Genomic DNA, 142,741 nt, shown 5'->3' with positions numbered 1-142,741 from the left:
TTCAGTAGCACGCAGCAGGAGCAGCTAAGGCTCTGTGCACAACATAATCTTATCATGGACTATTTGAATAAGAAGCACAGCTTCATGCTTTTCCCCTTCTATAGAAGAGATTTATTATGAAAAGCAGGTCGCTGCTTCAGAGCACATACGAAAACAGTTGGCTTCATAACCTTGGGAAAAAAAGATAAATAAAGAAATCTCATGAGACACATGTGAGAACCTAGGAAGTATTAAAACATATGTTGGAACATATTGATCCCTGAAAGCCTTCTGCAGCAGATATGAATCTTTTTCATTTCCAGCCACACCGATACTTTAATGAGGACAGTGTGTGCCTCTCACCTGTATAAATCATTTATGCAGGTTTTTGCAAAGCCCCCAACACGGAGCTGTGTCTCAGCCAGTTCGAGCAGCTCGGTGCCATATGTTTCAGCTTAGGTGGATCAAACCGGAGGTTGGCGGGTGCTCTGCGCAGAGCGGAGCTGCAGCCTGCGGTCTGGGAGCGAGCTCCCCGGGGCCCCAGGACTGCTGCCTTTTGTCGTGGCAGAGGAATGTCCAGGGACCTGCTGTTTGACCTGCAGATCAGCATCCCTCTTTCTGTTGTTTGTCCACCGTACGATTTTGAGCGCTGCTTGCTTATGTGAGTAGCAAAGCATCTACCGTGCAGGATGAGCAGCGGTGGCAAATCCCAAACGCGTTGCCTGGACTGGTGCGTTCTGTGCATCGTCTCCCAACCGTACAGCTGTGATTTGGTTGAGAAAATGCTGGAATGAAAAAACAGAGCAACTTTCTTTAACTGTGTTTGTGTCCCTGTTATTTTCAGTTCAGCAGCCATCTAACTAAGTGTCTTCCTGCATGAATCACTGAGGATATGATTAAGTTTTAAGTGTTATCAGAAAAACTATATTTAGAAACAGTAGAACCAGACTTTCTAGTGAAAAAGATGCCTCAGAGACATTTGCCCGATGTGTGAAGAGAGCCCCTTGCATCGGAGCAGAGGGCTGGAGCTGGCACGGCTGCGCATTGGGCTTTGTCCGGGTGCGCCGGTGAGCCCGTCCCAACCCGTTGTGGGCTTCTCGCGGGCAGCGGGGGACCCGGGTCTGGCTGTGGGCACCGCTGGCCGCTCGCTCCAGGCACCTGCACGTGCCCCATGCCCAGCTGCCCCTGCCATCGTGCCGTTGCGCCCGCACCACCGTCAGCCACCTCGTCCCACCTCCCCACTCCCGGTAACGCATTGCTCGGTGTGAGCAGAGTGCCTGAACTTGACCCTTTCACTCCTATTTCAAATACACCAGATTTTTCCTTTTTCTCCCCCGAAAGTGTATTTGCAGTAAACACGGCACAGGCCTAGGAGGATGAAAAGATGAATCACAGCTATGAAAATATTTTGCTGTATTTTAAATAAGAATCACAGCAGGTACAACAGCAGCCATCTACTGTTGACGCACTTCAGATGTATGAAAAGACATTTTTTTCCACTGTTGAGTTATCGTTAATTATTCTTAAAATAAAGTGCTACCACACGACATTAATTCAGAAGAAGAAACTGTAAGTTCCTTGCTATTCTCTAAGGCTTGTTTTCGCAATGAATTAATGGGAGTTAATTTAGCACTGCACAACAAACAGTACCACTGAAGGAATACAAACTAGCTGTTGCTTCCTAACTTCTTCCTCCCTCTTGTTAGTGCCCCTCTTTGTTCTGTATTCTGTGTGGTACAAAAGGTCCTAGTCTGGCAGATAACAAATTTGCTGAAAAAGCAGAAATCAGGAAAAAATACTGCATGATTCCCTCCTCTTGTGAATATTAACAGTTTGAGACAGATACACTGCCCTCCTAGTGGAAAAAGAGTGGTAAAAAACAGGCTCTGATTCTTTGTGGTATGTTAATATCGGTATTTACAAACAGGATTTGTGGTGTTCTGTCTATGTAGTGTGTGCTTTGTCCAAGATTGATTCAAGTTTTACGGAGCAAGCACTGCTTCAGCCCACAGATGGCACTTTGACTTGTCGATCGTTTCCTCTAAAAATGTAAGAGATTTTAGTCCTCGCTGAGATGGAAAACTAAAATAACCAATTTGGAAACCATCCTGAATCTTGGAGAGGCTTTATATAATCTATGCAAACTCAGCTCGAAAAAGAGAAATGGTTTTACTCCAGAAGTATCCAAAAATATGTAGTGTTAGCGTGCATATTGTTTAGGAAAATCATCAAATCCTCAAAAGCTGGAAGCAGAACCTGTGCTAACGAGGGGCTCATTTAATGCTGCAGCTCCTGCAGATGTCAGTGGAAGCTGGATGCTCGGTGCGTGTCAGTGTCCAACTGTTATGTGACTAAAAGCCTCTTAAATAATAATTTCCACAAAGTCTAATGTGAATCTCTGGGGCCTCCCAGGCCAGTCCAGAAGCTGGAGGGATGTGCGGCGGTTCCTTGGGCATCCTGGGGAGAGCGGGATGCTCCTGCCTGCTGACTCAGGCTCCTATCTCTGTGATGCCAGAGATGGGGTCTAATTTTTACTGCAGTGGACATCCTCTCTAGAAGGTCACAAAGACGAGAGGAAATGGCCTCAAATTGCACCAGGGGAGGTTTAGGTTGAATATTAGGAAAGATTTCTTCACTGAAAGGGCTGTCAAACACTGGCACAGGCTGCCCAGGGCAGGGGTTGAGTCTCCATCCCTGGAGGTATTTAAAAGATGGGTAGACGTGGTGCTTAGGGACATGGTTTAGTGGTGGGCTTGGCAGTGTTAGGTTTACTGTTGGACTCGATGATCTTAAGGGTCTTTTCCAACCTAAATGAGTCTGTGATTCTATAAAGTTGTTGCTGAGTCAGGAGACCAGTGTTGCAAAATCATCTGGGCTGTTGGGTTGACACAAAACCTCGTACCTTGTCACACCATCCTGGGGGGGCTGGGGGAGCCCTGTGCTGAGTGGACTTGGAGAAGGAGGCTTAGGTGTCCAGAGGTTTGTGGTTGCACTCTTGGAGTCACAGGGCAGACCCTCTGGATGTTATCCTCGACTCTCCACTCGCTTAGCGAACCTTCCTCTCTTTCCTTTTTTTTGTGTTCTTTTGTTTCAGCCCGGCTCCCCATGCTTGCTGCATTGCTCATGGCTGTCGGAGGCGGGTGAGAAAGGAGGTGGCTTGGTGGGGTGGGTTGGAGCTGCTCCCAGGCCGGTCTGATTCAGGCTGGAGAGCCAGCACCGCATTCAGGGAGTGCAAATGAGGGTAAAACCCAGCTGATTTCAGCTGCCTCGAGTTTTGGCCCCATAATTGTAGGAGGAAGGTAGGGTGAGGGGTAAAAGAAACCTGCTTGCTTTTTTTCTGCACAAGACAGGGCATTTATCATTCTTGTGCTGCTTCGTTTTTTAATATATGAGAAAATGCCCTCTGCCAGGGGTGTCAGGGCAGGGGGAGGGATGCTCCCATCCTTCTGAGAGATCACAGAGTGAGCTGGTTTTTTATTTGCACCATGAAGAAAGCAAATCAGTCCTGAAAACTATACCTAGATGGTTTTAAAGATCTGTACCAGCATTTAGTGGAGACTGGGGGTGGGGGAGAGCAGGAGGGAGAAAAATGAGAGAGAGAGAAAATTTCATTCAAGCAATTAAAGAATCACTACACTTTTATGATTAACTTCATGTTCACAGGTTGAATGCAAAAGCTGTTAGTAGGGGCATTGCTATTCTATACCTGACATGAACAATGGGAATATTTGTTCTGCCCGGGAGGATTACACCTTCCATTAATCTAAGTTTTATTGAAAGTTTAAATAACAGACAGACAAAATTTGATCAATTAGCAGTGTAATTCCAAGGAGATGTCACAGTGAAATTAAATCTCAGGCATTTTTAATGCAAAGAAGCCTAGGAGCTCCCTCCAGTTTTCTTTCTCGGTAACAGTGTTTATATTTTAATTGAAAGTTTATTCTGCTTTGCGCATCTTCTACTAAATTTTAATTTAATGTAACGAGAACAGTTTTATCTTACAGTGTTCAGAGCACTTCACAGGTAAGTCAAAGGGTGTCTCATAAATGAAGGAAACAGTTTTGGGTAGGATTCTCTAGCCATGGAAATGTCCCAAAGAAAAGAGATTTTGATAAGACTTAGGGAAAAAGGAGTGGGAATTGGTACTTTGATGGAGAAGGACGCTAAGAGAGGAACCAGGCAGCTGCGGTTATTGGGACCCTCTCCTCGGGCCCCTCGGAGGACGCGCTCGGAGATTCCTCCTGGTTCCTCCCGGCGGTTCCAGCCGGCGAGGAGTCAGCCGTGCCTATTTTCTCGCTGCTTACTTATTCCGCCCAAGCAGAGATGTTGCTCACCGAGTCCACCTCCACACCAGTCTCCTCTCCTCCCCGTGCTGTAGCAGTCCCCTTCTTGCCATTTCTCCATTTCTGTTTTCATTACGTTATATAATTTTTTTTTTGTCCCTGGCGAAATGTTATTGCTATCGTTACTGTTCAACACTTACTCCATTTTTATTATCGTAAATGTCATTCTTATACAGTAAATACCAGAAGTGCCACAACTTTGCTGTGAATCTATTTCAGCACTGTCTTTGGAGACATCCCTCACCTGAAAAGGAGAAATACTGAAAACAGATGTATATTTTTATATGTACGTATGTCGGAGAGATCAGCTTCTTGGATGGCTGAAGCAATGCAGGTCTACTGATGTGCACAGTTCCAGTTTCATTTACACAGTAAGAGTTTCTGGTTGAACCTAGGCCTGATACCCTTACAAAAAGCTCCCCAGAAGGGACAGACGCTCCAAATTTAACAGAAAATACTGCCGAGGAAAGGTTTCCTGGGGACAGCGGTCGCACAGGACAAAGCAGCAGGTACCTAAGTTGCCCGGTATGCGACGCACGGGCTTTGATGGCAAACCACTTCAGACTATTCCCCTATCAATTACTATCAGATGAGCAAATACTAGGAGGCAGTGCTGCTTATTAAAATTAATAGATGTGGCTGTACATACCCGAACATCTAATTATTTTTTAACTATCTCTACAAAGCTGGTCTGTTTGCTAAGTCCTGCTGCATCAAGGTAGCCTGGTATCCTTGCCAGGGCATACCCGTTTCTTCTGCGGCATAAACCTGCCCATTGAGAGAGGTGAGGACTTTGACTTTTAGCTATACTGTTTCTCAAGAAGCAATTTTTCTCAGTAAAAGCAGCAATACGAGTAACCTTGCTTCAGTCACGTTCAGCAGTATTTAAAACAACAACAACAAAAAAAAAAGAGGCAGCTGAAAGCTGCTAGGAGCTTGGCTCCAGCAGCCTCTCCTCCATATGGTATGGTAAATGCCAGCACATGAAATTAACTCTCATAAATAAGTAATAAGGGATGATTTGCCCTGATCTGGATGGGCTGGCTTCCCACATAATATAGCATTTAACTATTGCTGTACTGCGGCAGCAAGGATACGGTCAATCTCACAGAGTGTACGCTGCCTTTCAAAAGGCGTGAGAGTTTGTGAGCGTGTTTTGTGCCCCATGCGAGGGGTGCGTGCGCCCGCGGGTGGGATGCAGAGACCCCCACGCACCGCCCTGCCTTGGGAAGCGACCCCGAGCCGCTCCGGCCGCGCTCCCCGGCCGCTGGCGTCCTGGCTGCCCTGCTCCTCCGCTCCTGGGCAAACGGGGTCCAGATCCCCTTGGCTCCTTGCAGACAGGTTTGTCAATGCGCTGGGGACCGCAGGGATGGGCAGAGCCAGACTTATGGGCACCAGGAATCGGTCACGTTTTCCTAGGCTATCTGCAACTCTGCTTCTACTCCCAACCCACCAGTGGCTGGTATGGTTCATTTTAACTCAGACTATCATTTGGAAAGTGTTGGAAAGCACCAGCCCTAGGCCAGCAGACTTGGAGGAAAGCGTTGCTGCTTTCCCTTTTTTTAACAGCCATGCCGGTTACTGAGCACAGGAGCGCTTTGCTCTGCGGTGGGAAGGGGGGCACAGCCGCCCGGGATATTTTGGCTAGTGCCTGCCTGAATACTTAGACCCAACAATTTTTCCACTGGAAAATGACATTTTTGTAACTCCAAGTGTTTGAGGCAACATATTTCCAACAAAACATGTGTTCTAGGGGGAACTCGGAAGAAAAAAACACTCTGGGGGGCTGCAGCATTCAGACCTGGTTACACGATGCTCGAGGAGTAGTCCACTTTTGTATTTTCAGAATCAGGTCTTTCAGTTTTCTAACACTTTCCACAGATCAGGCTCAAGTGAAATTACATTTTGTTCAAACAGAACCTTCGAAATAACTGAAATTTTCCCTCTTCCAGGGGACTTCTTTTACAGGAATTTTTTTCATTTCAGGAACGTAAGAAAATCGAAATAACGAAACTTCCTCTGAAATATAAGACCAATTTGTCATACATCACATATCTAATTTCATCTCTTTCACTGACAGTACAGGAGCTTCAGGCTGAAAGTCCTGTCCCTGCTGGGACAGAAATTCAGCATCCCAGAAGGAGGCAAGAGTTTAAGTAAAACTCCAATGTACCCCCCCAGCTCTGACAAAAGCCATCATTAAATACAAATAATAAAATTCTTAAAGACCCTCAGGATTTAGGACAGCAATTTTTTGGCTCATCTGCAAGGCAGTTTCCAAAGTACTTTGGTGTCCACTAGTAACAGGCATTGGTTCAAATATTGACCCAACCCAAAGGGCGAAGTGCGGACTTATGAACCACCCCTTTCCTGCACCACCCAAGGGTTCCCGGGGGCCTGAGCCTGCTTCATTCCTGAGCCCTGACTCGGTCTCGACTGGAAAGCAGCAGAAACGATTGAAATTTTCCTCCGTCACCATCAGTGAAAAGACAGTGGCGTCACTGCAAGTCGTGGGGTATTGATGAATGGTATCTGAAGCGCAGTGCGCAGCGGTACAATTTGTCATGACCAAGGTTAACGAAGGAGAATGTTAAATAGCCTGTGACTGTACATCTGACATAATCTGCTAAATTAACTGAAAATCTGCTAGCATTGTACTCCCAGCTACTCACTTATCTACCATTAACCCCAGTAACAAACTGCAGCATGGCGATACCCGGAATCCACACGAAGATTTAGGCAGGTGTCAGGGGGCTCGTGCGCTCGGCTGGATGCGGCCTGGCTGCTGCCAGGGCCCGGGCATTGCCCCGGGCCGCCGCCGTTGAGCGAGGTGGATAACGGCAGCCGTAGTTTCAATGTGATACCAAACTTGGTTTCAGTTTGTTCCCCAGTTGCTCTTAGGGCACAGAGATCCGAATGGAAATAAAGGAGATCACAAATATGGGAAAGATATGCAAGATAGCTAAATGGTGTAAATTCATGGCAATTTAACAGTAAGCAATGATTTATCTAGGTGCATAGACTTTAATGTAATAATTTCAACTGAAATTTATTTGCCTCTGTACAAAGACAAGCGGGAGACCTAAGCTAACTTTACAAAATACATCCTCATCAGGCTGACCGTCCCGGCGTGCACTAACCCAAGCCAGGCACAGCCCTTCCCCTTCCAGGGGCTGGCTTGGAGCAGCGTCCCGGAGCTGTGGGCATCAGCTCTCCGCGCTGGATTCAGTGCAGAGTGGCCCTGTGCCCCGTGGGGCTGTTGGCATCTCCCCCTGCGCAGCAGGGCAGCCCCTGCTCCCGCCGTGCAGCGCGGCCGTGCCACACGGGAGCTCTTACACCCTCCCTCCCCGCGACGGGGACCTGGGGGGCATTTCTGACTGAGGCTTCATGCTGGCGATGATGATGTGCATCTGCTTAATGAATGTTTATACTGGGCTTTGAGCTCCTTGCATGGACGGCGCTTTGTGCGTGTGTTGCTTTCCTATTCGACCTGTTAGGATGGAGCGTGTTGTGGGAGGGAGCCTGGCCGGGTGCACGGTGTCGGCAATTCATGCAGAATTCATTCTCACGTGTTGCATGGAGCATCTCACGGGTGAAAACAACCTGTGCATCCTTGTTGTCTTCTCCCAGGGTTGGTTCATGGTCCCCAGCTCCGAGCAGGGTGGCAGGGCACGGCACGGGGAGGGGTAGCTGGTGCCGAGGAGCACACGCAGCTGTGCCAGCACCCACCAGCCGGGGATGCGCTGGCTGCAAGCACGGCTGCAGCCTCTCTGCTGTCCTAACTCATCGGTCAGGAAGCTGCCCGGGAGTTTGCCCTGTGCAGCAGAATGTGCTGCCAGAGACAGGACCTGCACGTCACAGGTTGTGATCGGCTGCTTGGCCCCAAAGAGTGAGAACAGAAAATACTACACTGAGAAGCAGCAGAAAAGGGGTTGCAGATCCCTGCGCTGCCATGCAGGGCTGATACCGCTGTGGCCTTCAGAACCAGGCGGGCTCTGCTGCCTGGCGGGGAGCACTTCAAAAATATTACCAATGCATTTGCTACTCTGCTGCAAAGTGACACCTGCGCTGGAGACCAAATTAAGCTGCAGCTGATAGCTGGAAAACTAGGCATTTAATTTTTTAATGACTTCAAATCCTTTCCTACTTAATTCCTGTTTACAGCATAACTACTGAAGGAAATCAAGTGATTTAAGAGCAAAAATAGATCCTGATTTCTATTGATGCCACCTTCTCAACTTGCAGGAAGAAGGGTCCGTTTAGAGGATGGTTTCTGCTCTGAAGGCCACTGCTCTTTGACAGGAGATTCCAGCTCTTCCCACTGGTATGTAAGATAATTCCCAGTTTTAAAACATTTTTCTTCTTATCTTGGAGGTAAAATACAACACTGAAATTGCCAAGAGCAGTTTTCTTAGTTTGTGGTTCCAGTGTGGCCTTTCCTGACCTTTGGACATTTGCCATGAATGCTTTAATCCCTAGCAAGGGTTTTATCTTAAGCAGATACTATAAAGGATCTGAGAAGTAGGTCAGGAGACATAAAAGAGTCTATTTGATTCATCGTGAACTGTGGGTACGGCACTGGTTTTAAGCCTGAAATGTCATTACTCGGATGCAATGAGAGCTGCTGCTTTCATTTTTGTTTTAGAAAATAGTCAAATAGACTGATTGGGAAGAGAAAGGAGATGGGAGGGACCCTATAGTCCATCCCACATCAGAACAACTCCAATCCCTAGCCAGCATCGTCCCATACACGGAGATCAATGCCATCCCCCGATGTCGTGTTACAGAGCCCACAGTAACAATTAAATGAACGTTATGAAGCAGGAGTTTGATATGCAAAAACTAAATCCTCGAACCCTGGCGAGAGCCCTTGGCTCCGGCAGGCGTGGACAGCCTCAGCTCACCGGCCGGGCAGACCTGCAGACGGCATGTGCGCGGCAGCGAGCGATGCTGTCACCGACCCGCCCGTAGCTCAGCATCCACACGTGCACACCGAACCGCCCAGCAAAGCGTGGCTGGAGCCTCCCTTTTGCTAGGGAGGGCAGCCCCCTTGGCTGGAAGGGGCCAAGATGGCTTTTATACAGGAGAACGGGAGGGCCGGGGAAGGTTTCTGGGGACTGAACACCCATTTCAAGCAGGAAGCCGCCGTTGGTTGTTACAAGCCGCTCCTTGTGTTTTGGGGCGGCAGCACCTCATCTGTGGCCGCAGCAGCGCTGATGGTCCCGCGGTGGGGACCTGCAGCACCCCGAAAGGTGCGGGGCGAGGGTCTGTGCCGAGGTGCCCCAGCCGGGGCGGTGCTGCCCGGCTGCCCCTGCCTGTGGCACCGGGCTCTGCCCCCGTGCGCTGCCAGCTCTCCGTCAGGGGTGCGGGCATCTCCGTCGGCAGGTAGCGTTACGAAAATGGGAATGTGAGCATCCAGCTGCCTCTCCCCTGCTGAGTGAGCCAGTTCTTTTGGGACACTCCTTATTTACTTTCTTAAGTATTGACAATATTTTTTTGCCTCCTCGCAGTGCTTTCCCAGCCTGTGTCTGTCCAGGGTGCAAAGTTTTCATTTCTTTTAATGATTCTCGAGAAATTATGGAGAAATCAAAATATGTTTCAGAGTTATCTTCAAGGCTTGCTGTAGTTCAAATGGTTTCTATAAATCCACAGTGCAAATGCTATTTTTCAAAGCTTTACTGTTCTCCAAATGATTGTAATGGCATATTGACTGACTTTACTAGGGCCCTGGGAGTTTAGAAAAGAAAAAAAATAGCTTAGCAAGCAAGATCTCTTAAAATATATGTACGAAAGTTTTCAAAGTTCATCTAATCTATCTCTGTTTTGGGTATTTATAAACCAGACACTGTCATTGAGGTTAACAGCACTTTTCCGTTCCTGGGAATATAGCAGCTACCAGTTGACTGGAGCATCACCATGCCTCGCTCGGATGAGTAATGGAGGCTTTCTTCTTGAGGAAGAAAGACGCACCCAGCTCGTGGGGCTGGGGCTGCTCTGGGCACCACTCCTGCTCCAAAAAATGCCATAGGGAGCAAGCGCTCTGCCTTCCAGCACTATCTGGTATTTTCATGTAACAAATTATCTCCCAGCTCAGGGCCCCCTGGTCGTGAACTTTCCTGCACCCTTCCTATCGCATTGCATCATTTTTATGGTGTTTTGCCTCTTGCTCTTGTGCCCACTCTTTGCTAGAGAGCCTCTGGGATGCTTTATGGCCTGGGGGTGTGTCAGTGGTTGTTCTCCAGTCTGTCTCTGGGCTAAACATCTAAAACGCATTTGCCCGTGATTCAGGCTACTGGACTCAGTGGTCCCATCTATGGTTTGCTGGACCTTGCATCATGCATAAATGGCACGTGAAGAAAAGTTGCATGTGCTTTCCTGTCACGACGTGCAATTTCCAGGGTGAGCAATTAAGGCAGCTGCTCAGGGCTCTGCAGGGCAGCGAAGGGGAGAGCCCCCCGTAACCCTGCCTCGGGCCTCCCGCGGGCTGGCGACAGCTCGGGGCTGATGGTGAGGTGAGAGGCACAGCCAGACCCAGCCCCCTGCGGGGATGAAGCTCCACAACTTCTTTAGGAACTTAGCAAAGGCACATGAACTTCATGTAAGTGACTGCCTCAGTGAAAGGAATTTGCCAGTCTTAGAGAAAAAAATTGCTATCAACCCATCTTTTGTTACAGACGTTCTTTTCATTGATAATCCAGTAAAACTGTTCTTTATGGAAGACGGTGAAATCCTAAAGGCAGCCTTGATGGCAGAAGATATTACCCATTAAGGGCAGCAGATTGTTCTTTGCTATTCAGAAAGCTGATTAAATTGAAACGCTCTTTATATTTCTACAAAGAGCTGAATGCCAGAACATAAACTGAACTTCTGTCTTTTGACAGAAAACAGAAGGCATCATTGATGCTAATCTCTTTCGACTCATTTTCATCATACATTATACCAGACCCTGCCATAGATAGATCGATAGATCTAGAGAGAGAGAGAGATATACACAGATCTATCTCCAGCTCTGTGTGTGCAAGTCTGATTGCTCCTGGCACGTTACCTCTGTGCTCAGCAGCGTCACTATGGGACCGCGCGGGTGGATGCTCGTTCTGAGTAGCAGCATCCCCGTCAGGGTTAAAAAATGACGGCACACACAGCAGGACAGCGGTGAGTCAGGCCAAATGTACTTGGGTTACAAAGGTAAATGGTTTGGTTTTATTTCGAATGCTTTCAGCGTTGGACCCCACAGGGGGTGGGCGAATGAGCTCTGGCACTGGCTGCCCAGAGGGTTTCACTTGTGCAGTGACCGCGACCACGGGGAGAGCTTCGCAGTGGGGAGGAGGAGGCCGGCAGCACAAGGGAATGTCAGTGTTCAAGGACTCCTCAGACGGGTCCCAGATGGTGAGCTGGGGGAAGAAATGAGCCGCAGGGAGGTTATTCGCTGGAGAAGTACTGGAAAAGAAGGGAAGAAAGGGAGTTAAGAGTGGAGAACAAGGTTACGTTCATCACACAGTCCCGCACGTGGCTGTGGCCGAGGGAGTGCGGGATGGCTGCTCCCAGCAGCAATGCTGGCGATGCCAGTCCCTGTGTCCATCAGCCCGTGGGCTGGTGAGTGCCTCCAGAGCAACCCTCCCTTCTTCCCTGCGATTGCTAGAGCTTCTGGGATCCTAACGCGGCCGTGTAACAGCATTAATGCAAGATGAATATAACTCCATACCCTAGATCTGTTTAACCTAATAAATAGTTTCAGTTAATGGACAGCAAAAGGAATGATGCTCAGTAAATTTGATTTTATGAGCCTTTCACTTATTTGCTGTGCCCATTAGGTCGGAAGTTAGGTAATGGTAAGTGTCCATTAGTGCATTAGCTCAGTGATGAGGGAGCTGAATTAAAAAAAAAAAAAAAATTGTGGAAAAAACCCTGAAGCCATGTGCATTTATTAAACCCTCAGTTCGTTAGCAGTTCTAATGGCCAGCGAGCTGGAGGGACAGTAGACTTTGGTCTTCGTGGGGAAAGTATGGCGACCCATGAACCACCTTCTGCTTCACCGCAGCGTTTACTCTGCTGCTCTTCTGCCACGGGGAGCCTGGGGCTGGGGCTGCCCGTCCTCCCCCCGGCCGAGGAAAGTCTCCGTGCAGTGGGTTCATCCTCTGCCAAACGAAAAAGAGATCGCTGCCGCGGAGAGGGGCTGCCTTCCCGCGGTGCCGGTGGGACGGGCAGCGCGGGGCTGCTTTTTCTAATCACAAATACATGACCCAGCTCGTAACAATCAAAATAACCATCTCATTGATAATCCCTTCTTTTACTAATTTCCTTTAAAATTTTTACTCTGCTCAGGCAAATTAGTTTTTAAAATCTCTTTTCCCAGTTTCCTAGGTACCCTGGGATTATTTACACACCCCACAAAGAGCTATTTACTGTTCTGGGTAATTCAATGAACATTCACTTGCTTTGAATTAATATGCAGTGTCGTTCCAAGTGCTAGCAATTTACTGATAATTGGAACATTGGCTTACCCTGAAAAAAAGATCCAGCCTTACAAGTTAGTTTTCACAAGTTGCATTAATGCAGCGGGAGAGCCAAATGTCCTTGTTTACGTGCTAGCAAGGAAAGATGTTGTTCGTTAGCAATTAGAAGGTAAATTTTCTTCCCTATCATTCTCTGACCGTCCTTCATCCGTGGCTGTGAGGGGTGGTTGGAGAGAAGCCCCCGGTGCCCTCTCCCCTGCCGAGGTAGGTAGGTGATGGGCAGAAGGGAACCGTTGCGGTGGCAGCTGTAGCCTCTCATAGGGGCCCCGGGTGACCGAATGGCAATGGAAAGCGGTAGGCGGGCGCAGGCTCTGCAGCATCCATCTCCAGCACTGCTTCTCCATGGAGGAGTCGATGGTGAGAGGCAGAGGGTGGCCTGAGCACCGCATCCAGCTGCAACGAGGGGTGGGCAAACCGCTACCATAATTTTTAAGCCGTTTACCCGGCGATGCATTGCAGGTGCTGGAAAAGAGTTGGGTGAAGGGGTTTTGCACAAGCATGTGGAGGAGCAGGGCAGGAGGAAACCTTTCCAGCAGCAGGAGGAATTCTGAAAAAATAAAAATATAACCTGTATGCGCATTGGAGGTACTCCACATAAGCTGCTTGTAAACCAAATAATCGTTGCAGAGAGCTTTGTTTCTAGTTTGCTTACCGCACAAAATGTCTATAGGACAGATACCTAATGAATTGCATTATACTTCACTCAGCTGGTGATAGGTAGTTAAATCTAATAACAGCATCAGTCTCATCAGCACACACATTTCAATTTCAATTTGTTGAATGCACTCTGACCGTGGACAAACAGTGGGTGTCATAGAGACCTATCTTTGAAACTAATAGAAACTGATATATAGAAAATGAAATCTGTTTTCTCTGCCCGTGTTTTCTGCTCGCTTTCCTAATTTGGTTCCACTTACAAGGGTTACTTAAGATGCTAACACTTCACCAGGGGTTTCCCAGATAATGAAAACAACTTTGTTAGGGACTGCAAGACAGGGAAAGAGACAATAAGTTGTATTTGTTTGACACAATTTTGAGTCCCCAGTGGGAGCACTTTAAATCTGTGCAATCCAGAGAGAGGGTTACCGTGCCTTTCAGGAGCCTTTTTCTTCCCTGCAGCTTTCCGCCTCGTGTATAACCTCCTGCCCAGGCATGACACAGATCCCAGCTGAAAGTTAAGGCAAATTGTTCTGGGGTCATTTAAAATACCTGGGTGTTGTTTGCTACTGAATTTGGGCAGCCGTTCAGCGTCTGGCCTTTGTGTGCTGCTATTTCTGTCTTAGCGGGATGCTTATGTGTGATGGCCGTGGCAAGTGTCCCTGTACCACCGTGTTTTCTCGGCGGGTGGCGGATGCACATCGCTGCTGCTTGTCAGAGGTCATTTTTTTAGGAGTTGTTCAACAATCAGGAGAGCACGCTCCTTGCTTCGGTGCCCTGCAGCAGCCACCCCTTGTGCCGGGGCCTTCCCCTGAACCAGCAGCATGAATGGCGTGGGGAGACCCCCCGGCCGTGCCCCCCTTGCACCCCTTTCTGCTGGGGGGTGCCCGTGGTGTACGCGCTCTGGAAGCCCCCCGGGGCAGCGTGTCTGCAGGGGCTCTTTGCTGCCCTTGGCCAGGGCCGGGTCTCCCTCTCCAGCAAACGCCTGCACGGTGCTCGGTGACTTCTCCGGCACAAAGCTGTGCCCTTTGCACGACTGGCGAAGAGGGGCAGCTCTCCTGCGGGGCAGCAAGGGTCCTCAGAACAGCAAGTCCCTTGCTGCAACTTCTGTTTCTCTCAAACTGTTGTTTTCCCTTGTTGAATTTACTGTAGAACTGAAAATCTTCATGGAACAAATATTTTTGGTGATTTTCATGCCTTGTTTTTGACCTGTGAAAACGTGTTTACAGCAAAGCTTGGGTAAACACCCTGAAAATAAACAACTGTGAATATGGGACTGATAGTGCTAGCACAAAAATTAACATATGCAAAATTAAGTACTTCTGAAGAATTTGATTTCAGGAGGAAATTCAGTGCCTATGAAAGCTGGCAAGCTGACAGCCCGGGAGCTAAAATCTGCTGGCCATTGCAAGAGACAAGCATGCACGATAAGGTTGCAAGCATCCCCCACCTCGCCTGCTGCATGGAACGCGCTTGACCCTGCTGGCAGAGCATGGCAGGGGATGGTTGATTCTTCTGCCGTGGCACTTCCAGCTGTTTTCCTTCTCTGCATAAGCAGTAACGGGAGCTTGCAGGAACCAGTCTGCTAGGACCCGGCCTGGGACAATCATTCAACTTCACTTCACATAGGTCTCTGGGTGGAAATAGCTGCCAGTCACTAGCACCAACCTGGGGACAATATAAACCCGCAATCTAGAGGAGAAATCATTCATAGCTAATTAGCAGTCTCTAGAGCTATCAAGTACCCTTCAGCCTCCTTTATCCGTGCTCACAGAGGCTGCAGAGCTCAGGGGCCCCGAGAAGAGGTCCCCTCCTACGCTTTACAGCCGCTCGTGGCCCCTTGTCTGCAGGAGCTGCACAGAGCCAGCACCCCGGGGCAGCGGTGCTGTGAGTGCTGGTGGTGATACCGGCTCTCCTGCACGCGTGGTAACTGCCCTCCCGGGTGGCATCTCCACGGACATCCATGACAGAGGGGTGCTACAGTCTTAGCTTCAGCCGTGGGAAAACAGCACGGGCTTGCGGAAAGTCAACGCAGAGCTAAAATTAGGAGCGATGTCTTCCTCACACCCAGTGCAGTCCTTATTCCCTGAGACTATGCATTCTTAAAGGGTGATTAATATGATGTTTGGGAGAGGACATTAAGTGAGACATCCTATTTACAAAAAGCTTCCTAGTGGAGTATTCAAGAGAACAGGGATCCGGAGAGAGCGTAGCGTGTGTTGTTGGTAATGTAAAGGGACACCGTTATTTGTATTGCATCGCTGAACTCCATTAAGTCTTTTATTCACCTTGTTCTCAGGACAAATGCTGTTTCATGTGAAGCCATCTACCAATCACAACCCATCAGCAGATCGCTATTTCATTTTTTATGCCTGAAAGGAAACAGGCTGCTGCTGAATCCTAACAATACGCTGCTTCCAGCGCCACTGACTCAGCGTGGACCAGCTTCTCGGCAAGCGGCAGCATCCCTGGTTTGCACCGGCGGCGAGGCCATTCCTTGCTGGCAACCCCAGCCTCTGCCAGCAGAAGCCCACCTGGGCTGGCGAGGACAGGTACGCCCAGAAATAGGTCTGTTTGCAGGAGTTTACCCTCATTATGCCGAGGCCTCTTGCCACGGCCAGGTCTCACTGGAGCTTTCCCAGCACATCCCTTTGCCCGCTTGTTGTTAGAGCTGGTCATGGGTGAGGAGGTCCCTGCCGGTGCTTCTGCAGACGCTGGCCTCTCCCAGAGCCCCGGCTGCCCTGCCGCTCGCCATCACGCGGGTTCTGGCCATGGAGCCATCGCTGGCGGCAGCTCTGGGGCCCGGCTCGCACGTGTCCCCCCTCAGGTCTCGGATCCCTTGGCAAAGCTCTGCGAGCAGCCCGCTTCCCTCTTTCTCCGCATTAAGATTAATGTTTAAACAGCACTTGTCCTATAAATCTCTTTGGGAGGCTTTCCTCAGAACAAATAGTTAGCAGGAGAACAAGGCATCTATTTGAAAATGACAGGGTTTCCAATCTGTTTATTAAGCAGGTAACTGCTCTCTCTTGAAATGTCAGATCGACTCTTCATCTTCCGCTGGATGCAGTTGCGAGCGCATTATGGCAGAATACGTTGCCGCCTATATTTATTTACAAGGAGAAAGAGTCATTGAGATTAATTGCACAATTGAATATGCAATATGGTAAATAGTTATTCGGAAATGATTGTTTGTGTTTAATTATGACATACAGGATAAGTTTAACAGTCATAAATTTTTCATTGGATTGTAAATGCAAATGCAAGCATAGAAAGATATCAGCGAAATACATAAATCAGAGTCTCCCTTTCCGTAGCCTCCTGTAACGTAACGCTCTTGATCCTTGGGAGCTTGCAGACCCAGCGCGCCGTTAGCGGCTGCTTCTCCCCTTTCTCTGTACGGCACACGAAAAGCTGTCAGTAAAAGTAGCTTGAGAGAGGATTAGGAACCAGAAATGACTTATTTCTGCTTGTTTTGTTCTCTGTAAGAAGGTTCTTAACGCAGAGCAGCGGCTTTAATGAGCAGCAAGGGATTAACCCCGCCTTACACTTGGGGGAGGAGAAAGGACCATGGGCTTCATCTCGGTTCACAGCAAAATAGGAAAACTTTTTGTTTTCATGAGAGCGACTTGTCAATCAGTTTAGCTGGTCTTTCTAGCAATTGTTCTTCATCAGATGATTTTTTTCCACCTTTTCTCTCCTTGTATTCTTTTCTCTCCTGTTTCTTCTCCTTTCCTCATCCCTCCTTCCCCCAGCACAGGCACATGGATACGTGTTGTTGCTCTTGGCAATAGAAGAAAATGAAAAATAGATATGTTGGGGGGGGGAAGGTTAAAGGAAAGATGTGCCAGAAAAATTAAAAAAAAAAAAAAAAAGGAGGTTGGTAATAAAGAAGAAATTTAATTTAAATGGAAAATTTCCATGGGAAAAGTGGTGTTGCTGGGGGGAGGTGGAGGTAGAACATTGTTTTTGTCTAGTCTGCTCATTTGAGGGAAGAAGCAGTATTTCCCAGCTGTTTAAAAACTGGCATGATAATGAAAGATGAGTATTTTTCTGTCTCTATATTTCTGAAGCTAATCTCTCATGGGACAAAATATATCACTCAGTGAATTTCATAATGTTTAATTTTGTATTAGGCAAAGAACAAACTGTTTCCATGTTGTACAATCACACACTCAGGCTTCCTGCATGCTTGAAGGCAAGCGCTCGTTTTCCGAGCAACCACCTATGCCACCGAGCGACAACATTTTTTCCTTCTCACCATCTGTAAAGCTGGAAAGAATGTTCCATTTCTGATGAAAATTTTAATTGCAAAATGTCTTTTTGACCAAAAAGACACAGAACAGATTTTGAACAAAAAAGAAGGATGTTCTTTTCAACCGGTCCTCTCGGAGGGTCTCCCATTGGCGTAGGTTCATTTCATATACTGCAAAAATATATACGGGGAAAAAAAGAAATGTGGCACAAGCCAATTCCCTATTCAGTTCACCATGCACACACATCTTAGAAAGCAAGGTTTGCTGCCAGTCGGCAAAAGGCAGCCTTTGTAACGGGATCCAAACTGTTTACTCGCATGGTCTCGACAAAAGACATCCTATTAGATTTGTATTACTGGCTCCGTTTCAGCAAAAGCGCTTGGAGTTGGGTTTAATTAGAAGCTGGTAACTGCTGTTGAAAGGCAGCCTGGTTTAAAAGGCTTTTGGAGATCTTGGGAAATGTTGTGCATTGTTCTGGTTTTTCCCTTTGATAATTAACTAGCCTGAGTCATATAATTTTATATATAATTATTCTTATTTGCCACATGTGCTAGAAGAATTAAGAAGCGCTGGCTGTGAAGTGCTGTTCCTGCCATGTCAGCGACGGCCCCCCGCGGCCCCCAGCCGTGGTCTCTGCGCAGGGGAGCTCCCAGGGCTCTGCTCCTCAGCCTTCGCCAAGCAGAGCCTTGCTAACATTTAAAGGGAAATATTTGGGGCCGCCTTGTCTCTTTTTGTCTTTCTTGTCTATCTTGCATCTCAGACTACTTCTTTTCAAGTGTGATTTCTGTGCCGTAGACATCTGTTTGGTGTGGGAAACCATTTTCCAACCAAAGTGAGATAACCTCATCAATACTTGGTGGTGGTGCTGGGTTTTTCAGATGTTGCAGTTGAGGCACGTCTTGCAGGAAGTCGAGCAGCTTTACGTACATTGATTTTCCATTTACAGAATAGGTGTGGTATAGCACACCAACTGACCGACCTTGTTTTAAAATATACTTCTAATGTGTTCTAAGAGCTGTCAGCTGGACTGCAGCCTTCAAGGACCAATGCCCAGGTCAGCAGTATCCTTCTGTGGGATTTCCAGATGATGACCCATTATAGGATGTTCTACAGAAAAGAAATCTGCTTGGCTTCGGCATAGGGTCAAAGATTGCCAATGAGCTCCCCGTAGCGCAGCAGAAAGCCGGCCTCTCCTGCCGATGTATCGGCTGTATTGCAAAGTAGGATTTCAAGGTGAGACACGAGTCCAGCGGGTCTCAGGGCGGCATTTCAAGGGCATGTGAATGGGGTAAGGAGGCCGGCATCGTGCAGGTCTTAAAATAGAATGTGCAGAAAGGGCCAACCTTGAGCTGAAGGATGCGTTTGAGCACTGCTGACCTTGTCATCAAATCTTAAGATGAAATATCTCCCCAGATGAGTTCCGTTTATGATGTTTTCAGACTATTTTCAGAGCGGTATCATAGCAAGTTGTGGCTGTGATTTACAGCCGTGATGGCAGAGGGTATCCTCCAGTAATCCGGCAGAACGGTCGTTCTCTGTGCGGGAGAGCCAAGGGACTGCAGCGCTGGGGCCCTTCCCCTGCAGCCGTTTTATTGCCACTTTGGTTCTGGTGCCTGAACTCTGAACGATAAAGGACTCACTTAACCTTCAGACATGGAGTCACCCAGACACATCGCACCGAGGGGAGCGGGGGGAGAAAGCGGATAAATTGTGCATGGATGTTTATATTTCTGCATATTGTGGTTCCATTTAACTGTCAAATGCCCCATTATTATTCTCAAAGACATATGCATCCACTCCTTTATTCTTTGATTAAGAAGATGTAAGAGGGAATCTATGGCCATTGGAATGCAATGAATCAGTTCTGGGGAAAGCTAATCCGCTAAAGAAGAAATCGCACATGGGAAGAAGCGATCTGGGGATGGGAGTGTTAAGCCAGACGTGCAACTGTCAGAAAGGCTTTCCTAGACTCTACCTTTAGATTATTCCGTGTTGTTTTTCACTTCTCGGCCCTCTCCCAGTGTCCTGGTTGAAGGACACCTTTGAAACGAGGGATGAGCCATAATGAGAAAAGAGATGCAAATTAATCAAAGATGACACTAGAAATGATGTGAAACATAATTTCTTTGGCATAGCGTTCAGATGTAAGGGTGTATATATGTGTGTGTGTGTGTAGGCAGACACATATACACGAGCTGTCATTGCTCATCGCTTGTAATGCTCATGAAGGACTATACAAATACAAAAACTAATAACCCCTAAACAGAGGTGTGGGGTGACCTTCAATTAGGGCTTTGGAGTCATATTCAGAAGTCATGGGTCCACTTCTTGGCTGTCTCTCAGTTTTCCTTTGTGATTTCAGGTAAAACCTTGAGCATCGCGGGCGGCGGCAGCGGGTCCTCACCAAGCAGCAAGGGCCTCTCCCCGAGGAGCAGATGGGTAACGGTGAGACGGGCTAGAGATCGGCTGGGGGGAGAATGGGGGAAACTAAATGTGACCATCTTCTTTTTGTCCAAGAGAGACGTTGCTGAGCTGTGCTGCTGATGCTGACTGAAGATCAGTCCCTGGCTTTACAACACACAGGGGTAATTAAGTTTTACACAGTGCCTCGTGTTTCATAGTAAAATTCAGTGTCACCCTGAGATCTGCAGGAGTCCGGCACTCGTTGCGGTCGGCTGTAATGTCAGAGGCTGCCTGCTCACCGGCAGAGGAAGGATATTTATGTTTCCCCGGTGAAGCACCTGACAAACATCATGCTCTGAAGATGGTTCGCAGCTCCCGATGGGCAGCCCGGTGCTCTGGCTGCTCCAGCGCCAGGAGGCGGCAGGCAGCGATGGGCAGCGGTTGGGGTTTTTCCCCTGGTCAGCTGTAGTTAGGCAGTTGCACGGGGGACAGCGTGGTGTCACCTGCAGACGTCCCCGTCCCTCCCTGCAGTGAGGCGTGCCGGTCCCCGAGAGCCGGGCAAGGACAGGCGCTGGCTGCCCGGGGACGCGGACTGCAGCAATTTCCCCTCGGAGTTGCCCAGCAGCGTGGGGCTGTAGCAATGCTGTGCAGCTGCATGCTTGCTCTGCCAGATTTCTCTGAACAAACACTACATTCATGTCATAAACAAGGTTACTGAACGTTTTTTTAACTAAAAGCATGCAATATATGGGTTTTAAGTTGTTTAATGAAGCATGATAATTGAATGGTAATAGCTGTTCTTTGAAAGTCCCGAAAATAGATGGAAATCTGTTAGGATCAATGTATTGTCTACAGGGAACTAATCTATCTCCAAAAGAAGCTGGTGATTTGTTCTTGTTGTTCTATGAAATTAGAAAACATTGCTATTTATGAAGCACATTTATAAAACTTACTCTCTACTTTTAAAGAGTTGGCTTAAGGGCATTTACTACAATTCACATTTATCAAATAACGCACATGTAGCTGCATTACAAAACCAACTTCAATTAAAAACAGGTTTGAGAAGTAATGTAGTATGTAGGCTGTAAAGCTCTGGTGGAAGGAAAATGTACCTGGTTAAAGAATCAAATGTGGCTCCTAAAACCCGGACTGGTGGTATTTTAGCCTGTAATACAGTTGCGTTCCCAGAAAAGCTTTCATCGGCGTGATGCTGGTCATGGAGACGACTGCCAAAGTCATCCTGCCAGTGACTTTGCAGAATTTGGTCTGCTTATAAGTGAACAGCGATGCATGAGTAACTAAGCCAGAACGTGTATTTTTTTATGAACATTCAGACTGGATCTATATCCTAATAGGAAATCAATGTTTGGGTCGCAAGGTGGGACAGGACGATGGGAATCTTAAATCCCATAGGAAATAAAATATGAAGGAAACCATGACTTTTGGGATGTATTTCAGGAGTTTTCTGTAGTCAGAAGTTTTGTATCTTAAAAACCACTCGCCGTTGTCATATGTTATCAAAATGCACTCCGAGCTCTTACATGTCCGGTTGACTTCTATGAAGAGAAGAGTAAAACGAAAATGTTGTAATGGATTAGAGAAAGCTAAACAAGCCAGCGCCTTTCAGTGCAAGCCTGTGACATGTCAGAACCGGCAAAATATTTCACTGTGCAAGTTATTAAAAATGATGAAATTGTATACGCTGTAAAGTTTGATCTTGATTGATTATGTATGCTTAGAGCTAAGTCGGGTCAATCCAAGCCGCTGCATTAAAAAAGCAGTGACTTGACAAGAACTGCACAGATTGCTAACATGCTCAAAACTATTTTTACTACTTTGTTAAAATAAATACCTCAGTCCTGCCAAAACATATTAAAGGTAAAATGAGTCACCAGTAAGGCAGACTAAAAGAAAAGATGTGCAGAAAAACGTGAAAGGGTGAGGTCCATCAGAGGAGTGAGGCCCATCAAAGAGGATGGAGTGGTGGCGTGAGCTGGGACTAAGCTGGGAAGACTGGGCAGGCCGACGATGAAAAATGTCATTGTTCACGTGCCTGGGTCTCGGATGCTTTTCCTAAGGGATTATTGCAGCATGGAAGATGTCATAAAATATCTCTTTCTTAGATGGATACTGATGAAAACATCCAGCTTGGGACAGTTCGGAGTCTCTGTGACAGTTGATGTTGCCCCCTTTTATTCTTTTAAATTCCATTTGTGGATGATATTTGGGGAATTTTCCCCCAATTCCTGTCCTAGGCGTTCACCCCAAGGGCAGCGAATGGCTGTGGCTGTGAGTGCCGAGTGGAGGTGCGGTGGCAAAACTGTTGAGCTTTCTCCTTCCCAGGTCAATTTGCTGGGTTTTGTTTGGTTTTTTATTTTCTCTTACTGAGTTGAGGCATCTGAGGCAAAATAATCCGCCTTTTAAAGTGTGTTGAATTTGTATCAGCTGCAAGTCCTATGGGAAAATCACAGCTGCTCCTATATATGCATATGGAGATATAAAAAATAATAGAAGTATTGAGACGAGGTAATGGGATCTTCATGCAGTCGGAGAGGGACCAGGGTCAGTCCGTGTCTGTCTGACCGCCCCCAGTGTGTGTATACGTACCCAGTGGGAAAGCCTGTCAGGGAATCGTTTCTTGGTTCAGCACCAGGAGCTGAGCTGAGCAGACAGACGGACGCAGCCTTCGTCGGGCACGAACCAGCAGCACTGTCGTGGTTGGAGGATCGCGTCCGTTCCCCGCAGACGGGCTCTGTGCTGGGCTGGCCCCCACGGTGCTGAGTGGGCTGGAGCCCACGGCTGCTCCAGCAGCAACCAGGGCACAGGCAGGGGCAGGATGGATCCAGCTAAGGGCTGCCGGAGCAGCTTCCCAAGCACCGCGAGGGCTGTCCACTGCAGGGCAGGGAAGAGCCTCACGAAATCCAATGGCTTCGAATAGCCTTCATCCCTCAGTGACAGGGGAAAGAAAAAAACCCTCATTTTTAGAAAACCTGATGAGCAGGAATTATCTAGGGGTACGTGCCTGGGATGAGACTAAATCTGAAGTAACTATAAATACCTACAAGTCTTCAGGAAAAGACAAGGATGTGAAGCTCCCTGAATGTCTCTAACAAGCAAAGGAGTTTGAAAAGGTCTTTTTTTTCTTTCAAGTTCTTTCTCCATATCAAATCAAGGAGAATTGAGAATGAATCCCTAAACCTCTAATCTCTGCTTTGTGAATTTATTATCTTCATGTCTGAAAAGTTCAGCTATTTCCATTTTTTGAGCTGGCCGCAAGCATAACTAAAAGCTGTAGATTAAAGATTGAAGTATAAAGTTAAATTGCAGATGAGGAACAAACTTTTTCTTAGTAATTTTCCAGAGGAAGAGCATTTATATTGTATTTCTCACTGTGCAATCTGCCTTCTCCTTGGAGCCCTGAGGAGCGCGGTGCTGGGCAGAGTGGCCCCGCAGCAGGAGGCTGCTCTGCGGCACAGGTGGCAGCTCTCCTCCTGCCCTGGCTCTCACCTGGGCTCCCCAGCCAGTGTTTTATCTCCTTGCATCCCGGCTCGGGGCCACAGCACCTGTGTCTGAAGGGCAATGGGGACCACAGGACCTCCTCTGGTCTCGGGGCTGGTTCCAGGCGGGAGACCGCTCATGTTGCACAGCCCAAACGCGGAGCCGTGCTCTGCACCCCCTGCCAGCGCACTGCAGGCAGGCTGCGGTCATCGGCTATCAGTGCTGGGAACAGTGGAGCACGCAGTCCGGCCCTGCCTGCGGCAGAGCTGGTGATCCCGAGCTCAGGTCTCCCTCTTCCCGGTTCCCAGGGCGGTGGTGACCTGGCCCAGCAGGGACGGGGGGCAGCCGAACCTGCCACTCGGCCGCCTCTGGGCACGGCCCTGGCGTTTGGTCAGGCTCCCCTGGGTGACCTTTAACAAATCACGTAATGCCTCTTTGTTTTAGCTCCCTGGCTCTAAAAGTGGGAATAATCATTCTGCTTTCCAGCTGCCTGCGTTTTGGCGGCGGCCCCCGGGTCGTGTCCCCCCGACGCGCTGCCAGGCACTTGGGGGAATGTTAATACTCACTAGCAACAACCCCCCCACCCCTCAATTCTTCATCTTAAACTTCTCTCAATCTTGCCACAATGCTGAAAGCCTGAAATACCAGGGCACAAAACCCCACAAAAAGTGTTTATTTATTAGCTGTGTTTGGAGGGGACGGGGCTGAGCAGTAAGACTATCGCCATGCGGCCGGTGCGAGAAGTCGAGACCATTGTAAGGGGCAACTACAGCTGCTGTGGGCGAGAACAACAGTTCCCAGAGCTTATTAAAGCCAGCGGGATGTGATCAGTGGTTGGTTTGGGTTTTTTAATGAGGAAGCAGAATTGTATAGAATAGGTTGCAGATATAGCCAGTGCATTGTGTTGAGTTGCATGAAGCTGTTAATGGTCTTTTCTTCCTCTGGTAAGAACCCCAGTACAAATTATACAGGGGACTAAGCAGGGAAAGAGCTTTTAGGTCTCAAGTGTTAAAGTTTAAACCAGACTGAGACCACTGCGAGAGTCCAGCGTGTGGAATGACGCAGAGGGGGCTCGAGCACAGGGGTTTGGTCATTAGCCCAGCGGGCTGGAACGTGTCTTTGAAGTGTGTTTTGCAAGACCAAAGAGCCAGAAACCCATTGCTCATCTGCCGGGGGGAGAAGGAGGGGACAAGCCCCTGGCCTGGAGCAAGGGGGATCTGGTGGCACCGGGTCTTGCCCCAGAGACAACCTGCCCTGCTGCTGCGGCGAGGATCAGCTTCTCAAGAGCAAAAATTTCCAGTTAATTTGTTCGCTGAAAAGAAACGCAGAGCCAAGGGGTCAGTTTGATTTGAATGCATGAATAGCTTCTATCAAAAAGTTAAAAGTGAAAAAAGTTGTATGTAATGGTTTCTGCTGACGTTTTACAACCAGAGAAGCAAAGAGGGACAGGCTGGCCGGTCCGGGGCCATGGGCCGGCTGCTGCGCTCGCCCTGGGGCTCTTCAGGAGGTGCTGCTTGAGATAACTGCTGCTGGTCAAAGTTTGGTTACAGAGCTCCAAGAGCTACCAAAGACGTAGAAAAATAATATTACATCTTAGGCTAGCTAAACTTTGTCCAAAAGGACATCCTGTAATGAATTTTAAATTAATTTAAACAAGCTCAAAACAAAATTTAAAGCATTAGAAAGAACATGTGCAATCTCAGGACTTGGACAGCCAGATGCCACAATCTAATTATCTACTGTAGTCTTAATTAGGTTTTGGTGTTGGGTTTTTTTATAAAGCAATCTGTGCTTTGCTGTTCAGAAACCTCCTTCATACAAACTGTGTCGCTGGTACGATGAGCCAAACCTACAGCTGCCAGTCGGCTCCTTGCTCGAGGGACGTGAACAAAGTTTTCTGAGTGCAGCAACCAAAGCCCCTAACTGCCAATGAGTGAGCAGAACACAAATTACTTAAAACCATGCTTAAGAATAGGTGTATACCTACAGCCAAGAAAGGGGCCAGCAGCTGGTGGGATTTTCCCCCATCTCCAGAGCTCCACGGCTGAGACCACACCAGCCAAAGAAAAGGAGCTTTCTCTTCAGATCTAGAAGCCCACCTGCAATTTGTTAACTTCTAGAGCTGCCCGGGAATGAAAAAGCCGCAAGCTAAAGCTCGTAAGAAAAATGGCCAACTATCTGTAATTGTCAGTGCTAGCCAAAAAAGCAGAAATGGCTCTTTTTATAGAGCTGTACGGGTCCAGCAGTAATAAATCACTGCTGCAGCCTGGTACTTGGGTTGTGGTGACCTGTCACCGAGAGTAAATGACAAAAAGTGGCTTTGTGAAAGGAAGAACGTGGAAGGTGAGTGGCCAGTAGACATTGGGGGTTTTTTGGAGGGGGAAGCAATACTGCTGAGGGTCAGAGCATCCCCACTGGAGGGTGCTGGGTGGGGAGGGAGGCAGCCCCCTCGGCGTGGGACCCCCGTGGTCCAGGCAGGGCCGGCGGGTGGGAGCCAGCCTGGGGACGGGCGGGAGCAGACTGCAGTTTGGGCGAAGCTGAGTTTAAACACAGGGACTGGAAACCAGTTTTGGGAACAGCAAGGCTGAAAAACTTAATTTGTTGCCAGACCTGAAACAGTTTTGGGGCTCGTGTGGCTGGCAGGGGCAGGAGCGGTCCATCGGTTTTGGTATGAGGATGGCTACCCATGGTTTGGATTATATTAAGACGAAGGTTTGGGCTGGAATTGAGTTTTATAATAAAAAGCTAAAGGGCCTGAGCAATTTCTGCTCTTCAAAGTATTGTAGACAGTCTTGTCCTTGTTTAGAAGTAGTGCTGAAGTGTGTCAGCCTAGGAAAAGAACCAGGGACCGGGAAAGTGTTGGGGAGTTTTTGTGATACCCCTCGAGGCAAATTAAACAGACATTTGCGTGGGTACCCTATAAATTCCCCAACAAAAGGCAGAGCGCGGTGCGGCAGGGATGGTGCTATGACTTACATTTTGAAGTTGCGTACAACCGCAGTTCCCTGCTCATTTCCGACTGGCTTGCAGCATCAGATCATTGGTGCAATTCAATTTCATGTAACAAGTAATAAACATGATGTATTCCCTGTTTTATCTGTGGCATGGACTTTTATGGATGTCCTATGCCTTCATTAAAATGTCTGCTGTGTTTGAGTTGTCCAGCACGATTACAATGGAAATCATTTTACAATTTTACAAAGAAAAAGACAGAAGTGCTCATTAGTAGAGCCGAAGTACCGGAGCCCGTACACCAACCCTCGTGCGAGCGGGGGCACGTCCTGACTCACGGCGACGCGGGGCTGCAGCCGCTGCGTGTGCCCCACGGCAGCCGTGGAGCCGCGGCTTGGCCCCGGTGAGGGGCCCTCGGGTCGGCGGGGTGGTGGCACCGTGCACTGCCCCGGCACCCCTTACCCCGAGAGCCCCAAGTGCTCTACAGACGTTATTGAAGCAAACTCCATCAAAGCACCCCGGCGAGGTGGCTGTAATAACAATGCTTAGCGCTTCTGGAGTACATTTTCATCCTGTAAGTGTTTTGCAAACATTAATTAAACCTCTCAGATGAGCAAGTGGCAACATTCCCTTGTGTGGGATGATTTGCCTCATACTGAAGGGAAGTCTGGAGTTGGGCAGCCGGGGGTGGCCGGAGCGGGGCAGGCACAGCCCCGCCGGCTCTGCGGAGGGTCGCCGTGATTTAGCGGGGCCAGGATTTCTGGTAGAAACGGCTTTCATGGTTTCTTGCGATAAACAGTTTTCAGCAGAGGATGCAAGTCCCCACTCCGCATAGCCAGTTTGTTTTATTTCCATAGCTGATGAACAAATTACATTTGTTCATATTTTAAAACTGGTCAAAGAATTATGAGGTATTTTCCACCCTGCAGCTTAAAAGCCCTTATCTACACTTTTTTTCTCTACTTGTTCTAAAATGTGTTGGCCTTGGCAATTGATTACTTTAATTTCCCCAGGCAGGCATTCATTATACCGCACCACTCACATCGTTATGAAATAAGATGCTTTATGCAGCAAAATGACTCTGGTACAATTAGCAAGATATTGTTTCTAAAGGAGCCCTACGCTTCTGCTCAGGTAAAAGGGCATCCAGGCCAATCATTTAAAATAAAGGAAGATAAATCACTGAGGAATCAATGCCTTTCCCATAATATTTGCTCCTTGGCACCGATGCTCCCAAGTGTTTAAAAAACATGAGTCAGGCTTCAAAAAATAATCATAAGATTTCCTTAATAACTGGGGGAATTGACAGAAAGCAGCCGCGGTGCTGCGAGTGCCAGGTTTTTCGGTCTGCTCCAGGGCGGCCATTCGCCCCCCACCTTTCTCCGTTGTCGGTGCCGCGGGCTGCACGCCACGGCCCCCACCGCGGCCCCCACCGCGGCCCCCACCGCGACCCCTTGGCTGCTCCTTGATGCTACTTCCAGAGGCACGACTGTCTCTGGGCTTCTGTCAAATTTAGCTGGGGCTGGAGCCGCACCGGTGGAAGAAGGACCTGGGGAAGGCACAGGCACCCAGGAGCACGTTCCCGTCACGCACCCGTGCAGCCCGGCCGGGCCACGCTTCCTCCGGCAGCCGGGCAAAACCAATGAACCAGGGTGTGGGAAGGGGAGAGGGGCTGTCGGGGGGCTCTCTTGTGTCAAGGATTTCCTCAGAGCCGAAGCTGGAAGGACGCCTGTTCTTGCAGAATTAACCCCGGGACTCGCCCCAGGCCCAGCGCACGCAGGTGTTGGCGTGGCGGGGCTCAACCGGCCAGCCCCACTGCCAGCACCCGCAGCACAGTTTGGCATTGCCGGGGCTGCAGTCAGTCCTCAGATAATCTGTTTGCTAATGAAAGGCAGAGAAGGAAGAAAAACCTTTTATTTTTCCTCTTTCCTGCTGCAGAAACAAGAGGAATTAATAACAGAAATTCTAAATAGAGGCCTATTTTTTGGTCTGTCTCATGCAAGGATTATTACGTGGTGATTATGATGAAGAAAAGTAATTTTCTTCTTTACAGACTGTAATAGATAACTGCCAAAACAAGGCTGTTTGCAGTCCCCTTTTTTTCATGTATGCAAACTGCAAGGAAACCTCCCCCAGAGCCGCCCGTCAGCAAGGAGCGGCCGCTACCCCCGGGACTGCAGCCTCCCGCGGGCTGGGGGGGCCAGGCAGAGTCGGGGGGCCCCAGCGGTCCCGAATCACTGGTGTTTCCCTGGTCTTAAGTTTCAGCATCCATAGGAGAGGGTAGAAAAGTTCAATTGGTTTTTCTTCATTTGTCGAAACCCACTTGTTGGTAAAAGCTCCCGTCTGCCCCAGGGGCTCAGGGCCCCTGTCCCATTCCCCACCGTGCGGGTGACAGGCGATGGCCGACCCACGGTCACTGGCACAGCCACAAGGGACCGGAGGAGCTGTCCGTCTGTACAGCCGCGGGTTGTGCATTTAGGATCTTTTCTGCTGATGCTGCCACAATTTAAAGTTTGCTAAATCTGAGCCTTTTTTTCCCCAATAAAGTTATTTTCTTGCTAGCTGACACGTGTGCTGTAGCCTTCATCCCAGTAATACCAGTGCTTGAAACCAGTGGGTGGAGGGATGGGGACCTGCAGCCCCGAGGCAGGGGGACGGCTGCCCCATCTCGGCTGTCACAGGACCAGCACGGCCAGTGCCGGCTCTGCGGCTGTCCCTTCCTGGCACTGGGGTTCACGGCTGGGTTCCTCGCTGCCGAGCTCACACTCACAGCGTGCAGGGGGTGGATTATAGACAGAACAACGAGGTGCAAGATGATGTTGCAAGTCAAAGTGAACAAAATGAGGCTTTAGGGGGAAAAAGTGAGCTCTGTGCTCGTGCCTTCCCTTTTTTTGAGGTGCACGGATGGGGGGGGGTGACAGCCCCCATCCTGGGGGTCCTCACAAGCTGGGCTACAGACACTCTTGCTGTACGACGGTGTTTCCCTTGCCGATCCGCCCCACGTGCCCGTGCAGCAGCTCCCGCCGTCAGTGGGAAATGTCCCCAGCGCGGTCGGGCTGCCCAGCGGAGCGTCCGACAGCCGGTTAATCATCGTTACTGGGGCTGCAGTGCGACTCTCGGGAGGAGCACGCGTGGCACCGGCATAGCAGACCCGACACGGCTCAGTGGGGAGCCATTACACAGGCGGTAATGAGGGTGCTGCTGCGTTAATGTTAGTGTAAGAAATCAGAGCCGGGAAACAGAGTGGGTTTGTATTTTAAGAAAAAGAACAGCGCCAGTGCCAACCCTGTCTCCGGCAGCACGGGTCACACCATCGGCGGGCTGGGGGCTGTCCCTTACCTCTTAGCTGCACAGCGTTTTAATTTATATTTACCACATAAACATTTTCAGGAGAAAAATGGCTGGTGGGGGAGGCAAAGGCCATGTCTGGGAGCTGATCTGCAGAGCACTGCGCTGGCCGTGCCTCAGCACGGACCCACAGCGGGCACCAGGGCGGGCACGGGGCCGTGGTGGGCACGGTGCCGCGCGGGACGTCTGGCCCGTGCTGCTCCCACCCTCGGGCGCTCAGGCGGCCCCAGGCCCATCGCTGAGGCCGGGGTGCAGAGCTGCTGAGCTGCCGAGTATAGTATAGGGGGGATATGATATGATATGATTGATATGATATGATATGATATGACATGATATGATACATGATATGATATGATATGATATGATATGATACATACATATGCATGTCATATAGCGTAGATATAAACTGTATCAATATAAGTAGTGTATGTGTATACATATGTATCATATAGTGTATATATACTATATGACACGCATCAATGTAATAGATAAGTATATATTTTATAGAGTATATAGGCTATATAATATCTATAGTGTATATATAATATCCATGCACACATATACTATATACACATCTCTGCACATATATGTGGATATTCACATGCGCACTCCCTCTACACACACTATTGTATATAATATATACTGGATAGTATACATATGAATACTGGATAGCATAATAACATACGTACGGTATGTATACTATATATACTATAGCTTACAAAATAGTATATGTATCTATACTATATGGTATACATATATACATGTATCTATACTATATGATATACACATATATATACTGTCATGTATATATATATGCCCATACTATATAGTATATCTGTATATACAGTATAGTATATATGAGTATGTATATATGCAGGTAGTATATATTATGCTATCTGGTACACATATGTATATGATCTGGTATATACTTTTTAATAGTTACAGTGTATAAGAGTGTATATATGTATAGTATACAATATATAGTGCAGGTATACTATATATACACACACCATTTACATGCTCGCTACACACTATAGCTATTATATAGTATATATGTGTATACTATATATTGTATATGTACTATATAGTACAATGCATACGCTATATATGTTTACGCATACTATATGAAGTATACATAAATATGTATACTATACATATACCTATATATACACCATATGCTATCTATCTGCTACGTATTATGCTATATGCTACAATGTGTGTGTATACATGTATACTGTATCTTGTATGCATACTGTATTGGCTACGGTGTGAGGAGACAGAGCGAGAGCATGTGAGTAGTGTGTATCATATAGTACACATAAAATTAATTTTAAAATATATAGTATTCAATGTATCATGTTTGAGGAGTGAGCACATTTGTGTGCATGTGTGAATGCATATACTCTGTGTATGTGTGTACATATATAATATATGATATATAATGATAAATAGTATATATACCATATCTAGTGTATAGTATATGATATACTGTGTGGGTTCAGAGGGGGAGAGAGAGAATTGTGTGTCTATTGCTTGTGTTTATAATATATAGTATGTGAATATAAATAGTATAAATTATATAATATATAGTGTATAATGTTTTGTATTTAAATATAAAAATATACAGACAGAGGGGGTAGGGGGGGGAGAGAGAGAGAGAGAGAGAGAGAGAGACAGGGTGCTTGTGTGTGTGTATCATCTATACTGTGTACGTATCTCCAAAACGTAGTATACAATTATAAATAATATATAGTATATATACTGTGTAGTATATTTGTTATATACATGGTGGGTGGGGAGAAAGAGATTGTATCTATGTATATGAGTATATAGCATGTATACTGTATAGTGTGCATTGTACGTGTGTATGTATAGTGTGTATACATCTTATATCTTGTGTGTACATATAGAATATACAGCATGTAATTACAAATAGTGCACATTAAATATACTATATGATATAGTATACACTTACAACATATAAACTATATAATATAGTATATAATATGAATATAGTCAGAGAGAGAAAGAGAGTGGGGAGAGACAGACACTATATGGGGGGGCTGTATAGAGAGAAAGATACTGTGTGTGTGTGTGTGTGTGTGTTTGTGTGTGGAGTGACAGAGACTGGGGTTGCAGCAAGCATGTGTTTATATATAAAATGTACGTAATAATAGTATATAGAATATATACTATATAAAGTACAGTGTATATAACGGGGAGAAGAAAGAGTAAGTAAGTGTGCATATAGTATGTGTGTGTTTATGTATTTATAGTACATATACTCTGTAGAGTATATGTGTATATATACTCTGTAGAGTATATATACTGTAGAGTATATATACTCTGTAGAGTATATGTGTGTTTTAGTGTGTGCCTGTGTAGAGCTAATATATAGTCTGTGTATGTATATATAATATGCAGTCTATAATTATGAATAGGGTATGTTATATATACCATGTGTAATATATAGTAGGTAATAAATAGTATATATACACATTTATGTATGTATATATAAATATATAGACAGAAAGCATGTGTGTGTATAAGTGTAGATGTAGGTCTTGTGTGTTTATAGTGTATGTGTGGTGTGTGTATATACTCTGTGAGCAAGACAGAGTGTGTGCGCACGCATGGGGGAGTGTGTGTGTGTGTGTGTGTGTGTACATACACGCTGTGTGAGAGCCAGCAACAGTGTGCGTACACACACACACACACACACACACACACACAGAGATATAGTGTCTCATGTGTGGCATGCATGTATAGATACGCTCAGAGTGTGTGTGTTTGTGTAACGTGTACATCTGTGTGTGTGTGTGCATGTGCATGCGTTTGTCTCTATTGTGCATACACTATATATAATATATAAGTAGATATTCTATCTAATTATATCCATAAAACTATACCCATAACTATAAAAAAATGTGTGTACATTCCTAGAAAATTTATATGCATAAATATATTTATGTATTTTTATGTAGATATGTATGCATACTATATACACTGGGGAGTCGGTGTGTGCATCTCTCGCCGATTAGTGGAGGTGCACAGCAAGCACAGTTACACTCGCACGCACGCACACACGCACGCACGCACCCCCTCTCTGCTCGCTGGGCGCGCTGGCAGCTCCTGGTGCGGGTCTCTGAGCTGTCTTGGGTCCCCGAGCTGGCCGCCCCGCTTGCCCCACGCCAGGCCAGTGGCTCCACTCGCCCGCTGGCCACGGCGCTCAGCTGCTGCTCTGCCCGCACCGGGGAAATGAAGGGCACAAGCGGCCAACTCTGCAGGTGGGGTGGGTCCCCAGACCCCCGGCCAGCAGCACCCTTCTCACCACCGGCCGTCCCCTCGTCCCACGGTGACAGTGACGGGATCGTCACCTCGCGGCGCTGGGACCCCCCTTGGCCGGTTGGAGCGGCGGGCTGCCAAAACCACTTATCCCCGCGGCACAACTGCGGTCTGCGGCCTCGTTAATGCCGTCCTGCCTGAGCCGCTTCGTACGCTGAGTCACTCCTTTCTGTGTAAATATCATGGTAAAAAGACATGACATTTTCTGGGCCATTCTTCTGTATTAATAAGATTCCAAGTACAGGGTGACCTTTTCACAACGGATTTGTAAATGCCAAAAACTGCATAAAAATCTCTTTCTCAGGCAGAGGCGTCATAACTTTGCATTTATTTCTTAAATGGTGTTTTCCTGCCTTTCCCCTTTGGTTTTTATCATCTCTTTCCACTGAATGGATGTAATGAAAGCTGTACCTTCAATAATGGCCAGAAAAGAGAATGAGAAAAAAAATCCAGCAATAAAATAATCGCCTGCTCAGGGAATCTTTTTGCTGTGGAGCCGAATGAATTCAAACAAGCCAACAAGAAGGGGCCGGTGGCCCAGCAGGGAGGCGCGAGCCTGGCCAGCCTCTGCGCACTCTTCGGCACCGCAGAGCCCCGGGGCACGGAAAGGGACCGCGGGCATCGCGCTGGGTGGTGGCACCCGCTGCCCCGTTTTGCTCTTGCTTTGTATATTCGGGACCATGCACTCATGCCTGCAAGAGGGGAGATTTGGCTAGGGCTTGTGGGAGAGCTGGGTGCAGCTTGCAGTTTGTGTATAACGAGGGCATATACTGTTTTTTGCCACTGAACCATATACACACACAGAGAGAACAGAAAAATCAGCACAAAATAACCACTTAAGGTTTTTGTATTACATTGCATTTTGGATAGTTTCTTTATTTCTGCCTTTACAGCATGCTTTGTTAATCTCTTTACATGTATTTCCAACAGGCCATAGCAGAGCTACATATGTCTACTTTAAAAATAATTTTAAAAACGCAAACAGAAAAATGAGCAAAGCAAAAGGTTTATAACTTTACCAATGAATAACTGAGGCTTCACATAAGTGGAGCAAAGCCGCGCTCATTCCCCGCCGCGTCGCTCCATGCTCAGGCTGTGCAGGTACAAGCCCAGGCGGAGCCGGCGCCGTGGCAGCCCGGGCAGGGGCTGCTCCCCCTCGGCTCCCGCAGCTGCACCACCGCCTCCTCCGGCACCCACTGCCCCGCGCTGCCTGCAGGTCGCGGGGACCACGCGCTCAGCCGTCACCTTCAGAGGATACTGAGTGGTTTCGGCCAAAATCCAGCACAGCAGCAAACGCACCCGGCCCCGGTGCTGTAGCTGGCAGCCCTGGCGCCAGCCATGGGCCGGTCCTCATCCTAAGCCAACCCCAGAAGCCATTTGTACAGCACCTCCTCCCAGATTTCATGCTTGCGTCTTTTGTGTTATTTGCAGAGAAACACAGAAACTGTTTTACAACACCCCATCCCATCGAATGCAGGGCACGGGCCTCCCCTGACATCGCTGGCCAGCCTTCAAGTGAGCTTTGAGTCGGCCTGAAAAATCGCATGAAGCTGGAAGATGGGGGAAGGATTTGTGTTGCTATTTTTTTTTTTTTTGCAAGTAAGTTAAACACCTTCCAACTGAAGACTGACACGCGACCAGGTTGAAGCCATGCTGGGTATCTCAGGGTCACCACCTCTCTCCGGCTGGCGGGGCAGCAGGAGAACCACTTAAGCCAAAGCTGCATTGTTAAGGATTTTCTGAAGGGTTTTCTCTGTCCATCAGACACATTTGTGCATGTCAGGGGGAGCCGGCCGAGCCAAATTCATTATCAAAGACGTAATGGCCATTCCACTGCCTCCTCCTGGCTCGGTGACACTCCCCAACAGGGATGGCTACAACCGCATTGCCTTGATTAACACGTCATGTAAGTAGGCTCGCCTGCCTTTCTGTTTCAACTACCTGGCCACCTTCTCTGTCCTTTAACCTGTTTCTGCATTTCTCATTTCATTTCATCAAGACCTCACCAAGAAGCCCAGCTCTAACACCATTTAATTCTCCCTTTTGCAATAGCCCAAAGACTTGTTACTGGCATGGACTCAAGCTTTTCATAAGCTACAGCTTAAAAAGGAAAAATTAAGGCTGGATCTGACTCAAATACAAGTTTCATATTTTAACGTTTTATCACCTCAAAATATCATCCTCCTTTTAATTTCCTGAGTGATTCTTGTGCCCAGCTCACCAAATGCTAATACACGATTCCCACTCAGATTTCTCCCAAGTTTTTCTCATTTTTACTTCCATTTCAATAATAAGTATATGCTCAGAAGGAGCAGGAGCAGCAAACTGTAGGTTGGTACCTAATATGTCATCTCAAATAATGAGGATGTATACAAGAACAGGAAAAATTTCTGTAGTTGAATAGGAATCACCAGGTATACATGAAGCCAGCAAAAAATTATCTCTAATGTACTGGTAAATTATCTGGAGTCTGGCCAGATGCTCACATTTTTCAGTTCTCTGAACTCTACCAGGTTCTTCAGTCAAGGCCGCTGAAATCTGAATAGTTGCTTGCTTGGTAGGCTTATCATGTAATGATGCTTGGCAGGTTTAATTTTCTTCTTAAAAGCTCCGTATTATGGCAAAAGAAACACTACAGTGGTGACACAAGTTAATTGCCCAGTTATCAGACAATAAAGTGGTTCTACTGGTTGCTTTTCAAAGGTGTTAAGGGCACTTTCAACCTCACAACAGTCCAGCAGCAGCAGGTCTCTACTGCTCGAGGCTCACGCCGGCACTACTTCATTACGATCCATAATGCAGCTTTAGAGGCAGGACCCGTAACTCCGGAGCTGTCGTCCCAGCTGACGCAGCTGCCTGCTCGGGCAAGCTTGGCGATGTCTCCAACCCAGAGTTGGATCCGTGGTATGGCCCATTCTCCCCAAAGCTGTTTGCCACACACATCCCCGAGTGGGCATCAGCTGCCCTGGGCTCACTGCACGGAAAGAAGTTAAGCAGAGCGGCTTCTGCAGTTTAACAAAAGTTTAAGCTTTTCTGTACTAGCAGAAGGAAGAGGAGGAGAGGGGGCACTGAACATCCACAACCACGTTTGCAAAATATTCAGCACCTTACAGACGCAGGTTGGTGTCTCTGCGCAAGTTGGGCACCTGACGTGCATGGCCGCTTGAGAACCCTCCAAGGACTGAGGTGCCTCTGAAAGCCTTCCCCGTGCCGTCCCGGGCCAGCAGGACCAACACCTTCCCGTGGCAGCTCAATTTGGGGTGTTATTCTTCAAACTTTTCCATCATAATCTACGTTTCCCTTTTGCAGCATGAGGCATTACTTCTCGTTCAGTTTGCACTGACTAATGAGAGTAATTGGTCCCTTTCCTCTTTATTATGTCCCTCTAAGTATTTGTAAGGAGTTATCATGGCTCCCTCCAGTCCTCTTTTCTCTTCACTTAAAGATTCCCAATTCATTTTAATCTGTCCTCCCTGACCCTCCCTCCCACTCCCACTTTATACATCAAATAACGGAGCCTAATTACTTTGCAGACATATCACATTAGGATAAGAAAATTAAGCAGGGGGGGGGGACAGCAAAGTGCGCTGAAAAAGCAATTGCTTGAATTCCCGACTGACCAAAAGCTTTCACCGTGGGCTGACCGCAGCTGAGGTTCAGCAGCTCAGCGCTGGGTGCAGGAGCTCTGCAGCAGTTTCCCATCTCCAGCAGGTCCCACCACACCAGCAGCTGAAGCCACGCCGGGCATCGCCGCGCTGCGCCAGGGCACACAGCACCAGGGGAGGTGCAGAGACGCGGACGGAGGCGCAGCATCCCCTCCTGCACTCTGTAACATTAAGACAGGGGTTAATTTGGATTTACAAAGTGAAAATGTCAAGCTTCATTTATATTCTGGCACCCAGCGCTAATTACCTTTCCCTTTTTTTAGCAACCATTCTTGTGTTCTGTTTCTTCACTTAAAGCTGATAATAAGCTGTCCGTCTATATAACCATTGTGCTGACACAAATCATGATGGATATGAAAAGCAATAAAAAGCAAATCTAATGAGACATTGCTCAGAATGAGACAAAAAAATTGAACCACGTTCTTTAATCATCAATGTGCAAAGCCAACCGGAATAAATCTGTTTCAAGGAGGCCTCATTTCTATTTAAATGTAAAATACACTGGAATGTTTTAAGAACCACAGAAAGCTATGGATTTCTGATAAAGTAGTAACCTTGTAATCCCAGCCAAAAAAAAGATAACAAACAAACAAATCCAACCCCCCCAGACACTGCAAAGAGGCCAATGGCGTCTCTTGCTTAGGTTTTTCAGAGTGAAATGCAGAAAACTGTAGATACAACACGGTCACTGAAAAGTTTAATCACTCATTTGCTCTGGAAGACAAGGACTCATAAAATTGCCACCACCATAAACCCCAGTAGAAAAAGCTTAATTTTGACATGATGCTGTTATAAATAAGAACACCATTGCATAAAATCAATGAGAGATCATGACCAGCTTGAAAGGTTTAGTCCTTTGCCCGCCCTCTGAAAAAAAAAACCAAACAAAAAAATAAAAAGTATTTCCAACCAGAAGCAAAGCAAGAAGAGGATGAGGAAACATCACTGTCATCCACATGTGACCCCAGGCAGATCCTGAACCCCACAATCTGCAAAATGGAAAGCTCAGCCCCTTCCTCAATAGGAATGCAGGACCCAGCTCAGTGGTGTGAAGGACGTCACCGGAGCCGTGGAGCAGTCGTGCAGGGACACGGCACCACGTCTGCTTGGGCAAGACTTGTAAACGGCTTGGAGCAGACACTGGGGAAAGCTGTTAGAGGCTGTGTGGTTGCAGACCTGAAATTATCCCATCTCTGTTGTTGGGCTGACATCCATGCGATCGCACGAGCCTGCTAGCTGCCAAGCCAGGCAGCCGAGGTGCCCAGGCACCCCGAGGGCACGCAGCATCCCAAGAGCACGCAGCATCCCAAGAGCACGCAGCATCCCGAGGGCACGTGGCGTCCCGAGGGCACTATCCCACCGGCTCCAGCGCCTGAAGCTGTGCTTGGACAAGAGGCCAGGGGATCCAAGAAGGAGGCAACAAGCAGTCCTGGGGACTTGCAGGAACGCAGAAGGTCTCATGCTTCTTCGAGGTACAACTCATAAGAAAGTTAAACCACTCCCAATTTTGCCTGTTGGGCCCGGACTTGACAGTTATTTTCTTTTCTGACTGCCACACAACATAATCCTGCATGATTTGCACAGGCCGGTCAGATATCTCCAGCCTTGCAGGAGAAAGAAGTGGGCTGGGAGAGGGACGTCGTGTCTCGGTCCCTCGCAAGCCTGTAGCTCTGTGTGCACGTCAGAGAGGCGGCAGCGCCCACTGAAGTCTGCAATCATCGCGGTTTTCCCGCTGTTCTTGCGCAGCAGCTCCGACACCTACCACAGACACTGCAGAAAACGGGGTATTAAAAACGCCCCAGAAGGACAGACAGACTCATCTGGTACACTCCAGGTTTCATCCTGACGAGCTAGCCAAGAATCTTTTCTTCTTATCTATGCAGAATCAGCTTCTAGGCAATATTTTTTCCCTCCTCCCTTTCGCCCCGCCAGTAGTCATATTTTCCTACATTTTACTTTGAAGCTATATCTCTAATTGCACCCATTGCAGAGTAAAACATAATGGCTGGCTATAACACCCAGCTCCACTGTAATGATCCAAATGTTTCAGAGCAATATTCCAAATGCTGTGATTCTGAAGGGAGCTCTAGATCGGGAAGAATTATGAAATTTAGAGTAATAATGCCAACCTTTGAGAAGAAAGAGTCAATTATACAGCTCAAGGGTACCTAAAAATAAATCAAGGTGCCAAACTGTCTGCTGTTTGCTTCTTCCCCCTTTCCTCCCCACTGATCTCAAATCAGTTTCAAAGCACTTGTCACCCCTTTGCATGGGCTGGGTAGGACGGCGATTGTCCCCTGCCCTGCAGTTTCTCATCCCTGTCTGCCCTGTTGGCCAAGCGTTGTTTGCAACGTGTTGTTGCTGCAAGCTGTTGGGTTTTATTCATGTTATCACTCTCTACTGCACACTGATGCAGATCAGGGTGTACAACTACTCAGGTCAAAGCTGCATAGGGGAATACAATTAGGGATAACTTTTGGGTTAACTCCTAGAAAAGGGTTCGGCTCCTGTAAAGGGCTGGAGCTGAGCAGAGGAGCCGCTTGCAGCAAAGAGCGAGCAGCTTCAGGCCATGAAACACAGCACAGCTCTTTCCTGAGCTCCAGCTACTGCGATCTCATGAACTATTGCACATATACTTCACAAATACAGACATAAACTGCAATAGACCCAACAGACACCCCTTCTGTCAGGCGGAGAGGTCTCCTGGAGCAGCACCCCAGGCTGTCGAAACACAAGGAAACCAGAACAATCTCCAGCCCCGTCCGTATGCTTTTGCACTGGGAAGGCGCCACAGAGCCCACATACTGCTTTACCTTCGCTAGCTCTGCATTACCTTCTACTGAATACACAACATGTGAGTGAACCAGTTCCTTCTCTCTGCCAAAAATGTGAGATTACCTTAAAAGCCTAAGACTTCAAAACAGAAATTCACTTGAGGGTCTTTACCTTCTGGACAGAGATTTCGGAACATACTCAGATCTCATCCCCCCCCTTCTTTATGCACTGATAAAATCATTAAGAAAAAGAAAACAGACTGCCAGTCCAGTGTCTTCAGGAAGTGAGGCATTAATAAGCATCAGATGTCGTAGAAACCTGCAGTGAGATTTTGGATAAATGGTGTGAAGAAGGTGAGACTATGAAGGTCTGTTCCTTATGCTCAGTACAACGGGAAAGGGGCACCCAGTTAAATCATCAGGCACTGTGTAATTAAACTGTGAGATGCATGACGGCCAGAAGGATAAATGGGTTCAAAAAGGGATTCAATTAATTCAGAGGAGAAACCTATCTGTGGCTATTAAGCCCCTTGGTCCCAATGCAACTTCTGGCTCAGGAAGTCTCTAATCTGCTAATTACTAGAAACTGGGAGGCTTATTTGTAGGCACGGATCACTTGGTATTTGTCCAGTTTCTGCTGGAGACAGCGTACCGGCTAGATGATTTTGGATGCTCCAATGTACCTAGCCTTTTGTTTGGGTCTTTTAAAATCATCTTACCAGACACTCCGTGGTGCTCACAGCATCCTTCATCCCTGCGGTGGCATTCACGGTGAACCGAGGGCCATGAGCTCCCCTGTGAGCGAAGCCCTCAAAGCCAGGGTCTGCACGGCGGGGGGTGTTCAGCCACAGAGGTTTATGGATCAGTTATTGTCAGTCTCGAAATTGCAGCGGCACGGTGAGCACTGCGAGCAACGCGTGAAGGGCAGCGAGGTCGCTTCAGCACACTGGCCCAGCAGCAGGAGTAGCGGTCACGGTTATCAGCCCTGTTACGGGAGCACAGCAACAACCAGCACACCACCCACCCGCGGCCTCACAAGGACCCTGCACAGCCTCACCTCTCTGCAAACACTGCCCGCAAACTGCCCGCCTCCACAGGTCCTGGGCTCTGTGGCACCAAGCCGTCCTGCCCGCAGGCAGACATCACACTTCCACAGAGCTGTCTCGCGATGTCTGCAAGTCCGAGGCGCTGAGCAACAGCACGTGCCGGAGGGGAGCAGCAGCAGCAGCGCGTTGGAGATGCTATGGGATCTTCCCAGGGCAAGCCCAGGACCCTACTTGCATGCCTAACGCCACCGGTGAACAACGAAGATAAACCCCTCCTGGATGCAATGGCCTGTGACTGCCTTGGGGGTCCGGACCACAACTAGATGCTCGGTGTGTCCCAGTTCAAATGGGAGAATTCACGGTTACCAGTAAAAAGCATGGCACTGCCTAGGCCTTTAGTCCCAGATAGACTCCAGCTCTATTCCAGCCTCAGAGCAGATCCCTGAGACCACAATCTCCTGTAAAAAACAACAGGACACTCATGCTACGGCTATTTTTAACTCCTGAATTGCAGCCTGTCTCTCGGCACGGCGTGTTCGCAGCAGGCCCCAGGAGCCCACGTCTCCCCAGGGGATATCGCTGCTCTCACCGCGGTCTGTCCGTGCCGCAGTGCCACGGCAGCTGTCCCGTCAAACACCCAGGAACGCTCCGGAAGATCCCAGCATCGTTTTGTGTTTCCACTTTCATATTCAGCTGCCCTTTAGGTTTTTGAGGGCTCTTTTTCCTTTCGTGTTTCTTAAATTATTTAGGTGCTATTTTATTATTGTAATAAAGTAATTGCACTGGCAGAAGCTGAACATTAACATTTGCAGTGTGGGTTGAGAAAAAAACACCATCTTTAAGCCTCCACACTGAAAATGATCTTCACCAATAAATGACAGTGGCACAGCAGAAGTTCCCCCTGCAACGCAAATCACTGCTTCTCCTTCAGGTCTTTTGAAGTTGAATGCCTCCACTGCAAACAACACTAACAAAAAGCAAAATCAAACATTTTTTCCCCAACTTGTGGTTTCAGATGTGTTTTTGTTTCCTTGTTTTATCTGCATGAACAGTTTGAATGGTTTTATAATTTGCCTGTGCTTCCATTTTATTATATCTGCCTTCCATCTGTTATTTTTACGGTTTATGTTACCATCTTCCTCTCACTAATGCCAGCAGCTCTACTGTAAAACCGATGTTGCATCCTAGAAACTTATCACCTCACTCAAAAAATATATCTTGTGCATGAGGGCATAAGAACTGCCTGGAGAAGAATGAATGGATCTTTTATTAATGGTTTTCTTGTAGGAAGAGCCCAGGCAATAGTTGTACTTGGTGCAAATACATCTTCTCTTCTCACTGCACTTTGCAAAAGTCCTGCTGATACAGAGCCCATTCACCCAATCTAGAGAAAAACCCAGTTACACGGGAGGGTTTATGCTTTACATAAGGGATGACACCACTTTCCGCACTTTTAGAGAGTAAACGCTTCACGTGGAGGAAAACCCCTCACCTTGTACAGCAGCCAGGGCACCGCACGCTGATTGCAGCGGGAATAGAAAGAGCACTCGAGAGTCGCCCAGCTCCTTCCCAGGTGCCATGCTGGGCTACCTGCAGCCTTGGCCTCATCCCGACAGGCAAAGACGCACCGGAGCAGAGAGCCGGTCCCTGGGCATCCTCCATGATCTGTCCAGGGCTGCAGAAGAGAGGGGAAAATGAAAAGCCAGCCCTTGGACTCCAAGGCCTGGCTTTAGTTGCAAGCGTCCCCAGCTCTCCGTCACTCTCAAACAATTATAAGTCAGGCAGTCACTATATCATAACATTCATCCTTGCTTCTAAGGATTTCAGTGGATCATTGTCCAGGGATCTTTCAACAAAACACTTTTTAATCAGACTTAATTCACCGAAGCTGCACTGTCTCACAATGTGACCTGTTGGGTCCTGCTGGGCAGGCGTCTCGGGTCCGCAGAGCCCGAGCGAGGGATGTGGAAGCCCAGTGGTCCGGCCACTGCTGCTGCGGCAGAACACGCACACCGATGCTGCCTTAGCATCAGGTGGAAGAAGCTATAACCATGCAAAATAAATATAGATTCCCCTAATATTGTCTGCAATACTAAATTCTCAACCTCAGATAGACAACAGTTAAGTCCCATACATGTTGTGGTCTTGGGCCAGTTAAAATTTTCACTTATTTGTGGCAACATACAGTTTTTCTCCTTGTTTTATAATTTTCCAAGCACAAGTATAATTGGCTCTGGCCCGCTACCAAGAGGTTTATTAAAAACGGCAAGGGATGAAACTAATGATTGTTAAGAAGATCTAATTCCAAGGATACCGAGTTGTTCATTACACATTTATGGCTACTAACCAGCGGCGCTCAAATAAAGGCCTGTGGATTTGTTTACCTTGCCAAGGCACTAAGATGCATCCAGTCACAAGAATTGAAAGATTGAGGCAGAAATCAATACGGAGCTACTAAACACCCTACTGCGCAGCTGGAAGAGACTAATTTGATGATGAACCTATGGGTCCAATAAAAATGTGCATAATTTAAAATGTATTAAAAACATAAGCTGCTAAAGCATCAATATTTAAACGCCATCCCCTGCAGTGTCACCACAGATTTTGCAGGAAGAGGAGATATTGTTGAACATGAAGGTGACAAAGACACAAGAATTGCCTGAAATACTTCTTTGGCCAAATTCCTGACATGGATTTGAATAAAACAGTCTCGAGGATAAATTTGGCCCCAGGTGTTCTCCCTCTCATTGTTAAGAACGACTGTGAAATGGGTTTCTAGTCTCCGTGCAGGTAAAGTGAAAGCCAGGCGAATGCACGGCGTTCACATTCAGCTGGAGCGGCTCCGCAGCAAGCGCTCGCTGCTCCCACCCCAGCCGCAGCCGCTGGACGTGCTCGCTCGGTGAGAGTTAGCTGGGTGCCTCTGCGTGCCGCTGGATGATGGTAGGTAGGAACTATCCTGAGGCAGGTCTTCCGACGATCCAGCTGCGGAGCCCGGGCAGAATATTAGGGTTTCAATACACTCAGTGGAGAGAGGCTGACCTGCCTGCTGGAACCTACCTTTTTCCATTGGATACCAAAGGAGCCTAAAGGTGAGGGATGCTCGAGCCACTTCAAGTAAACAAGTCACTACGAACACAATCTGGACTGAGCCACAAATGACTCAAAAACTCCTAAGCCCTGCTGATGATCAATGTGTGCAGCCAGTTCAAACGCTTGAGAGAATCGCAGGCTGCTTGAGAGAATGTTTTCAGCTGCCGATCCTAAATCATTTATCATTTGCTTTCCAGCATCGCTTCATGCCAAGTGCTTCAAAACACCAAGATTATTGGACAACGCAAAAGAAAATCTTCCGCATGGTCACATCAGGAGACATGTTATTGCTGAGGAGTGTGTTTAGGGACAGCAAGAGCCTGAGCACAAGCAGAACTCCACCTGCGATTTGGGGTGACGAGGCATGTTTGCTTCTGAGGAGGCTGATTTGCAAAGGACAGAGCTCCATGGCATGCAGAGGACTAAGGCTCCCAGCTTAAAACTGCCAGCTCCAAAGAAACCGGCCGTGGAAGGCATGCACTCGGCAGCTCCCCGCAGCACAGCGCCCCGAGACAGCTCTCCTCCCCGTCCTCCCCCGAGACCCAGCAGACCGAGTAACAAAGCTCCCGGAGAAGCGGCTGCGTGAGAAAGCTCGCTGAGGGCCTGCCCCGTGACGGCAAGGGCTCTGCTCCCAGCCTGCCGACGACCCCGGGCCAAAGCACTCACACACCGAGCAGTTGTGCTACACTGGCTAATTTGCACTTTAACTAGCTTACTGTTAAAAAGATCCTTGCATTAGTTAATCCAGAGGCCATCTGCTGCGGATAATGCAGTTATTGCTAAGAATCTACCTATCTGTGTTGTACTAGGCACGCACGTGGCGAATCTCAATCATTTTAACTTAGACACTCTATTATACATACCATGAAATTTAACAAGGTATGTCCTATATGGGGCTGTAACATTGCAGCTGTGTGGACTAATTAGATAACACTCATTATTGTTCATTCAATTTGCGTTTGCAGATGCAGGGAGCTGAGTGCTGACTGCTCTCGAGGCTCTGATTGATTGCTCCCACTTTGCATTCATTAGGAAGGTGGCCTCAGCACAGTAGTTTTACAACATGTGTTTGCTACCACTTAACTGGATGTGCCAGTCAAATGCCTTGAACTGTGTCTCTTGATTAACAATATTTTGCAAATATGGCACAGTCTATTTTAGCAGCATGACAGGCGGATCGCGGAGCCGGCATGCCGGCGAGCGCCGCTCCCTGCAAAACCTTCCCCTTCCCGCACGCCGAGTGGGAAGAAATACAGCTGTGACAGTAAGGGCTGATGACAGCTTGCCAATACATCAGGTTCATAGGTGGCAGTGTCCATTGCTCATCTCCTCCACTCAGACGTGACTTACAGAAATAAATGGGCCTGTCAGAGGGTTTGACTTTGTCAGATGAATACCAAGCCCATAAAACTAGGGCAAATATGGTTCACATTGACCTCTGCATTTTTTCCCTAATGTTCGTTTGCAGCTACAGACCGGGGTTTGCTCTGCGCCGTCTCGCCTCCCCCTCCGCATCACCCTGCCCAGCACCAGGCAGCTGCCCCGGGTGGATCGGTGGGTTCAGGGGCTCATCTTCTCACCCAGCTTTCTGCAACAGCAAACCACAGCCCAGCAGCGCCTGGTGGTCCCAGTGCAGGGACCCCGAGCCCCTCTGGCTCCAGGGTCTCCCACCCTCCCCGGCTCGGCCCGTTGCAGCCAGTTGTACAGACAGACAGCAGCGCTGTGAGCACGGCGTGAGCGCACCCAGGAGCTCCGGCCCTTCCCAAATGAGGCTTTTCTTCAGATTGTGCTTTAAATCAGCCAGGCAATCAAAACCTGTTAAAGAATTGTAGGTGCTCCCATAGGGCTGAGATTGAAACGATGCCCGTCTGTAAATTATTCAAGATTAGATTGCATCTTGGCAAAGCCCATGGTCAAAATAATAAAGAAACAGTGCAAAAGGCAACTGATATTTGTGAAAAATAAGTATTGCCAGACTAACTCCGTGGCCAAGTTGAAAAGCAGACCAAGCAGCCAGACTGGAGCGTCTCTGAGCGCTGACTCCAGCCAAAGCAGTCGCCCTAAGTCCCGCAGCGGTGCTGGAGCTGCACCAGCCCACGTTCCAGCGCAGGCACCGCGCGTTACGAGTGGCCAGGACACGGCATGCGCCTCCCCTGCTCTCCTGGGAGGCTGTGCTGGAGACGCTCCGGGGCTCCCCGGGCTCGGGGTATCATTGACTCCGTGCATCGATTGAAGCTCTTACAGCTCTGCATGTCAACGAGCTCCGCGGCGCCAGGGCTGAATGTCAAAACAGCCTCAGCTCATGGTGGGCAAAGAGCAATCAATCTGTTATTATCCCTCAACTTCTCTTAAAAACATTTACTCCAGCTTCACTGACATTAATTTAGAGGGTAAAAGGAACTGGTTCAGAAGAGTTTCCTGCAGCCTGGGGGACATGGGTACCTGGATATCTCCAGGGAGATTCATCAACTCCTTTTGCTCAGCCCTGCTCTGGCGATTGTCCAGCGCTGGGCAGTGGGACCATCACAGCCCTCTCCCATTTGTCAGGCAAGCAAACTACACCGATGGTGGAGCATTTTACGGTGATGAATTTAGCACCCTGCTAAAGACGTGGGCTGGGATTCCCCGGCTCCGCTTTCACCACCCTAAGGTGAAGCTCACTGCCTCTGCTCCCTCTGCAGCAGAAGCCAGCGGTGACCGGCACCCCGGCCACCCGGGCATAGTCCTGCGCGCGTAGACGCTGTCCCCGGCGCTTTCCGCGTGAGGAGGACTCACAGTCTCAGCAGATCCAGCTGATGTTGCTGATGGACCCCAGCCAGGCCCAGGCGGTATGGGAACAGAGGCTGTCAAATCTTTGAAGAAACACGTCCCATTAACACCTTTCCATACGCTCCCTGTAACTGAAGGCTTTATTTCATGCTGTGTTGGCTGCAATGGCAAAGCCAAGTGAAAGAGCTCCCACCTTCCAACCACGTCCCCCTTCCCTACACGCGCTCTCTCGTGGGGCACACTGAACTGGGGGACAGAGGCAACACCGCACACAGCCATCCCCAAAGCGCCAGGCTTGGACAAACATCGCCCATCACCAACCTGCAAGCTCAGGAGCAACCTTTACTGCGTGGCAGCTCTTCCAACTGAGAAGCCCAGCCACAGGCATGACACAGAAGGCTCAGAAAGTTCCTTCCTTAAAGAATCGCCATCTCAGAAATAAAAAAAGGGGGAAGTCGGAGCAAGGCGAGATGGTGCTATTTGCTCAGAGCGAGTCTGAAGGCTGGAACGTGGATCCCACCACTGCCCACACCCGGTGAGCATCAGAGTACACTTACCCCTGCAGACCACTCCACTGCCAGCTCTAAAATTTAATCATCTTCCAACCCAAGTATTAACTGTCTGCTTAGTCAGTCAGACTTCCCAGCCCCAGGGGCCTCATGTTTTGTTTTTCATAATGCTGTAAAACAAAACCCAGGAAATAGCTTTTTCTTGCAATAACGAAGTCTCCACCAAACGAGGGAGCTGGGCATCCCGCTCGGCACCGTCTGTCACTGCAACGGATGATACCAGGGCACCTGCCAGCCCCACGCCGCCTCGCAAGAGGTATTGATCTGGCCGATTTCAAACCAAGTTGACAAAGCAACTGCCAGCCACAGTCTGATGGACGCCAAGCTTGGCCAGAGCAAAGAGGGAGAAGAGAGGACCCTTGCTGGTGGCCTGATGGGACAGTGGGGAAGCTTCAGCCCTCTGAAATGAACTGGGAGCTTACCAACAGAGTGGACGGACTAGGGACCAAAGTCATACATCCTGGGCTAACCAGCAAGGCTTCCATTTTGGGGCCATTTCTGGGAGAAATGCACATTAAGACCAAATAAATCTGCCCAGGCATCCTCCATTGCAGTCAGCACGAGGGTCCCAAGAAGACGCTCTCCATCCCCGCTCTGCGCCGGAGCTCCTGGCTCTGCAGAAGAGCAGCGCAGGGGGAGGTGTTGGGGGGCTGGATACTCCGCCCCACCGGCACACCCAGATAGCGATGCACGCGCTGCTGTGGAGGAGAACCACCGCTGCCAACAGGAGGACACTCAGTTTGCAGGGGAATCTCTCTATTGGCACATCCCCGTGACGTTCTACAGCCTGCTTCCCAGTCAGGGCGAGTGCACTGTGATGGCAAGATGATGCCATTCAGAGTTGAACTGATTTCAGGGGATTTTTTTTTTTCATTAAACTCAGTGTTGCTAGGCTGCTAACACAAGGCAGCTCTACTGCCATCGTGTTAGGCAGATGAACTGTCGCTTCAGCTCATTTCAGTGTGAAACACTGACACTTTTTCCCTTTTTGCATATGCAATACTCACTGGATAGTTCAGGTCTATGCATAACATATTTATTCAACAGTAATCGTTTCATTTCTGCAAAGGAAATATGTTCCACTATTCCTGCAGCTGACAGGCTCTGGCATAAGTTGGAAGCTGAGGCTCCAAAAGGAGGGAGAATATGTTTATGGGATGAACACAGCTGTTTGCAGTATTCCTCTGCCCTAGCAATTATTTTAATAGGAAGAATTCATAGAGGGTTATTTGGCTTCTGCACGGTGCGTGCTGTGTTCACAGTCACCAGTTAGGGTATCAGACAAGTGAACCTCCAAAGATATTTCTGTTCACGTAAAGCATTTTTTAAAAAGGAAGAGGGTTCAATTCTGCAGCCTGCTCACACACCAGAAAATACTTGGTCCCATGGGTAGCACAGAAATGGTAGAAAAACTGGTACATTTACATAATCTGCGTTATCGTAACATTGTTTATTAGCATTGCTGAACTGCCCCAGCCCTTCCCCCGGGGTATGAGAGATTGCTACCCAACGTAAAGATGCCGAGCAAGGTGAGCAAGACACATTCCTACAGAAAAGGTGAATTATCTGGCTCCATGCATTTTTACCCAAGCGGAAAAAAGGTGGGACCTCCCAAACGGGTTCACATTGCACTGTGATTTCTGCATGTGCCTTTTTTGCACTAAGTTGTAGAGCAGTTTCTGGAGGCAGAGTCTCAGGTCAGGCTTGCTCCAGTGGTGCAACAGGGATTGTTTGCTCCATTGCTGTATTTCAATGATAAACTGGAATCTATTTAAAATTCAGCAGCGCCTTGTGAATGTGCTGCTGCCTTGCCTCAGAAATAATCACTGTCAGGACAGTCCTCAGACAACACTGCTCACTAAATAAAAAAAAAAAAAACCAACAACAAAAAAATTCCTTACTGAAGGGGAAAGCTCCCCAGGGACTGGCAATATTTTAGCCTGCTTGTCATCCAAGGGTTTCTAAGTGGTTCAGAATCATTAATTAAGTCTCACGACATGCCTATAAGATGGAGGTTTAATGTTTACTTAGCAGTGGGTAGCTCTGGGGTCTGCAGGCTTGCGGAGTCACTAGGAGTGTGGGGGTTTGGATCAGGCGTTGTGAATCTCGGCGCATCAGCTGATGCCAGCACGAGAGAGAAGAACGTTCCTAAATGCCCACGAACCAGCCACCACCCATCACGGCTCTTGCCATAACCCAGGCACGAGGATGAAGCTGGTGCCGGTGGCTTTGCAGAGGAAGGTTTTGATCCCCAGGTCGGGAGATGCTCCGCTGCCACAGCTCTGCGTGCCACCCCTCTGCCAGCTCCGAGGTAGAGCAGATCCAGCAAACGCGCTGGCTCTGGCTGGCTTCCCTGTTGCTCGGCCAAGTCTGCGAGCAGCAGTATTCCCAAGCCCGCACTGTTTTGATTAGTACTGGCAAATGTCCGTGTCCTTCAATGAAAGCATCTTGCACAGCCATTGTGATTTGTTTCAGGTGGCTTAATGAGAAAATGAGTAAATCCCTGCCTGGATTTTTACTTTCAAATCAGCTCTTGAAAACATTACATATTTGAATTCTTTATAGCTTTAAAATGTTATACTCTTATTTTTCTATCCAGAAATGCACATGCTGTTTGTGCACAGGAAAGGTACTAGCAGTTGCTCCCACCAACAGGGTTTTATTCACAAACTTATGAGTATGTAAGGCTGCATATTCATTTGGAGGGATTCATTTAATAGACCTGCTTACCAGTGAAATCAAAGAGTGGCTGAATGGCTTTCACACGACGCAGCATTTGGCACGACTCAAGCCACGGCAGAAATGAACACCGGGATGATGCCCCAGTCGGACCAGAAGCTGTGTTGGGGAGGGAGGGAGGGAGGGATGGAAATCACCTTCCCCAAAGATCAGCCTCCTGATCAGCCCCAGCTCAGGGCTTCGATGGTAAACCATTAGTCTAATCCAGGAGGTGCGGATGCCCCCTGTGAAGTTTATTACTGTTGACATCTTAGTTAATAATGGTCTGTTTTGAAGAGACTGTCTCCGTCATTTCTACTAATTAATATGCTTGAGAAGTCCACCACTATGTGCAGAAATGGGGAAATGTCGTGCTTAGGGACATGGTTTAGAGGTGGACCTGGCAGTTAGGTTAATGGTTGGACTCGATCTCAGAGGTTTTTTCCAACCTTAATGATTCTATGAAATCAAATGACTACTCTTATTCAAAAATTGCCCCTCCACCCTCCAGTAACACACCTGAGGAAGACAGATGTGATTTCTTTTGCCATGGACTTTGCTAGGCAATCCCCAGGCGTAACCACCAGCAGCGTGTTCATCTGCAGAGAGAGCTGTCCGCTTTTCCACTTAGCACAGAATCTGTTTTGCAAAAGTCTAGTTCATTTGCACTATGTAGATAAAATCATCTATGCTTACCCCTCAGAGACTGCAAACCATTTCACAACCACATTCACAGGGAGCTTCTAATCTTCACAGGAAGAAAGGTCGCATTTTTAATAGGGAAAAGGCAATGAGCAAAACTCCAAAAAGACTTTACCCAAAACAGGACTTTTAGCTCACCATGCAATGGAGGACAACAGATGCAAACACACCCAAGCCTGTGATTATAAACTCTGGGTCACAGTCTGGATGTTCCTAAAAATCGCAATTTGTGCATGTCATGTTTAAAGAAGCTTAAAGAATCTGACAAGAATTGGATTATTTACTCTTCACATGCCTTGAAATTCTAAGCCTTTATGATCACATTTAACATAAAATAAAGTCTCACCTCAAGTCCAGACCCATTTTTGGATAAAGGCTGCATCCAGCTTTTGACTGTGCTTCATCTCTCCAAAAGCGTGGGCTTGGGAGGATTTGCAGACCACCTCCAAGATCAGGGGTTCGTGGTTTATAGCACTCTGAGTGCTGAGGAGCGATGCTGGCTGCCAGAGCTGTGCGGTTACCAAAGCGGTGGAAAGATCAGCACGGAGACTCGGATCCTCCCAGGTATCCAGATATGTTATTTCTAGTTGAAAGTAATGGGAATCAGTAGCCTAAACGAAAGTTAAATGCTTTAATACTTCTGTGGAAAAAGATGTAAGAGAGCAAAGCATGAGTAAATAACATCTGCCAAATCATGTTTCAGAAAGTTGGCCAGAAAAAAGAAAAACCTAACAAATATCCTGTAACTCACAAAGGGGAAAACAGATAACAGTTTGCTATCACCAAATAATGCTTCTTGCATACAGAAATGCCATCTTTTATCTAGATATTTAGATGAGAACAGAAGTTCAGTGATTTTTGTCAGTGCCATTAGTTTCTCTGGAGAGAATATTAGCGCGCTGCTACTGACAGTACATCAATAACGGGGGGATAAATTCTTCTGAAGCGTTAATTTTCTCGGCGTTGTGAAATCTAACTTATGCATCATCACTATACATCAGTCAGGCGTAATGTGAGCAGACACTGTAAACACCATGCTACAAATAAAACAATATAATTCAAGTGGAATCTGTTTCTGAAAGAGATTTACATTTGGTAACAGAGATGAGGTTTCAACAGTTTCCAAAAACAACACTGCAGCCTGACACAGCTGCGTGCTGCCGGTATCTGCCTTGTTCACAAACAGCTTTGCAATAAACACAGAGGAAAATAAGGGCCGGGTCTTCTCGGTAGGAATCGGCCCAGCCCTATGAATCCAGCAATCTAGTAATCACGGGAAAAGGAAAGGATGGAGCAAATGGGGAAAGTAAATGTAACGTAGTTATGATGGGTAGTTATATGCAGACTCACCCTTAGATGTGTTGAATGCAGTACCATGAGAAAAGGTCATTTTCTCTGCCTTTCCAGTCCAGGCTGGATTTTGATCTGCAGTCTGAATGCCCCAACCATTTGCACCTTGTGAATATTTAATTCCTACATAATTGCTTCAGTGGCAGTTTTCTCTTACCACACTTCTTCACCCTGTAATGAGGTGAAAGAAGGAAAGAGGAGCTCCTAGGTCACCCAGTCCGTATGCCTGTGACCACAGGACACGGGCTGCTCTTTGGGATCGTACAGCTGGATATTTGGCTCTCTAAAAAGAACTGTGTAAGAGACTGAGCAACTCTTTTCTTTTTATCTGCCTTCCCATGTGCTTACTTTACCCAGGCCATTGCTAGAAGTGGACAAATACTGCAAACAATTATGCACAAACATTCCTTGGAATTTTTTAATTAGTCTCGATCATTTTCTCACTCCTTTTATAGGGGTGACTCCTAGGGGTGACTCCTGTGACTTTATTCTACCAGCTCTGTTTACTATCAGATTATTCAGTGAAGCAGCAAATTGTACATGATTATTGGAGATTATTCACTGAGAGTAAAGTGGTAAATGAATTATTAATTCTCCTTATTAGCACTGTTGTCCTGTTGCCTGGAGGCCTCACTGAAATTAGGACCCCATTGCTTTAGGTGCTGTATAAGCAAATAAGGAGAGACAGTTCTTGCTCCCAAAATGCTTTCAGCCTAAAGAGGTGACACGGCGCAGGGGGAAAGGATGCGAAGAGACAAGATGACTTGCTCAGCATAGGATCCAGCCTCTCGGTGGCAGAGCTGAGAACAGGGCTATCCTCCAGCGCGCCTCCGGCAAGAGGAAACCTCAGGGTATGGTTTCTTCTCACCTCCCTTCGTGCTCTTACTGTTTCCTCAGGGTGGGCCAATCCTCCATAGGGAGGCGATGTCTCCCTTCACCCATTTGTGCATCCTTTTTAACAGAAATGTGCAGAGAGAGACAGGATTAGCAACCAGGGAAGGCTGTTCCTAAGGGCTGAGCGCACGAGCTGTGAACCAACCCCACAAGAGACCGGCTCGCGCTATGCTGAAGGCACACCTGCCTTCTCTGCTGGATGGAGGTCTCGGCTCCCACCTCCCAAAAACCTTTACGCTTTGTCTTGTGCCTCCATGCAGAATAGCTCCCCCAGCTTCTCAGCTGCTTTCTGTACCAGTCAGGTCACCCCCCACGTCCATTGCATCCTCTCGAAGTGAGGCAACGCTGCTCCTTCATGCAGAGCCTGTACCTTGAGCTCCTGGTGGCATTGCAGCTGAACCATAAAATCACCATTGTGAGACAAGGCATAGCCTCAAAAGACATTACTTCACCACTACTTTACTGTACTCCTCCAGCAGAGAAAGTTCCCTCAAATCCAACACCTTGTGACCAAAATACAGCTGAGTTTCTAGAGACAGATGTCCAGACCTGGGCTAAAGAGCATTCAAAGGTTTATCCCACCCCTTGGTGATGGGCTCCAGCACAGCACAATTACTCCTGCCATGTCCTATCGTTATGCCAGCCTGATTATTTCAGGAATATTCAGGCTTGGATAAATTCAAGTGCCTAAATGCAGATGAAATTCAAGAGGGTTCCCTCTGGGTGACAGCTGTACCTGGGGGAGGAGAGCACCTCGGCGGCGCATCGGGTGCTGGTAGGGCAGTTGCAGCTCCGTGGTTCTGGGTCCGTGGCACTTCTCATTCCCTGAAGGAAGGCAGGCAGCAGGCAAGTATTGACAGGACCAAACATGGTACAGTCACACTCTGTTCCTTCTTGAGGAATGCTGCATTAGCCGCTAATTTTATTTAAGTGCTTTCTAGTATAGTGTTGTTGAACTAAATCGAATCTGTCCACTGGCAAATGCCCTAGAAACAAAGCAACAAACCTGTGGGACCATTCATAAATTCAATCCATATTCCTCTAGTGAAGATGTGTTGAGAGACAGGTCTAGAAACTTCATTTAGATTGACAGGAGGAGACCTGATAAAAACAGAAGCGGAGGAACATGATCTCCAAACTACTGTCTCTTTCTCTGGGGAAGACATGTTACTAGCCCCCAGAAAAAAAATATTTTAATTCATAAATGTCTACAAATGCCCAAGTAGCAGACCCTTCCACTGCGGTTTTGTGAGCCTGCATTAGCATACTCTTCCTTCCAAATTTGTAACAAGCTCTCTGGTGAGTTTTGTTCTGCCTTTCATACCCATCATAAATGCCCTGGAAGCTAAGGAATTCACGTTTTAACCCCATTTAAAAATATCTTTTAGCCTAGAGCTACACCTAAGGCATAAATCAGCCCAATGAAATGCTGACATTGATTTTCCAGGTCGTCTGCGCTGCAAATGTGCAGGTATTGAGCACGTAACTTCTGCAGCCCGTACTGCAAAAGTGAACGCAGCCCATCGAAGGATGCAGGCAGGCAGCAGCTGCCCGAGCAGAGCCTGCGGTGGAGGCCTGATGCTCACCGTCATGCGGGTTCTCCTCACACAGAGCAGCAACGAGAAGGCACTGATCACCCATGGTATATTCTTATCGTTACATACAGTGCTGATTGATAGTAGTAATGATACTTTAATCAATATTAATAACATTTAATATGAGTACTAAAAGGCCCCATTATTTTTCCAGTGTAAAGAGCTAGGAGAAATAAATATCCTTTTCCACAATGTTTGCCGTTTACACTCAAAGCAAAAGGTAGATAAAAGTGGCCAGAAAAACCCAAGAAAAGAATAAGACAATATAACGAAAGAAAAGTTTTTATTCTGTTTTGAATTAACTTAGTGGTTTAGCTATTCCCCTACCATCTCCTGCCCCAGGCATCTGAACTATTTCTAGCTCTGTCATGGTCTTGCTGAACAGACGAGATGTTTTTAACCTTTCTGGGCAAAAGCTTTGTGCAATATGTGCAGTTCCTGCTGAGATAGACATAAATTCCATGCAGGATAAGCTTGCATATTTTAGGAGGCCTGGGTTTTAATATCACTATCTGCAAACATAAGAAATTACACTTTTCCACTCCCTAGGGGTAAGTTGTAGAAATGAAATAACGTATCTGTGCCATACGCAAGTATGTTCGAACTAGTACTGCCACTTAAGCTACATACATCCTTTGCTAATGGTCAAGTGGGGTTTTTCTAATGCTAATCTTCAAACAAAAATAAGAGTAGGTACTTGCTCCTTTACTGCAACCCTTAAATGGCTTGCTTCTGTGCCACAGACAGGTTTGGTTTCAAGTAAGATACTGCATCTTAAGGCATATACCTTAAATAGATGTTGGTGTACGTTTGGGCTAGGACAGCATTTTAAAGCCTGGATTCTGCACTGAAAAGATGTCCAGAGGTTTCCTCATTTATTCTGTCTGTTGAGTTGAAAGAATGCTTCACACTCCCCTGGAGAGCACATCATAGAATCACAGAATCCTAGAATGGTTTGGGTTGGAAGGGACCTTAAAGATCATCTGGTTCCAACCCCCCCACCATGGGCAGGGACACCTTCCACCAGACCAGGTTGCTCAAAGCCCCATCCAGCCTGGCCTTGAACACTGCCAGGGATGGGGCATCCACAGCTTCTCTGGGCAACCTGTGCCAGTGCCTCAGCACCCTCAGAGTGAAGAGCTTCGTCCCTATATCTAATCTAAATCTCCCCTCTTTCAGTTTAAAGCCATTACCCCTTGTCCTATCGCTATGTGCCCTTGTAAAAAGTCCCTCTCCGGCTTTCTTGTGGGCCCCCTTCAGGCACTGGAAGGCTGCTATAAGGTCTCCCCAGAGCCTTCTCTTCTCCAAGCTGAAGAACCCCAACTCTCTCAGCCTGTCCTCATAGGAGAAGGGCTCCCCAGCCCTCTGATCATCTTCATGGCCTCCTCTGGACTCACTCCAACAGGTCCATGTCCTCCTTATGTTGGGGGCCTCAGAGCTGAAAGCAGTGCTTCAGGTGGGGTCTCACAAGAGCAGAGTAGAAGGGGAGAATCACCTCCCTCAACCTGTTGGTCACGCTGCTTTTGACGCAGCCCAGGATATGGTTGGCTTTCTGGGTCACATTGAGTTTCTCATCACCCAACACCCCCAAGTCCTTCTCCTTAATCCATTCTCCGCCTTGCTGTATTTGTGCTTGGGATTTCCCTGAGCCATGTGCAGGACCTTACACTTGGCTTTGTTGAACTTCATGAGGTTCACGTGTGCCCACCTCTCCAGCCTGTCAAGGTCCCTCTGGATGGCAACCCTGCCCTCCAGCATGCCGACTGCATCACGCAGCTTGGTGTCATCAGCAAACTTGCTGAGGGTACACTCAGTCCCACTGTTCACATCACTGACAAAGCTGTTAAACAGCACTGGTCCCAATACCGACCCCTGAGGAACACCACTCATCACTGATGTCCACTTGGACATCGAGCCGTTGACCACAACGCTTTAAGTGCGACCATCCAACCAATTCCTTATCCACCAAGTGGTCCATCTGTCAAATCCATGTCTCTCCAATTTAGAGGCAAGGATGTCGTGCGGGACAGTATCAAATGCTTTGCACAAGTCCAGGTAGGTGACATCTGTTGCTCTTCCCTTATCCACCAACACTGTGACCCTGTCCTAGAAGACCACCAAATGTGTCAGGCACGATTTGCCTTTAGCCAACCCATGTTAGCTGTCACCAATCACATCCTTATTTTCCATGTGCCTTAGCATAGTTTCTAGGAGAATCTACTCCATGATCTTGCTGGGCACAGAGGTGAGGCTGCCTGGCATGTAGTTCCCTGGGTCTTCCTTTTTTCCCTTTTTAAAGCCTCCTCCATGAGGAGCAGGACTTGTGAACACGAGGCTGCTCCTATCTGTCTATAGAGGGCCTCATCCACATAGTCTTCCTGGTCAGGTGGCCTGTAGCAGACTCCCACTATAATGTCACTTGTCCCTGCCCTCCCTCTAATCCTGACCCATAAGCTCTTGATGGGCTCCTCATCCATCCCGGGTGGAGCTCCATGCACTCCAGCTGGTCTCTGACATGGAGGGTGACAGCCCCTCCTCATCTCCCCCACCTGTCCTTCCCCAAGAAGGGGACCCTGTACCCTTCCATGCCAACACTCCAGTCACAGGAGCCATCCCACCACATCTCCATGTGCCGATAAGATCATAGCCCTGTACCCCTTATTCAACACTCCTACAATGACAAAACACAAGTGACCACTCTCAATATTTCTGTCCCTAAGCAACACCTCTGTGGTCATTTTATTTCATTAGCATTTTCTGATCTTTGGCAAAGAGGGTTTTTTGAACCTCACCTCCAACATCCAAGTCAGGAACCTGAAATGCAGATGCTGAAGCTGCTGGTGAGAAGAGAGCAAAAACCCCACAGAGGAACAGCTTCTCCACTCCTACACGGACTGCAGTTTGCAAAATGTGATCAATATGATGTATAACTGTGGAAACCCCCCCCAAACAAATAAAACAAGAAAGGCACTGTAGAATACGTTGGGGCAGGAAAATGAATGATCTCTCTGTCAACTATTTAAAAGCAATCCAGTAATGTGAACAATCAGAAGTGAAGAAAAATCAATACGCTTCTCATGGTGCAGAAATGGAAAACAAGCTGGATTTTACTCCTGCAAAATCCATGCAAAAAAAAAAAGCCCAACAGATTAATTCTGCTTGTCAGTAAATGTGGTCACTTCTTCAGGAACAGAACCACCTCTGGAAAAGCACTCTCTTTAGACGCAATACTGTGGTTGCTGACATCCATTATAAAATCCCCACTGGTGTCAGTGGTACACCATTGAGTCTTTACACAGTATTTATGAACAGTTATGTCCTATTGCCAACACATCTAATTTGTTCAATAAAAAAATCCACCAGGAAGACCTCAAGCAAAGCAAACAGAGGGAGAGCCATGCCAAATTCAGCCCAATCTCTGCTTCTCCGCTTGGTTTCCAGAAAGTGCAGTAGAGCAAAGAAAAGCCATCCTATCCCTGTTAGAGAAAACGGACAATTAGAGGCACGATTGGAGTGTCCCAAAGCGGCCGTTTCTATACTCCAAATCACAGCCAACTTCTGACTTCAGGTAACAGAGGGGAAATGGCATCAGGAGGTTAAAGGAAGAAATTTCTGTAGCAACTCAGGAGGTGGGGGGGTCCTTCCCAGAAAGAGGTTGATGGAAACTGTGTGGGGGTGTTGCAACGTGGGGGAGAATCAAAGGGGAGATGGATTAGTGGACAGAGCGTAATGTAGCAGTACAACTTATCACACTGCCCAGCACTTTGCAGAGCTGCACAATTTGTCTCACCGGTCTCGGTACTCTGCATGCACAGAAAGACAAATCTGTTAGTTTTCCTTTCCAAACTTTCCTCTCCTGTTGGACATATGAAATATAGCCAGAAAGATCCTGGAAATTAAAGACCGTGGCACTGGCTGTAAGGCAATGAGAACTGCCAGACATTTAGTCAGCTCTTGAGTCTTAGCCAAACCTTTGTTTGTCATTATTGGAAGTACACAATTATTCGGTGATCTTCTCTCAGTATCTTTCAGTGGCAAACGCAATGGCCAGCTCCACCTAGCATGGGGCAGTCCTGCGTTTGGTTCCTCTGGTCTTCTAAACATCGCCATAGGTAAGTCAGCCTCAAAAGCAGAAGTCAGGAAACCTCGATGTTTAACAACTCGGGTTATATTCTAGCTTGGACATCTAACCCAGGCAGTGCACATGTCAAGTCTAAAAAGGGCAGGCAACCTCCATCAACAGAAGGGACCAGCAGAGGACGGCGAGTGCTGCTGGCAGACACACCAATTGTCCCCTCGGCTGCTCCTCTGCCTCTTCAGTGCCCCCGGGGGACCAAGGCACCCTTAGCAGGGCTGCAGGTAGAACTACCACCATGAGCAGTAGGCAGCCCAGCTGCACCACAGCATTATCTTGTTCTCCAGAGTCTCAGCTCTCACTAATAATGAGTCACTGGTTGCTAAAGTGGAAGAAGAAAACTCCCCCAAAAGGCCCATTTTGTCTTCAACACACAGTACAAATGCGCAGGGCACCTGGATGCAGGCAGGACGCTCTCGCTATGGGCACAGTATGACTCCTACGTGGAAAATTATGAAGCCGTGAGGATCTTAACTACAAAAAATACCTAGTTTTTGCATGAAATATGTTCCCTAAATCTATTCTTACGATGCAACTGCTTTCCCCCCCCAATCACCCTTCATTTTTGCTGAGCTGCTTAGGGGATTAACCTCTAAAACAAACTCTTCAGAAAAACCAAAGTTCACATGAATCTATCACCAGTCTTCTTCCAAACTGGGGCAGGGAGGGAAGCTTCACAAAACTGCTAAGAGTTCTGCTCAGTTAATTGGCAGACAATGAAGACAAATGCAAGGGGAGAAGGCTCTGAAAGGCTGTTTGAAAAAAAAAAAAAAAAAAAAAAAAACAACACCACAACTGAACACATACCAGAGCCATACCCTCGCTTAGGATGGTGCTGCCATCAGTAGCCCCTGCAGTCCCTCTGATGGGAGTTCACGTCTCCAGAGCACAATCAGAGAGGCCCCCTTGGACCTCTTGGCTTAAGCAAAGGCTCCAGGTCTCCCCTGGTAGAAGCTGGGTGGAGGCACAGGGTCCTCCTGGTCACCACCATGCAGCGGGAGGGGACCTCCGCGGGCGGTGGGGACACCTGCACCCCCTCCAGCAGCACTTGGCAGGGCAAACACTGAGGCCCTGCAGCATCCCTGTGTGTAACATGGAAAAGGAGGTAACGCTGGAAGAGTTTCAAGCAAGCCTAAATTGTTTCTTCTAATTAGGACAAAAATTCTTTGAAATTATAGCATTTGGTACAGTTGTAAAGGAAACTTTAGTAACACTGCGAAAACAAACCTGCCTTTTTCAGCTTGCTGCACGCTGTTGCTGCTGAACCTTTCCTAATAACAGCTGTTCAGTTTCTGAGAAGTTGCTCTTACGATGTGCGATTTTTTGAGGTCTCTTGCAGCATCTCCATCATTGCAAAAGAAAGATCTTGCCATTTTAGTCAAGCATGTGAGCTCTAAGCTCCTACAACTAAAATGATTTATTTTTATTTTAACTTCAGCATCTACATTCCATGGTGCACTTCAATTTTATTTTTTGAGTACAGAGCAATGGCAGGAGGCCAGCGAAGCCCTTCTCTGCCGAGGCAATGCTGCCGCTCTGTGGCTCCCAGCCCGAATCAGCCTCCGCCTGCACATCACCGGGACCCCGAGGCCTGTGTCCGCTTTCAAATGAAGCACTTCATCCTTATCCCCTTTGCATCACTCCTACTGTCCACATAGTTTAGGTCAGCTTGAAAGAGCCTTTCGTCCTCCGTTACAGTAAGCTGGATTCAGGTCCTGCACGTTAGCTGGATGTGCGATTATGAAATGAATGTTCATCCCAAAGGATGCACGCAGTAAGGAGGAGAGAGCTCTTGGTGGCACAGCCAGGGACACCAATGCACTCAGGACACTATTAACCCAAATGCGGCCACCCAGCTCAGCAAACAGCAGCTCCTTGTTCGTACTAAGAGGAATTGGGAAGAAGATGGCACTTGTCAACTCTAAGTGTAAAGCACAGTGCTGAACGGGCCAGGCAAATTCTTTATCACTGGGAGCTTTTCACTCAAGCTGGTCTTTCCACACACATCTTCTACTCCCCCGAAAACACTTAAATTCAGTTTAATGCAGGAATAAAAATCTCTGCCCTCTGTTCCAAGCAGATCAGCTTCTCAGAGCAACTGCTCCAGGCCTTTAAGGATCCATGGCCCATCACCCAAGGCACCACGCGCACCTGCAGCAGGACCCAGACTGATGGTACCCACAGGTCATGGTAACAGATCTGCTCTCGTTTGCTCTTTGCCCAGCAGAGGCATTTTCCCACACAGTCTGCATGAGCTGCAGCTCGCAGACCCCATCCTTCACAACCACTGCAGCAAAACATCTCTTTTTCTTTCAGTAATCCAGAGAGGCTTTGGGGTTGTTGGTAGGTTTCCTTCAGGCAACCCGAAATGAAAACCTGCTTGCACTGACGGGCTACAGATCAAGTCAGACAAGCCTTGCAATCAGCCAAGAGTTACAGTGGCCACCCCAGCTCGTACGGCAATAATCCGCACGGACACAGGCAAAGCACTGCCAAGCGCCAAAAGATTTGAGTACAAGTTTCAGAGACTTTTGACAAGTGTTTTAGATTTCCCTTCCTCATTCCTCCCCTTTTCTTTTTATAGTTCAGCTTCTTCACCGTCTCCTATCTTCAAGCATTCAAGTAGCAAATTGAGATTAGAGACAAGACATCTGAACAAACAGCTTCTCCTGCCTTCTGAAATAAACTCTAAAGCTCTTGAAAGTAGCTCTGAATACATTGTTTTAAGGCAGTGCATGCTAAGGGATAAACTACAGCAGTGCCATTTAAGGCACTTTTGATCAAGTTTGACAATTTTTTAATATGGATCAAGTCATGCAAGTGCTTTTGCAAACACTATGGCTTGTCTCCAGCCACGCGCAGGAGAGCAGGAATTACTCCTTCACTCTTCCCTTCGGCAAGAGAAGAGAGGAGGAATATGCATCAAGAGCATCACCTCCGTGGTGACAGCAGGGAAGCGACAGGCATTTTCCTAGAAAACGTTGGGTTGCGTCAGAACCAGCGCGGGAAATGAAGCAGCTGCAGAAAAACCTTTCCAATTATTCAGCTGGAACAAAGTCAAAAGCGATGTTTCTAAACCAACAGGCAGCAACAGGATCTTCCCTGGAAATGTAGATAAAACACTATCTGCTGTGGGCTGGCTGTGCCATAAGCAGTCAAGACCCGAGTCTGTTTTAAAGCAAAGGGCATTTGTCCTTCAGCTAATGACACCAGCAGAAAGTACTGTGCCATGTCCACAAGCGTGCAATTTCCAAACCCACTCTGCTGCCCGACGTCTGCCTCGCCATACATCCCCATCCTAATGGTATGCTGAAGCAGCAGAGACAGCAAAAATGGCAACACCATTTCCAGGAACAGAGCCAAACTCGTTAAACTAATAAAGTAATGTACAAGGCATAATGACGGCTTTTTCTGCGTATGGCACCAAACTGCATAACAACTCATCTAAAAACTGCCCTGCTTAGTACCTGTAGCGATGCAGAGTTACGGTGCTGGAAACCTCACTGCAATTATTAAAGCTGAAAAATTCTACAGCTAAGTATAGCTGCTGGTGTACTCTTGTTATCCAGCATTATAACAACAAGAAAGCTATTATTTATCTCTTTCCCTTGCATTGCTTAAACTACTCATTGTATTGTCATTTCTAATTTTGTAGGAGCTTTCTGCAGAAGGAGCCCTGTCTCATACCTAGAAAGTATAATGCATATGAAAAGCACTGTTTAAATAAGACAACTGATGCATGGCAAGAGAGACATCAAATTATCACTTAAATGTTGCTTATGCAAACACATCAGCAGGTACCAATCAACTGCAGTCACTTCTGCATGTGCCTTGTTATCCTGAACTTTCTGGGCTATGACAATTTCCATTAGATGCTAATTCATCTGTGGAGCTCAGACACATTTTTAATATGTTCTGTGATAACTTCCATTAGCCTTTGTAGTTTGTTCAAAAGCTCTGTGGGTAGAGGCTGGAAAGCAAGCCTCCATTCCACTGAACTAGCCAACTATGCTGCTGTTGGGGATGGGACCCAGCGCACGTACGGCGCGTCTCAAGAATTCCCTCCCAAGTCAGTACAAGTCACCTTGCAAATTAATCCTCCGCAAGAGGCTGAACAGGACCCTTAATAACCGAGAAAGAGGGAACACTCATTTTTTTGAAGGTGAGAATAACCCTCTACCAAGAGGTTACTCAAATGCAAGCCTGTTTTCTAAAAGCCAGCAGAAGATTACGCTTTCATTCCTGTATTTCCAGTGCCACCTTCTGTACAGAAGAGGAAACCTCTGAGTTTCAGGAGCTCCAGGGAATGAAACTGGAAAATTCTTCCCCACCCACCTGGGAACACAGTCACTGCTGAAGTTAAATACCGAAAGATTTACATTTTCAGTAGCTCAACAGCATATTGAGTTGTGTGCTTAAAACACCCACATGTGCCAAAAACTTCTAATTTTACAAAGAAAGTACATCAGCTTCGCTTTGTGTTTTCCGTAAATTCGTACAGCTTCTGGGATGACATGTAATGGATGAGAGAAACATCTGTTATTATCAAAAAATCAAACTGAAGTATAAATCTGGCTGTAAATATCAAAATCTCTTGTTAAATGAATTCACGGGACCATACTTAAGGTATGTGAACAGGGATAGTTTTTTCTTCTCTGTCATCCCGAGTCTTTCCCCAGGGAAAGGTTTGAAGTGATTTTCAGTTCCATTAGACCGTGCACTGCCTGTGCTTGGGAAACGCACATCTCGCCCTCAAATACTCGACTTTATCCGATAGCAGGTACAAATGACTGCTGTAAACATTTGCTCTGAATAGTTTTTCGTATTGTATCTAGAGTTCACAGGCATAAAAAAAGAAATCCCTAAATTGGATTTTCTTGTCCCTAGTTCCGAATTTAAATATTAAGGCCAAACCTGCTTTCATTAGCAGCTGCCTTGATTGCATCTTAAGCCACACAAAGCCACCCATCAGAGCTGGATCCAGACCAGTGACCAAGCAGAGCTGCCCGGGTGCCCCATCATTGGCGGTGTTCAAAGTCAGGTTGGAGAGGGCTTTGAGCAACCCGATGCAGTGAACGATGCCCCTGCCCATGGCAGGGGGCTGGAGTAGATGATCCTTCAAGTTCCCTTCCAACCCAAACCATTCTGTGATTTTAATTTTTCATTCTACTTTCCAACAGTGGCTAGAAAATTACTTGATAAATTACATTTAGGAGGTTTTCCAACGAGTACTATTCAGCATGATTATCTGGTACACACAGACTTTCATTAAAGAGACAGACAAGGTCTCATCAGCTTCCCTGACAGATGTACCGCACTGTTCTGCCAGACCCAGTAAGTTCTGAAGATGACTCGGAGCGGCCTTAAAACAACCACTTTTAATTAGGGTTGGAGTGACACAGTTCACCCATGGGTGGCAACAGGGCTGCAAGCATCACCAGCGAGCGCCCCAGGACCGCGCTGAGCACCCTGGCAGGGCAGACCCACTGCGGGCGCACAGTGCCAGGGCGCTTGCTGCGGGCAGCCCCAGCTGCTCCCCAGGGGAGCGCGCAGGGCAGCATCACCTTGGGCATCTCTGACAGAGTTTTGTCTAATTAAGACGAAGCCAGTGTAGCAGGGAAGACGAAAGGGCTCCGATTTTCCCCAGCCACACACAAACACCTGATCCCTGCTCCCTCCCCACTCTGCGGAGCACAGTTGAGGCAGGGCAGCTGGTTCTACTCCAGGTTCTGCAGCTAATTGTGAGTCCCAAATTTCACTTGTTTAGGTCAGTGATTTTCAAACCAGGAGAGGCAGAATGTCAGCGTGGTGCCTTATGGTTGGCTGTGGGTTTGCAATCGTCAGCTGGAAGCCTGGAGGGCTGACAGCTGCTCCTTGCTGCTGCGTTTGTGCCCCACTTAAGTCCTCCATGTGAAGTTTTAGGTGTGATTTTGTGCTGTGCTTGTAGCATCAAAGGCTGCTTCATGTTTGCAGATGCTCCTGTAACTGCATGATCAAATTTTTCTCCTCTGTGATCAGAACTAGAGGCCCATGACACACTGAGCATACCTGGAAGAAGCAGAGAAGATGCCTGGGCAGTAAAAGTCCTCAATCGTCTTTCCGTGAATCCAGTCCTCCGAGCAGGTAAGCAGCCAAGCAAAAGCCACTGTGTTCTCAGCTCTGCCTTTGATATGCAATTCATTCCCAAAAGCAAGGAAGGTACTCTGTTCTTAGTTCTGTGGAAAGCTGGAACTGAATGAATTCAAAACCCCAAGCAAACCACTAATGCCTTGTAAAGCGCAGGGAAGGAAAGATCACTTCCAGGTAAGAAAATTACTCGAGCCTATAGACAGTTGCATGTCCAAAGAAAATATCTTAATTCAGTAAGTAATCTAGTAATAAACCTCTAGGATATAAATGCTGTAATGATTATTTATATTTTCATCTTATGCCTGGATTCATGCTTGATTGGATTCTCTGCAGTTCATAAGAAAAGGAGCCGAGTTTCAAAGTGCCACTCATCATGTGTATCTGTCTATAGACAGAGCCTAGAAAATTAGGATCTTGATTGGAGCATCTCAAGTTCAAAATTATATGGAATAAGGCTGAGCTGGAAAATTGTGTACACAGCATACCATAATTACATCTACTGCTGGAATAAATTATGGCGAGTGTCTTAAATATTCTAGGGCTGAACTGAAGAAGGTTCTTCAGCTAAAGCTAGCAGAGCTTCATGTCCAGAAAACATAGCCCCAAACTAGAGACCAGACAGATCTCAGCGGCCTCTTGGGAAAAGGATCTTGGGAAAAGCAATATTTGGGTTTGTATTTCACCTGATGAGTAAGACTCCAATCAATTGAATGCTCTCAAGCATTTTATTTAAGTATTTGGTCCATCTCAGCTATAAAAGTGAATAATTTGGCTCAATTGCTGTCCCCCAAATCCTCAGAAACCTGGATTTAGGTGCCTATTTTCACAATACTCACAGTTTGTTTAAACTATAAGACTGAAGCAATTCTGGCTGAGAAGTCTGTTTTGAGTTTTTTTCCAGTTGCCTGGAGAATTTGAGTTTCCCTCCCACCAGGTTTGAGAGTCCACATTCTTTGGGCAACTTCCCAAAGTCTGGCTGGAATATTCAACCGTTAGTTCCCAGCTTGCCCATCTGCTAGGTCTAGAAAAGATTTCTGTACCTTCAAAATGTACGTCTAAACTGCTTGTTTCTCTAACTCTCAACATTGTCTCACGCTATTTAATTTTAAAGCTTAACTTTTTAAACCTCTCAGGGTTGATACTGCTCTGTATATGAGGAACTGGCAAGAATTTTGCACTACACAATAATTGTCTTGTGTCTTAGCAGATAAGCTTTACTTGCTGTACCGTGCCAGCTGCTCTCTGGAGAGTGGACGGTGGCGCGGCTACCGCAGGCACATCAGCCCTGGCTGGGAAACGGTGACGTGGTGGGGTCTCTGGGTTCCTCCCACCCCTCCCAGCTCAGTTAGGAGACGGCAGCTGGCTTCAAATGTCCTCTTGTAACTGGAACCTCAACCATGAGAAAATTGTTCTCTTTCAGCAGCTTTTCCTGCATTGCTCTTCACATCATTATTCTTCCCTTTCAACTCTTGGAACAAACATTATTTTAAAATTATATTCATTAAAGGGTTATATTTTAATGAAAGGACAGTATTTGAGTTTTAAGTTTAAATTAAAAAAAAAGCATTTCCTGACATAACTGGCCTGTTGTGAGCTAAATGGATTCTTTACATGTGTAGGGCACTGGCTACACAATTTTTCTGCTATTAGTAAGCTCTATTTTGTTACCCTTTCAAGATCAACCACTATGTTTTTAAAATAACTTGTGTGTGCATGGCCATGTCTTTCAGGACTCGTGGGGAACACAAATGGAGTCGCTACAGCGGGCCCAAGTTTCAGGAGAAGCAGGCAACTTCCCTGCATGTTTGAGACGCACAAGATCCATCCCCTGTCAAAAGAATGTGAGGTCATCAGGCTGAACGTGAGGTCATCAGGCTGAACGTGAGGTCATCAGGCTGAACATGAGGTCATCAGGCTGAACGTGAGGTCATCAGGCTGAACGTGAGGTCATCAGGCTGAACGTGAGGTCATCAGGCTGAACAGAGCTGGATCAAAAGATGGTCAAAGGTCTCAGCCAAAAAACCTTCCTCCAGACAATATTCCTTCATTTATTGTACAAGGCGAGTTATTTGCTCAAGTCAAGTGAGCAAGTCTTGCTCCTCGTCAACATGAGGAGTCACAGACAGCCTCCTGCAAGAAGGGCAACAGATCTTGTACCCAGCACCCACCAGCTGCCCACCACTGCTGGCAGCTGAAGTGCTGAAGAATAGCAGAGGTGCCCCTCTGCTCCTTTTTGCAGGGACTAGGGCTGGTCTCAGTTTCGATGCCCCACCTGAGGTGGTGCTCATTGCATCCACGGTGGTAAAAAAGCCATTGATGCTGTGGAAGACTCAGAAGAGACGTTTGCCTCTTGGAGTATTTTTGCCCTTAGATTCACTGTGCTTTGTGTACTAAAGATAAGGAAAAAAAAAATCAGCATTTCAAAACTCAGTGCCTGGCCAGATTTCACATTCCTGGGAAGATTTTTCCTCGGACTTAAGGACATCACCTTGTGAGAGCCTGATTTTGGGTGACACACAGCTTGTCCCCTACTACACACCAAATAACCAGGAGTCAGGCATCCCCTCCTTCCAGGTGAAGCCCCCAGACCCTCCGCAGCTCGGTCAGCAGGATGCTGCACCGGGCAGAATGAGGCAGAAGGGACGGACTTCATTCACGGAGGAGCTGGCACGATGAGGGAGACCCCGCACAGCGCAGATCCAGGCAGGGCAGGACTGCAACAAGGGCTGCACGTAGATGCGGGCTGGGTTTGCTGCACATTTAGATGGGCTGGGATCACAACAAGTCCAAGCGTGCTTTTTCTTACAGAGTCCTCCCTATTGCGTCTATCCACAAATGAGGATATCGACATGCTTGACCGTAGGCTCAGCCCTTACTTCACAGCAGAGACTCAGATCATCTGGCCTGGGAGAGAAGTCGGAGCCCGCAGTTCACACTCCTGGTTCACATGCACCATAAAACACACAGCTGGAAAATACACAACTGCAGCCTTCCTCGTGCAAGCCCAGAAAGAAGAAGAGAACCCAAATTCTGGACAGCTTTTCCAGGGCATTGCAGAGCGATTGCACCTTTCAGGTAACAGAAAAGGTCACATTCCCCCGGGGACTTTCGTACACTCAAAGCATTGAGGGGAAACGCAGCCGGCCAGGGCATCGCAGCCACAGCCCCAGAAGTTAAGTGGTGAACAGCTACCACTGCTGTATTCCGACCGTACCCCAAATCTGAGACCTTTTCAGAAGGATTACGTGGAGGAAATCTGCCTTTTCCCCCCCTTCTGCACTGGGGTGTTACAAATTCATACTCTGCTTTTACACATTGCAACAGCTGTCGCCTCCGTGTCACTTCCCCACACTTCACTTCTGGACTTCTGTGATTAAGCACCTCAGTCTATTTTTAAAAGCCTCACAAGTTTACAAATAGTTTAAGCTAGCTTTTTAACATACTGCGAGACAAAATGCTTTTATTAAAAAGCATATGTTCTCCCTTGTGTTGAGGATTATGCGTACATTGCAGAAGCTAACAACTTCAAAACAGCTTCCCAAAAGCATAATTGTTTTCTATTTATATACTTCCACACCATCATCACTAAAAGCCCTAACGGCAAATCCTGAAATCACCTAAGCTTTAACATAGCCATACCCATTAAGCCTTATCTTAGTTCTTCAGCAGACAGAGCACTGTCATGGTGCTTGCATGGAAAGCAAGCTCTGCGGTGCGAGCTGCCCTTCTACGGTTAGGGAGAAGTTTCGGGTGAAGAAACCCACAGAAGTCGGTCAGCTGGCATGCACGGAAGGGTTGCGAGTCAGAACAAGAAAGCAAGGCTCTAGTTCCCGTCGCCAGACCACAAAGTCATGTTGCTCAACCCTCCACCCGCCAGGAGCTGGTGTTGCCTGATGAAGAGAGACGCAGCTGCGCGGGAGGCCGAGCGGCCCGGGAGGCGGCGGTTGGGCTGCTGCAGCCCACGGGCGCCCAGCACAGGCTCCCGGCCCCCCGCAGCCTCCCCAGCAGGACTCTGGCAGGGTTCGGCGACACAGGAGCAGGCAGCTGCTGGAGCAGGCAGCCGGTGGTGGTGCTCAGCACTGTGCATTGCTGCAGGGAGCCGCAGAGCCCATCGCTGGCACAGGCAAACCCCCTGCCTACACACCAAGCTTCTCAGACTCTCCCACTCCCCTTGGCCCACATCAGCCTTTCCCCATCCCTTGTGGGGAAAAAAAAAAAAAAAAAAAAAAAAACAAAAAACACCAACCAAAATAAAAGGATTTAAATTGATTACTTACCACATCAGGAGCACTTTACTGAGACTACAGAGCCTCACTACATCCAAGCAGACAAAACACAGCAGAAACAGCCTGGAAGCCAAGAGAGGGCCAGCCCTTCCCAGCACCCTCTTGCAGGCAGCCTGCCTGAGCTTGCTGCTGCCACCCAGCTGCCTTTCATAGCCTCCCCAGCAGGCTAATTGGGCCACTCAGCTGATTTCCATTTGCCACCCAAAGTGTTTGGATGCTCTTTAGCACTTCCCAGTGCTGAGGTCCCACGTGTGTGCCCTGTGCCCATTCCCTCACCGCTTTTAGGTTTGCAATGATTTCCAAAGCAGCAGTCAGTGTGGTGGGAAGGAAACACTGCTTCATTAAACCTTCTCTTGCAATAAGAGTTATGGAGAAGTTGTTATTGCAGCTGTCATTCTGTCATGAGGCGAGAACAAAGTATAACCCAGCAGTGGCTCAGGGACAGAAGAATCATAGAATCATAGAATCTTTAAGGTTGGAAAAGACCCTTAAGATCATCAAGTCCAACTGTTAACCTATTACTGCCAAGCCCATCACTATACCATGTCCTCGAGCACCATGTCTACCCGTCCTTTAAATCCCTCCAGGGATGGAGACTCAACCCCTTCCCTGGGCAGCCTGGGCCAATGCTTGACCACCCTTTCAGTGAAGAAGTTTTCCGTAATACCCAACCCAACCCTGCCCTGGCGCAGCTTGAGGCCGTTCCCTCTCGTCCCATCGCTTGTTCCTGGGGAGCAGAGACCGACCCCCCCGGCTCCAGCCTCCTTTCAGGCCGTTGCAGAGAGCGATGAGGGCTCCCCTCAGCCTCCTCTTCTCCAGGCTGAGCCCCCCCAGCTCCCCCAGCCGCCCCTCCCCAGCCTTGTGCTCCAGCCCCTGCCCCAGCCTCGCTGCCCTGCTCTGGCCACGCTCCAGCCCCTCCATGGCCGCCTTGGGGTGCGGGGCCCAGCGCTGAGCACAGCATTCGAGGGGCGGCCTCACCAGTGCCCAGCGCAGGGGCACCATCACCTCCCTGCTCCTGCTGGCCACACCGTGCCTGATACAAGAAAAGAGTTATAAAAGAGTTACGAAATGCCTCTTGGGCGGTATCAGACTGTGACCTTCCTGACTCGCACAGCCCCGCATCCCGACTTGCCACGTCCCATGGCTGCGCACAAAGACCTTGTGGCCCGCAAGCCGTGAGGCGGGGTGGGGGCTCGCCCCAGCGACTCCCCATCCTTAGCGTTGAAGCGGGTCAGGATCTGCAGTACAGCTTCGGGTCACTAGATGGCAACTGGTCCCCACTGGTGCTCGCCCCGTTGCCCACCGGCCCGAAGCCCCCGGCCCCCCACCGCCGCCTTTCCCTCCCCTTCCCCGGCCCTGGCCGAGGCTGCCCGCCCGCACTGGGCCTCCCCAGCGTCCCCAGGCCGATGTGGCCATCCAGCGGGTGTTGCACCAGCAAGGGGGGCACAGAAAGCGCCCGTTGGCTTACGGTGGACCCAGCGAGCAGGTGGAACGCGTGGCTCGCCGGGCTGAGGTGGTCCTGGAGGAAAGCCCCAAGGGAAACGCTTCTCCATCACTCGGAAATGCGGGAACGAGGGACGAAGGAACCTACTCTTGCTTGGTGTCAGTGGCTTCTCTTACTGGGGCGCAGGCGATCCAGCTGCAAATGGAAGGTAACAGCATGGGCTTGGGATTTTTTTTTAAGACTGACGGAAATTGCTCAGATGCGTAGCACATAAAAAGGTATTTCATTTTGTTTAATGATGGAGACAGAACTTAGAAGTTGAGAGACTTAGCAGTATAAGAAATTTTCACTCACCAGAAAACCCACAGTGACTGTCAAGGTTAACTCCCTGTCCCTGGTGGAAGGAGAGCAGCACAAGCTGCTCTGCAACATCAGGCACCACTACCCCCAGGACACGCAGGCTCAGCGGCTCGGGGAGCCGAAGGACTCCTGGCAGGTCCCCGACGGCATGCAGAGCGTTCCCTCGAGCAGCCACTGGCAGAGCAGCAGCGGCACCTACAGCTCCTCCAGATACTTCCCGCTCACAGCATCCCTGAAAGATGATGGCCCTAAGTCCCCGTGCTGGGTAGACCACCGGAGCCTGCAGGCCCCACCAGGAGAAGCATGACCGTGGAGGTGAGAGGCACGCTGCTCGCCTGGGGACATTGTCCCCTGCACGCTTGACCCCATGGGATTGCTCGGGGGGGAGCTTGCTACTGATCTTTCCCCTGTCCCTGTCTTTCCTTCCACTGCTCTTCTCAAAAAAAAAAAAAAAAATTCCAACAAAACCTTCTTTTTTCATCAGACTTTCTGCTGTCTTGATGAAAAACAACAAAATTGACTCCTTGATTCAAATTTAAATAAATGACAGACCACTTTTTTTCACCAAAATGTCCATTTCTCAGGGAAATCAGTTCCTGGCCAGTTCTGACCCATAGTTAACAGTCTTTTTCGTAAGCAAGAGCCGGGTCTCTTTTGAAGCATCTACCAGATGCCCTTAGCAAAACATAGAGAAGGCCCTCAAAAAAAGCTTTGAAATGTGAGGGGTTTTTTTGTCTTGGGCAACACAGGAGATAATCTTTTCAGAGAGGATTGAATGAGGACATCATTTCAGACCAAATATCAGTGGAAACCTCAAAGGTATTTGGGAAAAATCTAAATTTGGCCTTTAATTCAGTGGGATCAGTGGACTCCAATAAAATGTCCTGCAGCCTGATCGCGGTTGCAGGATCACCGCCTGCCTGCTGGGGCTCGTTCCCACTCTGATGCCCTGCAGTCGACCTGTACAAGCTGCTGCTCCCGTCCCCATCCCCATCCCCATTCCCTGTGCGCGACGGCAGCATGGCCAGGGTCAGGCACCACAGCCGTCACGTGTCTCCGCCATTCTTCTTTCTTTTGTTCATGGGCAGAAGCTCCCTCCACCGCCTGGCTGCTGCTCCTCCTCAGCCTCACCATGTGCCTCGCAGGTGCCCTTTGCTACCATCACAAAGGTAAAATAACCTCCAGGCTACCAAATGCGGGCTGCGGGCAGGGAAGGAGTCCGCTGTGCCAGCTGTCCCCACGGCGGGTGGCCAAGGCTCTCCCCAGGACCCGTGTCGCCAAACTGGGTTACCAGTGCTGGGAGGTAGAAGCCGTGCTTTGTCTTAGTCACAATCTCTTTTTTTCCCTTTTTTCCTGCCCTAGCAAGGAGCACTGCTAAGGTAGATGTGGGTTTTGTTTTCCATTTTCTACCTGAATCACATTTGGTGCTTTCAGTTTTACTCTTCACTAATTCATTGCTCTTTTCCCCTCCAGCCCAAACCTTGCTAGAGATGCAACCTCCACTGCCAGCCAGGTACAGAGCAGAGCTCCTCTGAAGAGTGCACAAAAAATGCTGGGTGCCAAATCTGGAAGGGAAGGTGGAAAATGACAGCATGAAAGGCCACCGTCTGCTGGGCCACCATGGAGGCAGCACGAGTCGGACGGTGCCGCCTGGCGAGAAGTGATGGCGGCAGGAGGTGGGCAGCCCGCTGCCTGCGGGAAGCATGCTACGGGGCCTCCAAGGGCTGCACGTCATCAGTGCTTCCACGCCTCATCAACACTACGACAGTCCTGCAAGGCATCCCAGAGCAAAGGGGAAGAGGACAACTGGGACAATGTTTTTTCTGGAGTCTGTGGTAACCACGGCAGTAGGATGGGGGCTCGCAGATGCGATAAGCATGTACAGCGGGGCAGAGAAGGCAGTAAAACTGAGAGAGCATTCAGTATCGTGCGTTGCAGGGTGAGATGAGCACTTGATCTAGATCCTTATGCCATCCATTCTTGTTCAGCCTTTCTTCTTCTGAAACTTCTTTTCCTTTGGTAATTATTGCCCCTGGCTTGAGCACATAAAGCTGTCATGAGCATATCCCAAGAGCAGCATCTGGTGAGGGAGCCAGCAAAGGCCCTCTTTGTGCTAGGCACAGCATGCTGCCCTTGGCCAAAAACAGGCTAAGAGTGGGAGGAAAGAAACCATATCCCTGACGTGGAAAATGTTGAAGGTTGCTCAGTGTCGGGGTAGGCTCGACTCCCATCCTGATTTTGGAGGACATTGCAGGGTGCACAGAGGTCTCCTGTAACTCCTGGGCTGCCTGCTCTAAAGGTGAAGAGCTGCTTTCTCCACGGTTGGTGTGGCTGGTCTAGAGCACCCCGATGGCTCACCCAAAGTCTTTTGTTCTCCCTCTTTATGCAGGCAAGTCTGGCACTTCACTCATGACTCTGCAAAGTCATGGAAATTGCTCAGTTGCCATATATTTAAATTCTGTCAGGAGGCAACCAGAAACCCAACCAGGTCGGTTGGATCTTTTGAAAGTAGCAAATTGCCTGAGCAGTGTACATTTCCATCATTTTTTTCAATAACGTGTTTGGATTTTAGCATATTTTCTTATAAAAAAACGGCACCAGCTGGCTAATTTTGACAAAGGGATACAATTCTCAGATATAGTGAAGTTCCTGTGAGATCATTTGTTTTCTTTGACATAGAAGCCCATGCAGAGGAAGAAGGCCTTGGCTAGGGAAAGGCTACAGCATGGCTCAGGTGGTGCTGTCATAGAGTCGGGGAGAAAAGAAGAGAAATACGTGCAGGACAGACAGAAGCTTTAATAAATTTCCTTCTCATAGCAGAAGCTTTAGTGGGAGCTGCATTGTCCCAGAAACCCAAAAGAAATCCAGAGACTATTTGTTCATTTTAGTTTTTTATTCCCTTTTGTTCTGCTCTCCTTTGGACTTAAAAGGGGTGAAAGATAGATTTTCTGACCAACTAAGGAAAGAAAAAGCCATAAAAAGACAAATGTGTTTATTCTGATTCATTGCAACAACAACAAAGTATGAATGAAAAATTCAAGAGAGGAGAAATATCTCCAGCACATTGCCAAAACCCCCACAACTTATTTACCTACAAATGCCAATTCCAGTGACGATCAGTCACTAGCTATGCCTGCCGTAGCAGGACTGACGCGCTGGCTATTGCCAGCCCTCGGTAAAGCGCTCGCCGCTGTTTCGAGGTTTGCTGTTCTCCTCAGGACACCAGAACCTGACCACAGCCAAAGTGGTGGCCTCATCTTGGGCTGGACTCACTTTGTTTTAGCCAGAGATGGGATTTGGCAACAGAGAGATTCAGTGCTGGCTCATCATAGAATCGTTTAGGTTGGAAAAGACCCTTAAGATCATCCAGTCCAACCATTAACCCAGCACCGCCAAGGCGACCACTAAACCATGTCCCTCAGCACCACATCCACCCGACTTTTAAATCCCTCCAGGGATGGGGACTCAGCCCCTGCCCTGGGCAGCCTGGGCCAGGCCCTGACAGCCCTTTCAGGGAAGAAGTTTTCCCTAATACCCAACCCAACCCTGCCCTGGCGCAGCTTGAGGCCGTTCCCTCTCGTCCCATCGCTTGTTCCTGGGGAGCAGAGACCGACCCCCCCGGCTCCAGCCTCCTTTCAGGCCGTTGCAGAGAGCGATGAGGGCTCCCCTCAGCCTCCTCTTCTCCAGGCTGAGCCCCCCCAGCTCCCCCAGCCGCTCCTCCCCAGCCTTGTGCTCCAGCCCCTGCCCCAGCCTCGCTGCCCTGCTCTGGCCACGCTCCAGCCCCTCCATGGCTGCCTTGGGGTGCGGGGCCAAATTTGAGGTTTGTAACCAAGAATAATTTTTACACCAATAAAAATTCGTTAAGACAAATGGAACTTTTTAGGTTTTGTTTTGTTCTTCATCTGCCATTCCTGGTGGAAGCCAGCGGCTCTGATGAACGCGTCCCCATAGCTCAGGCTTTGCTCTAGGCAGGCGCACGCAACCCGAAGCAAAGTCCCGAGCCTTCCGTTTCAAGGAGGCTGGGGTGGCCTCCCCTGCGTGCTGGCAGCAGCTCAGGCGCTGCCCGAGCCCCTTTCCCAGGCAGTTTGTGCTCAGCTTTACTGCACCTGTGCAAGAGCAGCCGCAGCCCCAGCGCATCCCACCCCGCTGCTGCAGCCAGCACCCACCCAGGACCCCGTCTCAGCCCTCCCCGGGCACCCACAGCCGGGGCTGTGAACGGTCCTGCCGGAGCATCCCTGCGATGCCGAGCTGGGGTTGCCGCAGGGTCTGCAGGCATTGGGCACCGGAGCCGGTCTACTGCATCATGGAGGGTGAATAAAATGCTCCTCGTGGTGGAATTCTTTTCCTGGCAAAGACAAGTATTTTATTCTCACAGGTACAAATTAATGGGTTTGTTCCCCTCGTCACAAAATGTTAAAAACCTAACGCTGGCTAATAGCTTTGTGCTTCATTCAGCCTGAGCCGTGGGGAGAACGTACCAGCCACGCCGCCTCCAAACAATAACAGCTCTTTTCTTAGCGTCCTGGGAGGAAGAGATCTGGGAAATGAGGGGAATTGGAAAGGAGCCTGAGGAGCTGGAGAGAGAAAATCCAATTTCATAGTTAGCTCATGGAGGACGTCCAAAAGCAGCCAAGATGCTGGAGACCGACGACCCAAGGTAAACTAAGCTGATTTAGCCAAACCGAATTGCTGCCTGTTTATTTTCTTTACCACATGTGGGCTGGCTGCTGACAGGGACTGTTTATATTGAGCTTTATGGGGCACTAATTCCAGTTCAAACAGAACAGTTCGCTCGATTAAAATTGCTATGCGTTTGTAAAAGAGAAGCCGGGTCCTCCTCTGCTGATCCGGTCCTAGCGTTAGGAGCATCAGCGGAGATGTCCCCGTTTACACCTTCTTGCACTCTGACGCGCCTCTGCTTCAGCTTGTGACCTGATGGGAGCTCACCCAGTTACACCAGTAACGGCTCAGCCCCGCTCTATGCCGTCTTTTTTTTTTTTACAGGGTTTTTACAGGGATGTAAAGAAGATCATCGTTCCCAAAGAGCTCAGTCACTTTATGGACATACACAACGTAGTACACATATGGACACAAAATATGTTATTTATTGTGAATTTTGCAAAGACACGGTTAAGCAACAAAATATACATTTGTGAACCTTTCATTTTATACATAACAAATACAATCTGCTACCATAGCAATAAATTAAATGTACATTATTTACAACAGACATAGGCCACCAGGAACTACAAAGCACCGCCTCTCTACATAAAAAATAAACTTTGTCAGATACATTTCTTCAAGATTAATTTTCACTCTATAAACTCTCTTCACATTCTAATGATATAAATTCAGCATTTCCCTTTGCAGGATATACGCAGTGCTACATTCATTAAAACATCATGAAAGCATGCTCTAGGACTGGGGAATGACAGACTCTTTGCCAGCTCTAGTGGAACAGAAGTTGGAACATCAGCAAAGCGACAGGAGTGCAAGGTGCGATCTGCAGAGGTGCTGAGCTCTGCCCAGCCGCTGGTTTTAAGCACAGTTATCAGCGCTGAGCACCTCTTGCAGTCAAGCCGAAGGCAGCCGAGAAGCCTCAGCCCAGGTTAACAAGCCCATTCCTGCCAGCGACGTATCCTGGCCCCTTCACCTGCCATTCCTGAAGACCCTCAAAACTCTGGAAAGAAACTGAGTTTGTGCTTAGGATCCCCCCCCCCCCCCTTTTCATTCAGAAAAAAAGCATTTTCATGTTGTGCTTAAGTGTAATCCGGTGCTTGACTTGTGGGATTTCAAGAGGATGCAAGTACACGCTAAGTGCTTTCCTGAATTAAAGCCCAGACGGAGCAGAGCTCGCTGCCAGCTCTCGGCAGCTGCAAACCGGTCCCCAGGGCTAACGCAGGAGACGCTGGCGGAGGGGAGCAGGGGTCCCTTCCCGCTCTGCTGCAAGGACTGGGAGCCTGCGGCACCGGCGCTGGGGAGGTGGACCCGGACCTGACCTGCCTCTGCTTCTCACCAAGGTCAGGAACTGGCCCAAGCCAAGCGGCAGCCAGGGCGCAGCAGGAGCAAGCGGGGGGCCGAAACCCCGGCGAGAAGGGGAACAACCCCCGGTGACAGGAGAGACCTCTCCATGCAGCCGGGGGCTCCCCCGATCCTCGCCCAGCCGCATTTCTGAGCCCCTTCTGCTCCCTGCGCAAAGTCGCTTCCCAGGCTGGTAGAAGTTATGTGCATGGAAACAGTGGGGATCGAAAGGAAAATGCACTGCCTGATAATTTTAGTGTCAGTTAAAGATCCTTTCTTTTATATATATATATAAAAAAAAAAAAAATCCCTTTTTTATATGTATATATACGTGTGTGTGTCACTTATAAGCACAAAACATTTTGCAATACATATACAGGAACACCTTCACCCACTGCTGGAAGTGCAAATGCCCCCGAGGTTTAGCACAACTGGCGGGCAGTCCCCAGCACCGCTGGGGGACGATTCGGGCCAGTTCAGGGCTGAAAGGAGCACAGCCGCCAGGCAGAAACCACACTAGAGCCTGGCTAGGACGGGAGCTTTAAAAGCCCAGTTGCTCTCAAGGATGTCGCAGAATGTTTTAACAACCCGCCATGAGGAGTGCTGCTGAAAACATCCCAGAGTACGCAGAAGCCGCTGGCAAACCTTGTGCCAGACCTTGGCTCCGGCCCCACTGCTGTTCCAGCACGCTGGCACGAGGAAAGACAAGTCCGACGCACTGCATCTCTCTCCCTGAAGCCTCACGCTGTCCTGCCTGCCTGTTAATACCATGTGAATAATTCTACAATAGCCACTGCATCTTCTGCTGAAAGATCTCACAGAGATCAACACCCAGGCGAACGACGACGTCTACAGAATCAAGCAACTTCTCAGGGAAAGAAAGCAAAACCAAGAGCAGACCCTCAAAGCAAGTCGTTGCACCAGCCAGTATTTCTCTGAGCAGCATAAGAAAACCAGACCAAAAGCTTCTAAGAGGAAGAACTGGGGATGGGTTTGAAAGTGCTACCGAAGCATCGTCAGAAAGAAGTGCTGAACAGCAAAGTATGTGGAACCTGAGACATCTAGAGCTAGCTACGGACGGGGCTAAGCACACCGCTTTTCCTCTTTCAAAGAAAACCATAAGATTTAAACTGTATTTAAATGCAACTCACTGAAAGCAGGAGGGAGCGTCCCGCTGGTGGTTATTGGTACTAGTCCTACACAGCATACTTAGTGCCTGTGAAATTGCTCTCCGCCTTTTCTACCATGGATTTTCCTCCTTTAATCTGGTTCCTCTCCCATTAGGGCCTTTTCTTTTCAAACGGATGAATTACACGCACAAGTGGGAGCACCTATGTGAACCACTGAGGCTGTCAGCCAGTACCACGCAGAGCCTCGGTCAGCAGAGCCGCTTCGGTTTGGCTTGGCTTTGCTCTGGTCCAGGGGGAGGTGGCGGGGAGGAGGGGAGGGGATGATTTGCTCCTACAAGCACTTGCCCCCACAGAGCCGCGCGTCCCCGGGGAGCGGCCGCAGCCCCAGGGGGGCGGCCCGGGGGATCCCTGCCGCGGTGGCTGGCTGGGGCTGCTTCTAGGCGTGCAATTCTGCACACGTCTCCTAAAATTGATCGTCAGATACTTTCATGCCCCTCGGAGCTCCAGCTGTGTAAAGTTAACTTTGGCACTCAAAGTTCTGTTTTCATTAGGAATCACGAACTCCAAGAACTGCTTTCACTTGAGATTGAGAACCTGATTTCATGGGGTGTTCTGCAACAGCCACAGATTGCAGTAAGGGGGAGGAGGGAGCATCTCTGCAGCATTACAGTGCACCTTTCGAAAAACTGGTAAGGGAAATCTATAAGCAATGTGAAATTCATGGACAGACTTCAGTAAACTTTAGACAAAGTTCCATAAAAGAGCAAAAGGATTTCTTGGCATGTTGAGAGAGGTATTTTTTGGAAAAGGGCGTTACAGGGAAGTCACCTTGCAGAATTCATAATCCTCATCTTTCAAAACAAACAAAAGCACATTCAAAAGCAGAGGGGCAGATTCTGCAAGGGGTGGAGCAGCCTAATGCCATCCAAATCACCGGAGTTTTATGCATTTGCTTGCCTGGCGATCCAACCCATAGGGTAAAGCAGAGCCCACAGGGTAAATTCACTCTGAGTACTAGTTCTGGAATTTAGATATACTACAGCTCTAGCTTTGGTTAATCTTTTCCAGGCCTGTGCTCAGAGTTTCAGGCAGGGAAAAAGCAGGGAGGCCGTATAAACCATTTCCCGAGCTGCCGAGAGAGGCTGAGTCGGCCCCGGTCACCAGCTCTGCTCCCTCAGGACCGGTTCGGACGCCCTCCTCTTATGCCAAAAACTACGTAAGTGTGGAGTAAGAGGCTGCATCTGTCCTAAAAGTTTTGCAACGTGGGTAGCGAGCTGGTTTGAAAAGCAGGGGGGAGGCAGCAGGGGGGTGGCTGGTGGCTGCTGCAGCCCCCGCCGCCCCGCGCCGGGCAGTGCCGCGGGGGGAATATTCTGCCCTGTTGTCTCCAAATAGAGAAGAGCTATGACAAACGATGGGGTGGGGGAACTGCCCCAGGGCCAAGCAAACACATCATTTTGCCCTGACCATCTGCCCTTCCAAAAAACAAACACAAACCCCACCCGTTTCCCCACTGATAGTTGCAAATAAAGCATGGAGGCACCTGAACCGCGCGGGGGGCCTGTCCTGCCGCCCCTCTGCCCCAGAGGAGCCGGCAGGCAAGCCGGGAGCGGGGATGGACGGCACCCACCCGGCACCCATCAGCCCAGCACGCACGGGCACCCATGGGGCGACACGGTACGGCACAGCACCGTGGAGGGGACGTGGCCCCCGGCCGCACGCGTGTGCCGGGCGGTTTTGGAGACGATCTCTCCTCCCGCAGCGCAGAGGGAGAGGCGCGGGACGTTTGCTGGCAAGGGGTTCACCCGGTGGGAAGGTGGCTGGGTCCCCGCCGGGGCAGAGATGGTGGCAAGGTGAGAGCTTCTTCCCGGAGCAGAGGGGCAGCCAGGAGGTGAGGGCACCTCGCTGCCCGCGGCCGGGGCGTGTTTTTCCCATGGGACGTTGAAGAGTTTTCCCTTTGTTGAAACAAAAATTCTCTGCAAAGAAGAAAAGGATAAAAGTGTCAGAGGCTGTGGAAGGAGAATATTCTCACTCCTGCAGTGACGGCTACAAAGCGCCGGTCCCAGGGAGGGAGCCAAAGCCCTGGCAGTGCCCATCCCCGAGACACCAAGCCGCCTGCTGCCCCTGGGCCGGGAGAGGAGGAAACTCAGTGAAGGGCTAAAAAATCACAGCTTTTTCAGACCCATGCTTTCAGAAATGGAAATTCCTCTCATTTTAAGTTTTATTGGCTCTTCTACTCGGCTAGGAACTTCCTAATGAAAACCCTGATTTTGTGACATAGAAAGACTCCAGGAACTGGAGCCTGTGAGAAAACCAGTAAATAAAGTCCTCGTGGCTTGCAAATGCCTCCTGCGTGAAAGCACCCACTCGTGCTGGTGGCCCTGCATACGGGCAAAAGCCGTGCCGCTGGACGGAGAGTGCCCAGCCACGAGAGCCCAGGCAAATCACGCTGCGCTCCCTTCACCTCCGCTCATAAAATCCACCTTGTAAACTGAGTGTTTCCATCTGGTTTTTGGAAGGGGTACGGCTGGGTTTTGGTTCTGGTAGGGACACCTGCTCTGCTTTTCCAGCCCCAGTGCACAGAGCAAAGCACAGCAAACTTCATCCTCCCTGCGGAGATGGGCACGAGCGTTTCATAAAGCGGTGAACTGGGAAAAAATGAAACCTGCTGGGCTGCGGCACATCGCCCCTGAGAGCAGGCGGCAGAAGCACCACGGAAGCACCTAAAAGTACTCCAAAAGGAACACGTAAAGCACAGACCTGTCTGTCATTAACCTCGACAGTTTTTCTCACTCAGCGCTGCCCTCATCTTACAAAAGCATTTAGGCTGCTTGAAGATATATTATTGATCGCATATTTAATAATAAACGGTGCAATTAGCCCATGTTAGCTATACACACTTGACCACAGATGAGAGAAGTCATTTTGCACAACACGGTATTACACTCACCTTTTACAAGTTCATGACTTCTTCCTGCTAGTGGCTCTAAACGGAAGAATAGAACATGGGTTGGGTTGCGAACGACGGGGCAAGAAGGCACGAAATCCCTTCCCCTCCCTCCCGGCCTGCCCCTGCGGGCTCTGCCTCCTGCTCCGCAGCCCCCGCAAGCCCCCGGCCCTCCGCGCCGCCAGCGCCGCGTGCCCGCAGCCGGGCCGGGCAGGATGCGGCCGCGCGGCGTCTCGCCCAGCGAGAGCCACCGGCACCTACCGTGCTGGAGCTGCCGTGGCTGAGCTTGTCGAAGCGAAACTTCAGGTTTGACCTCGGAGAGTTTCTGTTCTTGATATCTGCTGGAGGGAGCGGAAAAGCAAAGAAGAAAAATAATAATCTGTGAACAAAAATATTTGCTGAAGCGGCTTCAATAGACTGTCACAAGTGCTACCAATATTTAGTCTGCCTTGGCTGAATGTTTGGCAAAATCTGTACATTAAATGTTTTTGATGGAACAAATTGAGGCTTAATTACATTTCACAGTCTTTCTACTGGAAATGCCACTGAAAAGGCTACAAGAAATGACTGATCCGTATAATGTATGGGTGGATTTCCATGTTCTTGGCAGGAAAAATACAAAATAAACACTTTAAACATTACAAGGGGCTGGTTTAATAGTTCAGAAAATCCTAATGAAATAAGGAGGAGGACCTGTGGGGTGCTGAGACACAAAAAGCCAGCCAGCCTGCACTCTGCAGCCCAGCTTTCCCCCGCGTTGTTCCTAATTATGGAGCTGATCAGGGTGGATTTGTGCCTCCCTGGCTGTTTCGCTAACAGCTCCTAAGTTCATAACGTGCGTTTTCAGCCATGGTGCCTCCCGGCAGGCACGCTGCCGCTCGAGGAAACGAAAGCCCGTGACCTGCGGGCGAGGGGCGAGCGCTGCAGACATCCCCCAGCCCCACCGCGCCGTCACCGGTGCCGTCACCGCAGGACGCACCAACAAAGGGCCGTTTCTGCCAATTTTACCCTGTTGAATTGCACCTCATTTTGCAAATCATCCGACTGAAACGGATGGAGTGAGTGGCAGAGTGAGTTAGCAGCAGGGGCAATGGAGCCAAGACCAAGGGAAGCTGCTTGTTTATTAAATAATTTGTGAGTCATGGCTCAGTCCTTGGAGACAGGGAGTTTCCACGACCACTGCACGTCTGTCAGGGGAAAAGGGAGGAAACAAAGCCACAGCAAAAGCCACCTCTGTGCTCCAATTTAGAAGGGAAACAAATTCCCCATGGAAATACAGAAATAAAGCACACAGGGCCGCCTCTCCAGAAGAGCCCCGTTGGGACCAGGGTTTCGGGAGGAGCGAGGGCTTGCTCCTCACCCCGTGGGATGCCCATCCTGCCAGGGCGAGCACGGCCGCTGCTTCGCCCCGTCACCTTTGGCAGCCGCCTGCAGCCCAGGCGAGGCTGGGGAGGGGGCTTCTCCATCCCAGAGCCACAGACCCCATCCCAGCCCGCCGCTGCAGGACCCCGGGGGCTTCCAGGGGCGAAGCAGAGCCGGTGCCTCCCCCCAGCCCTCCTGCGACCCACCTGTGGGGCTCCTGCTCATGATCACGGGGGTGGCCGCGGCCCCCACGCTCGGGCTCTCGCTGCCGGGCGAGGCGCTGTAGACAAACACGTCCTGCTTGAACGGTGACGCTGTGGACGGCTGGCTTCCCTGCACGGGGAGAGACCGGGACACAGCTCGCTCTCGTGCAGCCAGCTTTTCTCCCCGCGCCCCACTGATGCCACGTTACATCCCTGCTCATCAGAGCCCTACGGTGTGCCCGCTCGCGGGAGGGCTCGTCTTGACGGAGCGACCTCCCAGCCCAGGTGTGCTGTCCCAGCGCACGCCAAGGCTCACTGGGGTGCCCCATCGGGCACCCCAACCCCCCTCCTCCTCCCCACACCTGGAGATGGGATTAAACCCCTCCATGTCAGTGGGGAGGAGGCACCCGGGGGGGCCGCAGGACACTTCCCCCCACGCAGAGACCCCCCGAGGGTCCGGAGGCAGCAGGGAGCCAAGGGGCGCGTGGAGCTGCGGGGTCCGAGCCCGAGCGCAGCGCGGGGCAGGTTTGGTGCCTACCACGCTGTCGTACTCCTCCAGGGTCTCGCTCTCCCCCGCTGTGCTGCTGAAGCTGCTGGTGCTCGAGGAGGAACGGGAGATGTTTGACCTCCCGTTCTCTTTCAGCTTAATAAATGGCCTAGGAAGAGAGGCGAAACAAAACGGAGAGCACGTGATTCACTCGGGAAGCCGTGTCCTTCGGGCTGTGACGGTGGGGACAGACCCTCCCGCGCACCCCCAGAGCAAAGCAGCTGCCGTAGGGACAAACCTAGCTGGGTGCTTCTGTAAATAACCCTTTCCAAGAGCATGGGATAAAGCAGCTGGTGGGTGCCACCAGCAGAAACCCACGGGTCAGGCTGAGTCCCGGGTGGCAGGGGGGGACGGGCACCACGGGCCTCCCCAGCTCCTGTGCCGCAAGGGTTTGGGCAACTTCTGCCACATACCGCTCTTTGCTCTTCTGGTTTTTAAAGATGGCTATTTTCAGACCATAAAGGAGCTGTGCTCATGAATCACCAGAATCTTTTTTTTCCTCCCTTAATATCAAACTTATTTATAGTAAAACCTAGAGACAGTTTTGTTTGACAAAGTCCCTGATGGTCTGTCAGCTACAGGGTGACTTGAGCTCCGGTCGGAGGAGGAAAGGGCTCCTCCCGGCTCACCTGTCTTTGTTGGGGCATATTTCAGGGGAGCTGGGGTTGGATGAGGTTTCAGATTTCATCTCTTGAGAAGAATGTCCCAAATCTGGTGTCTTTTGGGCTCCAGAAACACTGTCGCTGAGGGCACAAAGAGACAGGTTGCACGAGTTATACAAGAGACTTAAAAAGGATGGTCAAATTATACTCCCTAACACCAAATGCTAAACTGTTAAGACTAACAGATGCTCTCTGGATACCACCGCTTCGGTTTAAAACAGAGGGAAGGGATCCAAGGCACCATTCCCTTGAACATGGCAAAAGCAGCTCTTGTTGCTGGCTTGTGTGGAAAGGGGAGGCTGCTCCCCAGGCAAGGTCTCCAGCAGCCACCAACAGCTTCTCCGCTGTTTAACACACAACAGGGGCTTTTAACCTTAGCGACCAGGGCGATGTCAAACTTACCACCTTGTCCTGCTCTCCGCCTGGCTCTCAGACCCCGTGTGCAGGCGAGGGAACAGCCCCGAACGGCGCTTGATGGGGCTCCTGGACTGGTTCTTGGCGGCAGCTGCTGGTACGGGGGGCTGAAAGCACAGAACAGCCCAGGTTTGAGAGCAAAGCTCCTTCCTAGAAGCTCGTAAGACCTACAACTGCTGCCCGCAATTCTCAGCCTGCACATCTAGACAACATGTAATGCCAGAATTTCTTTTATATCTCCTTTGTACTTTGGGGCTGAAAACCCCGGGAAGCTAATCTTCGGTTCTTCCACAAAAAACCCAACCTGAACCCAGCACTCATAAAATCATGCTCTGCTCAAATCTTCTCCTCGCCCTTACGTTCACTGCCTGCACAGGGGACTGCTGGACTACGTCAGTGCAGCGCAGTGCCCTGCCAGGCTGGGGAGGGAGGGATGGACAGAGGGACAGCAGGACAGAGGGATGCGTGGCCATGCTCACCGAGAAGGTGGTCTTGGTCACCTCGCCGCTGTTGTGTGCGATGCCCCCGCTGAGGCTGCCCGGGATGCCACCGCCGTGGTGCTTCTTCTGGCTGCCCACCATCGTCTCCATGGAGTGGCTGCGCACCCGGATGGCTCTCTGCGGCCAGAGGGGACAGGGGACAGCAGGTCATCACCACCCTGTGGGACGGCAACCCCAAACGCCCTCCCCAGCCCGAGGTCCCCCACACACACACCAAAGCGTGACCTGCTTGGTCCTCCCTGCCGAGAGCCGGCACACACCAACAACCATCCCGCGAGTAGCAGCAGCAGCCATTGCTCTGCGCAGCCCAAGGAGGAGCCACCCCGCGGGGAGCCACACAGCCAAGGCCAGGTCGGGTTTTCCCCCCACTGCCCCCACGACGCCGGGTGTGAGGGCCGAGGACCGCAGCTATGGGAGCAGGAGCGGCAGACATAAGCCCCAGAGCCCTGCCTCCTGCCCGGTGCCTGGCCGAGCTCCCAAACCCCTCAGCAAGAACGCGGTGACCACAGCCGAGTCGTAAGCCAGTGTTTGGATGCACACACCCCGCCGCAATTCTCCCTGGACCTGGAGAGGACGGGTCCTGCGAGGAGGCTCCTGCCCTGCCTGCACCTCCCCTGTGCGCTGATGGATCTCTCCAGCCTGCCCCGAAACACCTCCAGAGCTGGAGGCTTCACAGCTTCTTCAAAAAAGTACTTCTGCAGCATGCTTATGCTTGAAAAATACATTTAGCCTGAACCTTCTCTGCTGCTGCTTTGGCCCAGCCACTCCTGTAACAGACCCACAGGTGAGATGCGCAGCATCGTCCCCACAGCCGTCGCAGCACGGTCACAGTCTCTCCCAGCTCCCTTTGGTCTTCATTTCTCCAGACCAAGCAGCCCCCTTCCCTCACTCTTTTCACATCGGCCCTGCTTTTCAGAGCTCCGGGCACACTTTCCTCCGGACCGCCCTCGCCTGGGCCACATCACTGAGTCCGGGTGCAGTTTCCAGCCGAGAGCCCACCCGCGCTCAGGCCTGCCGTGCTCGGTGCCAGCACTGCAGCCCGGCACGGCTTCTCCTGCTGCATCCCCACTGCTGGATGCAGCAAACCAATGACCACGACCGCCAAACTCCTCCTGCAACCCAACCCCTTGGCCAAAGCGCTCGTGTGCAGGCTGAGGGCTGCATTTCCCCACACAGCCTTAGGCACCTCGCTCGCGCAGCAAAGCACAGCCTGCTCCCAGCTGCCCTGAAACATCCCTGTCCGTTTTGGCACAGGCTGGGTTTTACAGGAACGAGATGCCCAGCGCAAGGCCTTGTGCCCTTGTTCCCTCTCTGGCTGCCCCGGAGAGCTGGAGCATGGCCGGAGCTCCGCACGCTGAGGGATGCCCACAGCAGGACGCACCTCGCCCGGGCATGGAGCAGAGGCGCCGAGTCCAACCTGCCTCCGCGGCAGAGCCTGGAGATGTGCCGCGTCAGGTCTGGACACGACGGGACTCGCAGCCCCTGCGGAGAGCTCCACGTCCCCCGGGAAAGGGCCAACGGCCAGGCTCTGCGAACATTGGCGGCACAAGCAGGGGAAGAGGACTGCTGTGACCTGTTTTGACTCAAACGGTTGCAAATAGAGCTGCGCATACCAGGGGCAGAGACCTTCTGCAGATCCAAACACTCATCTGGGTGCTTAAATGGGACCTGAGCTATTTTTAAAGTCTTCTCTCAGTCATTGTCCCAGGCACTTACAAATACGACCACGAGATCTTTTGAAAGTCTGGCACACGCTATGAAAAGCAGCAGTGAAATGCACAAGTTAAAAAAAAAATCCATTCCCATATTTTAATTACTGTAGTCACCATAGTAACGGGAGCCCAAACTGGACTGTGATGCCAGCGTGCCAATTACAGGAAAGTTGTTCTTCGCAGCTATTCCCTTTGAATTGCTGCTGCGCGAGCCGCCGTGCCATGGCTACCTCTCCTCCAGCCCCTTGAATCCCAGCTCAAGGTAAAGAGATTTTGGAGGAAACAAGCCATCAAGGGCCAGATTTCTGGAGGTACCCGGCACCGTATCGATGGTGCACAGGCACCACTTTGCTGCTGGCTCCAGGGGTTACTGAGCTGCAGGCAGACCTGCACCAGGCTAAGCAGGAGCCGCAGCCCCGAGCTCTCACCAAGCCCCAGCCCATGCTGGGGACCGTGGCCGCCCCGACAGCCCCGCGCTGTCCCCTCCTGCCCGCCCAGTAACAAACACCAAGCAAGAGTCCATCAGACCTGATTTATTAGGGTCAGCAATTCATACAAAATTTGACAGTGTTTGCAAATCAAAGTAACCGGTTGCTTGCTTTGCTGCCAGCAGCGCCGGCGGGCGCTCGTGCCATGCAGGCAGGAAGGCTGCTGCCCGGGGCTGCCGAGGCTGCGGAGCTCTGCAGGGCACCCCGACACCCCCTCCCAGAGGGGCTGGCCAGCGGCGCCTCTCCCCGCGGCGGGGAGGCGAAGGCATCCCTCTTGCTTACTCAAAGCCCAGCAGAAACAAGCTCCGCTTTCCTCTGAGCGGCCGCTCCCCACATCGCACAGCCGGGGAGGAAGGGGCTGCGGGCTGGGTCGCGGGTGTGAGGCACCGGGCAAAAAGAAACCATGGGGACCAGCTCTTGCCCCCTCCCAGCCCTCTTATTTACCATCTTTCCTCTCCCCGTTCACTCTGACAGCACGCGGTGGAGGACATAAGCTAGGATGAAGCCCAGCAGTGCAGTCCCGAGGCGGCCGGGCAAATGCAGCCCAGCCCGGACCACGGAACTCACCGCCTGCCCCGGCACACCCTGCAACGCCAAGAGAGCAAAGTCCACTTTCTCATACACAAAAAGCATGCAAAAAAGTGATTATTTAACATCAGCATCTCACACCCTGAAGTGAACACTGTGACGTGACTGCCCAGCATCTCAATTTCTACAACGCATCTCGTACCTAAACAGGGCACACCTGAGCAGTGGGGGCCAGGGAGCTGCTCACCCCTCCTCTGCAGCCATCGGGTGCAGGATGAGGTGACCCCATCTCCCACCAGCGCCTGTTTCTCTACACCATAGAGAAAACGGTGCCTATGAGGTAGCTGCAGGAGTTGTCTCCGTACAGCCGCAGCCAGGGCAGCTCCCTCGCCTGGGACGGCGATGGCCACCCCGCACCAGCACCCATCCCCGCTGCAGATGCAGCTGAAACGGCCTTGGCCCAGCAGAGCCGACACGCCAGGAGCGGGATGGGGAGAGGCGTGGGGGAGCTGCGCAGGCCAAAGCACGGCCACAGGCGTCACCCGCAGCAGGGACACGGTGCCCTGGCCCAGGGGCTCTGTCGAGCACCCACCCGTCAGCGCAGCCCGGATTTACACGTGCCAGCCCTTCCAGCCGCCTCCCCATCGCTGTCGCAGGGGAGCCTTACCAGAGACTTCTGGCAACAGCTCATCCCCCGAGACTCAAGTGCTGCCCCTCCATTTCGAGGGACATCCCCTGCTGCCCAGCTGGTCATTGTCCCTACCTCCAACCGTTGCTCGGTTTCATCCACATCATTTTATCTCATTTCTTTTTCTCCTCCCTCCTTTTCTGCCAACCCACTCTCCCTTCTCTCCCCTTACACCCCCAATCCCCCCCAGCACGCACCCAGCACCTTTTCCCCTCTCCACATCCAGCCCCTCTCATTGTGTCTCCCATTTAACCCATGACAACCACCTCCCACCTGCTTGCCATGGCAGCCACCCCCAGGCGTCCTCCCCCCCCCCCAGCCCCATGCCGCAGCCAAGGTGGCACAGCGGGGCCGCCAGCAGCGCGGGGACACGAGCAGGACTTGCCCTGCAGCAGCGGACCCGACCGCAGGCACAGCCCACACCGGGGTGCTGGCCCTGGCCTGAAACCCCTCTGGAGACACGGCGAATGCCAGAGCACGTCGGCAGGAGAGAGGTGCTCCGGGGCTCTGGAGAGGCCACCCCGATGGTGGCACATGCCAACACCACAACCGTGTCAGCCTGCGCCTGCTCCTGCCAGGACCAGCTCGGGTGTCCGCTGGCTGAGCGGGCACCGGTGGTGGTGAGCTCCTACCTCCTCCCGCTGCCCTGCTCTCAAGGGACATCTCTCGTCCCCCAACGCCACTCATCCGCATCTTCCACTAAAATGTGCTTTGCCAGCCCGGGCTGCATTTTATCTCTGCTGTTGGCAAGGGACAGGGGTTTACCTTGAAAGACTCCAGAAAGCCTCCGTGACCCCCGTTCTCCAGTTTGTCCTCCTCAGGCCCCAGCCCCAGCATGGTCTGCGTGTGCCCGTGCAGCTCGTCGTGAAGGTTGTCCAACAAGGCGGCCCGTGTCCGGTCCTGGGGGAGCAAGAACAGGCTCAGCGGGGCCCCGAGGGAAGGGGCAGCGGCGCCGACCTGCGGGACAGCCGGCTCATCCCCCCACCGCGGGCACCAGCGGCCCCATGGGACCCTGTGGCCATCGAGTGCGCTGAGGCACGTGCACGCTTCGATCCCTCGTCCCTGCAAGCTCTGACCCAGCTCAGCCGGGGAAACGCAGCTTTGAGGAGGAACGCCGAGAGCCTCCCGGTGCCCACCGCGGCGCCGGGCGGGGACGGGCGGGCAGCGTTACCTCCAGCTTCGCAAACTTGTCTGACTTGCAGCAGGCGTTCTCGGCATTGATGAGCTTCGTCAGCAGGAACTCCCGGAACTCGGGGCTCTGGGGGGAGAGAGGCAAGGTGGAAAACACCAGCCAAAGACTCTGCCGACCTCTGGTACCGGTGCTGTACCAACCCAAAACCCAAGCTCACAGCACCCTGCAGCCCCCTCCAGATGTGGGAGCATTGGCGGAAAACCCCATATGGGCTCGGGGTGCCCTCCTGCGCCGGCCATCCCCCTCGCACCGACACGGGTGCCCCGGCAGCAGAGACGCAGATGCCACCTTGCACAGGTTACGCTGCGCGATGGTGCACAGCCTCCCGCCCTACCATAAACCCCGTGGGCCTCAACAGGAATCAAAATAAATGCATATAAATTCCAGAAGTCATGTTTTCCCTAAGCAGGCATGCTCAGACATCTCAGACATACACATAGATTTTTTTTATGGCTTGGAACATGCTTCCCGTCTCATCTCTTACTTTCTGAAATACTGGCGGGCTCGGCAGGGGCGGGCCGAAGGAGGGGACGTCTTCCCGGGCCGTGACGGACACCTGCGGAGCCAAGAGAAACTTTATTCCTGCGGGTGCAGGAGGGCAGCCCCCAGCACAGACATCCCTCTCCTGGAGGGCAGCAGGCGTGGGGTGGGTGATGCTCTCCCCAGCTCAGCCCAGTCCAGCCCAGCCGAGGTGCCCCAGTGCCTGAGAGCCAAGGAGCATCCCAGAGCCCTCACCCTGCCGGAGAGACCGCTGCTCCCCAGCCCTCATCAGTCATCGCTCCTGCTTGCGTGAGAGGGTTAACCATGCACAGCTTTTTACATTTACTTCCTAGGAATTCCATTTTCGTTTGTGGCTCTAAGCAACGGGCTTTCAGTTTGAAAAATTATGTCTTGCTGGATCTCTTCATAGAAAACAGGGAGATAACAGGGTTTTATGCTATCTGCACTTGAGTGATGTGTTAGATGGGTATGAGCTGTTCTGAGGCTTATTCAAATACTGAGTAGAATCAAAAGTCTTTAGGAAATGACCATGCTATTATACATGTGTATATTTTATACACATATGTATGTATACATACACTATGTAATAGTGCATAGATAAATATTTGTGTGTGTTTAATACACACACCCCTATTCCAGTTAGGAATAATACTGGTTGTATCACTGTGCACAGCCGCTGGGCAGCTGCCTCCAGACCTCAGCCTGAGATGCCAAAGCAAAAATCAGCACGTGCAAGCCGAGATTCCCCTCACCTTGTACGTCGTGTTATCTGCCTCGGGGTTTTCCACCTGCACAACGATGTAGGCATGCAAGAAGTTGGAGGCGATCATGTCTGGGACAAACGGCGTGTTCTCTTCTTGGAAGATAATTGCCACAATGTCATTGCCAATGTGCCTCTTCCTCTGGAGCTAAGCGGAAAGGGAAAATATTTGGTCGGTAAAGCCAGGCGGCTCTGCTCCCTCTGGAGCAAACATCAGCTCCGGGCGCAGCGGCTGCCACACACCGGGGAGCCCACGCGGCCGCTGCCCGCGCCGCCGCACGAGGATGCCGCGGCGCTGGGGCTCGGCGGCTGGCGGCGCTGGGCAGGGCAGCGCCAGCGCATCCCGGCTCAGACGCCTCTGTGCGAGGAAGCTCATCTCTCTTACTTGTTGTGTATCTCCTTCGGTAAAAGGCAGCTTTGTAGAGACGTGAAACATTATCTCCCTGTCCCTGAACACCGTGTACACGGACTCTGCTCCCGTCTGCCCGTGGCTGACATCCAGACCTCCTCGAAAACTGGAGACGAAGGGAAAGTCAGGGAGAAATGAAGAAATATTAATTGAAAGCTTAGCAGAGACCGCCGGCGGCTGTCAGGGGACAGGGTGATAGAACAAACCAGCTCATTTATCTTTATCTAGTAGCGAGCAAATGGGAAAGAACAAACCACACGTCATGTATTGTAACTAAGCATCGCTGTCACCGACCAGTCTGAAATTCAGGGTGTGCGGTGGAGCCGTGCCGGTGGGCCAGAGCTGACCGCAGCCGTGGGCGCCAGCCACGGGACCGCTGGTGCCGAGCGCTGCCGCGGCGGGCTGCCCGGCCAGCCCACGGCCCTCGCCGGCAGCTGGGGGTCTGTGCTCGCACCGTGGCTGCGCCCGCAGCACCGGACGGGGCACATATCCACATGGAGCTCCTTTCATCTATAGCCAGATTTTCTCACAACCTCAAAACTGCAGAAAAGGAAGTTTTTCTCTCTTGGCAGCTCCAATTTTTTTTGAAAACTCCCCCAGCTTTGAAAAACAAGCCAAAGCTATATTTGCTTCTGCTCTGTACATCCCGCTCATGAGTGAGATGACTTCTGTTCACGCACAGTAGATATTTTTACATATGACATGGTCTCTCGTTAAATGTGTTTGTAAAATCATTCCTTTTATTTAGCTTACCCTTTGAAGTCCTGGAGTGTTATGGTGTCTCCCAGAAAACTTAAGAAGTTCTTGAAAGCAGCGCTCTCTTCGTTATTGCCAAACAACTCCTCCTCTTGGGTCTACAAAACACAGGGCGCATCTTTTGAGAGCCCCAGCCCTGCCTGTTTGCAGCAGCCAGCCCACCCGGGCTGGGCAGCGCCTGCCGAACCGGCTCCCGGGAAAGGAGAAGGGTCTGGCCCTGGCTCCGTCACTGTGGTGTCGGTTGGACAGAGCCACAGAGGCCCCCGTGCTGCCCGAGCCGAGCGCGACCAAAGCCACCGTCCCCAGCGGCCACCACGCACTGGGACAGCCCTGCGTCCTCAGGGACCCCCCAGCGCCACTCCCCTGTCGCACTATGGGTGCTATGGACGCAGCGACCACGGACACCACTAACGTGAAAGGTCCCTTTGAAACGCGCCTTCTGCTTGTCACCCTGCTCTGAGCATCTTTGTAAAATCAAACCATGCTATCAGCAAAAGTGCCACAGTAACAGAGAAAGCAACCCGTCCCACCCCAGCTCTGATGGTGATTTCTGCTCAGGCCACCTCTCCCTGCCCATCTCCTGCCACCTCCTGCCCCGTGCGGGATCCCCCCTCGGGGCCACCACTGCGCTCGGCCACCAGCACCGGCCGTGGGCCGGTCACAGCCTGCTCAGCCACCAAGGCACCCAAAGGTAAAGCTGCTGAGAGCCACTTCTGACCAAAGGCAAGGGACCTTAGGATAACGTACAGTCAATACCAAAACGCAAATGAATCCTTCATTGGAAAATCCAAGTCTTAATCATCCCTTGTGTGCTATATTTCAAAACAATGAGATCTTAATTATGGTCTTGCATGAGTTACTCCATCCAAGATAAAATGAAATACATAAAGATAATTAGAGTGCCTGTCAGAATAATCTTTGGTGAGTTATAAGACTCGGCTGCCTCTGCACTCCCCATCCGGAGTTCCTCGGCTAACGACAGCATTTTCAGCGAACGCGTGTCTTCATAGCCCACAGTCCTCCAAGACAAATGTAACTGTTCCACTGTCTAAACATACATCTGATTAAAATATCAAGCCTGCTAAAATCCATTTTCGCATCCACTTTTCCCTACAGCAGCTTGTGGGCTGATTTCCATACTGAATTTTTTCAGTCATATCATTTTTTAATGAGTCAGGGAAACATCCGAGCAATACGAAGCACATTATTAGTGAGGATGCCCAGTAACACAACATGCTGCACGCGACAGAGTTAACTGCAGGGCCGAATTTCAGCTTCAGCGGTCCCACACTTGTGAAACACAGAGCTCTGGCAAGCGGGGATGTGCTCCACAAGAACAGCCCGGGGATTACTCACCTGCCTGAACTTCTGATAGATCACACCGAACTTGAACGTGTTGTTGACCTCATGTTCATCATAAGACACTATCATCTGGGACGCCTGCAGCAAAACAGAATACGAATTATTTCATTTGGTAGTTCAAAACGCGACGTCCAGAAGAGCAAACGCTGTTCGGCGGACGCCGCTGGCCGGGCTCACAGCTACGCTTGGTGCGCCCGTCATTGCCGGCGGCACGGCTCCTCATGGCGGGCAGCGGGGAAGAGCCCACCGGAGCTGCAGCGGGGTACGGCAATGGCGGGGCAGCACCCGAGGGAGCGGGAAGGGGGCAGAAGCCAAATTTCCACATAAATCAGACAAAAGTGTTCAGCAGTGGCCCTGGGTTTGGTTATCAGCATCCCTGCAGCCTCCGCCACGAACAATCCACCTGGATGCCCATGGGCTTCAGGTGGGCAGGAGCTGCGGCCCCGGCGCCCAGGCATGGCAGGGGTGTGCGGGGAGCCCCGACCTCTCGCAGGTTTTCTGGGGGAAGTTTGGGGCCCTTTGGGTGCAGATAACGGCAGTTCTCGCAGCACCCCAGCCCCACAGTCCCAGCCTCGCTCTGTGGGGACCCTGTCAGAGACGTTCGTCTTCCCCAGCTGGGCATCGGCTGTTCCCAAACTTCCAGACAAGGGTTTGATAGCAACATCAATAATGACAAGGGATGAACGAAATCGGTTTGACCCTGGCTACATCAAAGGGTGGTGAAACTGCCTTATAACTTACTGCTCTGCCTGCCGCAGAAAAGGTCTCCCACATAAAAGGTACTTGAAAATGATGGATTTGCTTTGTAACTTCCCAAGAGTGGGTCTCTATGGCAGCACAAGAGCACACAGGAGGAGAAGTGATGCTGGAGCGGGTAATGAGTCAGTCCCAGTACATCACGAGTGGGGACGGCCACCCGGATAAAAAACACTCCCTCCCCCGCAGTGACCCACCCGCCTCTGCAGCTCTTCCTGCACGGCTTCTCGAGCGCAGGCTCAACCCATCTCACGGGGTTTCAAGCAAACCTTAAGGCATCAACCCAAGATCCAGGTTGGTTTTACTCCCCACGGGCAGTCGCCTTTCCTTCCTTCCCCATAATCTGAGGGCAGATCAATACCAAAGTGCCATCAGTCCTTCGTGGCCAGTTGACAGAACGAGATGGTGGCATGCACATGCCATCGGATGGCCATTAGCCAACCTGCTGCCCAGACGCACGCACGGCATGCCACCACTGCACTGCGCACAGCCCCTTTGCAGGCAGGTACAAAGGTAGAGAGCTAGAAAGATGCAGTAGAAATATCCATGCTTTGTATCAAAGTAGCCATCCGATCTTGGAGAAAAGGGGAGAATTAACTCTATCTGACCTTCTCTGCCAAATACACAACCGACTTGGGGTAAGTTACCTCACCTTGGGGTACAGAACCGGGTTAAACTTCAGGCCAGAGGCATCATCGCAGAAGGCCTGCAGGCAAGGGGAAAGAGCAGTCAGCGCTGGGTCCCCGGGAGCACAGAGCAGACACCCTTGTCCTGCTGAAACTCCGTGGCAAGGCTGTGAATGTCCTATAAAGGAGCCAAATCCAGGCTCCGATTGCAGGAGCTCCCCTCTTCGCATCCTCTCATTGGGATGCCCTGTGGCCTGGCTGGTACCCGACTGAGGCTTCAGCAAGACAAGTCCCAGGTCTCTCCATGGGTCAAAGGTGCTGCCACTTCCTCACCTCTTCCCCCAGGTATCAACCAGTCACCTGCCCGGGATCAGTGGGACACCAACAGCGGGGCCAGCGCATACCACCACCCGCCAAGCGCCCCTGGACCCGAGAGGCCAGGCACTGCCAGCCAACATCGCCCAACATGGCCCAGCGCTGCCCAACGTGCAGCGGAGCGCGCTTTGCCGCAGGCATCCCCGCCCGGCTTGGCATTTTACCTTTGCAATCTGAGGGATACTAGGGAGCTTGCTAAATCCTGCCAGGGGGATCCTTTCATGCAACGTCTTCACTTTGGACCTAGCAAAGAAAAAGAAACAAGCAGACATCAGGGAACATCTAAGGCAAAGAGACAGCGGCTGCAGCCCCCCGCTCGCCAGCCCTGCGGCGTGCACGCAGCAATGCTCCACCGGCTGTCGGGAAAAGATGTTCTGCTGAATTTGTTGGGCCTGGTTAGTAAGCAAAGGCTCAATTTGTCTTCTCATCTCTGCAGCTCTTAAAATATTCATAGTTTGGAGGGAAATGACACAACGGTTCAGACACGCTGGGTCTTGTCAGCTTACAGAGGGATGGCGATAGATGCGACTGGTATTAGCCCGTGTCACAGCGAGGTTTACACTCAGTTTCAGCAGGCTTAGCAATGGATCAAAGTCTCACGTTCGTTATCAGGGGTGAGGCAGTCCCAGCGCAGAAAGAGCAAAAGGACGATGCCGCTGCTTCCCATCCCACCCCGAGCCCCTCCGTGGGCGACAGCCTGCGTGCTGCCAGCCCGGCTCTAGCATTTACAGTAGAAACAAAACAAGGGACGCCCAGAGAGAAAATGTTTTGTTAAACAAAGCTTTTTTTTTTTTTTTCCCCCCATACCTGAGTATAATCCTTAAATATTCCGTGCCATCTGCCTCCTCACACTTAATAGAAAGAATCAGATTGCCGAGGCTGCTGGCTGTACAATAAAAATTTAAATGATCCTAAAAATAGAAAACAGTGCATTAGTGGTGAGGGAGGCAGCTCGATGATGGCAAGGACGCTGCCCCCGCTCTGGCCGGGAGCAGAGGGCTCACCTGCCACCCCGACACCTTCCCGCCCCTCGGGGGGACACACTCACACCCCCTCCTCGCCGGGACCAGGGCTTTAATCCCTCTGCCCGTGGACTTTAGCACTCTGCCCTCAGCTTGGTTCAGAGGGAGAAAGAGGCTTACAAGACTGTGAGCAAGAGGGCAGGCAGGCGGCTGCCGCGCCGGGCTCCCCGAGTCCGGCCGAGCCCCGGCTCCCTGCAGACGGGGCAGGCTCAGAGCCAGCGAGCCCACCCGGTGTCCTGGGGGGCCGGGGGCAAAGGCTCCGTGCGTGGCCATCGCTGCCACAGCTGGGAACCCACCAGTCCCCTCCTCTCCTTGCAAAGAGGGAAGCTGCAAAATTTGCCCATTTTGCTCACATTTTTAGAATTTCTTTTTTTCTTGGGGGGGTGGTGCAATTTTCAGGTGACTGCTCGTCCCCTGCGGCAGGGGCACCCACCTTCCCCAGGAAATGCTTCCTGTAGGCTCTGGCCTCTCCTTTGCACTCCAGCTTGTAGCCGTAGGTGCTGGGGCTGAGGTTCTCCTCCTCCTCCTCGCAGATGCTGCTGTCGGATGAGGTGGGCGTGCCAAGGTTTTCCGGGTCTTCGATCCAGTATCCCCCGAACTGGGGCAGGATGATCAGCGGGTACGGGCTGCCCTTCTCTAGGATCTGCAGAGACACGCGCCCGTGTGGGGTCAGGCAGGACCAGGGTGCAGATGTGGGGTGCAGGGGCTCGTCACCCCGTGTCCTGCCCCACCACTGCCCCCAGCCCCGGCACCATGGGGGGCAAATTCAGCCCCTCTCTAAAACCTCTCCTCTCTCTCCTAGAAGAGGGCACGTGCTACTGAGGAAAAGCATCCGCCGCAAAGGTGGGGAGGGGGAACGTGCTTTGTGCAGCTCCTCTCGGATACAGGCTCTCTGCCACTTCCCCTGTTATTGGCAATTTTGGAAAGGCATTCGCCTGAAGGCATTCAGGGTGGTCCAGAGCACCCACCTCATCGATGCTGGGGTACGGGATGTAGTCTTCCTGGAAAAAGGAACCAAAACACCACGTATGACCATCTGTTCCCCACCAGCCATCCCTTAAGACCACAGCCTTGCACATCCAACCCAGGGAGCACTTCCAGCTGCCTGCTGCACTGGTCCCTCCCGTCCCCACGCCATGCACCGAGCGCCGGGCAGTAACGGAGAGCGATGCTCGTGTCGGACAAGGCTGCCGTGCACAGCGATGGGCACAAGCCCTGGGCGCGGTGCCACCGCGCTGCCCACAGCTGGTGGACCAGCACCAGCACCAGCCCCGTGCCAGCCCAGCTGAGCCCCCGGGACACGGCGCAGGGATCCCTCCCTGCTCTGGGGCTGTGGGAAAGCACTGCAGCTGGGTAAGTCCTTTTCCGAAGGGGTCTCCACTATTGCTGTAAGCTTCTCGGCTCTGTGGCAGATCCCAACCATTTTACACAGCTCGCTGCTGAAATACACAGGTTTGGACATAAAGCTGGATTGGGGATTTACAGGCACCACCCTCTCATCTTTGCAATTCAATCAGTACCTTGTTTTTAGATAACATGTAAATCCTTTTTGGTCCTTTGAGTGACTGTCTTTGAAAATACACATTAAAGCCCTGAGATAAGGGGGGGACGCTTGAAGAGATCCACTCAAGAAACAAAATTCAACCAACCTTATGTTTTTGGCTTCCAGTCCTCTGTTCTTCAAGTTTTGGTGCCTGTTTGGTACAAAACAAATAGATCGAATAATTAAGATGTTTTCAACAACACAGAGAAAACCACAAGGGTATTTTGCTACATGGAAATTACTCTAACGCGAGTGGCATGAAAGGAGGGGGGTTCTGCCTGGGACGAGCCGGGCAGAGCTGCTGGTGTGCCAGGATAGACCCCACTGCAACACAGTGAAAATGGGTGATGGGGATGGGGTAGGACAAGACCTGGGACACAGTGACACCACACTGAAAACGTCTAAACGTGAGGCAGGGACTAGCTTTTCCCAGGTGCGAACACAGCACCAAACACAACATGCCCCATGTCCCGCTCCAGCTTCATCTTCATTTCTCTGGGATGGGCTCCTAAAGCAAATCCCTGCGCTGCCTTCCTGCGGAGCAGGGACAACAGCCCCGACGTGTGGCAGGGCGACAGCCCCGGCTCTCTCACAGTGTCTGTCCCAGGCAGGAGCTCGGGGACCGCAAACCCTGCTCGCAGTCACCCGTGCCGTGCTAGGGGAGCACCGTGCGTCCCGGCATCGGGGGCAAGCACCGTCTGCCTGCGCCCCTCCTGCAGGGACAAGGCACATGCCAGGGGACACCATGGTCCCCCAATCCTTCTCCTCGGGCACATCCTGATGTGTTTTAGTGTGGGACAAGGGAATGCCTTGCCCTGACCCAAGGGGTACCGAGATAGTGCTTGACACAGCCGTGCTCTGTATGAGAGCCTCACATTGCAAAGGCAGGCAGCGGCGTGCTGACTTTACCAGGGAGCAACAGGACCGCGTCTCAGAGCGTGTGCCCCTAAACCTCCTTTTGCAAAACTGCTCGGGGCGACGCAGAATAACCTCGGAGGAAGATGCTGCCAAAACCACTGCTTTCCCCCCGTGCGCTGGGGCGTGTCTGCGCGGTTTGAGCTGGGAAGCGCCTGCTGCGCCCGCTCTCAGCAGGGCTCACGCAACGCTGGGGACTTCAGCAACAATTCAAAACCTGTTAGGAGCATACAAGGCCTCCCAGCACATTAAATGTACAAGGTGCTGTGGGATCTCTGTCCTTGCGGCCTCTCTGCTGGGGGGGAACATCCCGCGTTACTGGCATGCTGCTGCTGCTCACCTGCATTTTTTCCAGCATTTCGAAGAACTCTGCAGACTGAAAAAGAAAAGAAGCAAATCTCCTGTTCAGTTAAAGTAGGCACAAGGTGAGCCAGCCCAAGCCATGCCCAGGCAGGGACAGTGGAACCCCCACCCCGTACCAGGCATGCTGGCTCTAGCCCTCAACGGGAATGGGAAGAAGAGACTCTATCCGCAACCGATGGCGTGTGCCTCGAGACGCCCCGTCCAGCCCCGCCGCCGGGCAGGGACAGAGCCCCGCAACCGCCCCGGACTCCCAGGGCTGGTGGCCATCCCGCACCAAGTGCCCCCGCCGCAGCCATGGGCAGCGCACAGAGCAGCGAGCGGCGGTGGGTCCCCACCTCCATAACTCCTCCTGCTCTGCATTTCGTTTCCAAAAAAGCGCGAGAGGACAGGCCGAGCGATGCTGCGGGCGCTTGTCCTACTCCCCAGCCCTGGCAGCTCCCGTCCAGCCTGACTCAGAGCTCGGGCTTCACTGCTGCAGTTCACCATCGCCAGTAACACTCAGCCCCGACGATTTCCCAGCCCGCTCTGTGTACAGTTTGATAATGGTTCTTTAGTCATTTCTTTTTCTAATCACAGCAGTGTTGGCACCATCGGCTGGACACCATGGGTTCCTTTTGTTCCCTGGGTGTTTTCTAAGGTCTCTAAGGTCCGTGTTTCCCAGCTCTCTGCAGCAGTGACCCAGGCTAGAGATGCCAAAGGAGAGCGGGGCCGCTGGTGCAATCCTGCCCTGCGGGGCACGGGACAGCCCGGCAGCAGGGAAGGGAAGGAGAGCCCCAGCTGCGGCCATGCTCTGCTCTCTGCGATCTGCTGCTCGCTTTGGCACAGTGGGCACTGGATCTCAGGGATCAGGCGGGGAGAAAACCCAGACGGCTGCCAAGTGCCGCGGGGCGCCCGGCAGGGCCGCAGGCGTGGGGCTTGCTGAGGACGTGGGGCAGAGCCGGCCCTGCTGGGAGCAGAGGGATGGGGTGCGTGTGCCATGGCCCCCATGGTCCAACCCCGCAGGGCCCCTGGCAGGAGGAGGTCTGTGCACACAAACCAGCAGCAAAAAACTTCCCTTTGGAAATGAAACAGGCCCAGCCTGATCAATCCAAAAAAGCAAATAAATACTCTTGCAAACGAGACACCTACGGCAGCCCTCCCCACGCCCCTTACCTTGCAAGGGGCAAGCCCTGGGCTCTGCCTTTCCCCAGCTGCGGAAACACCGGCAATGCCGCTGACGGCAGGGCTGGGCTGCCCCGTGCAGGGTTAATGGCCTACTTGCCAAATGAACTAAAGAGATTAGCGAGCCCCGGGCTCCAATTAAAAAGCCCTGTGTGGCTCCTCTGGAGAGCAGCCCGACGCTGCAGCCAGGGAGCTCGCCCTGCTCCCCCGGCGCGCCGCTGCCCGGCCGGCGGGCTGCTGCCTCCCTCCCCAGCCGTGCCGGTGCCCCGCGCCTTTGCAGCCCCGTGAGCATCCCAAGCCGCTGCGGCACACACGGGGCACATGGGGCACACAGCTCCTGCGCCTTTGGAAACACCTAGTGCAGGGGGCTCAGGGACAGCAAACCCAGCCTGGGAAGAGCCCATCGCTGCCTCTCCAGGAAAGGTGCTAAAGCCATGTCTGTCCTGCTCAGCCCTGCTTTCCCTCAGGCTAGGGGGGACTTCAGGAAACCCTGCTCCTGCCCTGATCTACCTGCGCTGCCCAAAGGGGCCCCAGTCCTGGCGGTGGCCAGCACACCGCTGAGATGCTTTGGGTCTCGGCAGGCACCGGCCGCCTTTCCCACTCAGTCCTGCCATGATGTTTGGATGCAGCAGACATGGGTTTGACCCGAGCGACCGGCACGGGCACGGCCCCACCAGCACACACAGCCGCAGGCAAATCCTGCTGCGCCAGCACACACCGGCCTCCCGACTCGCCGGGCACCTGCGGGGTCACCCCTTCGGCACAGCAACCGCTGAACCTCAGCTGGACGATCCTGATCCCTCGTCCGGCTTTTCCTGCTCTCAAGTACACAGAAATAAATTATCTAGTCAAACTATGGCCGTAAACATTGGGGCACTCCCAGTAAACTAGTAAGTGGCTTTTCTGGAGACATGAAGCAGCAGCCCCGTCCCTCCTCTCCCCCATCCATCGTCCCCCCACCTCTCCCCTAACCCGCGTCTGCTCCCGGCCAGCCGCCGCGCTCCAGCCGCAGCGGACGGGCTCACGGCTCCCACAGCCGAGGAGAGGCTGGGGCCACGGCAGATGCTGCCGGTCCAGGAGGGAGAGCAGAAAGCGGGATCAGCCGCTCCGACGCTGCCAGCTATCAGAAACAGTTTGCAGAAGAGGGATGTGAGATTTGGGGCAGAAGGGGTCACAGCACCAGGGAGAAAGGCATGGGGGAGTGATTTTTGGTGAGCTCTTAAACAGACCGAATTTCTCAAAAGATAAAAAAGAGAGAAAAAAAACAGAGGAGGAGATGAAGAAATTCAAAACAAAGACCAAAGGGAAACCTCAGAGAGATTTTCTTTCAATAAATGTGGCAAGCAAATGTTAGTTTTACGGCAGGAGCAGCCTAGGGACTGCCCTCAGTGACACCAGCTGGGATGGGGGAAAGAGGCTGCCACACAGGCGGGGACTGCCGTGGCTGGGAAGCAGCCCTGGCCATGTTTCTGGCTTTAGACTATGCCCCGTTTTTATCTACTGCACCCATGGGAGGAAGAATGAACCCCGGGCCCAGAAGAGCTCTGCCCAAAGCTGGGAGCACTTTAAAAAGGTTTTTCCTTATTTTGAACTTGGTTTAGATTCCAGTTTATCTTCAGGTCTCTGCCACAGACAAACGCTCTTTGAATCAATTAAAATAGTTTCCAGGTCCCACTCTGCCAGCAGCCAGAACCAGAGAAGCAAACCGCACAGCAGCACCGGATCCACCTGCTAAAGCAAGTTCCAGCAGAAAACGCGTACCCGTATTCCATAAAGCAGACAGCAGTCTGTACCCTTTAGGGATTTATGCATACTTGAAGCCAAGCTTTACTGGGCCACAAATATTTTGGTAATTATAGCGGAGACAATCGGAGCTTTGTGACACCCAACAGAAAGCAATGTCCCCTGCCATGGGCAGGAAAGGTTACGCTCGCCCCGCTTGGGTCGCTGAGACTGCTCCAAACTAAACCTGCATCTGCTCCTCAAATGCACCCAAAGGCGACACCAGAGCGGACAGCCGCCCACCTTCGGCAGGACCAACCTGCCCAGTAGCTTGTCCTAACGACCTCAGAAATGCAAAATACTCAACCCAAAATGGTATAGTCGTTATTCCTTTCCTGCTCACATGTCCTCACCACTGAGTGTGCTACGCTGGCAGCAAGAGGGGACATACAGTCACGTCCCAGTGCTCCAGCACAGAAAAGTACATGATTCCTCTCCATCAGCACCAGGCAAGACACCGGGTCCGAAGCCGAGCCGCCTGGAGCACACAGCGTCTGCTCAGCCTCCCCAGCACCCCAGGGACGAGTTCAGGGAGCAGGTACCTGTGGACGAGGAGCGCTCAGAGCAGAAGCTGCAGCGCAGCCGCTAAGTGCCTGCTTTGAAGGTTTCTCAAGAAAATGACACCCAGAAAGAAAACCCTGCAGCAGGCAGGAGCCATCAAGGATGGAGCGCGGCGGGGCAGAGCTCTGCCCAGCACCCCTCCCCAGCAACCCACCGCAGGTCGCACAGCACTCACCAGCAAGCCCCGTAAGAAATCCATCATCTTCCCAGTGTCGCCTCCTCGGCATCAGCCACGCAGCCACGGCTGCTGCCGCAACCAGACTTCCTCATGGGCGCTTGGCAAGCGCGGCGGCGGCCGAGCGCCAGCCCAGCCATCCCTCCCCAGCCCTGACACCTCCCTTCGTTAATGTTTCTCCAAGCCAGAGGCACGGCAGGACTGCTGCTTTGTTATTTCAAAGGGTGGCTCCCCTGGGAGGCAAAGTGCCCCAAACAGGTTGGGCAGGAAGCGGGCGAGGGTTTGCAGGGGACGGGCAGGCTCCTGCCCCCCGCTCGGCTCCTGCCGGGATGCACAGCCCAGCAGCGGGATGCGCTGCGCCCCTCGGGAGGGCACTCGCGTGGGAGAGCTGCAGCGGGAACCGGGCACTGGGCAGGAGGCAGAAAATCCGACCTCTCCAGCTGGAAATCTGTATGCACAAAAAAGCCACAGCCCTTCCAAAGGAGCTGAACGAATCCCAACCTTAAATCCTCCCAGAGTCAGCTCAGGACAACCCAAGCTGCTGACCCAGGGGCTGCAGAGTAGGCACCAGCACCCACAGGGCCTTCTCATCCCAAAACCGCCCGGGGAGGAGGCAGAACACGACTGCTTTGGCCAGACGCCTGCGCAGCTGTGCCGCAGCATGGGCAGTGCCAGCTGCTGGGGACTCGCTCCTGTCCCTGCTCCCACTGCCCGTACCCACCCCTCGTCCCTCTCCGTGACACGAAGCCTTGCAGAGATCTCTGGGAAGCACCTTAAAGTCTACCGAGAGCGGGGCAGAGCAGGATGAGCACGGAGGATATCGACTCAACGCACTCATGCTGCGCAGCACCTCATCACAGGTTCGGCTGCCCCAGCGCTGAGCCACCACCCGGCATCCCCTGCGCTGACCGCGATGGTCAGGGGACTGAGCAACGTCTCCAGACGGACCAGGTCTCTGGCTCCCAACCACAAAGTCATCCCAGGTTTCCCTTCATCAACCTGATGGTTCCTTAATCCCTGACATCTCCTCCCCCAGGCATCTCCAGTTCCAACTCTTAAATGCCAGCAAACACATACCCAGCCCCTGCCTTTCAAGAGCTGATGGCAGCCGAGACCGAAGCGGCAGCAGGGGCACAGGGAAGCTCCGAACAAGCAGATGCACAAACAAAACCCAGCGGCCCACGGGCAGCCCCCAGCCTGAAGACAAATGGGATTATTCCCGTTTAGCACCTCTGGAGCACCCTGCGCCTGGCAAAGACACGGGATCCTCCTCTACCACTGCCTGGCCGGGGTGCCAGCGCAGGCAGCCATCACCGCAGCGGCTCTGCCATCACCAGCGCCGCAGGGACTGAGGGCTGGAGGCAGGGAGCACACGCCGCGGGCTCCCAGCTCTGCCTCGCCTTTCCAAAAGGACAACCTGTGCCATCTGCAAAAGATGCTGGAGCCCTTTAATCCTACTGTAAAGCAGAAGTCGTCAGTAATCACCTTTTAATTGCTTTAATCACGTGATTATAAAAACGAAGAACCAGCAATGAAAAAAGCAGCCTCCAGCCTCGCCGTGGAGACCGGTCCCCCGGCGTGTCCTCAGCCAAAGCCATCGCCAGCCTCTCCCCCAGCCACAGCACCCACAGCGAGACAGGCCCATGCGGCTTGCGATGCGAGAAGGAATGGCCATCTTTGAGATGCATGAAGAAAAAAACTCAGCGTTTGCTTTTGGGGAGCTTACGTTACCTGAAGCATATGGAGTAGCATCTATACACTTTTTTCCATGCAGGCTTTCCATAGGTTTCCATGCCAAGTTTCCCATGCTGAGGGAAGCCTTGAGCTGAAGTTTAAACACCATTGAAGAGCTCGACCTCCCGCTGCCCCGCATCACCTGGCTCCAGCCGTACCGGCCCTGCCTGCAGCATGCCTGGGGTCTCGCCCCCCATAACCCCTCCTGCAGCAGCACCTCCTGCAGCAGCACCCAGGCAGGGAGCAGACGCCAGCACTGGGGGCCACCTCCGCACCCGCGCAGCCAGGCTCAGCCTGCCCGGCTCGCAGGCTCATTAAAAGGCAGAATTCCCATTTAAAACATGACAAGGCCAAAGGCAGAATCTCTCAGAAGGCAGGTGCTGCTGTAAAGCCTGGGAAGGCACGAAGGAGCACGGCAGCAGGACGAGCCCCAGGGACGCTGCGGGGCTGCAGCGCTCACGGTCACAGAAAGTCCTACCTGAACGCCAGGCAGGTGTTACCGAGCAATTTACCACCTTTCTGCAAGGTAAAATAAATTGCCCCAGCAATTTGTTTCCTCCCGCAGGGGCAGGGCGGGCAGGCTGGGGCTGTGGAGGAGCCGCAGCGCTCGCCCAGGACGGCCCACGTGAGAAATACCAACTCTTGCGGCTTCCCCGGCCGTGCGCAGGCAAGTGGGCACCGGGCGTCCCACCGCGGGATGCAGCAACACCCCCGAGGTGAAATCCCTCCCAGCCCCCGGGAGGGCTGCTCGTTGCCCAGCACCATCCTGGGAAACTTCTTGTCCTCTGAGGCCGGTAAACGGCGCGAGGGCTTTGGCTTCCCCTCCTCAGGCAGCAGCCCAAGGCCGGCCAGGAACGCTGCTGGCACAAGGAGCAGGAAGCACGCTCTGCTGCTGGCACACCAGCACCTCCCGCGCCCGGCACGCTGCACGTCCCCGGGTATGCCCTGCAGGCGGGATCCCCCCTCGCTCCCCATTTCCCACGGTGCCCCCAGGATGATGCCCCCGCTGCCGGCAGGCTCTCCCAGAGGCACATCCCCGCTCCCGCCCTGCAGCCGGACGAGGTGCCACAGCTCGTGTCACCAGTGAACGGTGTCGGCTCCTGCCTGCTTCATGCACCCAGGCCATACGCAAAACCCTAAATAAGCCCAATTGTCAGAAGGTCCACTAATAAACTCCTCTAACTCAATACTCTATTTCCAAGCCCACTTGCTCTTAACGACCATTTAACCAGGTTCTCATCACCTCGTAAGCCTCACATTCATCTCATCTTCTCCAGCTTAACGAGTAATTTCCCGGGTGGCAGCATATTGAGCGCTCTGCAGCAACCCGGGGGAAGAGCTACAATTGCCTTTGCCTGCAAACTCTGGCATCGCAGAAACGTCTCCGGTCCCTCTGACGGAGGCGACTTTTGGTGAACCCCTGTTGCATTTTATCCTATTTTCCCATTCATTTCCATGTCTCAGATTGACTTTTCCTGCCAAATTCGCTCTGAAGCTTTGCCCCAGGATCACCGACCCGGCTCTCTGCACCGCCCTGCGCGACACAGGGCTGCACATTCCCCGCTCCCTTGAGACTGTTTGAACAAGATAACTGCGAGCTGGGAGCTGTGGAGGTGCCAGTCAACCTTGGCTCAAGCAGGACCAGCTTCCAGGTCTGACCAGGTTGCTCGTGACCTTCTCCAGTTGGGTTTGGGAACACTGCAGAAGGGCAGAGCCCTGCAGAGGCAGCCTGGCACGGGCAGAGCGGAGGGGAAGCGCCGTGTCCTGCGACCTGCTGCCTCCGCCACGGCAAAAGGCAGCGGCCCAGCGGTCCCCGGCAGGAGCGAGCGGTGAGTTGGACCCCGCCAGCAGTGCCTGCCTGCCGGGGATGCACCGTCTGCCCCGTGCTGGCAAGCAGCCACCCGCCGCGGTGCCCGGGGAGGGTTATTAGGATAACAGCACTGGTATTCCGCACCCTGCTTGGCATCGCCGCTCGTGATTGCGTAACATGAGCGGCAGCGCAGGATGGGGCCCGCCGGCACGCACACCCTACTGCCGCTGATGGTGTCTGAACACGCTGCAGGCTGAACTCCAGAAACCACCTACTGCTGCTCCCTCGGGAACAGCCCAAATCCGTACAGCCGCTGCGTTGGAAGTGCCGCTCCTCACCAGCTTCAGTTTCCAAAACCGGCACCTCGGCTGGACCGCGCGCCCACAGCCCGGCACGGCATCGTCCAGCCGGCACAGTGTTGCCCGCACACTCACCTTCATGGTCGGCGGGGCGGTGAGCGGGGGGGACAGCGGCCGCTCCGGGACGGTCACATCCGTGCTGTTCAGCAGCTCCTGTTTCCTGAAAAACCAAAGGCAGGCATGTCAGCTTCCCCCGTGCCCCGAGCAAGAGCGCGAGGCAGGAGATAAGGGCTTATCTTCTTTGGCAAAGCCGCGGGCGTGTGGGCTGCCTGTAAAATAATATCTTGAATCTGAGAAAAAAACAAACAGATCACATAAAAAGATGATAAAAGTCATCTGAAGAGCCCCGCGCCCAGGGCGGGCCCGGACCCCTCGCTGCCCCACCGAGCGCCCAGGCTCTGTCCCTGGGAGCCAGCCGGATGCCGGCCGCAGGGCGGGGGCGCGGTGCTGGTGCTGGGCTCTGCCGGACGGCGGAGCAGGGACAGCAGGGCTGGGTTTCTATGACAACCCATCCCCACGGTTTCCCCTCCATCTGGCACCCTCCCTGCCTGGGCAGGATCCGCGGCTGATCGGCCTCCCAGCAGCCCAGGCGCCATGGACGGTGGAGGAGGCTTCCAGCTCGGCGATGCCAGCATAAAACCCAGGGGCTCCCCGGTGAGGGTCCGGCAGGGCCCTGCTGAGGGCAGCTCCGCCACAGGGCACCTGGGCACCGGCGGCAAATTTGGAGGCAGCGAGAGGCGTCATGAGGACACGAGACCCCCGGGGAGCTGGGAGCAGCCCCCATGCCACGGACCTGCCACAAAAGCATCACACAAAAGCCCCCCAGCCTCAAAAAGGCACAACCTCGGCCCTCCACCAATTATCTGATAAAAACACCCTGTCCCCTTTACACCAGCGGCTTCCCAGGCAGACAACCAAGCCGGCGCTCGCGGTGGTACTGCCAGATGCTACTCTGGGAGTCAGAAAATCTGAGATTTAATTTAGTTTCCTCTCGTCCCTGCCAGGTTAGTCCTGCAGAAACTGGGCCAAAACGTCCAACTGTTTATCTCGCAGTAACGAGGTTTGGTTCCCATGGCAGCCCGCCCCGGGATGGCACGGCACGGCGTGCACAGCAGCCGGGCACTGATGCCCGCCGGGGCCCCCTCCAAAACAGGCAGGTCCTGCCAGAGGGTGCGCACCCAACCTCCTGCAACGCCGGCCCTTGCCGCCAGCCCCACCGCCTCGGCTCCTGCCCTCCTCCGCTGAGTCCCAGCTCTCATGACAGCAGGTGACAACCACATGCTGGTCACGGGGGAGGCGCGGGTGCCTGCAGCCCCTCCTCGGCAGGGCCGTGCGCCGCGGGGACGCAGCGGGGATGCAGTGGGGATGCTGTGGGCACTGCAGGCAAGTTTTCTACAAGCCCGTTGGTGCAACGGCGAGCGCAAAACTCCACTATTGCCTGCGCGAGCAAAGGAGCGGCTGCTTGGCTGCGTCCCTGCTAACGAGAGACCGAACCGGAGCCTGAGAAGGGCTGGCTCCTGCTCCTCCTGCCTGCACCCACAACTGCCCTTGCTAATAGGCTTCTCCTCTTTCTGATGAAACTTGACTCCATCTCTTGAAACACATAAATGTATATATGCATACACACACATAAACATATGTACATAGATGAGCTTTCAGGAGAAAGCCCTCTGCACACTGCGGGTTGCAGGACGGCACTGCAGCCTCCCGCCCCTCCGCAGCCCCACGCTGCAGGATCCCAGCCTGCCCTGTGCAGCGCCACAGCCCAGACCAGGGATCTGGCAGCTCTCCCTGTCGCTGCAGGACCGGCTTCACGGCGGAGCAGAGGAGAGCAGCCGGAGCCAGCGGCGCCTCGGAGCCCGCGTCCCTGCAGCCGGCACGATTCGATTTGGCTGGGGGGGCTGTCAGTTGTCAGCCGGTGCTGTTAATGTATCGCATGTACGGAGACAGGAGAAGCAGGGAGCTGCAACGCCCGTGACCAAGGGAAGGCAGGGACCAACAGGACGCAGATCGATAGTTCTCATTAGTCAACCACCAAGGAACAAGAATTAATGAACTTCAGTTGTAGCCAGGGGAACACCAGCTGGATGTTGGGGGAAACTCAGGGCTGGAGTTCAAGCCCATCAACCTGTCCCGGAGGTGTAACAGCAGCCCATGCAGGGCACGGGGGGATCAGCACGGCGTGGGGCAGGACGGGGCAGCGCTGCAGCCCAGACCAGCCGCCGGCACGCGGGGACCCGGCTCACAGACCCCGGGGACCCGGCAGGCCAAATCCTCCGACACTTGTAATTAATTGCTGATTGCACTTCTCGGAGCCCGGGGCGGCGCAGGCGTGCGGGCAGCAGGGCCCTGCCGTCAGGACTTATTTCCCTTGGACTCGGACGACCCTGCTGGGCTCCTCCCGAGGCGTGGGCAGCCGCAGGCAGGAGGAAGGTGGATTTTTTGGCCCCTGGGCTGCAATGTGATGGAGCAGGAGGAGCAGAGCAGAAAGCTGCCTTGTGGCTACAAGGGGCGAAGGCAAAGCGGGGCCAGCGGCACCCGTCACCGTTGCAGCTGCAGGGCACTAAGGGCTGCGGCACCGCCTGGGCTGTGCCAGCAACGCAACCACAGGCGGAGGCACTGGGGGAAATACCCAGTGGTTTGTGTCCAAACGTGAATCCGGACCATGGACTGACATTTACATTAAGCTAATATACATCTTTTTTCTTTCTATTTTTTAAATCAGAGCAGGTCAAATTTGCCTCGCGTTATTACCTCTCATTTAAGCTCTTGGCATCTTCCAGTTTTTCAATGCAAGAGATTAATTAAACGATGTGGGACTGTGTATGGGCAATAGCAGGATTCACGTCCTGCCCGCCCGTATTGTTTATCGAGCTCCTTCCCTTTCTCCTCTCCACAAACTCACTGTGACTCCACTGCTGAAAAAAATGCCGAGGATGACGGATTTTTACTGTTTGCTCTTTGACTTTCTAGGACACTAAAGCACAGCCTGATCTGGAGTGAACCACTCATCCTTTGCTCTCCTTGCTTTGAACCCTGAGCTCCACCTGATTGCACTAACCTCCATAGTGGCCTCAAAGGCATAAAACGTATCAGACTTTGCAAAGATTAAAGTTACAAGGATGCACACAAATAATTTGATTTGATCTGGGATTTGTAGCAGGTTGCCATAGCATCATATTCTAAGTATTATAAAATCACTCACACAACTTAACAACGTGTTCCTCTGTCACATGCTGATTGCTTCTTTGAGGCCAAACTGCTGGAAATGCTCCTGCAATTCCGGGGAGAGCAAAACAAACCCATTCACCAGCCATCGCTTGTAATTAGCCCCCGTGCGCTGGAAATATGTTACGTTAAACTGCAACCACTGACTCGGATGATTCAGTCTGCTGTCAGCTATGGGGTCAAGGGCCATCAGCCTAATTCCCAAACAGATTACCCTCACACGATGATAAATGAATCATGAGGAAGATTAGCACGTCTTTATTTGTGCACTGGCGTGCTCACACGGGGAAGCAGCCTCCGGGGATCTCCCCTGAAGGCAACGCCAGAGCCAGCGGGTGCTGATGGCAGCCCCACGCCGTGACCTGGTCCCCGGCTGGCACCAGGGGTACAAGCGTCTGCAGAGCCCAAACCGCAGCAAAGGTCCCAGGCGTTCACGCCAGCAAGGATCGGGGCCAGGGGACGCTGTGCTGCTCCCCATGGCACCAGCACCCGGCTCCCACCCACTGCAGGGCCCCTGGGAAGCAGCCCCAGGACATCCATCCCCCCCGGGGCGTTCCCTGCAAAGCCAGAGACCGGCCAGGCAGCGGATGCTGGTGGCCCGCGGCGTGCAAGCATCACTGCCTCCGCTGCACAGCAGCGTGGCCTCCCTCGCCCCGCGGGGGCCAGGACCCTCCTGCGGCACGGCCCCCGGCGTGCTCTGCATTAGCCCTCCCGAAAGGCTCATGGCTCTACCACCGAGTCCTGCACCGGGATGGCAGAAGAAGAAAATACATCTCCTGCCTGAGCAGCCTGACCACAGACACGACGCAAGAGGGCAATTAAGCAGCAGGGGAGAGGACAGGGTGGGGAGGGACGGCAGGAATAGCGTGATGAGCTTAAGCCTGGTCTTGGCACGGCACGGCTGCAATAAACGGCCTCTGCAATCACTCCGCACTCGCCTCTCCCTGGCACCGCAGGAGACGCGCGTCTCGAGGACCGATAACATATCCAAAGGTTACGGTGCTGCGCTCGCTCCCCGGAGGCAGCACCCAGCGCCCAGCTGCTTCACCCGGCCCCCACGCCCCCGAGCCCACCCTGGCCAGGGCTGGGCATCAGCGCACAGGATGGGCGAGAGCATCCTCCAGAGCTGCACGGCTGCACACCGGCCTTCCCGGAAGGCATCGCGGGCATCATTTTTGTAATTTTATTTCTTCATTTTTCTCATTAGGCAAATTAAGAGAGAAGGAAAAGAAAGAATTAGAATCCTACATACTTAGTAAATCTAATTAAGGAAATACCTTAATGCAGTTATGCGGGCCCAACTGCAGGGTTTCCTAACAGAGACCATGAGATCCGCCCCGCCGTCCCGGCACGGCTCCCGCGTTCCCCCTGGGGCTGTGCTGGGGGGGACCCCGCTGCCGCCAGCCCCCACCGGGAAGGCACAGCCTGTGCGGCCGGGGCCGCTCCCCCTGCTTCGCCCGATGGGGGAGCAAATGGGGACTCTTCCCCCCATTTTGAGCGTGTGGGCACTGAGTTTGTAACACTGGAGAGTTCCCAACACAGCAAGGGCAGGCAAAGTCCTTCTCTTGTCTTTAGAGCATCCTCGATCACATCCCAAAAGCACCTACAAATTCATATCCTGAATTTGGTAAACCTCGCCGACATACTGAAATTGTGATTAAAATGTCCCGTTCAGTACAGAGCCAGGGCTGCCGGGACCCCCGGAGCCCCCCGAGCTTTCCCAGCCGAACCCCTGCCTCCGAGCGCATGCTTCCCTCCCACTTTCTCCCTCCGAAGCCTAATGAAAAACTTCTAATGCATCCCACCTTCTTGTTTTGTTCATCTGATTTACCAGACAGGCTCTAAATTGACACAGTACGTTCATATAAATTACACGTGGGAAGGGGAGATGTCAACATATTATCTGATACAGCAAAGTATTTCACACTAAGTGGTTAGCTCTACCTTTTGTTATGCTGTGAAAGCTAAACATGGAGCATTGCAGGTTCCCTTTATACCTACACTTAATTCTGCAGATGAAACCTGGCCTAAGGAGGCACAAAACTGTTGCAGCAACAAGTTCAGCCTGTCTAGATGCTGTATCCTTGAGAAGGACAGCAAAGATTATCCTGTAAATTAACAGCCTCTATTTTTGGACCCATCATTTTTTTGTCCTTGATGGGCATCACCTTGCCAGCTGCTCCCTTTTTAACTTATTTAATATTCAATGCCCAGTGTCTTCAGTTTTCACGGGGGACTGTGCTTCTGTATTGCTCTTCGTCCTCGCACCGCCCCACATCAAGTCCCCGTCAGGGGGTGGGTGGTGGGACGGAGCCCGGGCCGCTCGCCCTCCCTCGCCAGGAGGGTCCCCTCCATCCCCGCTCCCTGCAGGCAGGTCCTGCGGCTCACGGCTGGGACCGAGCCTCCGACACCCAGTTCCACCAGTGAGCGCCTGCTGACACCCCAGGCACGGAGGTGGCCACGAGCCCTTGGCCGGCTGCTCATAAGTTGCAAAAAAAACAACTCCCAATTTTTTTTTCTCTTTTTTGCAACAGAGACAAGGGCACCGTGCTGAGATTTTACACCTGGAAATCTGCAGTGAGTGCCTGAACAAGGCACCTTACTCTGACTTTGAACAGCTCCCCATCCAATCCCGGGGACTCCAGGCAGGCGAGATCTCGCTGCATCATCACTCAGCCCGGGGAGGACGTCTGCAGAGGACACACACTGCTGCAGGGCTGTCACGGACTTCAGACAGCCCTGGCACTCCACAGCCACCCCAGACCTGGGTTTCAGCCTCCCGGCCACATGCACCCAGCGCTGCGAAGCTGCCGGTGCTCCGAGGCTTAAACAGGCGCCGAGCCCCGCCGTGGAACATCTTTCCTGATAAACTCATTTACCCTGCTATGTCCTGGGCTCAGGCTGAAGCGTTACCTTCTTGCATTGAAGCCTGAGAGTCAGCAAAGAAAAAGCGCAGCATTTTCTGGTCTAGATTTCTTGCAATAAATCACGTATTTGCAAATTGCCAGCCCGCATCTGTGTGCACACGCAGCCTCCCTGACTGCGCAGCTCCCACAAGCGGGAACCAAAGCCCTGCTCAGAGCAAGGTGACATTTAACTGCCAATGAGTTTAGCTTTAATTACTCCTCTGCACCGAGAATATTGTTGAGAACAGTTCGGAGCGTCCCGCGCTCGTGCGGGCCGTGCTGGCTGTGTGGGTCACCGCTGCGCCGCGCATCGCCCGTCCGGCGCGGGGCGACGGCGAGGAGCTGGCTCCTGCTTTGCCTGCACCTCTACAGACACCGGGTTCTTTCCAACCGGCCAAGGACTTCCCACTGGTCTGGCTAGGAGAGTAAGGCTCGATATGCAAACAATGCTGGAAAGAGATTTTTATCATTTACAAATTTTGTTGTCTGATCTCACTTGCAGGAGCAGCGAGAAAGCGGTGATTTCCCACAGCGTTTGGGTAAACCAGCCAAGGCACTCACGGACCTTTTAAAACCAGAAGGCTCGTCTGAGCCGATTCCCGACAAACACGAGCCAGCGAGCCTTGGGCAGCCGTTTCTGAGCTGATTCAATAATTTGCAAATTACAGAGAACAGCTCCCAGAAACCAGCGTCTCCATCCACAGGCAGAACCGACGCCGAAGGGCGAAGGGACGCTGTCCCCGCCTGGGCGTTCGTGGCCGGGGCGGGAGGTGGAGCGGGACGGGGGAGGCCCGAAACGCACGGGACGCTGCTCCGGTGAACGTCCCGCTGAAAGAAACGGGGATGAAAACTGACTTCAACAGTGCAAAGATTTCACTCAATGGCTCCAGGAGAGAAGACTACCCATGAGTAGCCCTCGCTGAACTAAAGAGTAACCTAGCAGCAGAGATAAAAGACGTTTGCCTTATTCCCAGTTGCCTACACCGCAGCTGAGACCGATAAGCAAACAGAGGGGTGCACCCACACCAAGGCACCCACCCATCGGCTTTACCCCGCGAGAAGACCATAGGCCACCACAGCATCACCTGGCTTGCACGTGGGACATTCAGGAAAATTGATTTAGATAAAAATACCCAGTTACAAATTGCAGGTTTCTGGAGCGGGACCAGAGCCAGGAGGAGCCCCGAGCCCACAGCAGCGGCAGCCCCCCAGGCCCCAGCTGCTGGTGCACATCATTCCCGCCCCCCCTCCAGCTCAAGCGCGCAGGACAGGCACGGACAGACTGACTGCAGGCGGGGGGGGCAAGGTAAGCATCACCCCGGCTCTGCGAGGGGAGCTTGGTGAAGTCGATTTGTTGTGCTGCACTTTGCTGGGTTGCTAACAAGAAAGGGACATGGGCCACCAGGGACTCTGCAGCTGCCACCGATCCTGCCAGGCTTGCATATGGCTCATGTAAAGCAAAATTCAATTGCAAACGCAGAACAAAGACCGAATGTAGGAGGAAAAAAAGAAAATAGGAGCAGGTGGAGGAACAGAGTCCCTTTTGACGATGCCGCTAGCAGCCCCTTCCTTTTCCTGCAGATTATGTCACTTTGATGGCCCTGGCAGCTTGCATAAGACGAAGCAACCGCCGTAAAGCACTGCTTGAATTCTTGCAATCACTCCCATGAAGGCTCCTCAGTCCACAGCAGACAGGAAAAAACCTCCTCAGGGTCTTGTTCTCCCCTTAAGATGTCTGTGTGACTCTCGTTGTCCTCAGTAAACTCTGCAGTTTACTACACTGAGAGGGTTTGTGCTCAACATGATGGTGGGGAAAAAAATTCAAAAAAACAACCCAGACTCACACATCACCGGCCAGATTTCTGTGAGAGTTCAGAGCCAGATTTTTTCTCAGCCCTCAAGTGTCATGCTGAGCTCATTCATAGAAACCTGGTACCTAGGGGAAAGATGACTCTTTGAGAAACGTCTTGCTCGGTGTGATTGGTAAAGCACTCCCTTCTTTCCCTGCCGTGTTTTGAGGCGCACACGGGATGGCCAACGAGTTTCAGCAGGGATGATGTTCGGAGGAGCATTCGAGCCCCGCCGGCAGCACAGACCTCCCCAGCACTCAGACGATGCTCCCTACACGCAGCACGTGAAAGCGGGAAAAGAGGCTCTGGACCACAGAGCACTGGGGGGACACGGGGGCCCCAGCCGCCCCCGAGCCAGCCAGCCCCTCCAAAACATGCTGGTCCGTAGCTGGAGCCCACAGCCCACGGGCTGAACTACAACAGGGACAGGCCTGGGCTAAATGAGCCAAAACCCAAGGGGCAACAGCAGGGATGGGAATGGCTGAGCCTGCCGGGGCACCCCAACACAGCCCCCGCACCCCGCATCCCAGCCGTGGGTCACAGCCGTGGGTCACAGCCGTGGCGCGGCTCAGCTCAGGTCAGCATCCAGCTCTGCCCTTTACTCAGGACCGTCAGAGCCTGCGGGTTGGTTTTTTCCAACTGTTCAGCTTTGATGAACTACCTAAAACGCCAGCAAAGGAGAAGAAAACATCCCAAAACAACAGCAACACATGAACTATACGGGAAGGCCACCACTAAGTCATAAAAGCATCACTGAAATCCTGCTCTCGAGGGCGCCTGTCGTCCAAGGCAAAGCACCTACGGCAGCAGCACCGAAACACGGGGTACGGACCCTGTAACCCAAAACTGTGGGTGGGGGAAGAGCTAAAGCTTCATCCCCAATCGTCTTCCTCTGATTTTTCAGGCTCACAGATTAGGGGTGGGAGAGATACTTTACAGTAAAGACTCCAAATAATCAATTCTTCATTCATATGGGTTTGGTACAAAATCACAAAGTGAACTAAAAAATCAAAACCAAAACAAAACCAAAAAAACCCTCAATCTGCAGCAGTGCCCACGTCGCTTCCACCCCGAATCAGAGGTATGCACACCACCAAGGTTTGGATGCATATTTCTTACTATTTTTAACAACAAAGTTGCCAGAGCAGCACAGTCCTGGAGGAGCGAGAACTCCCTGACCGAGGACGCGCAGCATAAATCAGAGCAGGGTAAATCTTTGAAGCAAACAGCAACTCCCCTTAATGAGCCGGGGGGAAAGCGGAGCCGCGCAGAGCAGATGCCAGCTAACACAATATTGCAAACAGGCTATTTCCTCAAAACACAAAGTTGAACATAAAGTACAATCCGTGGCTTAGTCAATGAAAGATGAAACCATTTGTCAGCTGTTCCCAGCGAAGAGACAAAGCTGTTGAGCTGAGTTACAGCAGTTCGGCAAACACGGCGATCCCTGAAAGAGAACGGTCCTTGGGTCTTCCACGGCAGAAGAAAGGGGCGTTGGGGTTAATCTAACTTGGACAGGCTGAAGCGCAACCCCTGCACATATATATTTATATAAATATGTGTATATACTCGTCCTGCGAGCAGGGCGCCGTTATCCCGTGCCTATTGCCCGGCGCCGGGGTAGCGCTGCCGGCCCGGACACGCACCCCAGACCCACCCGGGGAACAGCCACCACGGACCCCGGCTCGCCCCTCGCCCCAACGCCGGGGACCCGGCCCTGCAGCTGCGGGGGCTCCGCTCAACCGCCCCCACCGGGAGCCCACCGGCCCCGCACCGGCCCCGTACCTCTTCTCCTTGCTCTGCCTGCGGGAGCGGTGCAGCAGCCCGATGAGCACCACGGCCGCCCGGATCCCCGCCCGCCGGGAGTGCATCCTGCCGCCCGCCCGGGACATCGCCGCTGCCGGCGCCGCCGACCGAGCTCCGGCCCCAGCTCCGCCACCCGCGGGGGAGGCGGCGGCGGCGGCGCCGCGTCCGCGCCCGCCTCCGCGCCCGCGCCGCCCTGCGCGCTCCCGCGGGGCCGGCGGCGGCGGTGGGCGCGGGCAGGGGAGGGCAGGGCACGGCTGCGGAACGGCGACCGCGGTCCTTCCCCTCCGCCCCCCGCTCGCCGCACACCGTCAGCCCGGGCTCTGCCGGGGCGAGCTGGGCTTTGAGCGCGTTAAATGAACAGGGACCTAATTTTTCGGTGGCGGAGCTCCGGTGTCACCACTGATGCTGTGTTACCTCGATGCCGAGGTTTTCATAGAATCGTAGAATCGTTAAGGTTGGAAAAGACCCTTAAGATCATCCAGTCCAACCGTTAACCCAGCACTGCCAAGGCCACCACTAAACCATGTCCCTCAGCACCACATCCACCCGGCTTTTAAATCCCCCCAGGGATGGGGACTCAGCCCCTGCCCTAGGCAGCCTGGGCCAGGGCCTGGCAGCCCTTTCGGGGAAGAAGTTTTCCCTAATACCCAACCCAAACCTGCCCTGGCGCAGCTTGAGGCCGTTCCCTCTCGTCCTATCGCTTCTTACGTGGCAAAAGAGACCGACCCCCCCGGCTCCAGCCTCCTCTCAGGTCGTTGTAGCGAGCGATGAGGGCTCCCCTCAGCCTCCCCCAGGCTAAACATGAAAACAGCTTCACCCAGACACCGGCTTCTTTAAAGGGTGAAGTTACATTACAGCTCCTTTAAAATCTGAACACTTGCTCCTGCCTTACAAACGTTTTTTCCTGCCTTTTTCGGCCATTAGCAAACCTTCCCGCTACGGGCCAGCTCTGCGCTGGGCCAAGGCAGGCGCCCGCTGCGCTTGTGCCGGGGATGAGCATCCCTCCCCGCTGCAGCGCTGCGCGGAGCCAGGTCTGGGAGCAGCGCGACAGCACGAGCCCTCCAGCTTGCCGCTTACACGGGGGAGCTGGCACACAGCTTGTTCCAGGAAATATATATATATATTTCATTAAGTAAACTGTAAATGATCTACTTCACAACCTCAGCACCTTTCCCTGGAAGTCTTTGTTGCCATGGTGATAAAACACCCGGGTCTCCCCCCCCCCCCCCCATGTCACCTTCCTCCTCTGCGAGTTTAATTTACACAGGAATTAGACGCAGGACTAGCTACAGCATTTTGAACATGCTCCTCGTTAGAGGGATGAAAACACAGCCCGTGCTGTAGGCACGAGAACACGCAGGCCAAACTCCGGCCCTCCACAGGGCTGAAACGTCGGCATCTGCCCCAAAGCCACCGGTGCTCCGCATCTTCGCGGCCAGCCTCGGAGGGGCAGAATGATCCTACTGCGCCGCCTGGTCAAGCCCGTGGAAGTGTTCCCCGGGTGGGCTTTAACCAGCCCGGCCTCAGAGCAGGGAGAGCACCGGCTCCTGGCGGCAGCGGGGTGCAGGACCCCCGGCGCGGCTGTGGGGCTGCTGTCACAGCCGGACAGGTCGGGGCTTTTGGGGGGACCCTGCTGCAAACAGGCAGCCTGCCAGGGGGGGCACGCACGGGCTGCGGGGCCGACCACGGCCGCCTCGCCACCAGCATCCCGCCCAAGCGGGAACCCCCCGCAGCATCCCCGGGAAAGATGGGGAGAACGGCTCCTCGCCCGGCAGGGAGGCCGTCAGGCACCCTGCAACGGCCCGGCGGTCTCCACAGGCCATGGAGCAGGAGCTGCCTGGAAACCCCCCAGCCGGGGCGGTCAATCATTAACAGCACGTGGGGCTCTCCTGGCAAAGTCCGTAATAAATGTGTTTGCTCGGGAGCAAACAGCTCGCAGAGGCCACAGACCACATCTGGCACCGAGCAGCCGCTCTCGCTGCCTCCTCCTGCCTGCCGCCTCCCTGCCCGCCACGCTTAAGGGGATCGACATAACCTTAGCTCCGGCCTTTTCTATCGAAACGTCTCAGCACCATCTCCCATCAGATGTATTCTTTAAATTCAACCAAAAAAAAAAAAACCACGTCATCACTGTAACCCCTTTATGCATTCTACTGTAAGTCAGATAAAAATACGTGCGATGTTACTTTTGTCAACGTGCCACGTTAATTCACCCCAAAGAACCTGATGGCGAGCGGGTAAGGGGAAAGAATTCCGTTAAGCCCGGGCGCTCCCCTCGCCCTCGCCGGCAGGGAGGAGCGCTTTGCTCGCACTGCGAAGCCTTCAATAAAGTTTCTGTTGGACCAACAAATCCCTTTGTTCTTGCAGAAAATACCTGGCTGCTTCCTCTCAAGCAGAAATCATCAGTCTGACAAATTTCTCAGGCATAGCAAAAAAAAAAAAAAAAAAAAAAAAAGAAGAGAGAAATTAGAACCCATTTCCATGCCAAATTATACCAATTCTCCAGCACCTCATTAGCTTCCAGTTAATGGAGGGGGAGGGGTTTTAATTTTAAACCTTTTACCTCTCGCATTAAACAGGCAGCTTTGAATTTCATTGACTCTCTCTCTGGAGACATTTTCTACCGTCTCTGTTCCCCTTTTCCAGACAAGTTAAGTATTAATCTCCTCTTGTTTTATGCTGAAGTGGCTTTGTATTGATTTTTAAAGATGTTCAATTCTCTCATATTTGGAAATAGAGAATCACTTTAAGCAGACACACTCAGCCATATTTTCTTCCCCACGCAAATAGGGCAAACGAGCCCACGCAGTAACCAATTTCTTCTGGACTTTGTTGCAGCTGATGTGTAATTTATAGGATGAGGGCAAAATAATAAATGGCGAGGGGCTGGATGAAGGCTGGTGGGGCAGGAGCTCGGTACCCGGGATGCAGCCATGCCGTGCCCCAACCTCCTCTCTTGCACAGAGAAAGGGCTGTGAGGGAAACACCGGAGCCCCCTTTGCTCCCCCCACGCCAGCACAAACAAGCTCCTATCTGGTGACGGCAACATCTTCCTCGGAGGCCGTGGGTTTGCTAGGAGGTCTGGGTGCTCAGCCACTGCGCGCACAGGTGAAGGGGCACCGGGGACCTCCTGCTCCCGAGGACATCGCCTGTGGCTGCGACGGTCCCTGAAGAAGCTGCCCTATATTCCTTACGGTCCACTATCTGATAAAAGGCTCCAGGACAGACAGGAGCAGGATGCCAGGGACACCAGGGAGGCAGAGGACGTGGCAGGGCTGGTGCACCTGAACGGCCCCTGCCCTCCTTCCCCAGCGCCTGCTGCTCTCCCCTCTCACGCCCGGTGGGTCCTCCTTGCAAAGGGGCCGCTCACCGCGCACCCCGCAACGGTCTCTGCTTGCCAACCGCAGGAGCGGGGCGGGCACGGCAGGCTGTGCGGCACAGCGAGCCGCACCGCGTGGCCAGCGCGGGCACGGCGCCGCGGGTGGCTGGGGCACCCTGACCCGGGAGCAGAGCCACATCTCCTTGGCTCCCACAGTGCACTGGCCGTGGTGTGCGTCCCCAGCTCAGCCTTTACTCTCTCCAAGAGAGGATCCCCTCAAACTGATCCCAGCAAGGGGCAAGTACTCTGCCCGCATCCCCGTCGGCTACAGGAACACCTCTGCAGAACATCTCCCCGGCCCCATGCCTTGTCCCCCGGCTCCGTGGGCCAGGGTGGCTCCGGCCAACCTTTGGTTCCCGCAGTGATGCCACCAGCGCGTTGCCTTCCTGAAGGTTTGAGAGAGGGACGCCCCGTCGGGGCCAGCACCCACGAAAGCCCTCCAGCTGGTGGCTGCACAGATGTGCCAAAGGATGTCTCCTAGGACAGAAAGCTGCAGCCTGAGAGGCTTAGACTGGAAAGCAGGGAAACTGAGGAGGTTGGGTTGGCCCTGGAGGAGGTCCCCGGAGGCGCTGCCAGCTCCCCATCCACGAAGGTTTCCCGGGCTCGGCTGGAGGGAGCCACAACTCTGCGATGGAGCCTGGACCAGAGACCACGAGCTCCCCCCCTCCCCCCCGCGCTTCTGGGCTCCTCAATCTCCATCCTTCCTTTAAAGATGCAGTATCACCTCTGCAGTGACTAAATAGCCTCCAAGTTAAGCAGCTGCCCCTGTTTTATGAAGAAATAAATATCTCTTTAAAAATGCCCTGACGTTTTTGCTTCAGAGAAAGCAGTTTTGCAGCTAACTAGGAAGCCGGGTCCCAAGGGGCTGGAGAGCTCGTGGCAGGTTAGGACAATTACATGCCGTGATTAATAAATCACCTGGGTGGCTGGCTCATTTATGCAAAGCCTGGCATTTTCTTCTGGACACTCTGCTAAGAAACAAGGATCTGAAAATACTGGATTGTGACAAGATCAAGCCTTCATTCCCGATATTACTGAATCTCCCGCAAATAAATGACACTATTAACATTATTAAGAAGCCGTATATTTATGAAATAACTTTGGCTTTTGTGTCAATGCTGCAGTGAGATTAAATCACCTATCGGTGAGCAGCCCATTGACCTTCCCAAGTCACCTGTGGGTGCATTTCCACCCACGAAGGCCCCCAGGGCCCCGTCGCTCACACCTGAGCCCAGCTCCGGTGACTCAGGGCTTCTCCGGCCAGAGCCGCGGCACTGCCTCGTCAGACAGCCCAGGATAAGTCCCCGACGCCCTCTGTGCCTCCCTTCGCAAGAGATATTTCTGGTTGCCTCGCTCACGAGGGACAGAGCCAGAAATACACGAGCTATGCCAGGCATTTGCCACGGCCGGGCTGGAGGCACGGCCAGCCCATCCCCGCAGCGCCATGGCTGAGCCGCAGCGGCCGGCGGGGCGTCAAGAGCTCTGCCCAGAGATCCCTCCCCACCACCCCAGGGACCCTTCCCCACCACCCCAAGCACTCGCCCGGAGACCCCCGTAGGTGCTTGCCCCCGCTCGAGCGGGACGCGGCCGGGCACGGGCGCCCGCACTGCCCAGGTGGGAGAGCTGGGACGGGGGGCAGCTGCGCCCACACCAGGGACCGGGAGACAGAGAGGAACAAAAGGAGCCGAAGCAGCACGGACCGAAAGACAAAAATAGTAACTGGTTCTCCATAAAGGAGCAGTCACATTCCAATCTCCCTGGCATAGCAAGAAAAGGATTTGGCAGCTTGCAAACTAGGGAGAAAGCGATTATAGCGTTTCAAACGGTGCTGCAGGAAGAGGATAAGAGTGCACCCAGTTTTAAGAGAAGTATCACAAGAAACAGAGCTGTAGATTATGTTACATCCAGCCCTAAGTAATCTGATCAGAGATTTATTTTATGGCTTCGGTTAAAAAGACATAGAGGAAACACCAAGAAAGCATAAAGCTGGCTCCTCGGTGCAGGCAATGCAGAGACAGAAGACAGCAAGTTTTCTCTCTCTTGAAACGGTGCGAGACGAGCGCGGTATGCCACCGGCAACCTTAGCACCCTGTCAATTTAGAGCGATCGGAAGAGGGACTGGTGTGCGCCAAGGCGCGGGGCAGACCCGGCTCTCACCCCGACACAGCCGGCAAGGCTTCCCCACCGCGCTGCAATGCCTAAACCCCGGCGGCTCCCTGCGCCCCGGTGCTGTGGCTGCTGTACAGAAGTACAGGATGGATGTGCAAAAAGAAATTCATCTGCCTAGCTCGACTGGGAGCCAAGGCAATGGGCTTGTCCCCCACCCAGAGCCCATCCCCGTCACAAGTGCACACAGGCATCGACCTTCTGCCTGGCTTGGAGCTGAGCGTGGCCCGTGATGTTTCAGCTCCCCAGAGCAATTACCAGGCTTCCAGGAAATAAGCAGGGAAAGCAATCAAAGCCGCAGTGAAAGAACAAAAATTCATTATGAGCGAACGACCTCTCGCTGCAGAAGGAAGGCAAGGCTCAGACAGGTATTGCCAGCCATTAGAAACGAGCTGGCCCCACACAGGAGCAGCAGGGTCTGACGGCCAACGGCACTGCAGATGCGGTGCCCGTAAGGGCCGGGAGGCAGCCAGGAGGCTGGGTGAGCAGAGCGCAGCACGGGTGCACATGGGCACCCATTCTGTGGTTAAAGAGGCTTTGAGGGAAGAGACTTCAGCATGTAAAGCAATCACAAAAGATGACCTAAAAATAATCAGAGGCTTCGCAGGCCCCAGACCCGACCTCGTGTTGGCTGCACCCTCTGTGCGCAAGCCACCGTTTCCCTAGAGGTGGGGCAGGGCTTTCGCTGCATCTCGTGATGTCCCCTCGCTGTGCTTGCACGCCAAAAGGGTGAGACAAGCGGGCAGCAGCACTGAAAGCACCTCCCAGCACCTCAGAGCAGGCATCAGTATTAAAAAAAAAAAAAAAAAAACAAACTTAAAAAAATTTATAAAAAGCCACAGCAAATGGGCCAAGCCCTTAAAGGACCAGAGCATCCTTGCTTCCACTGCGTTCCTGGCTGTTAGACATCCCGGCTCCCGGCTGCTCCCCTGCCTTCATCAGCACATGTGAGACCAGAGGGTCTGGGGCCGACCCCCCTTGGCCACAGGCCCCACGTGGTGGGGGGCACAGCTTCCCCCAGTGGGGTCCTGGTGCCCTGGGGTAGGCAGCAACAGATACCCCCTCTGCCAGCCCCCCTTGTCCGTGCCACTGCCGCTCCCGGTCCACGCAGACAGGGCAGGGACTGAGCCCCAAGTGCCCCCGCTTCACCCCCAGCCCCCTGAGGACGTCACCTCCAGAGCCACGGCTGGTGCCTGGGACACCTGCATGCCCACGGCCGCAGCTGGGGCGAGCCCTGACCCCGCACACGGCGCTGCACCCTCCAGCCCTGCTCGTGGCAGGCAGCGGGGGGCCCTACGCCACGGGGTGGGCTCAGGCTTTACCCACGCTGCTGGCAGGAGGCTAAAAATCCTCGGCTCCTGCTCTGGCCAACACAGGCCATCCTAAGGGCACGCTGCAGCCCTTATTACTCCATTTTATGAGCACCTCCAGAGCAAAACGTGAACAGTTTTCCCACTACGGTGCCCCAGCATGAAACTGGGCAGTGACACCAGCACCAGAGCTGAGCTCCTTGGGCAGAGCCTGGGCAGTGGCAGCGGTTCCCACGGCACACGTGCGGCCTCCCTGTCTCATCCTGCTGGTGCGGAAACCGGCACCGTGAACACCGGCGGTACTCCCTGCCCTTCCCAAAACCGTGCAGAAATCGGCCAGCAAAGCCACCGCAGAACGTCGGCCGGCAGCGGGCTGGCCGCAGCGGCTGCAGAGGCAGCTCCTCGGCCATGCGCAGTACGTGTCCACGCTGGCAGACACCCAGATTTGCACACAGACCCCCCTGTGCCCCGTGGAGGAGAGCTAAGAAGCAATTTTAGCTTCAGTGAGAGGTGGGAAACGCCACTCGATTAAGCCATGGGGGTGCAAATTGCTCCTTTCTGGGAAGCGAGAGGCTCAGTCCCCTCTGGAACCCCGCTTGCTCTCTGTACTCTGCAGAGAAGAGCAAGACAAGTCTCCCATCATGTACGTTACCCAATGCAATCAACAGTTTGCTGCTGGCAAACAGATCCCAGGACTAGGATGGATGATGCCAAGCACCTTGTCAGTGCTGCTACATTTGTGTTATTAATCAGGCTTCAAAATACACGTGAAACGGGCTGTCATTTGTTAGAGCACTCCAACTGAGGTAAGAAGAACTAGTGGAGAACCAGGGATCAGGCGTGGCTGGATACGGGACAGGGTCTGAGGGCCAGCATGGAGCAGAGGGGTTTAGCCATGAAATCCAGCTGGACACTTCTGCACAGGGTGTTACTGGTAGCCCTCTGATGCTGCTGTAAATCGCAATAGCATGCAGAGTACAAACTAAGATAACTGTGTTAGCGCACCGATAAAAAAAAAATGAATTTGTATTATCACACTGCAATTAAACTTTGAGCGCAAAAGACTGAAAGTGGATGTCCCAACAGGGCCATTCGTACCCCAGAAAGGCAACCCATACCAGGGCACTGGTGACGGTGCGGCCAGGCCATGGGACCTGCCTGCCGTGCGATCCGCATGATGCCCCTTCCTTTCCTCTTCTGCTGAGCAGCTGAGAGAAAAAGGCAGCAAATATTTGCCTACTTAGCAGGCTGGCGGGAGGTCAAACGAGTGGCTATTTGCTCAAGCGCGAGAGCTGCTGGGATTTGCACTGCAGAGCGCAGGTCCTGTCTGCGTCCGCTCCGCCAGCAGCAGCCAGCAACGCATCCCCTCGCCGCCGTGCTCCCTGCACCCATGGGCACCCGTCCCTCGGCCCCTGCACCCGCCAGCACCGGGGCCTCGTCCCCAGACAGCGGTTTGCTCAGTGCCACGTCCTTCTCATCTTCCCTGACCAGCCTTCAAAATCGCAGCCTTTTAATTAGATGATCCGCAAATTATCCCCTCACTTATTTCCTCTGGGGGCCCCACTCCCCGCAGCGAGCGGGCAGGGCTGGACCACGGGACGGGCACCAGGAGGCACGCACCGCGCGCCCGCCGGCCACGCGCGGGGAAAGCTGACCAGCCAACCCAAACCTTAGCCCTCGGCACTCCGGCTCCCGCCGAGGGCAGGGATGCACCAGTCCCCGCTCCTGGTGACCGGGGTGGCAAAGCCTAGCAAGAAATGCCCCCCCCAGTCCCCCCCGTGTCATTAGCCCTGCTGAGGATGAAGCATCACCCAAGGCGCAGGTTTCGCCTTTCCAGGAGCTCATCAGTCGCACACAGCTGGCATCGCCGCTGGAGGAGCCGCAGCGGCCCGTGGCAGTGAGGGTTCATCCAGCCCAGGAAGATCACCAAAAATCATAATCGCGACTTGCAAAGAAAACCTTGCAGGCTGAGCGAGGCCATGCAAACGAGGGCAAAGCTCTTCGTCCAGGGCTACTGCAGCAACGCTTTCCAGATCAAACACTCTGGGGTCAGATGGGAATGCTCAGCTCTCTGCTCTGTGTTTGATATAAAACCATCTCTGATAGTCCAGGGGGCTTGGAGAGCTGGATCTGCTTTATTCAAGAAGATATACAGATATCTTTCTGCCTACATATCTACAGATATCTATGTACATGCGTCTATATGTCTATCTATAGGTTCTCATAATTTTATTTTTGGAACCATTCCTCCTTCAGCAGCCTCCAGAGAGACACAGTTTTGATAAGAAGCTTGTAGAAAGCATCTTCCCCTCACACACATCCCAGGACGTCAGAGCAAGAGTCGCATTTTGGTGCCGAGCCCACCGTTCAGCGCTGGCGAGCCAAGCAGCGCTGAGCAGCGCTGGCCCTGGCTCCTCGGCACGTTGCGGGGCCAGCAAGCACAGCGATAAACCAAAGCCTTTTTGCAGACAGCAAAATGGTAGCACAGGGAGTTGCTGAAGGCCGGGCAGTGAATCAGGGGCAGGGAGGAGAAGGCAGGCAGGCGTCACGCTGCTGCCGTGGGTGCGCAGGGAGCCCCGGGGCTCGGGCGCAGCATCAGCCCCTGCCCGGTTTGCTCCCTTGAGCAGCTGTATCATCTCTGATGGTTAAACACAGTACAAGGCAGTCATGCCTATGACAGCAGCAGAATTATATGGAAACTGTATTCCTGATAATTTGGGGTATTTTTCCTGTGAACGCAGGCTTTCTGAAGAGTCGAGTTCCAAGATTTCAGCATTCAATTAGATCAAATCAGCAGAGGAAATAAGTCTTTACAGCATGAGCAGATCCTTCGAATTCTACTAGCAAATCAGTAAACTAAATGCCATCATTTATCATTAGCATCACTAATAAAGCCAGATTCAGGATGCACAGCAAACTAACATCAGCCAGAGGCCCGACGCTTCCAGCACCACCAGCACCCTCCTTAGCCCCCAGTCCTTCCCCAGCTCCCCATGCAGAACAAAGACCACCCCTGAAGCCGTTATTCCAATCAACCGCCATCAGCATCCAGCCGGGAAGCTCAGGATTAGGCCCAAAGTTTAACCTCAACCAAGCGATGCTCCTTCCCGAGATGCTGCAAGGGATGCGGGAGCAGGGAGGGGACCCCAGGCAGAGGAGGGGGAACGGGGTGGGCTCGGGAAGAAGGGTCAGGCTCCCAGGGACTGCTCACGGGAGCCCTGCGTTCTGGGGAGGGCTGCCCTCAGCAGGGGAACGCCGGGAAAGGAAAGGCGCAGGGCTGGCCAGCGCTGCTCCTCCTACAGCAACAGGCAATGCTGATCCATGTCCCTGAGCCCAGCTGCTGCTGGAAGCCACCGCTTCAGCCCCATCCCTCTGAAAGCCAGATTAAACATCCCAAAGCATCCGCCGATGGGGTCGGATGCAGCACCGCGCTGCCAGTCCAACACTGCACAGCCTAAAACCCAGGCACGTAAGTCATGGGATCACTGCAATTAAAACTGACACCAGGGCAGGGTTTTGCTTAACTTGTGCCTGAAGAACCGGAGCAGCCCCTGGCACTGCTGGGCACGGCCGTGCTGCACGGGGTCCGGCGCAGGTGGGCTGCAGATGTGGCCGGCACGGGCTGGGAGCCAGGCCTTGCCTGGGCAGAGAGCGCAGAAGAGCTGGTGGCTGCAAATGCAGGTCCTCGTGGCAATGCTGAATATTCAGCTGGCTCGGGAGGGGTTGCTCCAGAGAAGCGCTAATCGTATTATGTAAAAGAGGAGCCCCAGCCAAGCGGAGCGCACGCCTGGGCCTCGCTAATCCCCCTCGACAGGGCAGCGGCACCGGCACCGCAGTTGCTCCTTCTCCCGAGCCCCCCACCGCCACAGAGGCAGCCCCCCGGCCCAAGGAAAGCATCAGGAGGGGCGAGTTAATCTAAACGCGTGATGGGGAGGTGGCAGCCCGCACGGACGACCAGGCTGGCACTGCCGTGGGTGGCCACAGGAGCCCTGGAAAAATCTCGTGCTGCCTCAGGGCCTCGACTTCCCTCGATGCTGGGGTGTTTTGGTGATGGGGAGGGATCGTAGCTGCCTCTGCATGAATCCGTGCTGCGATGAGCTCCCATAGCCCCTGGGAGCAGCGCCAGCACCCAGGCAGCACCGCAGACAGGTGCTGTGTAGGGAGAAACGCTTTCTACCTCCAGAAACCTCGGGGGGGGGATCAGCACCCGGCTTTGCTGCGCTCACCAACGGTGAGCTGCGAGGGGTGGTCACCGGTTCGTGCAGGAACGCGTCCCGGGGCCGCGGAGGGCAGCAGCCAGACCAGCAGCTCCCCAGCCCTCAGCAGCTCCCCCAGGAGATGCTGCCATCTCAATTACCCGTCTCCCTCAGACACTTTGTTTGATGTGAGAGCGTTAAAAGACATATAATTTGCAGAGCTAAAACACAGGTATTATCTCAGTGACACATCCGTACAATAGGGAATGTGCTGAAGTCAATCACATTCAGAAATGGGTTTCTATTGCTCTACAGCTTTTTCCTTGCCTCTTGCTCCAGATCAAAAAGATAGAAAATTATGCAGTTGTTAGCTGGAAACCCACCATCTTCCTCATTAAATCACCTCGCACTGTGCAACCTCATCAAGGATCGGGAACGAGAGACCTGGATCAAGCGTGCTGGGGCTTTGGGAAGCGGAGGGTACGATGCCCGTGGGCAGGAGCTCTCGCTGGCAGCTGGTACCCACACCCGCAGGAGGGGGAGGCTGGGCAGAGGGGTACCTGCTCCATACTGGCTCCACGCACACGCTGCCCATCTGTAGGGTCTCTGGATGGTGGCTTCTCCTCCCTCGGAGGAGACGTGCCTGCAGCAGCACGGGAGCACCCTGGGCAAGGCAGCATCTTTTGTACAAACAGCCAGCAGCCGCTGTGACCGCATCCAGCCGCAGCAGCGGTCATGAGCAACAGCACACACACAGTTGAAAGGAAAACTCTCCTCTCCCACCAGCGTGGGCTGCGGAGGGCCCGCGAGGGGACTGGCGACTCAGATGAAAGGACACGACTTACATGTCCCGTTTCTCAGTCTTTCCCTGAGCCCTGGCACTCTCAGGGAGCGGGCACAGACCCCCAGTCTGATCCTGTACTTCTGACCATCATTCTCCTGCCCGTCAGCACGCCTCCCTGTCCTCCAGCCTAACGTAGAAGTGAAGAGCGAATCTATCGGCTAACACAGCTGCACTGGGTTTTTGGAGCTCCAACGAAGACCTGATGGAAACCCTGCCCCGCTTCCGAGCCGCCGGTGCGGCCGGGACGGCTGGTTACCACCCCCACGTCACCGAGCAACGTAACCCGCGCCATCGCAGGGAAGAGAACATCAAGCTCGGCATTCCAAATTTTAGAGGATTAACACCAAATTGCTTGTAGGAGGAAGGAGCTGTTGCAGTCCCTGGTGTGACACCGGTAACATTTGAGAGGAATGAGACAGGATGGTGTCTGAAAGGAGTGAGCTTTGAGTCTTCGCAGAGACTTCATAACGTAGCTCTGACCTATTCAAGTACCTGTCAAGCCTCTACACGTCTCTTCTGGGTGAGAGTCTGAGACGAGCCAGGTTTTTACAACAGGCTTTGGAAGATGAGAGGTCCTTGCATATTGTACGGGTCCAATGCTGATGCTGGCGTTTGCTAACCGAGCACAAAACCAGCATCACGAACCCCACTGGAAATAAAACAGCGGGGATGGGGAGGGCCGTTTCCAGACAGGGACCATGGGCCCTGCCGGCGCTGTCCGGCACCGACCCGTCCCACGGCACAGGAGCGCTGCCAGGCAGCTCCCAGGCACCAGGCACAGCCCCAGCGGCCGCCTGTCCCTGCCACGCCACGGGGCTTGCCGGCGCTGGTCGCCGTCGGGAGGCCAGGACCCCGCTGACTAGAAGGAAAAGCGACAGCCGGCGGGACCGGTACAGTAATTAACAAAATTATCATCAGGAACAAACCCCAGGCTTTGGCACAGTGCAGGCGCTGGCTCCCGCGCCGGTGCTCCCTGCCCTGCTCTGGGCTGCTCAGCTCAGCAGAGCTGGGCTGCTCGCGCTCCCCAAACCCCCACCCCGGCAGCAAGCGGACGCATGGCCACCGCCGAGGGGAGGCCAGCGGGCATGCCAAGCAGGGCAAAAGCCCCTCCAAACCTCCAGCACTCGCCAGCAGCCAGGGACCCTGCCCTGGGTGAGCCCCCCGGACAACCCCATCCTCCCGCACACCCGGGTATTGGGGAGCGCACACCCGCAGGCAGATGGTGTCTCCCATCACTCCAGCCATTAAGTCTCCCTCCCCTTGTCACAACAATTTTGCTTTTAGAAGGCTGTTATTCTTCCGAGCAGCCGCCTTTCGATTGTCTGCAAACAGCTCCTATTTTGACAGGCTATAAATATGGCAGGAGGAAAGATATATAAACCAGCACAGTTTATTAGTTCTGAAACAGAGCTAAAAATAGACACACGTGGGGTTGCTAAGTCCTCTGGGCAGATGTAATTGTGAATAATCTAGCTTTAAATATGTGAAGGCTGTTCTGACAGCAACAACAACATTTTAACATATGGAACTGGATAGCACACGAGCACAACACGCCGCTGAGCCACCTCCAATGTCGCCGGGAAGCGGCGTTTGCATCGCCGGATCCCAGCCCACTGCCTCTGCTCTACAGCTGGGGTTTCTGCAGTAACAAACCCCCAAATAAACCCAAATATCTACTGCAAGCCGCTGCAAGGAAAGCACCTAGCCAAATACCAAGGGAAGTCTCCCAGGGTGGGAGCATCAGTGGAGCTGTACCAGTACCTGCCCCCCCTTCCCCGAAATTTTATTTAGATAAGGCTTACCAGATTAAGTGGCTGAAACACCGCAAGTCCTCAGAGCTGACAGCACCCTTCTCCTCCTAGGAAAGCTTCCTCCGTCCCAGGCAGGCTTTGAAACGTGCTGCAAGGATGCTGCGCTGGCACGGGGCCGGGTGTCTCCAGGGGCAGCCGGGGCGATAACCACCCTTCCACGAAGAGGGAAGCGCTCCCGCCTGCTTGCCGGAGATAGGGGGGAGACGTTGGGACTGGCTAGATTTTGTAAATCCCCCGGCAGCCCTGGGGCTGGCCGAGGCAGGGCTGACTGGGAGGCTGCACTCCTCTCCCTGCCGCTCCCCCACCACCCATCCTCTGGCCACCATCTCCAGCATGTCCTTCTTCGTCACCTCCTGACCATAGCAGTACCACCCGTGCGAGGGTCTTCTGCAACACAACACACAGTGACTGGTCGTGCGATGCTGCTCACGCGGGACCTTCGGTCCAGCACCCACCCCGGCACTGCTGGGAGCCGATGAGCAAAGACCGACCCCTGCAGCTCGTCCTTCTCCCAGCAGCGCCCACATGCCAGCAGCTGCCCGGGGCTGGTGCTCCACCGCTGCCCGTTCTGGCCGGCGCAGTGGGCTACCAAGGAGTAGTGGCAGCCCCGGAGCTCCAAACGCTCCCCTCTTTGCAACATGGAGGGTCGGTGCCCCCAGCCCCAGGGTGGCTCCTGCGGCCCTGCCCCATCCTCACTGCTGGGTCGATGAGGACAAGGGGGGCACTGGCCTCTCCCGAGCTGTGCCTCTGCCCGACCAGACCTTGCCAAAGCTCCTCAGACCCTTCTTAATTTTTCTTCTTAAAATTACACAGTGCCTCAGCAAAAAGAGCAGCTCTTGTACCCATTGAAAGTCATTTCTGTCCATAAAGAAAACAGGGTATCATTAAGGCTCCCATCTCCCAGACTGTTTTTCCCCTCTAGAAGATAGATATGATTTTTGGGGGTGGTTCTGCACTCGAACGTGGCGTCGATGGGACGCCATGCTGTTTGAGCTCCACCAGCCACTGCCCCCGCCCCGGCGAATCACCCCGGCACAGCCACAATGTCCAAACCCTGGTGCTGCATCAGCCCTCCGCGGGGGGAACCCCCTTCCCTTCGCCCCCGCGCACACCAGAGGGCAAGGGGCAGAGGCAGACACCACCTGCCCTGGCACTCGCCCCGCTCGGGTTTCTCTTTAGTCACAAAAGAGAAATACCAATAAAACCACCACTAAAACAAAAGAAACCCCCAAATCCATTTCTGTCCTGACTAAGGACATCAGGTGTAACCCCCAGCATCGCCGGCTCCGGCCATCCCAAGCCCGCGGGCAGATGGGCAGCGCTGCCCAGCAGCAGCAGCAGCACCTACTCCCGGCCCCAGCGAGCACACGGCTCCGGCAGCGGGGCCTCAGCAGCGGCAAAGGGCATTTTGGGGCCGTGAGTAGGTGCTGCAGGGCAGGGCAGGACCAAGCCTCGGTGCAGTGCCCATGCGGGACAGGATCGTCCTTATCTCAGCCCGGCAGCCAGTGCTGCTGTGAGGGCAAAGCCCAGATTTCACAGAAGTGGCCGGGGCTGGGATGGGCCCTTCCCAAGGTGGCGGGACCCGCTCAGCCCGGCTCTGCGGTGACCGAGGCGCCAGCACCGCAGCCAAGCTCCATCCAGGGCTCAGTGAGCAGCCCTGCGGCCACCCTGCCCACCCCGGGTGCTGCTGCCTGGCACCGGGACCCGCCGCAGCCCTGGCTGGGCGATGGCACAGCGCTGACCTGCTCATCCACGGGCCACCAGACCCTAAACTGGCAACAAAAACACAGCTGACACTAATTTCTTGGCATAAAAAGCAAATAAAGCAGTGAGAGCTGGCTGATGATTCATTCCAGCCCCCAGACACGCTGCCCTGCTTTCACCCCAGTTCGCTAGTTTTACATTCCTCCTTTTAAATTACTGACTCCCACCTCTGCTTCCTCGTGCTGAAGATCTCCAGCCTGGGGACGCACAGGCGGAGCGTGCCGGGACGGGGGGACCGGCAGCACAGCTCACCGCTGCGAGGGTCCCCAGGGCGCAGCGCTGGGCAGGACCCCCCAGGCAGGAGCAGAGGCAAAGCCAGCACCCGGACCCCGCTCCCCTCGAGGGCACCGAGCGCTGCCCCATCCCCTGCAGCCCCCCGCTCACACCAGGGCCCAGAGGGGCAACCACTGCAGAGCGACTGACGGCGTGAACTGGGTGACGGGACTTGCAGCAGCCTGGTCGCCAACAGACAGAAACCCCCCTCGAAGGGGAGGAGAGCCGCCCCGGCATGGCCACGCAGCAGCAGGACCCCAACGCCCGATGCCTGCGCTCCCCTCGCTTTTATCCACTCACAGCAAGAACAAGTAGCAGCAAAAAGCCAAGTGCTCGTGTGCCGACTGCTGGCACGCCTGGGAAGAGGCTTCAGCCAGGGAAGCACCGGTGGGAACTGGGGGGGGACAGGCAGGAGCCCCTGCCTCAACAGCCCCGGCCGAGCACCCGCGGGCTGCAGCCGGGTTGGGATGGAGCCTCTGAGAGGCCCCAGGGTGGTCCTGCACCGCAGCGACCCGCTGCCTCTCCCAGCCCATTTGCATCTGCGCTACAGATAAAGGAGGACTTGGAAATGCTTTCACACGTGCCCATCTCCTCCTCCCAGAAGAGGAGGATCGAATCCTACCGCCTGGCTCTGGGTACATGCCCAAACCTGGTCAGAGTGGAGCTTTTTTTGCACACACCCCCCCTCCTTTTTTTTCCTTCCCCAAAAAAACCCAAAACACCAAAACATCACTGAATCAGGGAAGGACTCGAATCCGGATCCGGCACAGCCAAAGCCCAGGGCAGCTCCAGCCACCCGCCGGCTGTTTGCACCGGGAGCCACCAGCCAGCCTCCCGCCAGGCAGAGCTGTCACCCCGGGTCTGCGTGAGGGTAGCGCGGACATTTATCTGTGCAGCCCTCAATTCCCCCGGCATTGGCACGGCCTGGCCCGAAGGCGCAGGAGGCGGCTCTGAGGCAGCAGACGGCAAGCGGGGACGGCGGCAGCCAGCGCCCGCGGCAGCAACAGGGACCTGTCACCGTCCCCGGCCACTTGCCTGCAGCCTCCCTGGCACTCACGAGGGGCTTTGTGCCAGCAGGGACACGGGCACGAGACCTGCCACCGACACAAGGACTCGTTTTGCTTGGGATGCTGTGGCCGGCCACGTGCCTCCAAGCTGCCACCGCCCTGGCACCCACAGTGCAACAGGAATCTCCCAGGAGAGGAGGCAGAGCAGCGGCTTGGCTCGGGAAACGTTAAACGAGGTAAATGGCGTTTACACCATCATTTTGAAGGGACTGGACCATTTCAGGGTGCACTCTGCCTCCTCGCCCTCGCTGCCGTATGAACCCAGGGGAAACCCTGCAGGAACCCACCCGACACCCGCGAGGGGACTGCTAGTTTGTGACCCATCACAGACGGTTTAAGTTTCCAGCAAAACTTTACAAAAAATCAGGGTGAGATTAGAGTCAGGACCAAGAAAGACAGCTCAGGAAAAGCTGAGAAGAATTTGTTTTGATTATATGAGCCACATGCACATCAATAAAAATTAATATAACTGACAAAGCAACATCAGAAAGGGAGAGGCATCACTCTGGGGTGAGAAGAGCGTCCGGGCCGGCGGGGCAATGCACATTAAACAACCTTCGTCTCAGCTGGGTGCCCAATTAATGCTCATCCGCGCACAGACCCACTTAGACTGCCCAGCACTTGGCTGGGAGCCTGGACCAGCTGGGACCGCGTTGCACCCCTCCAGCCCCAGCACCAATTTTAAAGTTCGCTCCGAGTCCCAGGGTGTCCTTCGCACACCGGCCCCATACGTTCAGTTCTTCTCTTTCATTTCTGCACCGGAGCTGAGCTAACCGCCTCCGCCGGCACGCCGGCTGGGAGCGAGGCGCTGCGGGAGGCTTCACCCGGCGGGCTCGGCGGCCCCACCGGTAACCGGTTACGAACCAAATGAAATAGGAAGCCTGCCCGCCTCCCCCGTTCGCTGCAGATGGCTGCTTTGCGGTAGATTTGATAGCATTTTCTTTGCAGCGTAACGCGTATGTTACTACAGCTAAAGTATAATCGCTAAACATACATTTGCATGCAATTATCCATTTTAAAAGGTGGTAATAAAGTCAAAGGAATTTACTTAGACACAATCTGCTCTCCAGACCTTGTCCTCACAGGACCTAAGCGCAAACCTCCGAGATTACTGCAATAGTCAGCGCAGCTACTGCCAAGAAGCTAAATCATTCCCACATCTTCCCATTAACTCAGCTCTGGCCCATCAAATATTAAAGAGCCTCAAGCCTGGACGCAGCTCGTTTTACGAAGGTCAAGTAAATCTTTCATCTCTTCCCACCTCTATCTTCCACCACCGCTCCCATCATCAGATGAGCATCGCATGCTCTTTCACGTGAATTTTAGCTGTACGCACACTGACTCTCCGTAATTGGTGTACAAGGCTCCTCTGTTCCACAGACACATGATTATTTCATTGCTATTTTTGCTTTATAAGGCTAAAGCTAGAGGTGACTCTTTGCCTGAAGGAGGAACTTTTTATATTGATTTTTTTTTTTTTTTTTTTAAATACTCTGTGGTTTCGCAGTACACCCCACTGGTGATACCAAAGAGAGAATAACCGGAGGGCTGAGGAGGCAGCAGCAGGCAAAGCGCTGGCTGACCAGCTCATTCCCGAGAAGTCCGGACAGATGGAGGAGGAAGGTCCCCAGGGGTTCATCCCCATCAGAGGAAGGTCCCCATGGGCTCATCCCCGTTGCACCTTCCCACCTCCAGCGTCCCCAGTACAAGGATTTTCCGAGGCAGAGGGGGCTCAGGGGTCCCTGCCTGGCCCCTTGGGACCCCGCGCTTGCTGCGCTGCCCGGGGTCAGAGCGGGGCAGTTGTGAGAAGCAAACAAACTCAGTAGGCAAGCTCATCTGGCTGGGGCTGATTTTTGATATGCAAAGATCCTTTGATAAGCTGACTCTTCCTCCAGGGTGACCCCCCCGCTCGGGAAGTGGGTTTAGCTGCCGTTTGGCTCAGCTCTTCCCATCCCCGGCAGCACGACCTGACCTCAACCTCCACCACGTTTTAGAAGCTCTGCACGAAGCCGTGCCCCAAGGAGCACTAAGGGCACCGCAGGAGCACCCCGCGATCCTGGAGACGCTGCTAGCTTTCTGCAGAGACTTGATGTGACACAAGTAAACACCAGCACCAAGCCACGGTTTGGAGGTCTGCTTCTGAACACGACGTCCCTTTTGCCAGCCTGGGGGGTTCAGCTGCCCCCTGCGCTTTCCCATGAAGCGGGTAAGGAATAAAAAAAAAAACTTAGCAGAAAAACAGGGATCACGATGGAATTGGTCCATGCCAAAATCCTGGGTCTGCACATGCCAAATCCCGTTTGCTGCACGAGCGCCTCGGTCTCCGTCTCGCAGCACCCTGGGGCTGGCCCCGGTCCCAGCGGCTGTCGGCAGCCCCGGCCCCTCTCCCGGCACCCGAGCCCCGCAGCACCAGCTCCTGCTGCCACCCCTGGGGACACAAACCCCCTAAAACCTGGGAGCAGAGTATTTCCAAGCGCTCTCCCAGACTCTCCATCCCCCATACTCTGCCTTTGGGCGCTTTGCAAGGCTTCCCAGGAGCAGCCCCCAGCCACGCGAGGTGGGAGCATGCCCGAGCTCTCCAGAGCAGCCCACAGCTCCCCGCAGCAGCCAGAAACTCAGCTCTCTCCTGCCCCAGAACAGCAATTTTTGAGAGCCAGGGATGGCGCGTTGCCAGCTGCACATTTAAACCCGGAGCGGTGGGACCGGGCACCCAAGCTCCCCACTAGAGAGCCAACGCTTTCAGGCTCCCAGAGGCAGAGCCAGACCCAAACTCACCAGAGCTTCCTGGGCATTTCGGGCACTGAGCAGCAAACGGGGCCGTTCAGCAGCAGCTGCCCGGGGATGCTCGGTCCTCCGCAGCGCCTTCTCTGCCTGAATGCGGCCCCGGTACCTCCCCGCACTGCCTGTCACCAAAGGGGGCCAGCCGAGCCCCTGACCGCGATGCCAGGGCTCCCCATCCATCGCCTCTCCTCCGACACTCCCACTCCGCAATGTCTACTCATTCTCTCCGGTTCCAAGTCCCTCAGACATATTCATGGTTACCATAGGAACTAATGAAACCCAAATTAAAAAAGGAGAGACAGACAGAGGGAAAACCACTTTGATGCTCTGGTGCCACCTGCATGCGCGAGTTTATTATGACGAACGACAAGAGCAGCAGGCAGGGGAGCGTCCCGCAGCCCAGCTTCGTGCTCGCACCCTCCCGCTGCAGCGCTCGGGTTCACCAAATACCGGCTTTGCACAGGATCGGGCCTTCGCTCTTGCCCCCCGAGAGCCCCCCGGGACGCAGAGCTCGCTGCTCCCCTCTGCCACGCTCCCCGGGACGGAGGGGCTGATGCTGCCCCAGCGAACGGCCCCCAGCCCAGGCGCAAGGGGCTGGCTCCAGCGGGGGCTCCCGCAGCCCCCCAGCCGCACTGGGACCCCTTCTGCAGCCGAAAGCTCGGGGCCACATCCACCACCGTGCGCTACTTCTCCCCTGCCAGGTTTCTGCAAGTCAATATTGATGTTTGCAGCATGCACAAGGCTTCGTGAAGCGCTCCTCGGCTTGCAGAAAGCAGCTTGTCTTTTTGTTAACAAGTTACACAGTGAAGAAAATTGCCTACGCCTGGTATCTTGGCCAGAAGGCTGCAGCAATAATAAGAGGGCGTTAGAAAACCAAATAAAAAAAAATTAAAAAAAAAAGTTTTTATTTTAAAAGCTTTTACAAATATCTAATGTGACTCTGGCTGGGCCCCAATTACAGAACCATTTAATGAAGCAATCTGTCCACAAACCAGAAGCATTATCGGGCTGTGGAAAGCATTAGCTGCAAATAGCGGGGGTAAAACAACTCCAGTGGATGCTCATTGAACGCCCTGAGCAAACCCCCTCCTCCGACTGGGGCAGGAGGGAGGGAGGGAGAAACGTGGCCCCAGGCCCCCACCCCGGCCCATGCAGGAGCGCGGCAGCGTGCCCCACGGCACCGGCACAGCGCTCCGAGCGCGGCACTAATTGCCCAGCATGGCAGGCAGAGGAGGTTAAACTGTATTTCTGCAGCAGAATTGCTGCACGGGCCCCAACACAAAATCAGGGCACAGCACAAGGCAGCATACAAGGAGCAGTTAAATCCTTCTCAGCTTCACGGGAAAAGGAAAGTCTACTGAGATTTCCCTCCACTCCCAAAAGCGGTAAACAGTGATTTAAACTCCTCATTAGTTCAGCAAAAACCTGAGCAATGAGCTTAGCAGCAGCATTTCTGTTGTGCTATTTACAATGGGCATTTGCAGGCTCATTCAGGCAGCAGGTTCCCCCAAGGCTTTCTCTATACTTTTCCATTAATGAATAATTTGCACAAGTAATGATTATAGAGGGAAACCGCATGAGCCGTTACCCATACACATTACCCTGAGCTCAAGGGAGGCCTGGCCAGAATATTTCTATATTAGCACACGGTTATGCTGATAGCATCGGAGCTGCACGTGTACTTGCAATGGAAAACCCCTGACTCGCGGAGCTTATCCAGAAACCGGGGAGAGGGGAGGATCTGCCGCGGCAGGAGGGAAGGGATCGGTCCCCCCGGTCACGCAGCCGGGAGGACAAGGCCTGGTGGGAACGGGAGGCAGGTCCCAGACAGCCGTGAGCGCTGGGAGAACAGCGAGCATCAGTACCACCATTCCCAGCCATTTCTCACTCGCTCTTCCCCATCCAGCTGATGGCATTTTCCAGCCGGGGCGGTGATCCCGCACGCCTCACTCCGTTACAGAGCAGGATCTGGCCCAGCAGCCACTTCGCCAGAAGCCACGCAGCCCACATCACCAGCTTTCAGCAAGTCCATGGCAAACCCAAGATGGACCCACCAAGCAACACCACCGGCTCACGCACCCAAGAGCATCTTTGCCCCTCCAGAGCAACACCCACAGCCCCCCCAGCGGCACGGGAGCAGGAGCTGGGTAATAAGCACAGACACCCCTTATCCCCCCCACACCCACCTCCTTTCCAGACTGCAAGATTCAAAAACAAAATAAAAACCCCCAGACTTCACTGAATTTACAGCCAGAAGCTCGGTGGCAGCCTGTCCTGCCAATTGCCGCCCCCATCCCTCCCAAGGCAGAGATGTTGCCCCGTGAATCGCACCGTGTCTGCCTTAACCCACCGATCATGCAGCGGTTGTGTTGCTGCATTTATTATAATCAGCCAGGGCCTGAATCACCTTGGACTTGACAGGAGAACAAGCGGTGTGATATGCACACACATCTCCGGGAAAGGGTGGATACGGCCGGTTTACCACTGCACAGAGCTGGAACTGGGAAGACAGCCCAGCTAGCACGAAAGCATCCTCCTCGCACAAAGCCATCGCTCAGCACCGCGCAGCCATCGCTCAGCACCGCGCATCTCACAGGGAAATCACTTTACGCGAGAGAAGAACGCGGGTACTCACTTGATCTTCAGGCTGGCGAGCATCGTCTTGTCGATCCTGGGGAGAAAGCAGAGGAGGGTGTTACTGCGGGCGCAGACGGGAGGGCTGTCTCCCCTCCCAACTCGGGTACCGGGGGCTGCTGGCAAACCCAACCCCAGCATCTCCTTCGGAGATGCCATCAGTCTGGCTGACATGATGATCGCCACAGAAAGACTTGACCAGAAAACAAAATCAAGCAAAATTTAACCCAAACTTAAGCCTGGCGGCAAGTAAAACAAAATGCCGCCACTTGTTTCCTGGTAGTGACCAGTGGAGAACTGTTGCCTCCCCACCTGAAATACCAGAGGTGAACTGGGCAGCAGAGGAGGACGTTTATCCATCTCCAAAATCACTGGTCCCACACCTCCCACAAAACACATTTATTTAAAGACAAAGGACCCGTGAGAGACCTGACGCACCGGGAAGATCACACCAAACCCTGCAGACTCAACCCTGCAGCATTACGAGCAGCCCGGTCCGACGGGGAAGGAATAAGGACACAGCAAGCGCAGGATTTTCCTACCTGGCTGGTCGCTGCCTCGGCTCAGGCTCATCCCTGCAGGGCTGTGCCATCCCCACCCGGGCAGCAGCTGCTGAATTACCCTTTTATTTACCCCCACGCCCGCCTGCAGCTGCTGCGAGCACCCGCGCCAAGAGCCCTGAACGCAGAGCAGCCCCGTCGCTCCCAGCCCCGGCCGGCTCGCGCAGGGCTGGGAGCCCCAGTCACTTTGCTTATTTATTTGGCACCATTAATAAGTGCCTATCTCCACAGAATCATTGTGCTTAAAGTCACAGTAATAGTAATTAATGCAAATCATAGTAATGTCTCAAAATGCAAAAGGATGTCTTTTGGCAGTCACTGCAAATGCTGTTATCTGCCACATGGAATTAATTCCACATCTCAAAAAAAAAAAAAAACCAAACACCAAAAAAAACTGCCAAACCCCCACTTGTTTTGCAGTGCAGTCACGGAGGACACGGCAAGGCTGCAGAAATGCAGTTTCCCTTCTACTCACAGCTTTACCTCCCTCCACTGCCAGGCTGAACTTCTCTATCACAAGGAAGCTGCGCCCGCGGGTGACGCAGCGGGGCTGGATCCCCGGCACGCCGTGCCGCAGGCCGAGCCGGCACCGGGGCAGGCACGGCAGGAACCCCGCGTGGGGTGTCCCCGCTCCCCGCGGCTGAGGGCAGAGCCACCCTGCACACCCCAGCTCAACCCCGCCGTCCTCTGCCCACGCGCACCATCACCCGTCCCTGGGTCCCTCTCTTGCTCAGACCGAGGATGCGCTCACAAAACCCCGAGCCCACGGGAGCTTCATCCCAGGCCTTTCCCCAAACATCAGCTCCCGGAAAGCCGGCATGCTACCGCTCCTAAAAATAGACCCAGAGCACCCACGATTGTCACTTAATACTTAACAAGCCTGTCCGCAGACCTTGTTGATCATTAAATCGCATGGAACATTAAAGCGTGCTGGCGTAAATAGCTGTTACCAAACTTGGTGACAGATGCAAATGAGCCATGGGGACAGCGGGTGGCTGGGGCAGCTCCCGCAGGACCTGTGCCGGAGCCAGGAGCTGCACCGAGCGGCTTCAGCCAGAACCACAGGAAGAAAAATCAGTTGCTGTTATTTCACTTCTTGAAGGGAAAAAAAAAAAAAAAAAAAAAGGCAACAAAAAAACCCGAAACACCCAAGAAAGAAAACCCTCTGCTAGGGAAACCGCAGTTGCAGTATGACTAAGTTATGAGAGCCGCTTCGTCAGGTCCTGCCCTGCACCCCCTCCCGAGGTGGGGTGAAGTGAAACACCCCACGCCCCAGCCCAGCCTCCTCCCTGCACGCCCCGGCACGGCCCTGGGGCTCCCCGCGCCCCGGCAGCGCCAGCAAAGGGGGTGCCTCCCCCACTGCCGCCAAGAGCAGCGCCCGGGGGAAAGGAGCAACCGACACCAGCTGGGTGCCGACACCCCGGGAGGAGAGGGCAGAGGCTGGCACCCACATCGGTCACTGGGACCCCGGTGAGGTGGGAAGGGGGTGCAGGCAGGGGGCTGGGGTGGCAGCTCCCAGGGCTGCACACGCCACGGCTTTGCATCGCCCGCGATGCGCATCCCTACATCCACGAGCAATGGCACCGCATCTGCCGCCCCAGGACAAGCACGCTTCTCCCATGACCTCGCTGGCAGCAGATACAGCCAGTAAACAGAGAGGGAAAAAAAAAAAAAAAAAGAAAAAAAACACAAAACGATTCACACTCCAGCAGAGGGCTGGAAATAGCGATTGCCGCTGCAGACAGCGGTGGCTGGGTGTGCCCGGTCACCCCACGCGTGGTACCCACAGGAAGGGTGTGTCGGCCGCGGGCCCAGGCAGCCGTGAGAAGATGCAGATGCAGGTACTGGGCTGCAGCAGGTCCCTTCCTTTCCCGTAAACACCCGGGGAAGCGCTTTCCCAGCTGCGCACGACACTCTCCAGGCAACGCGCGACTGCAAGGGGTGTCTTCCCCAGGGAGTTGCGCACCAACCCCACTCGGGAGTTCCCCCCACGGAGCACGGAGAACAGGGCTCTCCCCACACCCCCTAGTCTGTCTTTCTGACTGTGCAGACACCGATGCTGATATTGAAAGGAAAGCCCACACCCCACTTTCCCCCAGCCCAGACTGCGATGGCAGCACAGCCCCCTAACAGCCAGCAGACCACATTTTCCTGCGTGACTCTCTGGCTTGTGGCTGTCTTTTCCCTGCAACTGCCAAAGTGCAGAAGGAAAACAAATGAGCAAAGCCCAGACGGCCCCGAACGCCCCTGCAAAGGCGGGTAACGGCTCTGCTCCATCGCAGCGGGAAACTGCCAACGGCAGCAGCTCCCGGGATGCACCCGGCGCGGTTGGGGCCCTGGAGCCACCGCTCCCAACGGTGGCTACGGGGCGACACTGCCCAAGAGCGGCGATTTCTCTCTGCCACAAAATAAGCCCACATTTCACAGAACTTATTGGTACAGAAGTTTATCGGAGTGCTTCCTTCCCATTTTTATGTAAAGAAAAAAAAAAAAATCCAGCTGAAACAAAACACTTGGCTTCAGTAAGGCGTGCGCTTCTATTCCCAGGAGACTTTGCCGAAACCCTTGATGGGTTCGCTGCCCTTCGCAGCCCTCTCGGTTACTCAGCATTTCCCCCAGCAGGTTCCAAGCAGCTCCGAGCCCACTGGCACAAGGTTCCTCCCCAAGCCCCCGGGGCTCCCAGCTGCCCAACCCCAGCCACCATGGCACAGTGAGGGGAAGGCAGAGCAACCCTCTGCCCCAGTGCCAAACAGCCAAAATCATTACAAAATTGCCGATTCGGCCATCGGTTCCCACGGCCTGATCACAATCACGCAGCACAGACAGAATGGGCATAAAATACCTTAGAGAGAGGGAAACTGGAGGAAGGGCAGAGGGAGAACAGTGTCATTTTCTTAAGCTATTTCCCTATAGATCAACACATCTCGGAGGGAAGGGACGGGAGAAGCAAACCATCCCGCTGAACCCCGGGTGCAGGCAGCAGCCGTGGTGCTCTGCCGAGGACAGACAGAGCAGGGACGACTCGGGGAGGTGCCAATGGTGCCGGGAACCCGCCATGGACCAGGTGGGACCTCACCGCACGCGCTGCAAGGTGCCAAAGGCGGCCGTAAGCATTGCTGCCCAGGCAGAGGAGGAGCAGGCAGCAGGGCCTCGGCAGAGGGAAAGGAGTGGGGAGAACCACAGGACGCTCTTGCAGGTGACGTGCCCACGGGAGCCCACCACAAGCCCCCAGGGAGGTCCCCTCGCTGCTTGGCACCCACAGGGCTCCCGAGGGGCTTTGCTGGGGCACAGAGGCACCCGCCTGCTGAAGTGCCAGGCTTCCCTAGGGGCATGGCGAAAGAAGGTCCTTCCCGACTCCCACGCGCTCCTGTTGGCATGGGGCAGCGGGAAGGGCTCTGCCGGGAAGGGCTCTGCCGCGAGGGCACCGCGCTGCAGCACCGCGGCGCTTCCTCCTTTGAAGCCGCAGAGGGAAGAAAAGCTCCTCATGCGGCACCGTGCTCCCAGTAGTGAAGGGGAGATAGAAAGGAAAGGCACCCACCAGCCATAGCCGCCGAAGGAGACGCTGCGCTTTCTGTGGAACATGGTGGCGGCTCGGTGCTGCCGGGGCGCTCCAGCCATGCGGGGACGCGGTGATGGGGCCAGCAGCCCCCGTGTGCCAGCCGCGTGGAAGATGGCCACAGCGGGTGCTTCCTGCCGGCGTGCACGGCGCTGTGCCGGGGGGACCCCGCTGCCTCTCGGTCAGCTGCCCCAAGCGCATGCACAAGCGCACACATACAAACACCAGAAAAAAAGTCATTTCCTTTTTTTTTTTTTTGTGGCCTCAGGCTTTTCACAACCTCATGCCGGCAAATATCGTATTTCTCCTAATGGCAGGAGCCCCGGGCAGCGCTGCGTGGGCAGCGTGGGCATCAGGGCCGAGCCACGGGCGCGGCGTTGCTCACAAGCATCGTGCTGTGGGGCTGCCCCCAGCCCGGCCGGCCACTGGGGC

At 52.6% G+C, this 142,741-nt stretch overlaps 1 protein-coding gene across 4 annotated transcripts; it reads right to left on the bottom strand.

The window, feature by feature from the left end:
• Window positions 1-76,063: 76,063 nt before the first annotated feature.
• Window positions 76,064-142,466, bottom strand: RAP1GAP2 (RAP1 GTPase activating protein 2). Of its 4 annotated transcripts, none has more exons than XM_082328533.1 (25): window positions 142,292-142,466; window positions 138,195-138,230; window positions 106,254-106,338; window positions 98,574-98,609; window positions 97,425-97,469; window positions 96,744-96,776; window positions 96,209-96,418; window positions 95,561-95,664; window positions 94,918-94,996; window positions 94,405-94,458; window positions 92,991-93,074; window positions 91,632-91,732; window positions 90,855-90,984; window positions 90,462-90,617; window positions 89,693-89,764; window positions 89,188-89,274; window positions 88,782-88,916; window positions 84,580-84,717; window positions 84,089-84,207; window positions 83,654-83,767; window positions 83,016-83,133; window positions 82,481-82,607; window positions 81,174-81,253; window positions 80,916-80,951; window positions 76,064-79,941 (listed from the first exon to the last, which is right to left on the bottom strand). In XM_082328533.1, exons 1-24 carry the CDS (start codon window positions 142,369-142,371, stop codon window positions 80,943-80,945), a joined length of 2,232 nt encoding a protein of 743 aa, XP_082184659.1. In that variant the 5' UTR covers window positions 142,372-142,466; the 3' UTR covers window positions 76,064-79,941; window positions 80,916-80,942. The 4 variants fall into 4 exon arrangements, with proteins under 4 accessions (XP_082184659.1, XP_082184660.1, XP_082184661.1 ...); XM_082328534.1 differs by having other exon boundaries at window positions 81,174-81,250; XM_082328535.1 differs by lacking the exon at window positions 98,574-98,609.
• Between the last annotated feature and the right edge of the window lie 275 nt (window positions 142,467-142,741).

The sequence above is a fragment of the Platalea leucorodia genome (assembly GCF_965183815.1).
Source record: "Platalea leucorodia genome assembly, chromosome: 16".
Lineage (NCBI taxonomy): Eukaryota > Metazoa > Chordata > Aves > Pelecaniformes > Threskiornithidae > Platalea > Platalea leucorodia.
The sequence above is the reverse complement of the archived record's forward strand: the minus strand, read 5'-3'. Positions and strand labels throughout refer to the sequence as shown.

Bases quoted from the DNA above. Each gene is read 5' to 3' on its own strand.
- RAP1GAP2 (XM_082328533.1), bottom strand. From the start codon at position 142,371: ATGGCTGGAGCGCCCCGGCAGCACCGAGCCGCCACCATGTTCCACAGA. The intron at 83,768-84,088 runs GTAAGTTTGACA...TTGTGCCCTCAG, and splicing joins GCGGAGAGCAGGACAAGGTG to CGACAGTGTTTCTGGAGCCC. The intron at 81,254-82,480 runs GTGGGTCGCAGG...CGCTCCCTCCAG, and splicing joins CATGAGCAGGAGCCCCACAG to CAGATATCAAGAACAGAAAC.